The sequence below is a fragment of the Panthera pardus genome, unplaced genomic scaffold (assembly GCF_024362965.1).
Source record: "Panthera pardus isolate Hobbes unplaced genomic scaffold, ASM2436296v1 HiC_scaffold_8, whole genome shotgun sequence".
NCBI classification, from domain to species: Eukaryota; Metazoa; Chordata; class Mammalia; order Carnivora; family Felidae; genus Panthera; species Panthera pardus.
In genome coordinates, this window is record NW_026527013.1 from 2,388,884 (window position 1) to 2,527,476 (window position 138,593).

The 138,593-nt window shown below is 58.8% G+C and overlaps 4 protein-coding genes across 7 annotated transcripts; all 4 read left to right on the forward strand.

The window, feature by feature from the left end:
- The first annotated feature begins 3,856 nt into the window (after positions 1–3,856).
- GNA15 (G protein subunit alpha 15) lies at positions 3,857–24,087 on the forward strand. Its single transcript, XM_019430898.2, has 7 exons — positions 3,857–4,169; positions 10,476–10,660; positions 15,239–15,393; positions 16,107–16,235; positions 19,317–19,446; positions 20,537–20,690; positions 23,181–24,087. Exons 1-7 carry the CDS (start codon positions 4,025–4,027, stop codon positions 23,405–23,407), a joined length of 1,125 nt encoding a protein of 374 aa, XP_019286443.1. The 5' UTR covers positions 3,857–4,024; the 3' UTR covers positions 23,408–24,087.
- An 8,523-nt stretch (positions 24,088–32,610) lies between these two features.
- On the forward strand, positions 32,611–36,212 carry S1PR4 (sphingosine-1-phosphate receptor 4). The gene has a single exon (XM_019430928.2). It carries the CDS (start codon positions 32,817–32,819, stop codon positions 33,972–33,974), a length of 1,158 nt encoding a protein of 385 aa, XP_019286473.1. The 5' UTR covers positions 32,611–32,816; the 3' UTR covers positions 33,975–36,212.
- A 2,717-nt stretch (positions 36,213–38,929) lies between these two features.
- NCLN (nicalin) lies at positions 38,930–54,957 on the forward strand. Of its 4 annotated transcripts, none has more exons than XM_053897251.1 (15): positions 38,930–39,232; positions 43,666–43,856; positions 44,635–44,779; positions 45,452–45,546; positions 48,204–48,284; positions 50,200–50,303; positions 50,637–50,725; positions 50,842–50,981; positions 51,243–51,421; positions 52,750–52,837; positions 52,923–52,961; positions 53,062–53,225; positions 54,210–54,263; positions 54,362–54,440; positions 54,586–54,957. In XM_053897251.1, the coding sequence occupies exons 1-15, from the start codon at positions 39,049–39,051 to the stop codon at positions 54,862–54,864; spliced, it is 1,911 nt and encodes a 636-aa protein (XP_053753226.1). In that variant the 5' UTR covers positions 38,930–39,048; the 3' UTR covers positions 54,865–54,957. The 4 variants fall into 4 exon arrangements, with proteins under 4 accessions (XP_053753226.1, XP_053753227.1, XP_053753228.1 ...); XM_053897252.1 differs by having other exon boundaries at positions 53,065–53,225; XM_053897253.1 differs by having other exon boundaries at positions 38,932–39,232; positions 54,566–54,736.
- A 14,084-nt stretch (positions 54,958–69,041) lies between these two features.
- Positions 69,042–117,368, forward strand: CELF5 (CUGBP Elav-like family member 5). Its single transcript, XM_053897247.1, is given in 14 exon segments — positions 69,042–69,457; positions 88,789–88,871; positions 99,382–99,430; positions 101,799–101,927; positions 103,767–103,831; positions 103,833–103,847; positions 105,778–105,923; positions 106,526–106,668; positions 106,763–106,909; positions 108,445–108,507; positions 109,104–109,187; positions 111,852–111,995; positions 114,176–114,343; positions 115,643–117,368. Coding segments are annotated over 13 exon segments (1,455 nt in total). The 5' UTR covers positions 69,042–69,198; the 3' UTR covers positions 114,304–114,343; positions 115,643–117,368.
- The last annotated feature ends 21,225 nt before the right edge of the window (positions 117,369–138,593 follow it).

Here is a 138,593-nt window from a genome sequence, read left to right on the forward strand (position 1 = left end):
TCCGAGCTGTCAGCACAGGGCCTGACCTGGGCCTCGAACTCATGGACCTTGAGATCACGACCTGAGCCGACATCAAGAGTCGGACGCTTAACCGACTGAGCCACCCAGGCTCCCCGAGATGACAGTCTTTTTAACAAATGATGCTGGGACAACTGGACATTCACATATAGAGGAAGAAGGAGAAGGAGGAGGAAAAGCAGGAGGGGGAGGAGGAAGAGGAGAGAGAGGAGGAGGGGAAGGGGAGGAGGAGGGAGAAAGGAGGAGGAGGGGGGAGGAGAAGAAGGAGGAAGAGGAGGAGGGAGAAAGAGAGGGTGGGGGAAGAAGGGGAGGGGGAGGAGAAGGAGGAGGAGGGGGAGGAGGGGAAGAACATCTACTTTCATACGAGAAAGAACTCCGTGTGGTCGTAGCTCTAAATGTAACATGTAAAACAATGAAACTCCCAGAAGAGAAGATTGGAGAACATCTCCACCTCCTCGGGTTTGCCAAACAGTTCTCAGATAAAACACCCAAGACATAATCCATAAAGTTAAAAACAAATTTGATTCATTGAACCATCATCGAAGTTTAAAACTTCTGCTCCAGGGAAGACACAATTAAGGGGACGGAAACCCGACCTACGGGCTGGGAGAAAAGCATTTGCAAACCACCCGCGCAATAAAGGACTTGCGTCCCGCCCGCACAACGAATGTTCAAAACACAGTCATAAGAAAACAAGGCACTGAAAGGACGGCCGCTTCACCAAGAAGCACACACGGATGTCGCGTGCACACACGCGAGAGTGTTCAATGCCACTGGTCCCTCAGGGAGACACAGATGAAATCCATAAGGAGACACACACGTCTGAAAATGGCCAAAACTAAAAATACAGACAATGCTAAGTGCTGGAGACGACACAGAGCAATTGGACCTCATTCATCGCTGGGTGGGGGGTGGCGTGGCGGGGGGGGATGCAGACTGGGGTGGCCACTTGGGAAACCGATCGCAGTTCCTCACAAAGCCAAACGGTTCCTCTGGCCCGGAGATCCCCCTGCTAGAAATTTCTCCCCGAGAAATGAACACGGATGTTCGTCCGAACCCTGAACACGTACGTGTGCGGCAGCACTGTTCGTGATCACTGCACCCTAGAAACAACCCCCGTGTGTTGTGTGGGTGAGCACTGCCGTGTGGGGCCCCACAACCGCTCAGCAGCCGGAAGGAACAGGTCCCCGGTGCACCCCCAGCTTGCAGAGGACGGATCTCAAATGCTCCGTGAAAGAAGCCAGTCTGAAAAGCTACCTAATAACAGCATTCATTTGTGCGACCTCCAGAAAAGTACTTCAGGAATCATAGCAACAAAGATCAGTGGTTTCCGGGGACTGGGGAGGAGGCGAGGGTCTGACGACGACGGAGTCCCTGGAGGGAGTATTTCTAGGTGGTGGGAGCACATTCCGTCGTCTGTTCGAGTGACAATTTACATGGCTGTGTGCCTTTGTCAAAGTCCCAGAACCGCACACCAAAGAAAGTGAACACGACGCCATGTACATTTCAGAATGAAAACCAAGAAAAGTCTGGGGGCGCCTGGGTGGCTCAGTGCAGTTAAGCATCCGACTTTGGCTCAGGTCATGATCTCACTGTTCATGAGTTCGAGCCCCGCTTTGGGCTCTGCATTGACAATGCAGAGCCTGTGTGGAATTTTCTCTCTCTCTCTCTCCCTCTCTCTCTCTCTGCCCCTCGCGGGATTCTCTCTCTCTCTCTCTCTGCCCCTCGCTCACTTGCGCCCTTTCTCTCTTCAAAAGAGAGAAAGAAAAAGAAAGAAAGAAAGAAAGAAAGAAAGAAAGAAAGAAAGAAAGAAAGACAAGATAAATCTTATTACCAAAAATTACTCCCCAAACATAGAGACACCGTAGGAGTGAGAGCATTGGGGACCGTTGGGCACTTCCTGGGGCTGGTGACATCCTCAGTCTTCACCTGGGTTCAGATCAAGTGGATGCAAGTTTCACAAGAATTTATTGGGTTACATATTCATGCTTTATGCGGGGTGTGTGTGTGTGTGTGTGTGTGTGTCTTAAAAATATGCAAGAGCTCGCCCTGCTATTCCCGAATGAACTAAAACGTGACAGATTCCCGCTGGCGCCTGGCACGGGGTGGGGGGAGGGGAGAAGTTAAGGGAACCGAAAAGGAGATTTATTTTGAAGCCGGAGAAACTCACGGAGGCCGGGCCACTGGGGGGGATCGAGGACCCCGGCCGTTCGTTCCGAGGCCAGTGAGCGGGAGCCACAGAAGACGTTAAGCTAGACCCCATGCCACCTGGGTCCCGTCGTGGCGTGCTGGGGGCCTGGTGACCCTCAGGGTCCTGGGCCTGGTGCCCGCATCTGGATCCGGGTCTGTGACTCAGCCTGGCCTCCGGGTTTTTGCCAAGCTGGTTATTTCTGTTCTGCTGTTCCCCGGCTCTGCGTGGCTCAGACCTATTTCTGCTTTTCATCTGCCCGGAGGGTGGAAAGTCACTCAGGCCTCCGGCTTTGGGGAGCACCTCTCCTCACAGCCATCCGGTTGTGGGTGGGGGTGGGGTGGTGAGCAGGGCAGCGCCTGCCAGCCCCAGTGACCCAACGGGGGCCCTTATCCAACTTCCCATCTGCTGTTCGTTATGAATCAACAGCAAAGAAAACCACACGGGTCTTGCGGGTCTTGCCGTGGGGGAGGGCTGACGGTTGCCGCTGTGTGACCCCAGGCACATCACTCACCCTCTCTGAGCCTTGCTGGTGCCATCCGAGAGGTGTCCCGAATTATGTGTATCTCCAGCGGGAGGGGTTTTCCAGAACTTTCTAGAGCCTTCTAGAACCTCTCAAAGCGGGGTTTCTACCGTCAAACAGGGCAAAGATCTGCTGGATTGGAGACAACCCAAGTCCCCTTTGGCTGTGAGTGCCCATCCAGAAAGCAGCCATGTGTCACCGTCCTATTTCTAGGGTCCCGGGGGCCCAGGGGGCAGGGGCAGGTGGCCCCATGGCCTTGTGGGGAAAGTCCCTGAACCGCACGTTCGACCCTCAAGGTCCCCCTGTGCCTAGGTTGCCTGTCCGCCTCCCCCTCCTGGTGACCTTCCTTGACCTCTATTTAAAGCCCCAACCCAAGCACCCAGCGTGCCCTACCCCCTGCTCTGCTCTCTTTTTCGCTCGGAATGTACCATCATCCAACAGCCTTGAATGTTAAACAGGTATTTCCTTATCTGCGTCTCCACCTAGAATGTTCGGCTTAGTGTTGTCACTTTGTGCCCTGCTGTGCTCGGCACTGTCCCTGGCACACAGTGGGCACTCGGTCCTCGTCCGCAAGGAAGAAGGAAGCTGCCTGGTCAGCGTTGAGAGCCTGGGGCCCTGTGGGCGACAGCAGACTCCGGGCCCCGTCTTGTTCTTCCGCCCGGCGCCCGGGCAACTCACTTCCTGGCCCTGTGCCTCAGTGTTGCATCTGCCCATTGGGAAGTCGGTGCACCTGAGACGGCCCCTCCACGGGAGCCCCCTGGCTTCCGCCCGTTTTCGGAAAAGATCCTCCTTGGCCGTGCCCCGACCTCTCGACCTCCCCTCATCGGCTCCGCGGAGGGGAAGGAGGGGTGCGCCCGGGGCCCGCCTGGAGGCGGCGTCAGAGGCCCCGGGAGGATGGAGTCCGCCCGTTCTCCAGAATGAGGAAGGAGGGCCCGGTGGGGCGCTGCGGGGACGCTCACTGCACCCTGTGGTTGGGCCCTTCCTCCCGGCACCCCGCCCTCCCCGGGGGGCACCCGCCCTCAACCAGTTTGGCAGGGCAGGCCGGGTCTGGAGATGGGCGGGGAGCCCTGAGCCTCCGCGCCTTCCTGGGCGCCTCCTCCCGCCCCCAGCCGCCCGCCCCCGCGCCCGCCGGACACCCAGGCCTCGCCGGGCGCTCGAGGCCGGGGAGTCGGCGTCCCCGGGGGTGACCCCCCCCCAAGAAGGGTGCGCGGCCCCGGTACGCCCGACGGCCGTCCGGGCGGGGAGCCCTCCCCGGGGCGGGGCCATGCCGCCTCGTGCCCGCTGAGGCCCCCACCATGGCCCGCTCGCTGACCTGGTGCTGCTGCCCCTGCTGCCTGACCGAGGATGAGAAGGCGGCGGCCCGGATCGACCAGGACATCAACAGGATCCTGCTGGAGCAGAAGAAGAGGGACCGCGGGGAGCTGAAGCTGCTGCTTCTGGGTGAGCGGGCGGGTGGGGTGCGCCCGGGACGCCGCCGGGGACCCCACGGGGCCGGGAGAGCCTGACCCACTCGGGGGCGAGAAGTCTAAGGCCCAGAGAGACCAGGTCCTCGCCCCGAGGTGCGGGCAGCGGGAGGCCGGGAGGGGCTTGTGCAGGGGGGGGTGGCGGGGGCAGGCCCCGCGTGCCCTGCCGGCCTCTGCCCTGGCGTCAGGGGAAGGGGGCGATGAGCCCAGGCGTGCAGCCGGCCTCGGGGCCTCCCCGTCGGCCGCCGAGGGCCCTGCCCCCTGTCTGTCTGCCCCACGCGGGCCGGGAGGGCCTGGCCCCCGCCTGCTCTGGCGGGCTCGCGGGGGAGTCCCTGGGCCCCGGCATTGCCCGCGGGCTGCGACCCACTGGCTCACTGATTCATTCATTCGAGAAGTATCGACTAACTCTCCGGGCGGGCGCCGCAGCCACCGAGATGGGCGATGTCCCTGCCTCCGGGGACCTCATCTTGCCGACAGGGAGACAGACGGCCCAGAAGCCAATAAGCAGAGAGAGAATTTCCCGCGGCAAGAAGAGTGAGGAGGAAAATAAACCAGGGTGGAAGGGAAGAGTGACGGGGGGCGGCAGGTCGTAAGGCTCCAAGGTTGTGGCCTCCCAAAGCGCAGAGTCTTGTCCCCAAAGCGTGTCCACTCCCTCCACCCCTGGGGCCCTGCGGGCTTCCCCTCCGGATGCCAGCCTCAGAGGGGCTCCCGGGACATCCTGAGCCCTGGGGGGGGGGGGGGGGGGACACTAGGGAAGGTCTCAGGTGTCCGGAAGTCACATCTGCCTGCCCTGGGCCAGGAGGCCGGCCATCCGTATGGCGGCCTCACTCTTCCCTGCCTCCGAGGTAGGGGGGCCCTGGGGAGTGGAGAGGAGGGTATAGAAGCCTGGGGCCCCCAAGATTGCACCTTAATTAGGGCCCTTCTGACTCTAGTCTTTTATGGAAAAGACACCCCCCCCCCATTTAGTTTTCCAAGGAACCTGGCATGGGGACGGTCTCAATGGCCCCGTGGCTGGCCCCTCAGACCCCAACTCCTGCAACTTCCTCCTGCGATCCTTTGGCACAGGCCCTTGCCTTCTTTGCTTTTTTCAATTATTTCATTTTCCTGAAGCTTCGGCAAAATCGTCAGTGAGGCTATCTGAGCCTGGAAGGTTTTAATTAAAAATTTAATTACTTGGGACGCCTGGGTGGCTCAGTCGGTTAAGCGTCCAGCTTCGGCGTCAGGCCCCGTGCTGACCGCTCGGAGCCCGGAGCCTGCTTCGGATTCTGTGCCTCCCTCTCTCTCTGCCCCTCCCCTGCTCACGCTCTGTCTCTCCCTGTCTCTCAAAAAATAAGTAAACATTAAAAAATTAAAAAAAAAAAGAATTAAATTACTTGGGGCGCCTGGGTGGCTCAGTCAGTTGAGCGTCTGACTTCAGCTCAGGTCACGATCTCGTGGTTCATGAGTTCAAGCCCCACATCGGGCTCTCGGCTGTCAGTGTAGAGCCTGCTTTGGATCCTCTGTCCCCCTCTCTCTCTGCCCCTCCCCTGCTTGCATCCTCTTTCTCAAAAATAAATAAAATATATTTTTTTTAATTAAAGAATTTAATTACTTTAATTGCTATCTCTATTTGACATCTTCAGACTAGGTAGGCTATTACAGGAAGAGGATGTATGATATATGATGTATCATATTATTATATTATTATTAGGGCTTTTAATAATATTATCATTAGGGCTACTTAGGCTATCTGTTTTTTCTTGCGTCAGTTTTGGTGATCGATGTCTGTCAAAGAACTTGTCCCTTTCTTCGAAGCTGTCGAAGGTATGGGAATCAATCGTGTGCCCCATTCCCTTGTCCTGAGGGACACGTGAAGCGTCCATCTTTCATTCTGTTTGTCTGCTCGCTTCCTCTCGATCCACCCGGCACGGACGTTTACCGATGCTGGCGATCTTTCCTTGCACACCTCGAGTTTATGTATCCGAACCTCAGGGCCTTTCCACTTGCTGTTCTCCCTGCCGGTGGCTCTCGGCGTCACCCACGCCTCCATGCGGCCGGTGCTGTCACTCAAGGCAACACAACTCGTGTGTCACCTCCGCAGAGAAGTCTTCCTGGATTCCCTGACCACAAAGGCGGCCGGTCCTTCTCCTTCCTCCTTTCTTCAGGGCACGTACGGACGTTCTGTAGATTTGTTTAACTTGTTCTTTCCTGTCTGTCTCTCCAGTTACACGGAGGTGGGGACCGTGTCTTTCTTGTTCATGCCTCTGTCCCCAGCATCCGGCCCAGGGAGCATAGTGAACCTGACAGAGAACAGATGCCCAGAGCGTAATTTATGAATGAATAAGCGAATGAAGGAATCCTGTCTCTGGGGCGACTTCCCCTGGAGCTGCACCGCATCTTCCAGAGCTGGGAAGGTCCCTGGTGCCACACCACACTGACCACTGCCCAGCCCTCCCCGCACCAGGAAGCCCCTTCTGCTGGTGTGCGGTGGGGGCAGGGAGGTTGTTCGTGTTCCCAAGCGCTGATGGTGGCCCTGTGGACCACGCTGTGGACTGTGGTTTTGACCACCCCCTACCCCCCAGCGCCAAGGGCTGCTTCCACACCTCTCTCCCTTCTTGAAAACAGGAATTGAAACCAAAAGTTATTTTTTCCTGGAGGTGGCTGGTCTTTTTGAGGAAGCAGGCTGAGGGGCCGGGAGTCTGTCCCTGACAGGAAGCGATTGGCGTGTTGGAGAATGTTGGGGGGGGGGGGACGTCAGAATAAAGCCATTAAAGGAGCCAGCTCTGTCCACAGAGCTTGAGGTGGATACCGCTCCTGTCCCCAGGTGGGGAAACCGAGGCCCAGAGAGGCGAAGCGATTTGCCCAAGGTCACACAGCCAGGATCGGAACCTAGAATTCTGGTTCCGGAGCCCATGCATTTGACCTCCCTGTGAATGTGCCTCTGGAGAGAAAAGCCACAGCACCCCAGTGACAGACGGGGAAACTGAGGCCCAGGGAGGTGATGGGATTGGTCTGGGGTCGGCAGCCAGTCTGAGCCAGAGCTGGACCTAGAAGCTGAGCCTCCTGCCCTCCAGCATGTCCCCGTGGCCCCGTCTCCTGGACCATCAGAGGTCTGGGGCGGCCTTCTGCCGTGGAAGGAGCCGCCAGGTTCCCCTTCCTCTCCACCCCCAGGAGGAAGCAGGCCCTACCCCTCTGGCCCACCAGGTGGGAAGAGCTGTCCCTGCAGCCCCCAGCCCCATTTGCGGACTTTCCCACAGCAGACCAGGAACCTGGGGCTGGAGAGGTTCCAGAATCCTCCTTGGCTTCAGGACAGTCACGGGCTGCAAAGAGAGGGTTCCACCCAGTGGAGTCCTCAGACTTTAGGTTGTGACCCACTCATGAGTCACAAAATCCATGCTGTGGGTGGCGACCGGGATTTTTTTTGTTTTTCCTTTAACGACACAGGACAGAAGAAAATCAGTGCCTCGCAAGTCAGCCGTTGCTCTGTGTGACCTTTGATGGGTCCCCACATGTCTGGGGGAGACCCGAGGTCTGAGAGTTGAAAGGCTACCGGGAAGGAGGTCAAAGGGTGTGGCCCCCTGCGCTCGTCTCGGTCCCCCTTCCCGCAGCCCCCGCAGGACCTGTCCGGCTCCCGAGTGTCTGTGGACACGTGACGTGGACATGACGTTCATTGTCCGATACTCTGACGGCGCCTGACCCGGCAGGCTGGCCGGAGCCCGTTTTGTCAGTGAAGGACCCACCAGGGCTCGAGTTTACTCCCTTGCTTCTCTGCTAGCTGTGGGACCCCGGGAAAATCACCCCACCTCTCTGATTCCCGGGTGTCTTTTGCAAATAGCAAACCGGTGGGACTCTTTGGGGGGGGGGGGTTGGCTGAGGACAGGCACGGGGTATTTTGGCCCGGACACCAAGAGTTAAATCAAGCTCGCGGTGACTATGGATATGGGGAACTTTCTGGTTTAATACCGCTAACCCATGAGCTCTGCACTCGGACGGAACAAGGTCTGAGTCCCAGCTTGGCCCCTTAACCGGCTGCGTTGGCCCGAGGCAAGCCCATCAGCCGATCTGGGACTCAGTTTGCCCATATGAAGAGTGGGCCAAGAGCCGTCCTTCTGTCAGGCGATCTCAGACCCATACGGCTCCGTGTTGGAGACTTTCAGGCTGTGGACCCGGGGCGCGGGGGTGTTTTGGGTGTTTTTTGGGGGGAAACTTTTTATTTCGGAATACTTTTAGATGTACGGAAGAGTGGCAAAGACAGAGCAGACGTTCCCGTCTACTAAACGGCTTCCCCCGTGTTGACATCTCGTATGACCCCGGTGCACCTGTCCCAGTGGGAGAGCTCCCTCGGAACCTCACGACTGCGCTCCGTGAGCGGCGCTCCGGGCCTGGGATGTGGCCGGTTCCCTGCGGGGGCCCTTTTTCTGTTCCAATTTCCCATTCAGCATCTCGCGTCACATGTCAGGCTTTTCCCCTCGGTTAACTTTTCCGTTTGACATGCTTTCAGACCCACTGAAACGTTGCGCCCGGTTCTTCTGCAAATGTTGGTGTTTTACCATATTTCCTCTCTTCTCCATCTCCCTCCGTCTCGCTCCTTTTTTTTTTTTGTAAGTTGACTTATTGATTTTGAGAGAGAGAGTGTGGGAGCAGGGGAGGGGCAGAGAGGGGGCGGGGAAGGGAGAGAATCCCAAGCAGGCTCCGCGATGTCAGCGCAGAGCCTGACGCGGGGCTCGGACCCACGAACCACGAGATCGTGACCTGAGCTGAAACCAAGGCTCCGACGCTTAACCGACTGAGCCACCAGGTGCCCCAGAGCAACTCATGTTCTTGGACCTCGAGTCCAGTGGACTTAACCACACCTGGTGTCACCCCAGGCCTGCCCTTGTTGCCCACAGATATGTGGGGACACGGAGCTCCTGGGGGGGCACCCTCTCTTCTCTCCGCCTCCTCCACCCCCACTCTGCTCCCTCCACTGTTTCCTCTTTCTGGGCTCCACCCCTTCCTTTCCTGCTGCTTCCTGTTCCTCCTTCCAGTCCCCCCTCCTGTGCCGGGAAGGACCCCATGCCAGGGTCCCCCAGGAGCTGGGCAGGGCAGGGAGCTGTGGGAGGAGCCTCCCGGTCCCACCCCTCCTGCCTGGGTATCACACCATTTTACAGATGGGAAAACAGAGGCGCACACACATACACACATACACACACACACACACACACACACACACACACAACACCAGGGCTCAGGCAGCAGGGAGTCGAGCCTTCCTCTCTGAGCTTCCAGACCGGGACTACCGAAGATCTAAGTGTTATTGTCGCAAGCCCAGGGCTGGCTTTCCTGGGCGTGGGACCCGGGCAGTCCCACAGTGCCCTGGGCTCAGAAGGGCCCCGGCGTGCACTTGGCCCCGTGAATCGTGTAGATGGCCCTGCAAGGACCCCTCTGCCCGCTCTGGTCCATCAGCGAAGCCTTCTTAGTCCGTCTCCCAAATATCTCTCGAATGTCTTCTTTCCACCGGGTCCAGCCCCCGTCGTCACTCACCTAGACCTCCACCCCGGACGCCCTGCCCCTGCCCTCGCCCCCGCAGTCTGTCTTCCCTGCAGCGGCCACCGCAGAACACCTTCGAGGACCTGGGTCGGGTGCCCCGCTCCCCATAGCCCTCCAGGGCTCCCACCTCCCTGGGGTAAAAGCCCGAGTCCTCCACGTGGCCCCCAGCCCCCCCGCACCACCTGGCCTCCCCCCCCACCCCCACTCTGCTCCAGCCAAACAGCCTTTTTGCTGTTCCTCAGTATTTTCGGCCCCGCAGGCCAGACCCTCTCGGACTGCCCGCTTCTGCTGCCCGAGCGAGCAAACAGCCAGAGGCCATGGGGACACAAATGGCCGTGACTGTGTGCCAATAAAACTTTATTTAGGGACGCCGAAACAGGAATTCCAGACCAGCTCCACATGTGATGAAATACTCGTGGTTGTTTTTTTTTTTTAATTCCTTTCAATCGTTTAAAAATGTCAAACCCACAAGCACAGAAAGTATTTGAGCCGTGAAAGCTGTCGTGCAAACTGAAAACCTGCTGGGCAGCGGACACAGGCTGCCGGCTGGCTGGCCCCTCGAACCCTGGTTGGCTGACCCCCCCCCCCCCCGCAGGGTCCTCTTACGGGGCGCTCGTTTCCCCTCGCAGGCAGGCTCTGACAGCAGGGGAAACTGAGGCACGCAAGGGGAAGGCGCTCGCCCAGGGTTCCGGAGCGGGGTTGGAGCCCCGGGGTGGCGGGTGGCGGGAGACCCTGGGACTGAGCTGCTGGTTTTCCCTTCCCCCCCCCCCCCCAGGCCCCGGCGAGAGCGGGAAGAGCACGTTCATCAAGCAGATGCGCATCATCCACGGGGCGGGCTACTCGGAGGAGGAGCGCAAGGGCTTCCGGCCCCTCATCTACCAGAACATCTTCGTGTCCATGCAGGCCATGATCGAGGCCATGGACTGGCTGCAGATTCCGTTCAGCAGGCCCGAGAGCAGGGTGAGCGAGCGGGGGGCTCGGGCCGGGGCCGCGTGCTGGTGGCCCTGTGGCACTGGGGGTGGGACCCGTCCCTTCCGACCCCCCGGGCCCAGGCTGTGTCCACTAGGACCCCCGGGGCAGGATGCGTGCCCTCTGACCCCAAAGCCCAACACATCTTCCCCTCACAACTTCCGGGGCAGGACCGCGTCCCCTCAGACGCCCCCACCCTCTCAGGCCGAGTCCCCTCAGAAACTGCCACCCTGTCAGGGCCGCGTCCCCTCAGACACCCCCACCCTGGTGGGACCATGTCCCCTCGGACCCTCCAGATCAAGACTATGTCCCCTCAGAACCACAGGTCTGGGCCGTGTCTCATAGAACCCTCCATTCAGGGCCATGTCCCTTTGGACACCTGGGACAGGGCTGTGTTTCTTGGGTCCCCAGGTCTTGTCAACTCTACCCCAGGAGTTTCCGTGCATTCCAGGCAACTCGGCATCAGCCCCCCTCTCGTGCTGTCCTGTGGGCCCTGTGATGACAGGGGTGGCCTGGGGTGGGGGGTCCCAAACCAGCACCCGCTTTGCTGTAGCAATGTTAATACCATCGACCGGCGACAGAGTCCGGCTTCGGGGCGGACAGCTCCGTGTGCACGTGTCACAGGAACACCTCCCACGCTCTCCACCCTCGTCACCAGTGGGGGTGTGCACAGTGCGGTACGGTTCCCGGCAGGCCTCTCGCACGTGGTCCTCCTGAGGAACTAGAAGGTTACGGCCTCGAGTGGCAGATGCCCAGATCTCCCTGCCCCAGCCCCATGCCGCTGTCCGTGTCCATGAGTTTGCTTTCTCTAGAAGCCTCACGCAAGTGGGGTCATGCAGTGTTCGTCCTTCTGTGCCTGGCTTATTTCACTTAACGTGATGTCCCCCAGATTCATTCATGTCGTTACCTATTGCGGATTCCCCTTCTTTTTTTAAGGCTCAGCAATAGCCGTGTGTGTGTGTGTGTGTGTGTGTGTGTGTGTGTGCGCGCACATGCACCACATTCTCTTGATGGACATTTAGGTTGTTTCTACGCCTTGGCTATTGTCACTCGTGCTGCAGTGAACACAGGACGTTAGTATCTTTTCAAGATCCTGATTTCAATTCTTTCGGGTAAACGCTCAGAAGTCGCATTGCTGGATCATAGGGTAGTTCTATTTTAATTTTTTTGAGGACCCTCCACACTTGTTTGCATTCCCCCCAACAGCACACGAGGGCTCCAATTTCTCCACAGCCTCGCCAGCACTTGTGGGTTTTTAAAAAATATTTATTTATTTTTGAGAGAGAGAGAGAGAGAGAGAGAGAAACAAGCAGGGGAGGAGCAGATCGCGGGAGACACAGAATCTGAACTGTCAGCACAGAGCCTGACGCGGGGCTCGAACTCACAAACCGTGAGATCGTGACCTGAGCCAAAGTCGGATGCTTAACTGACTGAGCCACCCAGGTGCCCCTAGAATAGCGGTTTTAACTGAGCTCTAACACACGTGCTGAAGAAGCCAGTTCACAAGCTCAGTGAAGCCATCACAACGTAAGTGCCCGTGTGTAATCGCTGCCCAGGACGAGAAGCAGAACGTGTCCCCAGAGGCTCCTTCCCCAAATCACTACCCCCCAGGAGTAACCAGCAGCTATATTGGGGTTATCTATTTTTGAACTTCTCATACATGGAATTATACAGAACGTTCTCGCATGTCTGGCTTCTGACACTGCTCAGTATGTCTGTACTTCTTCCATCTTTGGGGGCATAGTTGTGGTTTGTTCATTTCTATCATATGTGTTTCATGAAAACCTACACATCTCTGTTGGGTATCTGTGTAGAAGTAGATTTGGATCATAAAGTAGATTAGATTAGGAGGAGACACCAGACCGTCTCCAAGCACTTGACTATTTCACACTCCTGCCAGCAGTACATGAAGAGTTCCAGTTGCCACTCATCCTTGCCAACATTGGATGCTGTCGGCTCGTTTTAGCCATTCTGGTGGGTTCTTGGAGGTATTTCATTGTGGTTCTGATTTGCATTTCCCTGATTAAGAAGGAGGCTGCACACCTCTTCACAGGTTTATCGGACATTTGGATATACCATTTTGTGAAACAACTGTTCAAATCTTTCGCCCATTTTTGTTTTTGGCTTTGTTTTTGCCCTTTTTTTTTCCTTACTGATTTATAGCAGATTCTTTGTATGTTCTGGAAGAGAGCACTTTGTTGTGTATTTTGTAAATATTTTCTCCCCATCCATACCTTGCATCTTAATTGTTTGCATGGTGTCCGGATGAATAGCTCTTAATTTTAATGAAGTCCATTATGTCAGTCTTCTGCTTACTGGTGTGTTGTTGGATTTTTGCTTTTTGTGTTTGTTTGTTTGTTTGTTTGTTTGTTTGTTTTTGGTAGCCAGCTTAAGAGATGTTATTCCCCCTCAAGGTCATGATGAAATTCTCTATCGCTATCTTTAACTTTTTTTACTTACTTGTTTTTTAAAGTTTTATTTATTTATTCTTGAGAAAGCAAGAGAGAGAAAGCACGCTCATGGGAGCAGGGGAGGGGCAGAGAGAGAGGGAGAGAGAGAGAGAATCCCAAGCAGGCTCTGTGCTGTCAGCATGGAGCTGGACACGAGGCTTGAACCCACGAACCGGGAGATCACGACCTGAGCTGAAACCAAGAGCGGGATGCTCAACCGACTGAGCCCCCCAGGTGCCCCTCTATTGCTGTCTTTTAAGTGGAGCTTTATTGTTTCAGATTTAGATTTACATTGTACCTGGAATTGATTTCTGTGTAGGGTGTGATCACGTTTCTTTCCTTTTTTATCCTCCTGGTGCAGCTATTCAATGGTGGCAGTGCCCCTTAACATTTTTCCCACCGTACCACAGTCTCGTCTTTGTGATCAATCGGGTGCTCAGATGTGCCTGGATCTGTTAACGCTCGCTGTTCTGTTCTGTTGGTCAATTTCTCTGCCTTTGAGTGAACATCATTTCATGTTAGTGATTGCAGCTTCCTAACACGTAGTCTCGGAGCCTGCGAGTGGAAATCCTTCCACTTTGTCCTCCAGAATGGCGTCGGCTGCTCCGGGCCCTTTTGCATTTCTACATTAAGTTTAGAATTATCTTGTCAGTTTTTACGCGCACACACGCCTTTCTGGGATTTGGGTAGAATTGCATGGAATCTGTAGATTAATTTGGGGAGAACTGGCAGCTTAAAAATGCTGAGTCTTTCAATCCACGAACACAGCATAGCCTTCCAGTTATTTAGATCCTTTACATTTTTTCCTTAGCGGGACGTCTGGGCGGCTCAGTCGGTTAAACGTCCGACTTTGACTCAGGTCACGATCTCAAGGTTCACGAGTTCGAGCCCCGCATCGGGCTCCGTGCTGACAGTGCAGAGCCCCCTTTGTTGTTGTTTTTTAATGTTTTCTTTTTTTCTTTCTTTATTTAGAGAGCATGAGCAGGGGAGGGGCAGAGAGAGAGAGAGGGAGAGAGAGAATCCCAAGCAGGCTCCATGCTGCCAGCACAGAGCCCGATGCGGGGATCGAACTCACAGACCGTGAGATCATGACCTGAGGTGAAATCAAGAGCCGGGCGCTTAACCGACTGCACCACCCAGGTGCCCCGCAGAGCCTACTTTGGATCATCTCTCCCCCCGCCTCACCCCTCCTCCGCTCGCACGCATGCGCCGGCTCGCACAAATAAACATTTAGTAAACAATTTTTTTCTTCGTGATGTTTGTATATTTCAGCGTGGCGAGATTTCACGTGTGTTGTTAGATTTATTCCTAGGTATTTGAGATCTTTTTTTTTTTTTTTTTTTTTTTGCTACCGTAAATGGGATTTAAATTCTTGAAAACGTCCACCAGTTAGTGGTTAATATATAAGCCACACATAGGATGTGTGTCTGTTGATCTCGCCAAGGTAACTAGTTTATTCTGACAGCTCATCGCTAGACTGTGTTGGACTTTCTACGTGCAGCCATGCTCTCGGCGAGTAACCACCGTGCGACATACTCCTTTCCAAACCTGACGCCTTTCGTTTCCTTTCCCTCTTGGGTGGCCCTGGCGAGGACCTCAGTAGAAGTGGTGGCCCTCGTGGTCACACTCCCAGGCACAGAGGCACACACACACCCCCACGAGCATACACGCACGTGCCCACGCGGACACACGCACCCACGTGCACAGGCCAACGCGAAGTCTGAGCCGCCGTCCCTGCTGGAAGGAAAGGAGGACGGGTGGAGGCAGGGGAGGGGCAGCACGAGGGGCCGGCGGGCGCACGGCTCCGGCTGCGTGTGCCTCGACCTCCCCGCGGGACCTGCACGCATTGTTTCATCACGCTACCTGTCTGTCGTGAGGGCACCTGTAGCGACTTGCCTCATGAGCGTCAAAGATGCAGAACTGATGTCCCTGCACGTGCCTTCCCTGCTGCCCCTCTGCCCTCCATCTGGGGACAAAGTGGGGCGCGAAGGAAGGAGCAGAGGCGAGGCGGGGGGGGGGGGGGAGGCTAGGAACTGCGGTGTAGGGGGGGGGCGTTCCGTCGCAGAGGGGCACAGTGGCTGGCGGGGATGTCTGACTCGCCCCGTCCCTCCCTCCCCAGCACCACGCCAGTCTGGTCATGAGCCAGGACCCCTACAAAGTGACCACTTTCGAGAAGCGCTGCGCCGTGGCCATGCAGTGGCTGTGGAGGGACGCCGGCATCCGGGCCTGTTATGAGCGTCGCCGGGAGTTTCACCTGCTGGACTCGGCCGTGTAGTGAGTGCGGGGCTCGGGGGCGGCAGGTGTGGGGCCCAGATGCAGCCGGTGGCGAACTCGTCCCGGGACAGAAGGGGCCCAGGCTGGTTGGCTCCCACTGCGGGAGGTGCTGTGGATGGTCTTGCTCCCGGGTGACGTCGTTCCTGGGGGGACACAGCTCCTAGGGTGACGTCGTTCCTGGGGGGACACAGCTCCTAGGGTGACGTCGTTCCTGGGGGGACACAGCTCCTAGGGTGACGTCGTTCCTGGGGGGACACAGCTCCTAGGGTGACGTCGTTCCTGGGGGGACACAGCTCCTAGGGTGACGTCGTTCCTGGGGGGACAGTGCTCATCACCACGCAGTGACACTCCCTGGGCACGATGCTGGGCGTTGAGGGCGATTTGACAGCTGCAGCCTGTTCCCAGGCCATCACTTTTCTTGGGACAGCGTCACTCCTGGGGGTGACAGCTCTCCCAAGGTGACACCCCTCCCCCGGTGACACTGTCCTTGAGTTCACGCTGTCCTTGAAGTCCTGCTGTTCCGAGGGTGAGGCTGCTTCGCCCCGTGCTCCCTCAGCCTCAGGGTGATGCTCCCAGGCCACCTGCAGACCCAGAGGTCCGGCCCGTCCCCAGCAGCTCCCCTCCCCCCGCGGGGTCGTCTCTGGGCTTTGGAGGGGGGTCTGAGAAACAAAGGGAGGCTGCGAGACTAGGCCTCAGGGCTCCTCACTCCACAGCTACCTGTCCCACCTGGAGCGCATCACCGAGGAGGACTACATCCCCACGGCACAGGACGTGCTCCGGAGCCGCATGCCCACCACCGGCATCAATGAGTACTGCTTCTCCGTGCAGAAGACCAACCTGCGGTGAGCCCACGGCCCGGAGCTGGGGAAAGCTTCCTGTAGGAGGGGGCAAAGGAACTGGGGCCCTGAAGGATGAATAGGAGTTTCCCAGTACCGGTCCTCAAGTGGCTTCCAGGCAGAAGGAGGCTGAGCTGGATCTAGACACCTGGAGTCCCCATGCAGTCAGGTGTGGGACCTGGAAGAGCCCAGAATGAGGCCACCAGAGGTCCAGGAGGGCAGGTCTTCCTGAAGGAGGGGACATTGGTATTGGGGCATTGAAGGTTGAATAGGAGTTCAGTCGGATAACTTGAAGGGCTGCTGGGTAGGAGGAGACAGAGACTGTGTGGTCAGCGGTTTTCCAGAGGGATCGATTTGGGCCTGGGGAAGCTCAGAGGGTGATCCCCCTGATGGGGTGAGGCTGGAGGTCAGGGGACTCAGGAGTGGGCGGGAGCCATGATCCAGGCAGGAAGCGCTGGTAAGGGCCAGGGCAGTGGTCGCGGGGATGGAAATGAGGGGATGGAGCAAAAATTGTTTCCGACGTAGAATGGGCAGGACCAGATGAGCCCAAGGATCAGAGAATCTGGGTGATGGGGTAAATGTCAGGTCACGGTGGTGGTGGCAGCGTAGGGGTGTTAGACTAGACAATGATGTCCTTTGGGGCACGTTGAGTCTGAGGGATCTGGGGCATCTGGGAGGTGGCTAGACACACACAGGCCTGAGCTGGAAGGCAGAGGCGTGTGTGGCCAGCGCAGCAAGGGGTCCAGGCAGAGTGACGGCCAGCGTCGAAGACTAAAGGTGAGGTCGGGAAGAGTACACCGGGAAAAGCGACTTCTGGGATTGGCATTTAGAGGGTCATCAGTGACCTTAACAAGCTCCGTGTCTGTGGGCTGATGGCAGGGAGCTGTGGAGGGTGCGGGGTGAGGACTGGACACAGGGGTTGTGCTCACCTCACCCATACTGAGTCTCACACTGTCCTGAATTGATACCCCAAACATGCTCCTCTGGCCTTTGCAATAGTCCTCACCAGGAAGGCTCATAATTTATCTGTTTGCCATCAGTCTCCTCCCCTGACGGAGAGCCCCACAAGGCTAGGGGCTGAGTTTGATTCCTCTGCTTTGCTAGCGATGATCAGCTCAAGATCAGAGTGGAAGTTAGTGAATGTGGGAGGAGAGTTGGAAAGATGGAAGGATAAATGAGTGGATGGATGGGTGAGTGTATGTATGTATAGGTGTGTGGAGGGTGGGTGAACGGGTGGGTGGATGGACGCAAGAGTATGTGGGTGGTTGGATGGATGGTTGGTTCAATGGTTGGGTGGATGGATGGATGGATGGATGGACGGACAGAAGAGTATGTGGGTGGTTGGATGGATGGATGGATGGATGGATGGATGGACAGAAGAGTATGTGGGTGGTTGGATGGATGGATGGATGGTTCAATGGTTTGATGGATGGATAGATGGATGGATGGATGGATGGATGGATGGATAGATGGATGGACGGAAGAGTATGTGGGTGGTTGGATGGATGGATGGATGGTTCAATGGTTGGATGGATGGATAGATGGATGGATGGATGGATGGATGGATGGATGGAAGAATATGTGGGTAGTTGGATGGATGGATGGTTCAATGGTTGGATGGATGGATAGATGGATGGATGGATGGATGGATGGATGGATGGATGGATGGAAGAATATGTGGGTGGTTGGATGGATGGATGGTTCAATGGTTGGATGGATGGATAGATGGATGGATGGATGGATGGATGGATGGTTCAATGGTTGGATGGATGGATGGATGGATGGATGGATGGATGGATGGATGGACAGAAGAATATGTGGGTGGTTGGATGGATGGATGGTTCAATGGTTGGATGGATGGATGGATGGATGGATGGACAGAAGAGTATGTGGGTGGTTGGATGGATGGATAGATGGATGGATGGATGGAAGAGTATGTGGGTGGTTGGATGGATGGTTCAATGGTTGGATGGATGGATGGATGGACGGATGGATAGATGGGTGGATGGATGGACGGAAGAGTATGTGGGTGGTTGGATGGATGGATGGATGGTTCAATGGTTGGATGGATGGACGATGGACGGATGGATAGATGGGTGGATAGATTGGTAAAAGTTTAGGAATGAAGGTAGAGGTTGGGGAAGTCACAGGAAAGGCTGGGCTGAGGTGCTGATTATTAAGTGAGAACCCTTGAGTGTGTTCCTAGGTGAGGAGAGAGCTAATCAGTGGGGTTAAGGATCAGAGGGATCCGATTAGGAGATGGGAGGCTGGCAAGTAACCTACCCCACATATATCTCAGTCCGCTAAGCCCCACTTGTAGCCACTGCACCCCTATCCCGCTCTGGGGTTGGAGGGGGTCTGAAGAGGCACAAGAGGGGTTGCTTGGTCTGTCGGATAAGGAGCCACAGGCACTAGCCTTGGCTTCCCGTCCATACAAAGGGGCAAGTCCCTTCTTGCTCTGAGGCTCTGGCATTTCCTGTTGGCTGCCTGTGTAACAGTCCCATCCCCGGGGAAATGACGCAGGGCTTGTTATCAGTGACCCACATTTCTTAGAGAGAGAACAGGAAGGCGGGAGGGCTCAGGCTTTGTTGTGGTGTGTGTGTGGCGGGGGGGGGGGGGGTGGAGGCTGGGCTTTCGCCCTGGGCCACACACCGAGGGGATGGCGTTGTCCAGCCAGGATCGTGTGGCCGCATTTCACAGATGGGGAAACTGAGTTCTGGAGCTCTTCTGCGCTTTGCCCCCCCTAGCCCCCCCCCCCCCCCAGCCAGCCAGAACCAGGGCAGATTCCGGATGTGTCTGACCCTCTGTCCTCTAACACGGGGGCAGAAATCAGGCAGCCCAGGGCAGAAGCCCGGGAAAATGTCCCCCTCCCGTGCCTCAGTTTCCTCGTGTGTAAATGGGCAAAATAGTAACACCCACCTTGCGGGGTGGGTGAAAGGCAAATAACACACAAGGGGCATTGGCCCAGTAGCTGGCGCAGATTCTGGCTGCTATTAATATTGGTCTTGACGTGTCCCAGCTGTCTGGGGTGCCGTGTCACGGGGCCCTGATGGGGTCTGAGTTCTGACCCGGGCTGGCTCCTGGCAGGATCGTGGACGTCGGGGGCCAGAGGTCGGAAAGGAAGAAATGGATCCACTGCTTTGAGAACGTGATCGCCCTCATCTACCTGGCCTCGCTCAGCGAGTATGACCAGTGTCTAGAGGAGAACAACCAAGAGGTGAGGTCCACCGTGGGTGCGGGGCACCGCCTCCTGCTGGCCCCCAGGCGTGCAGCCGAGCAGGACAGCCCATGGCCACGCTTGATGGGGTCCGGGTGTGTCTGGCGTGGCTCTGAATCCCGCCCCCCACTCTTCCGTGGTCAGAGCGCTGCGTCCCGAGACACAGATACGCACACACACAAAGGGACACCAGAGCCCCTGGACGCAGCCCCCCCCCCAGGAAGCGCAAGGCAGCTGGCCTGGGAAAATGGGTCATTGCCTCAGGGGCAGTGTCCTGCTTTTATTCCGAAAGGCTGGACAACACTCTTTTGTGAGCTCTTCTCCTAATTAAGACCCGGCCCATTTCCGACATCTGGGCTTTTAGGGGTTACGGTTCCACACGGACAGTTTGGGGATCCAGGGGTCAGAGGCTATCGTCCTGACTTTCAGACCGAATCACACAATGAATTTGAGGTCGTTCTGCCACAGAGCTTGCTCCAAGGCAGCCACACGAGGCGTCCTAGTTTGCTGGGCTGTCCTAACAAAGTACCACAGCCCGGGGGGGCCGGAGCCACGGAGACTTTTCTCCCAGCGCCCGAGGCCACACACCCCGGATCCGCACGTTGGCCAGGCTCGGTCCTCCTGAGCCTGCGGGGGAGACCGTCCCAGGCGCTCTCCGCTTCTGGGGGTCACTGGCCACCCTTGGGGTCCCTTGTTCTGTGCACCCGTTACCCATCTCCGCCTCCTGTGGTCCCATGGACTTTTCCCCACGTATCTGGGTCCAAACGTCCCCTCTTTAAAAGGACACCTGCCACCAGACGCGACAATCTAGAAGGACCTCTTCTTAACTAATTACATCTTCAAAGACCCTATTTCCAAGTATGGTCCCATTCTGTGGTTCCAGAGGGGCGTCAACTTGGGGACATTAGTCAAAACAGTACGGGCCACACAAAAGCGTGGGCCACCCCCTCCGACCCAGCCGGGAATCGGGGAGCCCTGAGCTCCCGGACGGTAGGCTGGCAGCCCCCTCTCCACGTGGGGGAGGGCTCGTGTCTGGACCAAGGTGGCCGTCGTGTTGGAGCCATGGTCTGCCTGTTCCCCCCCCGAACAGAACCGAATGAAGGAGAGCCTGGCCCTGTTCGGCACTATCCTGGAACTGCCCTGGTTCAAAAGCACGTCCGTCATCCTCTTCCTCAACAAAACTGACATCCTAGAGGAGAAGATCTCCACCTCCCACTTGGCTACCTACTTCCCCAGTTTCCAGGGTGAGTGGTTCTAGAACTCTCTAAGCCCTTCGGCTCCAACGAGCAGCTCCCAGGAGAGATGCTGGTCCAGACCCTGCCCCAGCTGGAGTCAGTGGAGTTTCAAACGGGATCACACAGACCTGAGTTCCAGGCCCAAGCCGTGAGCCTCAGTTTCCCCCTCTGTGTGTGTGGGGGGGAGATGGCAGCCATCGTTCCCGAAGCACCTGCTTCGAGCAGGGGTTCTAAAGAGGCAGGTGTTACAGATTCTCTGCGCATGGTCTGCTGTCGAGCTCATCCTCATGAGCCACACCCGGAGGGTGTCAACCTTTTCCAGACTCTGCCTAGGTTTTCGAGACTTCTTTTTTTGAGTCGTTCATAGTCACTGCATCTATGTCTAATCAGATAGCAGAATAATTGTTTTAATTGTTACTTTTAAGAGAGAGAGAGAGAGAGAGAGAGCAGAGAGAGGCAGACAGAGGATCCGAAGAGGGCTCCACACTGAAAGTGGGGGGCCCGAGGTGGGGCTCGAACTTACGAGCTGCAAAATCATGACCTGAGTTGAAGTCGGACGCCCAACCGACTGAGCCACACAGGCGCCCCCTCGGTTAGCAGAATACCAAGGAAATAGGTGCCTGACCTTCGAACAAGTCCTTCCAGGACACAACGTCTTCACAGACACAGCAGCCCTCTTTCCTGCGGTGCTTGTAGCTAACAGGTTTGTGCAGCGTCTCGGCAATTGCGCGTGAATCAGGACAGGACGACCCCACTGAGCGGGTTTGGGGGCGAGCCGTCAGCGCAGACGGAGGGGCGAGGGCCTGGCCGCCTAGAGAGGATTACGGGGGAGTCGGGCACAGGTCAGTGTATCCCGCAGAGGGGAGGTGGGGTTTCGGAGGGTCCCGGGAAGGGGTGTATTGGCTAGCACTTTCCGCCCAGGGCCACTGCGAGGACGCAGCATGGCTGTCTCAGGGTAGCCAGACGTCAGCCCGGGGGGTGGGGTGGGGGGAAGCCTCTGCTCCCGACGTGGTGGCCTCAGAGGTCCCGGATGGTCACAGCCGCCTCATTCTATGGCTCAAGCTAACCAATTACATCTGAAAAGACCTTATTTCCAAATGAGGTGACTTGGTCATATTCTGAGGTTCTGGGGGGACGTGGATCTGGGGGAACACTGTTCACCCCAGTACACAAGCACCGTGGCAGATGAAGGTCTTAAGCCCGGTGACATCACCACGGGCGTGACGCTTGGCCTTGTCAGGTCTCGCAGCCCACGAGGCCAATCTCAGCCAATCCTACCCGGAAGACTTAGGGGCCCGAGAGACAGATGGCAACTTGTCCCAGCATGGCGGACGCCCCTTGTTCCCTTCCCGGCTGGGCGGCCTTGGGAATGGGAACATGGTCTGGAGAGTCGGGGGGGGGGGATAAAGTGGATAGTTTTGAGGGACTGTTTTCCTTCATGTCAAAGGAAACGCTCATGACTCACCTTTTTCTCCCAGCCAAAGGGGCTGCAGTACTCTGCCGACTTCCGGGTCTCAGTCCTTGCCTGTTCTGTACTGAATAACGTTTGTGATTACAACAGCGGCTAAAGTGTCTAACGCTGCCAGAGGCGCCCTCACGTGTGGACTCATTTGATCCTCGTTAAAAAGTCCTGTGCAGCGGAGCTCTTCCTCCTCACCGCTATAGAGGTGGGGAAACTGAGGCACAGAGAGGCGCAATCGCTTGCCAAAAGTCACACGGCCAGCGGGTGGCAGAGGCAGGATTCGAACCCAGGCTGTCCGGACCCGGAGCCACCAGCCTTAACCACTGGGTACCCTGCCTGTCTGGAAGAATCAGAATAACATTCTGATTATGGAGCACAGAGCCCTCCACATGAGTGCATTGAATCCTCACGACTCTGGGAGGCTTGGGACTGTTAGGATCCCCATTTTACAAATGGGGAAACTGAGGCTCGCAGCGCTAACATGGACTAACATATAAGGCAACCCAACGAGTAAGTAGGAGAACCAGGGCTTGGGTTCTAGAAGCCCTTGCCCACATTGTGCTTGGGAGAGAGAGAGAGAGACTGAGCATGGCAGGTGCCTCACCAGGGTGGCCACCCCTCCCCTTCTCTTGGCCTCGGTTTACCCCTCTGCACCTCTCAGGAATGTCTTTCTCTGCAGCTCTAGGCTCCCATCCCCTTAGCCGCAAGCCCAGCCAAGTGAGAGGGTTTCCTTCTTTAACACAGTTCTGCCTGAAGTCCCAGGGCCAAGTCTTATTGGTCCGTTCCAGGTCATGTGACTCACCTGAGTCCATCCTCGATGATCCCATTGGCTGGACCTGATAGTCATGTGACCCGCTAGAAAAACCAAAGATGGCGCCGGCCTGCACCACGGCGCGTGGTTCCTGGGGCGCCTGCAGCCCCGTTGATGTCCATGCGTGGAGCAGGGTCTCCAGATCCCCTCCTTGACCCAGGAGACTCTCCCTCCTGCCCCACGAGCCCCGTGCCCTGACTGCGCATCCCCCCCTCCCCTCCCCCAGGCCCGAAGCAGGACGTGGAGGCAGCCAAGAAGTTCATCCTGGACATGTACACTAGAATGTACGCCAGCTGCGTGGACAGCGCCGACGAGGGCAGGAAGGGTCCGCGCTCCCGGCGACTCTTCAGCCACTACACGTGCGCCACGGACACGCAGAACATCCGCAAGGTCTTCAAGGACGTGCGGGACTCGGTCCTGGCCCGCTACCTGGACGAGATCAACCTGCTGTGAGCCAGGCCCCGCTGCCCCCGGGCTCAGACCCGCGCGTGGCAGGCGGGACCTGCGGGCGGACCAGGTGCTCAGGGAGCCCAGATGCCGCTTGTCGCTGGGCCCCAGGTCCAGGTGGCCGAAGGGCTGTGAGTGAGTCAGAGGTTGACGGCGGCGGGTCGTCGTCCCCCTCCTGTCTCTGCCCCTCGCTAGGACAGCCCCTGGGTTTGCCCACCCCCCTTGACTCAGTTTACCTCCTCGGAAAGGGAGGGCAAGGGCCACTTGGGATGCCAGGGTGGGGGGAAAAGTGGGGCGAGCAGAGGATGTAGGATCTCTCCTGGGCAGAGGCCGGGACCTCCGCGGAGGTGCTGCCCCAGCCCCGTGATGCGGGAGTGGGCCTTCCATCGAGGGACCGGACTCTGGCGCCCCCTAGCGGACAGGAAGCGGCACCGACCCGCTGAGGCCTGGGTGGCGCGGGGACTTCCTGTTCCCGGCTGGAAAAGCGCCCCGGAAAACGCTGTCCCTTTCACGATCTGAGGCTCACAGCGTGTCCTGCCCTGTTTACAGACGAGGGAACCTGAGGCCCACAGGCATCCCCCCGCTTCCCAGGCTGGGGGCCGGGCGCACCGCAACATCCCTTCTGTATTTATTCCCTCCCCTTCTGTGGCGCCCCTCGCAGGACATTAAAGAAACGACATTCTGGACACCTGTGGTTTCTTAGGGTCGTCCTGTTTATCACTATGCAGCCCCTTCTCGGGGCGCCTGTCCCAGGCGGGGTGGCACCACGGAGCAGGAGGGAAGCGATCGTGTGGACGTGTGGGACGCGTCAGCCCACCCTGTGTTGTTACCCCAAAATTCCAGGAGCCCCCACCCACCTCGGATGAAGGTGAAGGTTCAGACGTCGATGGCTCCACTTACCCGGGACCGCGGTCTCCCGCCACCCTCAGGGCCCGGCGGGTCACAAGCCAGCCCACCTCTGCTTTCCGATGAGGAAACCGAGGCACAGAGACACGGAATCATCTGACGAAGGCTCCAGCCTGCGAGATGGCAGAGCCGAGAAACGGATTCATCCAACGCTTTTTGCCTTTTACTTTTAAACCTATAAACTTTATGTTTCGGAATAGTCCCGTTTACAGAAAAATTGTGCAGCTAAGTACAGAGTTGCCTTACGAAAGCACACTCAGTGTCCCCTACTGTTCGCATCTTACGTTAATATGGTACTTTAAAATTTTTCTAACTTTTAATTTTATTTTAGAGAGGGGGGAGGGGAGAGGGGCAGAGGGAGAGAGAATCTTACCCACGCTCCACACTGTTGGTGGAGCCCGATGCGGGGCTCAATCTCACGACCCTGAGATCCCGAGCTGAGCTGAAATCAAGAGTCGGGCGCTCAACTGACTGAGTTGCCCATGTTTGGTAATTTTAAAGAACTTCTTGGTTTTATTCAGAGATTCATGAATCGGGGAGCATCGCATCTGGCAGACAGATAGAAGCCCCCGGCTTGATTTTCATGAGCTTGGCAGTTTTCAAGCACGCTGGGCAGGGATTGCCTTGGTTTCCGGGGACCACAAAATAAAGTGCCACACACTTTGTGACTTCATGGCAGATTTTTACGCTCAGTTCTAGAGGGCAGAAGTCAAGGTGTGGCAGGGCTCTCTCCCTCCAAAGACCCCAGGGCTGGATCCTTCCCTTCCCGCGCCTTCCAGCTTCTGGGGGCTCCAGGCGCCCCTTGGCCTTGGCTCAGTCCCTCCTGTATCTCCGCCTCTCTTCATGTGGCCCCTTCTCCCGTGTGTGTCCACGTTTTCCCCCCTCAGAGGGGACAGCGGTCGTACTGAATGGGGGCCCACCCTAATCACCTCGCCTCAACTTGATTACACCCGCAAGGACCCTATTTCCGATGAGGAAATGTGGTCACGTGAGGTCACAATGACGTCACGTGCCCAGCTATCGGGGGCGAGGACTCCAGATCTCCCTGCAGGTATTTCGGGGATCGTCCCTCGGTGGAGGTTTGCCTGGAGCTTTCCTCGAGATTAGGCTGAGCTGGCGGGCTTCAGGGGGCAGGACCACAGAGGCAAAGGGCCACTTGCCCCTCATCGTAGCAGGAAGACCGGTGTGACACCGCTGTGGGCGTCGGGCCCCTGGCTGAGGGGTCGCCCAACCCTTTGAAAACCTTTTTTTTTTTTTTTTTTTTTCTGATCGTGGAAAATACCAAACCTACGAAAACAGGGAGGTGAGGCAAAGCCGCGCTGGGACTTCTGTGGGTTCAAGACGTTATTGCTTTCATAGGTCTCGTCCTCCAGAAGCAACTGTTAAAAATTGTTTTCTTGTTAAAATTTTTTTTAATGTTTATTTTTGAGAAGGAGAGAGAGAGAGAGAGAGAGAGAGAGAGAGACCGTGCGCGCAGGGGGGAGGGGCAGAGAAAGAGGGAGACTCAGAATCCGAAGCAGGCTCCGGGCTCCGAGCTGTCAGCACAGAGCCCGACGCGGCACTCGAACCCACGAACCATGAAATCATGACCTGAGCCGAAGTCAGATACTTAACCGACTGAGCCATCAGGTGCCCCTTAAAAGCTGTTTTCTTAACAACTGTGTTGGTAGAAAGACCAGTGAAATCCAGAGGGGGCTCACTGTTACATATTCATGATGGTTGTATTTGTTTCCTTCTTCTAATTTCAAAAAGGAATGAAAGAGATTCGCACAGGCCCCTGAAAGCGTAAGCTGAGCCCGAGCCCGGGACCGAAAACCCCCATCCGTATGCAGTCAGTTGGCATTGACCCTTCCTGGCTGGCCCATTTCCGGCCCTCCCTCCTCCTGGCCCCACCACACCTGCCTCGTGGTGACTCTGATTATCCTTGACCTCGCGCCGTTTCATCATCACGCACTTGAGGGCCCCCTTCTGAGACAGAAGGCCTCCCGCCTCCAAAGTCTAGCTAGCCCGTGGACTTTGTTCCAAATTGGCCAGCCTTCCGTGGACGCCCCTTTCCTGGTCCAGGATCCCTGGTCGTGCTGTGTTGGCTCTGTGCCCTCATTCCGGGGTGGCTCGTCTTTGTCCCTCACGTCCCCTGGGAAGGGTTCTGTTCGGTTCCCAAAGCCCGGGTTTGTCTGGTATTTGCTCTTGATTTGACTGACCCCGTGCATTTTTGGCAAGACTCCCTCGGGAGCGATGCTGGGACCCGCTCAGCGTGTCGCCGGACTGGGCCCACGGGGGCGTCACGTCTGCTCGCGGACGGTCAGATCCCGCAGGCGTTTTCTCACAGACAAAGCCCACGCGTGGTGTTTGGCCACTTCGGGGACAAACTCTTTTCATCTGTACGCATCCAACGACTTTTTTCTCGCTGCCATTGATCTGTCGAAGAAACCAGGTCATTTGTCCCGTATCCCAGCCTCCCGACTGGGCGAGTGGCCTCCCAGGCGTCGACTAACGTACTCCCTCCCCATTCCCCGGGACGCCTCAAGCTGATCTGTCTGGAAAGGTGAGTGGACTTTCAGGACGCCGCTGTAAGCCCCCCCGAGGACACAGAACGCTTGCTTGATTCGCGTCGTGCCAATCCCCGTGTCCACATCCCTCTCCAGGAGACGCGTAGCCGAACGTCAAGTTCACTCTCTCTCTTTTGTGTTAACGCTGATCCCTGGACGGAGGGGGCATCAGTCCGATTCGTCCATCACGAATTTCCCCATGAGCCTTTCTCCTAATGGTCGTAGCGGCCACTGGAGAACATTCCTTAGACACAGCATTGGCCACGGCTAGAGCGGGGCGATAGCCTAATGCTTTCGTTTTCTCTGCATCTATTGCCTGGAATACTCTATTTAAAAACCACTCAGGAGAACTGAAAGGGTCTTGAAGCGATATTCGCACACCCGTGTTCCCAGCAGCGTTATTCACAGCAGGCGGGACGCGGAAGCAGCCCCCGAGTCCAGTGATGGATGAAGGAGAAACTCGATGCGGCCCATACACACGCTGCAGGACCGTCCAGCCTTAAAAAGTTAAGACGTCCCGGGGCGTCTGGGTGGCTCAGGGGGTGGAGCGTCTGAGTCTTGATTTCAGCTCAGGTCGTGATCTCGTGGTTCGTGGGATCGACCTTGGGATTCTCTCCTCCCCTCTCTATCCCTCTCCTGCTCACTGTCTCTCTCTCTCAATAAATACATAAGCTTTTTTAAAGAGTTAGGATATCTTGCCACCTGCCACCACGTGGACGGATCTGGAGGCCACTGTGCGCGGTGACAGGAGCCAGACACAGAAGGACACGTCCCCAGCCGCCCCGAAGAGTTCTTAGCCGGGCACAGACAGCCGCCGTTAGCTCCTCCCACGCTCGCCCAGCCCCAACCCTGCACCCTGCACCCTGAACCCTGCACCCGGCCATTTCTCCAAGGAGCCCTGCTTCCTTTTCATGGGAAGTGATATTCAGGGACCACAACCTGACCACAAAGTGAGGCAACAAGTTGCGAAACGAGGACAGTGAACTCCCGTGAACCCTTTATCTATAGGTCAGGGACTCACCAACGACCTGTGCTGAGCCTGTTTTGGCAAATGGAGTTTTACCGGCACGTGGCCAATTCATTTACATATTGTCCCCGCCCACTTCTGCTACAACAGCAGCGTTGGGTAATTGGTTGTTTTTTTGTTTTTTTGTTTTTTTAAATTGAGAGACAGAGAGAGACAGAGCACGAGCAAGGGAGGGGCCGGGAGACGGGGAGACACAGAATGTGAAGCAGGCTCCAGGCTCCGAGCTGTCAGCACAGAGCCCCACATGGGGCTGGAACCCACGGACCGCGAGATCATGACCTGAGCCGAAGTCGGACGCTCAACCGACAGAGCCCCCCCGCCCCCCCAGGCGCCCCCCGCAGAGTTGAGTCATTGTGACAGAGACTGTCTGGCCCACAAAGCTGAAAATAGTTACTATTTGGCCCCTCGCAGAAAAAGTCTAACTCCCAGAGCTGGATCCGCCCGTGGTTAACCTCTTGCTTGGGATCTTTCCATACACGTTGTCTAAGAATATATGATCTGTTCGATAGAAAATCTTTTCCTCCATTTTCCCAACTAGTTTGAGAGTGAGTCGGACACATCACGAACCTTTCCTCCAAAACGCCACCCGTTGTCAATGAACAGACCTTGGAAAGTGTACAGGTCAGTTATTCTGTGGGATGTGCCTCAGGGCGAGTCTGTCTGCTGGCACACACCCCCGGCGGGAATATCCGAGCAGTGACCGGTCCCCGTCACCTGGGTGACGCCTGGGTGGCTCGGTCGGTTAAGCGCCCGACTTGGGCTCAGGTCACGATCTCGCGGTCCGTGGGTTCGAGCCCCGCGTCGGGCTCTGTGCCGACGGCTCAGAGCCCGGAGCCTGCCTCGGGTTCTGTGTCTCCCTCTCTCTCTCTCTCTGCCCCTTCCCCGCTCATGCTCTGTCTCCGTGTCTCAAAAATGAATAAACGTTAAGAAAAAAAAGAAAGAAAAGAAGAAAAAGTGATCCGTGGGAAGATACTTTGAGATTATGCAAATGCCCTGCTCCCAGGGACCCCAGGCAGTCATTTAACTCCCAGTGTCGACTCTTGCCTGGGCCAGTTGTTGCTGGAGAGGTCACAAAGAGATGACTGTTCTGACTCCGTTATCGGGGGGACGTTTACCGGTGGAGCTGCAGGATATGGAGAGAGTCTTCTTTTTTTTTTTTTTTTCTTTCCCCTAATTGGTTTTATTGGGATAAACCGCACTTGAACATAAAATTGACCATCTCAACCACTTCCAATGCCCGGTTCAGTGGCGTTAAACCATCCCCAATGCTGTGCAGCCGTCCATCTCTTGTGAAACTGAACTCTGTCCCCATCGAACACTGGCTGTCCCCCCCCCCCCCGCCCCCCTGGCGCCCAACCACTACTTTGAGTCTCTCTCAATTTTAAGGTCGCTCAGTACCGATGCCCAGATCGCTCCAGGCTGGGCCAGCAGCCGCCCTGTCAGGCTGGCCCCTGTGTCTCTGACAGGTCCCCGTCCTGACTTCCTGGCCCACCATGAACTTCCAGGCTTGCGTGGCACTCTCCCTGCCCCACTCCCGGAATCAGCCATTTCTCCCAGGAGCCCTGGAGGCGATATTCAAAAGCCAAGATCTGATCTAGGGGCTAGATGCAACTGTTGTTACTGGCTGGTCTCAGTGGACAGAGTTATGAAATAGATTTTTGTCTAAATCATCACAGGGCCCGGGGCGCCAGGGTGGCTCAGTAGGTTAAGCATCCGACTCTTGGTTTCGGCTCAGGTCATGATCTCACTGTTCGTGAGTTCAAGCCCCACATTGGGCTCTGTGCTGATGGTGTGGAGGCTGCTTGGGATTCTCTCTCTCTGTCTCGCTCAAGATAAAGAAACTTAAAAAAATGAAATAAAGTAAATCGTCACGGTCCTCGCTGATACGTTCCCTCCGAGGTTGTTTCCTGTGCTCTCCTACCCATGTTGACGTCTTATATGCTCCTCTGTGAACACCTGCTTCTTCTTCTTCTTCTTCTTTTTTTTTAATGTTTATTTATTCTTGAGACAGAGACAGAGCGTGAACAGGGGAGGGGAAGAGAGAGAGACACACAGAATCCGAAGCAGGCTCCGGGCTCCGAGCTGTCCGCACAGAGCCCGACGCGGGGCTCGAACTCACGGACCCTGAGATCGTGACCCGAGCCGAAGTCGGACGCTCAACCGACTGAGCCACCCAGGCGCCCCAAGACCTGCTTCTTACTAACATCAGTACCCTCGCTACTTTGCTCAGTCCCATAATACACATGAGACTTTCAGAATGACTACACCCTGCCAGTCCTGAAAACAAATGTACTAAACAACGACCTTTTTTTTTTTTTTTTTTTTTTTGGTCAGTTCCTTTCGTCTTTAGAAAAAGTGTCGTGCCCAAAGATTGCACGGGCTGGTTCTCCTCTATTTCTGGGCGGTCATGGTTTTCATCTGAAACACAGTTCGTTTCACCTGTTTTCTGTTTCTGATCCACATCCTGGAGCTTTTCCCCTGCACCCTTGCTGAGTTAATTTCATTGTAAACTATGGCAAGTGTACTCAGAGCTTGAAAACTATGAGGAGTGCTCATAGGGTGTCAGTCGCACCGCTGTCCATTTATTTCAACTCTACCCGCCCCCCTACCCCCCGCAGGGAACCAATTTCACGGGTTCCTGGTTTATCTGTCCTGTGTGTCTTTTGCAAAAGCAAGCAGATCGGGGCCTTATTTCCCCTTCTTCGCTTTGCAGAAGGTAGCGCCCTACGTATAGCCTTTTGTATCCCCCGCCCCGCCCCCACCCCCTTAACCATACGTCCTGGAGGCCACGCCCATCCACTCACTCACGCTCACAGCCGTGTGGCGCTCCACGCTACGTGCAGCGTCGCTCATCGGCCTCTCTCCTGGGTGCAGACGTTGGGGCTGCTTCTAATATTTTGCATTTACCAACAACAATGAATAACCATTTGCATGCATACTTTGGGCAGGTTTCTAGAGGGGGGATGGCTCTTTTGTAGTATGGGGATAATCATGAGATTAAATAAGGTACGGTGTGCATAGGGCCTTCCACTAGGCGGCAGGTAATTCGTGGCAGAAGGTCATTGTTGGATAGCTTGGCCTTGTTAGTCAAACTCTGCTCTCTCATAACATTTACTTTAGTCCTGAATTCGCTCTCTGAGACCGGGGTCCGAGTTGCAGCTGGAGTGGGGCTTAGGCGGAGGCCCGGCTCAACTAGAATTGGGGCTCAGCTTGAGATCAGAGTTCAGTTCTGGGCCAGGTGTCAGCCAGAGTCAGGGTTGTGGTCAGTCTATGGTCACCCACTCAGCCAAGGTCAGGGTTCAGCCAGGGATCAGGGATCAGTCTAGGATTAGGGCTGAGCCTGGGCTCAGGGCTCAGTCCAGGATGAGGGCTCAGTCTGGGATCAGGGCTCGGTCCAAGATCAGGGTTAAGCCCAGGATCATGGCTGAGCCTGGGCTCAAGGCTCAATTTGGCTTAGGGCTGAGCCTGAGATCAGGGCTCAGTCCGAGATCAGGGCTGAGCCTGGGCTCAGGGCTCAGTCCAGGATCAGGGCTCAGTCTGGGATCAGGGCTCGGTCCAAAATCAGGGTTAAGCCCAGGATCATGGCTGAGCCTGGGCTCAGGGCTCAATTTGGCTCATTTCAGGATCAGGGCTCAGTCCAGGATCAGGGCTCAGTGCAGGATCAGGGACCATTTCAAGGTCCAGGCTCAGCATCAGGACACACAGCGTGTCTCTGTGAATGTGCCTGAGTTTGGTGGTTCCTTGTGAAGTTGAGGCTGAGGCTCAGTGCTCAGCTCTTCGGGGGTGCTCCCTGGCGTGTCCCCCTGCCCCAGCCTCACACCCCCACTGTCTGGGCAGCCCTTGTTCCCACAACCTCCTCCTCAGACCTGTTTCTGCTTGGTCACCTCCAGTGAGAAGATGCTCCTGAGTCCCCAGGCAGCACCTCTGTCTGTGGCTCCCGGTACCTGCCCTGCTCCCAGGGCTGAACACTGAACAAAGGGAAGGGGTGCAGGCTGGTCCGCCCTCGGCCCCAGTCTCATCGTGACCGCCGAGACTTATGGGGATGTTGGAGCCCCTTGTAGCTACGCCTCCCCGACTCGGATTCCCCAGGACCCGGCTGGACTCGTGCCCCACCCCCCGCCCCTCCCCCACCTGGTGCGCATGCCCCAGTCCTCAGCATCTCCAGGTGAGTCGACCTGAGTGGGTCAGGATAGACACGAGGGGGTGAGCTCCCACTTTTCCTATGAGCCCCGCCCCTCCCCATCCAGGGGTGAGGGGAGCAGCCCCAGCTCAGGCACAGGAGAGGCAATCCCGAGGGTCCTGGCCGAGACCTACGCGTGCACCTGTCTGGGTGTTTACCTCCCGCTGCGTGTTCTCCTGGGCGACTGGGGACGGCTGGCCTCAGTTTCCCCTTCTGTGGACAGCGTACCACAGGCCGGGCCTGGCTCTGTCATGGCAACAAAATGTGCCTATGCCTTCCACGAGGTATCTGGGGGCGCTCCTGTGTGCGCAGCCACTTAACACACTTATTAAGCACCTACTGTGTGCCAGGCAGGCTTGGAGCGGTTGAGGAGAATGACGGGGTCCTGGAGGGGGTAGCTTGGGGGGGGCAGGGGAGCCGCCCAGCCCGGGAAAGGGGCCCATTTCCCCTCCCCTCTGGGGCCCTCGCCCCTCCCTGGGCTCTCGGGGGGGGGGAGTGGGGCACACCACGGGGGGGGGGGCACAGATAGGGTCTCGCGGCAGGGGGCAACCGCAGCACCCTCCCGGAGCCGGGGTGGGAGCCGACCGTTGGGATGCCCCTCCCTGTCCCCGGCCTCACCCCCGGCCTGGGGCGGGGGGTACCTCGAACATAACAGGAAATTTCAAATAACAGGAAACCGAGGCCCGGCGAGTGGCTCCACCCTGCCCCGGGGGCGAGCCACCCCGGGGCCTCAGTCCGTCCCAGGGGACCGCCATGAACGGCTCGGGGTCCCCGGCCGAGGCCCCCGAGTCCTGCCAGCAGCTGGCGGCCGGCGGGCACAGCCGGCTCATCGCGCTGCACTACAACCACTCGGGCCGGCTGGCGGGGCGCGGCGGGCCCGAGGAGGGCGGCCTGGGCGTCCTGCGGGGGCTCTTCGTGGCCGTGAGCTGCCTGGTGGTGCTGGAGAACCTGCTGGTGCTGCTGGCCATCGTGAGCCGCATGCGGTCCCGGCGCTGGGTGTACTACTGCCTGGTGAACATCACGCTCAGCGACCTGCTCACCGGCGCGGCCTACCTGGCCAACGTGCTGCTGTCGGGCGCCCGCACCTTCCTCCTGGCGCCCACCCAGTGGTTCCTGCGCGAGGGCCTGCTGTTCATGGCGCTGGCCGCCTCCACCTTCAGCCTGCTCTTCACGGCGGCCGAGCGCTTCGCCACCATGGTGCGGCCGGTGGCCAGGAGCGGGGCCGGCAAGACGGGCCGCGTCTACGGCTTCATCGGGCTGTGCTGGCTGCTGGCCATCCTCCTGGGCCTGCTGCCGCTGCTCGGCTGGAACTGCGTGTGCTCCTTCCGGCGCTGCTCCAGCCTGCTCCCGCTCTACGCCAAGGAGTACATCCTCTTCTGCGTGGCGGTCTTCGCCTGCATCCTGGCCGCCATCATGGTGCTCTACGGGGCCATCTTCCGGGTGGTGCAGGCCAACGGGCAGAAGGCCTCCCGGGTGCTGGCCCGCCGCAAGGCCCGCCGGCTGCTCGAGACGGTGCTCATGATCCTGGCGGCCTTCCTGGTGTGCTGGGGCCCGCTCTTCGGGCTGCTGCTGGCCGACGTCTTCAGCTCCCACGACTGGGCGCAGGAGTACCTGCGGGGCATGGACTGGATCCTGACGCTGGCCGTGCTCAACTCCGCGGTCAACCCCCTCATCTACTCCTTCCGCAGCCGCGAGGTGTGCCAGGCCGTGCTGGGCTTCCTCTGCTGCGGGTGTCTCAGGCTGGGCCTGCGGGGGCCCGGGGACTGCCTGGCCAAGGCCGCCGAGGCCCACTCTGAGGCCTCCACCACGGACAGCTCGCTGAGGCCGAGGGACAGCTTTCGGGGCTCCCGGTCGCTCAGCTTTCGGATGCGAGAGCCCCTGACCAGCATCTCCAGCGTGCGGAGCATCTGAGCCGGTGCCCGCGCGGGTGCTTCTCTGGGCCCGCGGGACCCCCGGGAGGGGTGGGCCGGCGGGGGGCGGGGGAGGGGGGGTGCCGGGAGTGCGCAGGGAGCAGGGGGTCCTGACGGACAGGCGGGAACAGGGCGGCCAGCGGGGGTGCGTCCCGAGGCCCCGTGGTCCTCCCCACGGCGCCTGGGCCTGCTGATGCCGAGCAGGTGTCCCGTGGCCGCCCTGGAGGAGGTGACTGCTCACGGGGGCGGGGAGGGTCCCGGAGAGGGCATGAGCGTCTCTGCTGTGTATGCCCCCAGCTCCCGGGTGATTCTGGGGAGTCCCAGCCCCGCCCCCCGGCCTCGGGGCGGGGGGGGGGGCTCCCGGGCTTCGAGGGGGCGGCTGCGGGGCTGATGTCCTGGCAACACGGAAGCTCAGTGATGGTTTGTCCCGGCCTCCCTCTCATTCACGTGTGGGCAGAGGGACGACGGCGTGGGGCTGTGGGCTGGCCGGCGGCGTGCGAGGAGGTGTGCCCGTGGCCAGGGAGGGCCGTGGGGCTGTGTGGACCTGGGGTGTGGTTGTGAGGGGGAGTGGCAGGGTGTGGATGAGAGTGTGTGTGAGGGAGGGAGGCGGGCACAGACCGGGGCGGGCCGACAGTGTGGCCTGGCCTGTCTGCTCGTGCACAGACTCCTCTGTGTGTGTGTGTGTGTGTGTGTGTGTGTGCGCGCGTGTGCAACCGTGAGGTCCTCTGGGGCTGCCAGGTGGGGCCCCCGCCCCTCCCGCTCACTTCCCCTTTCCCTGCCCCATCCCTCATCTTGGGCCCCCCCAGTCTCTTCCCCGCCTCTGGCCTCTGCCCCCTGTGGGGGCCCCATCTGGGGGCTAACCTGGCCCTCCCGACCTCAGGGAATTGCCCACTCCTCTAGAATTCCCGTTATTTATTATTATTAGTTTTTAAAGTTTACTTCTCTCATACTTCTACAGCCCTAATAGCTTTCTCTTTTCCATCTTCTGACTTTTTTTTTTTTTAAAGTAGGCTCCACGCCCAGCATGGAACCTAACGGGGGGGGCTCGAACCCGTGACCCCGAGATCCAGACCTGAGCTGAGATCAAGGGCCGGATGTTCAACCGACCGAGCCACGCGGGCGCCCCTGGGGTTCCCTTTAGCACTAACTGCCTTGTCCTTCCCTCCTGTGACATGGGCCCATCACGGATGGGACCCTGGGAGGAGGCGCTCGCCAGGGCACGTGGTAGGAAGGCGCGGCCCATTCCGGGAGCCCCCGTGGCTGTTGAGCACTTGGTAAGTGGTCAGCGCCACGGGCAACCGAACTCGGTTTGGGTTTGAACGGCCCGTGACACCCGCAGCCAGCACATTGGACAGCGCAGGGCTACGGCCCTCAACGCGGGCCACTTTCAGCTGGTAGGAAGCTCCCTCTCTCTCCCTCCTTCCAGGCAAGCCCCTGCCTGCAAATCTTCCTGCCTCTGTCTTGCCACGTTCCTGGGGGCAGCACCTGCCTGCCGCGCGGGCACAGGACAGCTCTTCTCTGACCTCGGTTTCCCCTGTGCACGAGGAGGGGTGAGGCGACTGGAAACTTCGCCGCACCATCCCGGGCGCCACGGCTAGCCGAGGGGCGGCTGTTTACAGTTAACGAAAATGAAATGAAATTTTGAAATTCACTTTCTCGGTGCCTCGGTCGGCTGGAGGTGCCATGTGTCGGTGGCACAGCCTGAGGGGCTTTATAGACACTCGTTCTCTCGTGGTTCTGGAGGCTGGAAAGCTGCGACCAAGAAGCCGGCGGGGCTGGTGCCTCTGGGGCTCCGAGGTGGAATCCGTACCATGCTCTCTCCTAGATTCTGGTGGTTTGCTGGAATCTTCCGTGACCCCCCCCCCCCCCGCCCGTGGAAGCGTCCTCCCGAGCTCTGCCTCCACGTGGCGCTCTCCCTGGGTGTCCGTGCCCAAAGGCCTTCTTTCTCTAAGGACACCGAACGACCTCATTTTTAACGTGATCGCCTCTGTAAAGACGCTGTCTCCAAACACAGTCTCATTCTGAGGACTCAGACGTGAGCTCTGAGGGGGACACGGTTCAGCCCATAACGTCCGGTCGCGCCAGGCACGTTTTAAGCACTCCATAGTGACATAGTGTGGCTCGTGGCCACTGTCCGGGGTGGTGTAGACGCAGGACATTTCCATCATCACAGAGATTTCTGTTGCACAGAAACTCCAGGCATGTGTCCGGGTGCACAATAAACTGGGATATTCTTATATTTTTCCGACTCTTATTGGCACGTTTACGGGTGATGGCAGCAACCGGGCTGGGTGGTGGCAGGGTCTTGGTGGAATCTGTGGTGAGTGGAGCCTGGGCCATCCACCTTGAACCTGCGAGCCCGTGCTCTGGGCCCGTGTGAGCCGGCCCCACTGCCCCTTCGGTCTCAGCGTTAGGACCGCCTCCTCCAGGGAGTCTGCCCTGATTTCCCCTCCTGCCTAGGTCGCCTCTCAGCTCCCACAGCTGCTTGCGCGTCCCACACTGACGGCAGCTGTGCCCGCTTCTGGTCACTCATCCGTCTCCTCCCCTGGACTGTCAGCTCTGGGGGGGGGGGGAGACGGTGGCAGTGTCTGGGTCACTGGTGTGACCAGAGCTCCGAGACAACTGGACCCGACAGCACGCCTCCCTCGGAGCCTCAGAAACCTCTTCCTCTCCCTCTTCCCCACCCCAGGCCTCCCCCCTGACTGTCCCCAAGACAGCAGTACTGTTCCCAAGAATCCTGACTTCTGCCGTCTGTAACCTGCTATCATTTTCCGGCTTTGCCACACACCACGGGCCTCGGCTTCCTCCTGTAAAACGAGGATATTGATGGCCCCTGGCTTCCGGACATGCTGATAAGGTGAGGCCTACAGAGGCCCTCAAACGATCATGTGCGTGTTTTTAAATGAACGGCAGTAGGAACAAAGCCTCATATATATTCCTCAGTGCCTGACACGCTGCTCTCCTCCCTCGTTCATCGACTCGCTGGGCCCTCAGAAACCCTCTAGGAGGCAAACGCCACCATCAGCCCCATTTTAAAGATGGAGAAGCTGAGGACCAGAGAGCTTAGGGGATGTACCCAAGGCCACACGCCTCAGAAGGGGCAGAGCTGGGGTGGCAGGCAGGTGGCGTCTCGATCCCTGCTTGTTAGGGATTACCTGAACCTCTCCATTTCCCAGGCGGGAAAACTATGGCTCAGGGGAGGAGGCGGCGTGAGCCGCTCCAGGGCCCAGGCCTCGTCTTCCGAGCCAAGTTCAGGCCCCTTTCTCCGGCTGTCTCTGGGTGAGTGTGTGCGTATCTCGTGCGTTCATAGCCTGACCCGGAAGAACGGGGGCACATGGCAGAAGCGGGGACGAAAGGCACATGGGCCAGAATGAGTTTCGGGGTGGGGGGGGGGGGCATTGGAGCTCTCACTTCCCGTTCATTCCACTCATTCATTCATTCATTCATTCACTTCACCAGTGTGTCAGGCTCTACTCTGGGCATTGGGGTTCCGCCCACAGACACCCTGGTGCCTGCACCCCCAAAGGTCCCACTCTGGTTAGGGGTGACAAACGCCAGGCAGGAAGGTGTTAGCCTTGCAGGAGGGTGGGGTGGAGGGATAGGAGAGGCAGCAGCCGGGAGGCTGCACGGGCTGGTGCATTCTCACGCCAGCGCTTACCGAGCCCTTAATGTGTGCTGAGCTCTTTCTGAGTCAGTTCCCCCGGGGACCATCTTACTGAATTCTTACCCCTGGCAGGGGGGTGGTTGGGAAAAGGGCATCTGATTATTTGTCATCATATCGGGTGGCTGAGGAAACTGAGGTTCTGCGAGGTGAAGCCATCTGCCCAAGGTCACACAGCTGGGAAGGGTGGGTCGGCACTGAGACTTGAGTCCAGAATTCTATCAGTCAGCACACATGTCGCCTCGCACCTGGGGCAGAACGGGGGGGGGGGGTCCCCCAAGTCCTCCAGGAGCCGTATTGAAGCCTGGATGTCAACTCACTGGGGGGCAGGGCCTTCTTGTTCGGCACCCTGTGGCCTCAGTCTTCCCATCTGTACCCTCACACAGGGGGTATGAGTTATGGATGTTCCTTAAGACCCCTCGCAGGCAGACAGTGAGATCTTAAGGTTGCCAGATTCGAAAAAAGCAAATACGGGACACCCAGTTAAAAATATGAACAACGAACTTCAAAAGAATTTTTTTTTTTTTTTTTTTTACTATGAATATGCCCCAAATACGAATAAGCCTAAGTAGAAATCATCCTATCACCGACCCTGCACAAACTCCAGGCTCCAGACTACAAGTCCCATAACCCACTGCACCATCCCTTTAGGAGACTTCTATCATGATTTCTTTCTTCTTGTTTCATTCATTCATCCCCAAACTGTAGAGCCAACCCACTGTATGCCAGGCCTCGCACTAAATTCTGGGGTTACACCAACGCACGAAGCGGACAAAAGTCTTTGCCCTCGCGGAGTCTAACATCTACGTGCCTTGGTTGTTTTAAGGGATTTTTCTGACTTCTGCCAGGAAGACTACAGCTCCCATGAGCCCTGCGCCTGTTTAACCGGACTACAATTCCCAGGAGACTGCGCGCACTGGGCTGGCCCCTCTCGTCTCTTATTCCAACTTCCTTCCGGGTCGGAAGGTCACGTCCCCGCGGCTCTCGCCGCCCCCCTCGTCCCCCCACAAGAGACAGGGTTGGAGAAAGTTCGACCGCAAACAGTTGTTTTTAAAGTCTCCGTATTTCGGGACTCGGAGTTGACGTGACACGCCATCAGTTCTAGCCCAACAGTCCACCGCGGCGTCCTCCGTTGGGAAGTAACAGAGTGGGCCTACCACTCCCAGGAGGCTCCGCGCGCGCCAGGAGGACTACAACTCCCCGGAGGCAGCGCGGCGAGCGGGGCGGCCCGTGGCGGTGCCCGCAGGACCCCGGAGCAGGCGCGGGCTGCCCGGCGCGGCGCCCGCAGGACCCCGGCGGCTACCCATGCTGAGGTGAGTCCGCGGGAGCCGCCGCCGCCGCCGCTGCCGCCGCCGCCGCCGCCGCCGCTGTCCCGTCCCCGCCGCCGCCCCGCGCGGCCCCGCCGCCGGCCAGGATGCTGGAAGAAGCGGGCGAGGTGCTGGAGAACATGCTGAAGGCGTCGTGCCTGCCGCTCGGCTTCATCGTCTTCCTGCCCGCCGTGCTGCTGCTCGTGGCGCCGCCGCTGCCGGCCGCCGACGCGGCGCACGAGTTCACCGTGTACCGCATGCAGCAGTACGACCTGCAGGGGCAGCCCTACGGTGCGTGCACCCCGGCCTCGCCGGGCTCCCCGGAGCCCGGGCACCCGCCGCGCCGGCCTGGCCAGCTGCAGTGCAGCCCGCAGACCTCGCTTAGGCCACCCGACCCTTAGCCTTAGCCGAGCCGCAGACGAGTCAGAGCCTGCGTACGTGGACCCCTGCGTGGCGCCCAGCTCTGTCCAGTCCCGTGCCCCTGGAGCCCTCAGCGCGGGCTCCGCTGGCCCCTGGCAAGGGCAGCGGGCCCCAGAACCCGGGGCTCCGACCCTCAGGCCAAGCTCCCTCTGCTCCTGGACCCTCGGATTCCCAGCTGGGCCGGAGTCGCACTGCCGAGGCCCCCTTCCCGGGACACCACCCCGGTGCCCATCCTCACTGGGCCGTGTCCCGGTGCCCAGAGCTCCCGCTTTGGGGGCGGATTTGGAGGTGAGCCTCCTGGCTTGGTTTCTGCCAGGCGGAGCCCCTCGATGGGCAGTTCCAACCAGCCCTGACCCTGCACGGCCCAGGTACCCCCACTGTTTTCTGCTCAGTGCCAGTATTGTCCCCTCGGGTCTCAGGAGCTCTGATCTCTAACCCAGACCTGGCGTCACGTCCAGGCCCATGTCTCCAGGCTCTGAGGGCCCAGCTCATGAGCCAGATTCCTTAGCCAAGGCCCCCGGCCCCCACTCCTTCCCATTTCAGTCCCCATGCCTGTGGGCTTGTGGGGTCCTTTAGACCCCGTGTCTTGTCCCTTCCTTCGGTGCACACACCCCCCCCTTCGCCCAGCCTCCTCACCCTGGTACCCTACTTGCTCCCTCTGTCCAGGAATCCTGGATTGCCTCTGACCCTGCGGGGTCCTCTGTCCCAGACCTCCTGGCCCTGGAACGAGCACAGCTCTTTGGGTCCCCCTCCTGCCCCTTCTCCTTCCTGTCAAGGTCCTGATCCCAGCCCCTAAGCTTCAATTCTAAACTCCCTCATCTCTACTGGACTGTAGCTGTATCTGGTGTTCCAGAACCTTCTGGCCTCTGGGTTTTTCTTCCAGCTTGGTGCCTTAGGCCCCTGCAAGTGCCAGTCTGATCTCTCCATAGAGAGCTTCCTCCCCCGTTCTGATTGTCCTCGCCTCTGACCCAGTCTCCTCTTGGACTGTCTCCTCCTGTTAGAACATCTCAGTCCTAGCCTGAGCCCCACGGATCCCCAGCCCAGCCCTTGGGGAACCCCGGGCCCTGCAGACATGTCCAGACATCCTCTCAGATCCGTCCTCACCCCCAAAGTTAGGCCATTTCTGTTTAGAACAGTGGCTGTCAACCCAGGGGACGCTGGGTGATGACTTTGTGGTTGCCCCAAGTGGGGGTGCCCCTGGCATCCAGTGGGTGAGGCCAGGGATGCCACTCACCGGCCCTCAGTGCCCAGAATGCGCGCCCCCACCCCCAGAGAACGACCCTGCCCTGCATGGCTTCGGTGCCAGGGGGCTGACCTGAGTGGGTTACAGTGATGATCTTGACCTGAGGCCCCAGGCTCTGGAGGGGTGGGACGGAAGGCCCGGAGCCCCTGATGCCCTGGGCATGTTTTCGTGGAACGTTCCACGTTTGCGTGGGTGAAGGGCCTTTACCAGCGGCGTCTGGTGGAACTTTCTGTCTTGTGTGTCTTTGCTGTTTAACATGGGAGCCACGAGCCACAGGTGGCCACTGGGCACTGGGGATGTGGTCCAGGCAAGGGAGGATGGGAGTTCGCAGTGTTGTGTCAGTTGTAATAAAGCGAATCAGCCAAGGGTGGCTGGCGGCCGCCAGAGGAACCTGTGCTCCAGAAGGCGCAGAGCCTGGAACCTGAGACAACCGGAGGCCGGGTGGGTCTCCGTCCGGCTTTCTTTTCCTCTGTCCTCCCTTCCCTGGGTTCATTGCCCCTCCTCCTCCTGGGATTCCCTCCCATTCCTTTTCGAGGCTTGACATCTTCCCCCGTGTGGCGTCCGTAAAGACCTTGGGCTCTGGGGGTGAGCCCGGGGGGGGTGCCCCCCCGTCTCAGCCGAGAGCTGCTGGTGTGCAGCCCAAGGAGGCAGAGGCCCGGTGCGTGGCGGTCACGCACCCTCTTGACCCCGTGCCCCTCACACCGGGCTGTGTCCACCTGGGGAGACGCTGGAGGGATTGTTGGTGCCGTTGTTCTGGTGGGACCGGAGGGAGCCCTGGCCCTCTGGCGGCCAGCGTGGTCTCTGAGCGCCGGCCTGTAGGCCATCGCCGATTGCCGTCTCCCCTGTGTCTTCAGCACCCCCTCCGTGCCTGCGGGCTCCCCGCCTCCTGGTGCAAACCTCGCTCCGACTCTGCCTCCTTTCCTCACTTCCTGTTCTCTCCTCTTGAGAAATGCAGGCCGGCCGGCCGGCTGCTGGGAAGGAAAGGGGTGTGCTCTTTGTGCCGAAGTGCCAGCTGGGCTGAGGGTAATCCCGTCAGGTACAAGGCCGTGGGTGTGACCCTGCCACCGCCTCCTGGAAGACTGGCCCTCCCGGGGTGACAGGTCGCTTTAACAGCCTTGCGTGTGCGCCTTGCCGCGCTTAGCGGCCTGCTCATACCTGCCTCACTTGATCCCCTAGGCTGAGGCGAGGCCCTGGGAGAGGTGGCCACGCGAGCACCCCGTCAGGCCCCTCCACCCCTCGTGGTAAATAAAGTTTTATTGGCACACAGCCGTGGCCGCTGGTTGGCGTACAGAACTGAGTACTTGAGGCGGGGCTGGCGTGGCCCGCAAGGTGAGAGGCGTGACCTCCCTGCCCTTGATAGAGCAGTCTGCGACCCCTGCTCGGGCCTGGTCCTGGCGAGAGAACTGGCGGCTTCCGTCCTGCCCGGTCGTGGCGCCCACCGAGCCCAACCTCTTCCTGTCCGGGGTCCGTGGTGGGGGCAGCTGCGCCGGCCTCAGCTTCACGTCGGCTAAGAGGGTCTCTGCCCCTGGGGCCCTCGGGGCCCGGGGGGCGGTTGGGGGCCCGTGTCCACCCGCCTCTGTTCTCCCGGCTTCCCTTCTGGGATCCTCCCCCAGGAAGGTGGGGTCCCGCTCCGTGAGGGAGCACCGGGCCTGGGAGGCCGAGTGTGGGGCACGGGGGAGGGGCCTTCCCGGACTCCCAGCGCTTCGAGGACGACCTGAAGGTCTTGCTGCCCTCGCCCTGCCCGGCCCTCCTGGGGCTCCCACGGCCAGTCTGAGTCAGGGAAAAGGCCCCTGGAGGGAGCGCCCCACCCCCGGCCCTGGGGACGTGGGTCACCTTCGTGCCTTGGTCACAGGCCCCCTGCTCCCAAGATGGCCTTCCCTTTCCCTCCTGGGACGCTGTCCCCTTTCCCCTGACCAGCCCCTTCCCTGGTCTGCCTGCCTTCTCCGGAGGTCGCGTTCCCGGAAAGCAGAGGTGGGGGCCGGGGGGCTGGCTCTGAGCTTGGGGCGTTCGTAGCCGAGCGTCCGTGTGGACACCTGCCCCCGCAGCTCTGACCTTTGGATGGCAAGGCCGGGCTCCCCGTCCTGACTTTGAGCATCCACTGTCCGGGTCTGGGATGGGAGGCCCCGGGGCCACATCCAGCCTCCCCCCTGCCCTCCCCCGCCCCGCCCCGCCCCGCCCCGCATATAACATGGTTGCTTGTTTTGGGCAGCCCGGGTTGGTCTGCAGCTCTTGAGGCATTTTGCAATGAATGCTTCTTTTTGCTCTTTGAGTGATTTGATGTAAAAATTGGGATTTTTTCTGGGGAGCTGCCTAAGTCCCCTTTCCCACCGTGCTTGGGAGGCAAACGGCCCCTGAGGGCCTGCCATGCACCACGCATGGGGACAGTGCCGCCGTGGGAAGTTACGTAGATGTTAGCGCTTGTCCACGTGCAGGCATTTAGCGTCCGTGTGGCTTCTGGCCGGTTTTCTCCAGTGCGGCCCTCTCAGGGCTCAGGGTTCAGGTGCCTGTGTCTGGGGGAGACCCCTGTTCACCCCAGAAAAGCTCTCCACCATCCCGGTTCCAACCCACCTCTTCTTGGATGGAGGGTGGGGGGGGATTCAGTTGCCTGGAAGCTCCGTCTCTAGCTCTCTCCCTGATTTTCTGGAACTTTCTTCAGCTCTCAGAAGAGAGTGAGAGATGGCCCTCGGCTGTAGAGCGGAGGCTCCGATCTGGGGCAGTCCTGTCCCTGGGGGACTCTGGGCCGTGTCTGGGGACACCTGAGCCCCCGGCACTGAGTGGGTGTGTCCAGGAATGCTGCCCCATCCCCCACGGCACCCAGGGAGGAGGGTCTTAGCTCTTAAGTGGTCCTTAGGGGCCCTGTGACTCACCAGAGTTTGAGTGGGTGCTGCACCTGTGGGCGGTGAGGCTCAGGCCTTGGCGGACGTGGTCTTGCCCGTGTCTGCCGTGCCTGTGGCCGCTGTGGGACACGCAGGGGGTGAGACCGTGGGGGCCCTCGAGTCCGTGGTTTCCAGGTGGGGGTCCCGGTGCCCCACTGAGGGAGGCCCTGCCCGCCCTCCTGCAGGCACTCGGAACGCAGTGCTCAACACAGAGGCCCGCACCATCGACGCGGACGTGCTGAGTCGCCGCTGTGTGCTCATGCGGCTGCTGGACTTCTCCTACGAGCAGTACCAGAAGGCCCTGAGGCAGTCGGCCGGCGCCGTGGTCATCATCCTGCCGCGAGCCATGGCCGCCGTGCCCCAGGACGTCATCCGGGTGAGTGCCCTCCGCCCTTCAGGGAGTGGGCTGCCGCCTCTCTGCCTCTTCGTCGTGGCCCCTGCCACCCCGGGGTGATCCTGTCCTCAAGGGGACACACCTGTGATTGGGGAGCCCCTGGCATCCGGGGGGTGGGCTGGGGATGCTGCTGCCACCCCCACAGTGCCGAGGCGGCGCCCTGCTTTGAATTAACGGGGTCTCACAGGCCCCCGTGAAACTCCACGGATGGAGAGGCTTTTGCAGATGAGATGCGGGGGTGGGGCTGTGGAGGGGGCTCAGCCTTACCGAAGCCTAGCTCGGGGGTGGGCGGGGGCTGCAGATCGGCAGAGTCTCGGCCTCCGGCCCCAGGACCGTGGCACGGCCGGTGCACCTCGTGTGCGGGCACCTTGTGCTCGCTGTGTGCGGGTCCCTGCCGTCAGCCTAGGGTGCCGACATCTGAGGATGTGATGGCCGTTGGGGCTGGGGCCGGCCCACAGTGACGCCAGATCTGACCCCAGACCTGGCCGGCTCCCTCTCTGTCCTCCCAGCCTGCTTTCTCCCTGGCGGGTACCGCCTGGGCGCCCATGGCGTTGCCACCCTCTCTCAGCCCTCCGTCCTTGTCCCGTCTGCGCCCATCCCCCGTCCCATCCTGTCCTCTCCGGTGTGATCCTGGCCTTATCAGCCAGCCTCATGGGAGGCTGCCTGTGCTCCCGGGACGGCCACTGCCCCCTGCCCCCGCCCCCCCCCCCCCCCCCCCCCCGCAGGCCAGAAGCCCCCTAAGCAAGCCTCTCCTCCACAGCAATTCATGGAGACCGAGCCTGAGATGCTGGCCATGGAGACCGTGGTCCCTGTGTACTTTGCCGTGGAGGACGAGGCCCTGCTGTCTATCTACGAGCAGACGCAGGCCGCGTCCGCCGCCCAGGGCTCCGCCTCCGCTGCCGAAGGTAGGCTTGGGCTGCAGGACGGGGCTGGCGTGTGGGGTCCTGGCCTGTTGAGGGGCCGCGTCTCACAGCGAGCGCACGGCCCTGCACGCACCGGCTGTGCCACAGACCTGGGGCTGGAGGCCAAGACCCTGCCGTTCCGCGCCCCCCGCCCCGCCCCTGGTTCCTGTGCAAACAGAAGCCGGAGAACCACTGACTCGGGGAGGCGTTTCCCACATTCAGCCTCTGATGGCTTATGGGAAACACAGACACCTGTTCCACCCGCCGAGGGTTCTGTCCGTGCCACCATATCATGCTGGAGTCTGTCGGGAAGGGGTGGCAGCGTCCTTGGGGAGGGAGGAAACCCGTTCTTCTGTTCCGTGGATCGGGGGCGTCCACGAGCTTGGCGCGGGGCAGGTGAAGCCGTCAGAGACGCCGGGGAAGGGACCTGCCTGCTACTCCCTTCTCAGCCGTGCGGGTGGCGGGTGTGACCGGTGCCAGGGCACGAGTGTCTTCCCTGCCAGGCTCTTTGCCCTGCCCAGTCCTCGCGCGGCGCCCCGGTTCACAGGGGCGGGCCTGTGTCCAGCTGGCCTTGGACTGAACCCCCGCCGTCTGGGGTGCTGGGGCCACAAGGATCCCGGCTCTGGTGCGGGAGCCCCCCGGGCCTGGGGCTGACGCTCCCCGACCTGTCCTCAGTGCTGCTCCACACCGCCACTGCCAACGGCTTCCAGATGGTCACCAGCGGGGTCCAGAGCAAGGCCGTGAGCGACTGGCTCATCACCAGTGTGGAGGTGAGTGGCCCTGCCTGCCACACTAAGACCTGGGGAGCGGGGCATCCTGCTCTCTGAGCTCAGCCCCACCTGTTCCCCACGGAGGGAGCCTCTGATGGGGAAATCGGCTCAGATCTCCCCACCAGCCCATCTCCTGCCTCCCATTGCCAGCCCCAGCCATACATCAGGTCTCTTCATCCTGCCTCAGGACCTTTGCACTGGCTGTCCCTGCCTCGCAGAGAGCTCCCCTTCCCGCTGTGGCCTTTTCTTTTCATATCGTGATACCTCCAAGGCTGCATCCTCAGAACCTTCTGGGGACACACACCCCCCGTTGTCCACAGCTCAGCTGAGCTGGGAGAGAGCTGAGCTCTGGGTGTTGAAGTAGGCAATTAAAGCGGCAGGCCAAACATGAAGGAGTTCAGCCCGTAATCACCTCCCGTGGGGGTGGAAGCAAGCGTGTAGGCCGGAGGAAACCCTGACTCGGCTGCTCTGCTCTCCCCCGTGTCGAGGGTCAGCTCTGTCGGCAGCCGTGGGGGGCCTGGACGGAAAGCTCTGGCAGTTGCGTGGACCCAGGGTGGGGAGGTGGCGAGGGGGAGGGCTGGCAGTGGAAAAGCACAAAGTGGGGACTCTCTTCTTTTCATGGTGTCATCGTGTCCGTCGTGTCCCCCACCCCAGTGAGGAGGTCTCCCTGGAGACCGCCTGGGGGACCCTCACAGAGGCCCCGGAAGCAAAGGCACAGGGCAAGGAGCACAGACGGGGCAAGTGCATGGCCAGGGGCTGAGCGCCCGATGGCAGCCTGTCGGCCCGAGAACCCACATATAGTTTTAACCCGGGAGCCGGAGTCGTCCCGTGGCAGGCCTGACCCAGGCCTGGCTTTACTTCGTGTCCAGGGTTCGTCCCATCTGACACGCTCAGAGCCTGTGTGTCACCCTTTCTTTCCTACCGGCCCCGGCGCCGGAGGAGCTGAGACCGTGTCATCTCGGCCTGTGTGGTGTCCTGGGAGCCTGGCCAGGCGCCTGTGCACAGTAGGCCCTCAGCGAGCACTTGAGCCGAGCGTGCTGGTCGCCCCGGCCTCTGTCTGGGCCAGGCGGGCCTGAGTCCCCAGTGGCTCACTCCAGACGGCGCAAGGCTACTCGGCCAGCCCCTGGTGCCGGCGTGCGGGCTCAGTGCGAGTTGGGGTGCGGCTAGCCCTCCCCTCTCCAGAACTAAGCGAGTCCGCCTCGGGAGTTTAACCTGCTTTCTCCGTGAGCACCCTGAGCCCTGCTGTGTGCGGGAGGCAGCAGCGGGCGGGATGCCCTTCCTTCCTGGAAGAACTCCCCTGCAGTCGGGGGAGGTCCGAGGGTGGCAGGCGGGCACTTCGGCCCAGCGGGAGATGGGCTCTGCCGGGGCAGCCACGCCTGCAAAAAATGGCTCCTCCCTGTCCACGCAGGGGCCCTCGAGGACGCCACACTGGCAGGTCTATAGCGGCGAGGGGAGTCGGGGCTCCGGGCGGGGTGGGCCGCCCGCAGGGACCGGGTGCAGGGGGCTGGGCAGGCCGATTCAGGACGTGGGGACGGCGCTGCCCCATCTACGCAGCGGGTGAAATTAGAGGAGGAATACCGTGAGAATCATGCCAAGGATCGCGGCAGGGTCCTTGCATCGGGCTCCCGGAGGTGGGGCTGAGCAGCAGCCAGTCCGGGTACCGGGGGGTTAATAGCAGCGGAGCCGCCCGGGGTCTGGTGGGTTCTTGCCTTTCAGGAGTCTCTTTCAGCCTGCCAGCCTGGCCGTCCTGGCCTGTGGTTCTAGAAACCTCTGCAGTGCCCTGACCCCTCTGCCATCCCTGTTATCTGGGTCGAAGCGGGGGGCATGGAGGAAGCGGGGGCGCTCGGCTGCCCCCCTACTCTCCCTGACCCCCGCTGGCTCACACAGCCGGTGCTGGGATCGGCCTGTCTCGAGAGGCCTGAGCCCGCACGGTCGGCAGTGTGCCCGTGGTCTCGGGCGGGGACCCACACCCGAGCTGTTGTCCCGGGTCTCGGCCGGCTCCCCGTGGACGGCAGCCAGGAGGGCTCGCCAGCGGCCGCTTCCCATCTGACGTGGCTAAGGCCCTCACAGAGCTCGCCCTCTAGCTGGCAGGATCAGAAAAACGGCCTCAGCCGTGTGCTGGCAAAGACCCTGGGCCACCCCGTCCGACCTCTCTGCACCCCGGGACTAGCCTTGGACGGGAGGAGTGGAGGCTGAGGCCTTTGCTGACAAGAGGTGGTTCTGCTTTGTCACCCCCGTGACTTCAGCGAGGACTGGTCCACGCGTGCTGGGTCTCCAGCTGGGGCGCTAGGACCTGGACCCTGGACCCCGATGGGCTCCTGTGGCCGTGTTCTGAACTGGCTGTGTCTCATCAGCAGAGCTCTGCTCCTGCCCTGACGGTGGCTCGGGGCTCAGCCTTCGAAAGATGGGTCGGGTCTCCAGTTGGGGAAGCACAACAGAGAGAGCAGTGGTCGGCGTGCTGCGGCCCTCGTGACTTCTTGTGTAAATAAAGTTTTATTGGCGCCCGGCCACAGTCATTGGTTCACGTATTGTCCGTGACGGAGCCGGCAGGGCTCAAGAGACTGCCCCACCCCACGGGGGCAGCCGGAACTGTTTCTGGCCATTGGGCCCCCCCCACCCGCCAGTGTGCCCTTCACAGACTGTCTCTCTCTCTGCAGGGGCGGCTGACTGGGCTGGGTGGAGAAGACCTGCCCACCATCGTCATCGTGGCCCATTACGATGCCTTCGGAGTGGCCCCCGTACGTATGCGGGCACTTTGGGGAGGGGCCCGGGCACCCCCACCCCCAGCCCTGCTCCAGCCTAGCTCAGAGGTGGAGCGTTTCTGTGCAGTGTGGCTGGGGTCACAGCAGCAGCACCCGCCCTCTGAGGCCCAGGAGGATCCCTGGCACGGGTGGCATCGTGGAGCAGACACGGGCTAACCTGAGGCAGGTCTTGCGGCCAGGGTCCCGCGAGAGATGGGTGGCCGGAAATCGAGCCCAGGGTGTCCGTGCCAGGGTCCTCAGGACCCCTGCCAGGAGCAGGGATGTGTGCAAAGATTCCCAGGGGTGGGGGTGTGCTGGGAGGACCCGAAGGCCGTGGTTTATATAAAGGATGAGAAGCAAATAATCTCAGGGCATAGGCACGGGGTGGGGGACGGCACAGGGACACCGGGCTAAGCTTCCAGAATCCTCTCCCGGGGTATCCCCTAGGACGAGCTTGATCCTCCCCCCCCAAAACGACACGTGACCACACGTGAGGTGTGGTCTCCAGGGGGCGTAGAGACCCAGCGCCAGGTTCTCACCGGGGTCGGTCCGCAGGCCCCTCCGCCGGGCTCGGGCGGAGACCCCAGACCCCAGGAGGGGAGCGGGTCCTCGGCGCAAACCTCGTGTCTGCACGGACAGCTCCGGGACACGAGCCCCCGGCAGGTGAGGCTGGTGGGAGCCCCGAGTCCAGTTTCAGACGCTGCTGAGGGCCGGCCTCGCCAGCGGTCCTCTGAGGAGGGAAGTGTCGGGCCTGCTGAGTTCTGCTGCCCTGCAGGCCTCCCCACCCCCTCACCCCCTGCCGAGCTGTCTGAGCCCCCTGCACAGTGAGGTCACGGTCACTGCTCACTCTCACCAGCTTGTGAACAGTGCCTGTGGCTTCATCAGGAAAGTCTTGCTTTGAAAGAAAAACTGTCCAAAGCGAAGAGGTTGCCAGTGGCAGCCCGGCGTGAGGTCCTGGCCGTGTGACCATGGCAATGGGGAGCAGCCGTTCCAAGGGCCACCCCACCTGGGAGGCCGGCGGTCCCGGATGCCTGGACCCGCCAGGGCCCAGAGGCAAGGCCTGAGCTGTCCCCTCAGGATGCTCGGCCTCGTCGTCATTTTCCCTCCCGCCTCATCTGCAGCCTTTTAGATTATTTTGTTTTTAATCCCCCGCCCCCTGCCTTGAAGTCTGCCTGCCTGCCTTCCGTGAGATGTAATTCATTTAAAAATTGTTCTTTTAAAGCAAATGTTTTAGTACAGAGTGGGACACTCAGAGCTGTGAAAACCATCACCGTCTACTTCCAGAACATTCTGTCACCCCAAAAGTAGCCCCATCCCCACCAGCGGTCACTCCCCATCGCTCCCCAGATCCCACGAGCCCCCTTCCTGTCTGTGGATGAGCCTGTTCTAGACGTTTCACACACGTGGCCTCACACGCCATGTGGCCTCTGGTATCTGGTTCCTTCCCTGAGCGTCCTGTTACCTTTTCCCCTGAATTTTAATGTATCAATATGTGATGTGTTGGCTACAGACTGTAACCTGGGGGGTCCCCAAGCCCTATGATAGAATCCAATTTTTTTTTTTATCTGATTACCATGTTGTTGGGAATGTTGCTTTTCTTACCTGATTACCATGTTGTTGGGAGTGTTCCTTCAGATTACAGAATGCGGATGAGTCGGGGCCTTTCACAGCTTGGGGGGGGGGGGGCGCCTGCACCGCCCTCCTGCCCCCCAGTAGCACAGGTGGGGGGGCAGGAAGGGGGGCCGCGTTCCTGGGGCAGGTGCTCCGACCAGGCCGCCCCCGTGGGGCAGAGTCTTGGCGAGCAGGGCTGGAGCGGGGAGCGAGGCGTGGCCCAGAGGCAGGGTGCCGGGCTCCGGCTGCCAGGGCAGGGGTGGCGAAGTGACCTGCGGCCTCGTGTCCCTCCTGCCCGCAGTGGCTGTCCCACGGTGCGGACTCGAACGGGAGCGGCATCTCTGTGCTGCTGGAGCTCGCCCGCCTCTTCTCCAGGCTCTACACCTACAAGCGCACCCACGCCGCGTACGTGACAGCTGGGGGGGAGGGGCCGCGCACGTCCCCAGGAGTAACCGCGCCGAGGTCCCCCCGGGCGCCGGGCCTGGAGCTGAGCCCCACCCACGTCCTGCACCCCAGGGACACCGGGTCCCGTCTGGGGCCGTCTGGCACTGAGTGGGTGGGTCCGGGGATGCCGCTCGCCCCCCACGGAGCCCGGGTCGCCCCACAGAGCGTCCACGGTGCTGGGACAGGGACACCCTGCTCTGAGGGGTCAGGACTCAGTGCCTGTGGGAGACCAGCTCCTCCTCGGGGGCCCGGTCTCCCCTCCACAGCCGACACCCGCTCTCCCCATGCTGCCAGGTACAACCTCCTGTTCTTTGCTTCTGGAGGGGGCAAGTTCAACTACCAGGGAACCAAGCGCTGGCTGGAAGATAACCTGGACCACACGGGTGAGCGGCCCCGGGGGGCGGGGGCGGGGGTGGGGGGCTGGGCCCGCAGAGAGGCCCCGCCCCTCCCGCCCCTCCCAACCCTCCCAACCCTCCCAACCGCTCTTGCTGCCACGCAGACTCCAGCCTGCTCCAGGACAACGTGGCCTTCGTTCTGTGCCTGGACACCGTGGGCCGCGGGGACAGCCTGCACCTGCACGTGTCCAAGCCGCCCAGGGAGGGGACGCTGCAGCACGCCTTCCTGCGGGAGCTGGAGACGGTAGGTGCCGGAGCGCGTGCCCGCTGCTGCCTGGGGTCTCTGGCCCCGCGCGCGCTCGTTGCCTCGCGGGCGCGTCCGGCAGGCTGGTGATCGGGCGCTTTGTGCATGCTGGCGCCCGAGGACTAGGGAGCCGGGAACCCTCTTGGCTCCCAAGGCCCTGCGTGAACGTCCGTGGTCTGAGCTGGCGCGGGCCCCCCTCCGCGGAGACCGGCCGGCATCCGGGGCGGGGGTGTCGCCCTGATGGGCCCCGCCCCCGCACAGGTGGCCGCCCACCAGTTCCCGGAGGTGCGGTTCTCAATGGTGCACAAGAAAATCAACCTGGCGGAGGACATCCTGGCCTGGGAGCACGAGCGCTTTGCCATCCGCCGGCTGCCTGCCTTCACCCTGTCCCATCTGGAGAGCCACCGCGACGGCCAGCGCAGCAGCATCATGGATGTGAGGTGAGTGTGGGCGCGGCCGCGAAGCCTCCCCTCCGTCCATGCCCGGTTGTGAGCGATCTTTGAGGGGCGACACTGTAGGTGCAGGTGCCTGGATGGAGGGAATGAACCCGAAACGTGGGTGGTCGGGAAGGGGCCAGCCTTGGCTGAGGACCCTAGGAACAGTGGGGGCCAGGGGCCTGGGGTCGGATTACTGAGTGTCCCTCGTTAGCGATGGGGAGGCTGCGTGAGTGGTTTGGGGTCCCCTGGCCCCCACATGTGATGTCCAGACCCCACGCGTGACTTTCAGACGCTGGGCACCTCGGTCTACCCTGCTTCCCACATGCTGCAACATCTGTCCCTGGGCCTTTGCACGGCCGTGCTGAGGCCTGGCGAGCGGTGCCCTGTCTCGTGTCTCTTTGGGGAGCCCTCCCCACCCCTTTCTTCCTCACCATCTGTCTTCAAGACCCTGTGCACCTCTGGCTTCTGCCATTTTTGACTTCACTTCTCGTTCGTGGCTCCCTGTGGCCTGTCGGCCCTCAGTGGGGCCAGGGTTTTATGGTGGCCTTGGGGCTGGGCCCAGCCTGTTGCTGAACATGTCTGCTGGGGGATGAGAAGCTGGTCCTCGAGGAGGCCCTGCCAGGCAGTGGGTGAGGCCTAGAGAGAGAGCAGGTGTGGGCGGGGTGTTGACTGTTCCTGGGGCATCAGGGAGGCTTCCTGGAGGAGGCGGTGCTACAGTCGAGGAGCGTCCAGAGAAGGGCGTTCCGGGCGGAGAGAGCGGGAGGGAAGGGGCTGGGCCCTGGCTAATCCCTCCGCCTTCCCGGGGGGCCCCACACTGCACACACTCGGCTTGGCGGTGTTTTGCACCAGAGATCCTTTTCCGGGTCTGTGTGTTGCCTGCGCGGCCTCAGGAGGGTGTCTCTGTGTCACAGTCTGTGCGATTTTCCCCCTTCGTGTAAGGACCCAGGGCTCATCCCCTCCAGCGCGACCTCGCCTTCACTGGTCACGTCCGTGGAGGCCCCGCTTCTCAGGCAGGGCCTGTCCCCAGGCTCTGGGTGGGCGTGAATGTGGGGACGTGTTCACCCGACCCAGGACGTCACATCAGTGAGGTCCACCACAGCCGCGGGGGCGGGTCCCCCCTGGCCACCCCCACGTTCCCGATGAGGAAACTGAGGCCCAGAGCCGCTCATCATTCCAGGCAGATGCTGGGGAGGCGCCCGTCCTGCCCGAGGAGGCGGCTGTGGCCTTTTTTGTTTTTATCATCATTGGAAATACGACCACTCTTTTTCTGGTGGTTTCAACTGATGCTGATTCCAGACACATACGTGTGTTTTCTTCACACCTGCCCTAAGGTCCCGGGTCGACTCTAAAACCCTGACCCGCAACACCAGGCTCATCGCGGAGGCCCTGACCCGAGTCATCTACAACCTGACCGAGAAGGTGAGCCCCCACCGCGCCCGCCAGCTCCCGGCCCGCCCCGCCGGGCGGCCAGACTCAAGGTGCGTCCCCCCCACTGTCTCCACAGGGCACCCCCCCAGACATGCCGGTCTTCACGGAGCAGATGGTAACGGCCGGGCTGGGGGCGGGGCGGGGCGGGGGGAGGAGGAGGGGGCGGGGCCGGGGGGCGGGGGCGGGGTCCCGTGACCGCGGCCCGTGCCCCGCAGCAGATCCAGCAGGAGCAGCTCGACTCGGTGATGGACTGGCTCACCAACCAGCCCCGCGCGGCCCAGCTGGTGGACAAGGACGGCACGTTCCTCAGCACCTTGGAGCACTACCTGAGCCGCTACCTGAAGGAGGTGAAGCAGCACCACATCAAGGCGGACAAGCGGTGAGGCGCGTCTACCCGCCCCCCCCCCCCCCCACAGCCGCGTGGGCTGCGGCTCCCCCCTCAGCAGGCGCCCCGGGGGCTTCCAGAGCAGATGGAAACAGTGCACGGAAATAAAACAAGAAGTTCAAAGTACAGGTGGCCAGTTAAATGCGATTCCACGTAAATGCTTATTTACGCGTTCTTGTTTAGCGTAAGTATGTCTCCTGTAGCGTTTGGGATATACTTATACTGACGGCAGATTTTTTTTTTTTATTTAAAATCCGAACGTAACTGATGTCCTGTGTCTAATTGGGCAGCCTTGTATCCCCACCGCCCTCTGGCCCATTCGTGCTCTGGTGTCGTGACTCGTACCCCTGGTCCCCGGTCTGCCCTCAGGATGCTCCTCCCCACCACGGGCCACCTGGGTTTTGTCTTTTTTTCTGCTCGGAGCCCCCCACGTGGGCCAAGCTGGCACCTCAGGGCCTTGTGGCAGGAGGGAACCTGCAGGTGTCCACAGCCAGGAGATCTCCCCACACTGCTTGGTGCCCTTTGCTGGCTTTTTACCTTCTCCCAACTCATGGTGTGCCTGAGAGTCAGAGCCCTTGGGCGGAAGAAGAAACCGAGGCTCAGAGTGGACCCACGGCTGTGGAGCCAGGGCCTCTGATTCCCAGACCACCTTGCCGTCTCTCTATGGAAATGCTTTCCAGACCAGTAAATTCTTAGCAGTCACCCTACTCCATTTTTAAAGACTGTTCTGACGCCCAGAAAAGCAATAGGAAAGAGGTTACTTCAGGATAAAGAATAGTTCTTCCCCAGGAGGGTGAGTGGCAGCTTTGCCCAAGCACACGCGCGCACGCGCGCACACACACACACACACACACACACACACGTGTGCTCCCTCCCCCGTTCTGGGCCCACGGGCCCTCCAGGCGGTCTGGTTTCTGGGGGACACAGAACGTGGCCCCGCTGCTGGGTGACCCTGCTGAGGAAGTGCTCTCTCCTCAGGGACCCCGAGTTTGTCTTCTATGACCAGCTGAAGCAGGTGATGAATGCCTACAGGTGAGCTGCCCTGGGTCACTGCCCGTGGCGTGCGGTCCAGGGACACGGAGGCAGCCCGCACCCTCCCCTTACCCCGCCGACGCCCCGGTCTCCCTCAGGGTCAAGCCAGCCATCTTCGACCTGCTGTTGGCCGTCTGCATCGGCGCCTACCTCGGGATGGCCTACACGGCGGTCCAGGTGAGCCGGGGGAGGGCCGGGAGGGGGCTCACCCAGCCAGCTGCGTGCTCCCCCCCACCCTGCCTAGCAGGACGTGACCCCCAGGCAGCCCTTGGGCCCAGCTCTCACTCACGCCCCCCCTACAGCACTTCGACCTCCTGTACAGAACCGTTCAGAGACTGCTCGTGAAGGCCAAGGCGCAGTGACGCCCCCGCCTGCCACCCCTCCCCACGCCACAGCCGGCCGGCACCCCGAATTACAGAGCTTTTCCGTGTTGCTCTTGAGGACTTGGGGGGTTCTTTCTTTTCTGTCCCGTGAACTCTCTGGGAGGAGCATTTGGTGGAGGCCCCGGGGCCGGGCCCTGGACTTGGGGACAAGTCTGCGGACGAGCCCCCCGCCCCGGAGGCGATCCCCCAGCCCTCAGGGTTCACGGGCTGCAGGATGACCAGAAAGGTGCCCGGCACGTCCCTCCTTTTGCCCGCAACGCTGACCGGCGACTGCAGGCTGAGGGGCAGGGGGCCGCCCCTCTCTGGCCCCGTCCGCCTGGTGATGTGGGTGCTCAGCCTCTTGTATGCCGGGCAGCACCAGCCCATCCCTCGGAGGCTGGGTTCCCCCACCCTGGCCTCTCGCCTCGGGTGCGGCCTTGGAGCACGTGTCCCCCGAGCCCCTGGCTTGTCACAGCCTCTGCCCTCCCGCCGTGCCCGGGGCACTTGAGCCTGTCCCTTGGGGACCCGGCTGCCCCGACGCCCCTGGGGCGGGAGACAGGCGTGGAGAGAGGAGGCACCCTAGCCCTCTGCCCCTTCCCTTGGGCTCTCTGGGCCTCGGTCTCCTCACCTGTGGAGCGGAGGCTGTGTTCTGGGGGCATCCGGTGCCCCCGTGTCTGAGGACGGCATCCAGGCTGGGGATCGAGGAGAGCGTTTGCTGGAGAAGACGTGGCTGTGGGGCCCACGGGGCTGCTGCCCTTCCCAGGATCTGGGACCTGGAGAGGAAGGTCTGGGCCTGAACCCCACAAATCAGGCTCCTTGGAAGGGAAGGGTGTGGAGGGGGCCTCCAGTGCTGCTGAGATTGATCTCAGGGAGACCCAGGTGAACCGATTCATTAGCAATATAATCAGTGAGGTGTTCTGTGCCGAGGGGAGGGTCAGGATGAGGGAGGCTCTGGGCACCTGCCTCAGCCCCCAGGGAGGCCTTAACGGAGGGTCTGGAGAGCAGGGGGACCGCTCCCTCCCACGTGCCCCCCCCCCCTCCCCCCCAGCCAGCCCTCCCCAGAAGCCAGCTCACCACCCACTGCAGGGACGGGCTCCTGGGGGCTGTGTTTCCGTCTCCACCTTGGGCCTCCTGCCTTCGCCAAGCCAGACCGTCCCTGTCCCAGCCCCCCAGGCACAGGGAGGGGCAGGTGTGGGGTCTACAGGCTCTCCTGCCTCTGCCCCCCCCCCTTGCCCTGCTGGGTGGCCTGTCTCCCCCAGAGACTGTTTACCGAGTGCCCAGCCAGCCCGGCCACCTCTGGGGGCAGGACTCGAGGACCGGTGTTGGCCCGTCTTCCCCACGTGTGCCTGCCCAGTGGGTGTCCCTCCTGCTGGGGCGGCCGTCAGGACTGCTAACTGTTCAGAGCTCAGGCTGGTTGGGGACGGACTTGGACGATCAGAAAATAAAGCCATATCGAATGATCCGCCTCTCGTGTCCTGTCCGGGAGGTGCTTCTAAGGTGTTTTGTGCTCCTTGAGGGGCCTGGGGCCAGGTGAGCGGGGTCGGTCCTTCCTGCCCCCCAGCTGCCAGCTGAGGGTGGAAACCCACTCGCTGTCCAGTGGGATCACGGGGTGTGTTTGATTCCTGGGGCAGCTGTACCCCAACCGGGCACCCTGAGCAAGTTTCTGGTCTCCCAGCTCTGGAGGCCAGAAGTCAGGGGCAGGGCATGGGCAGGGCTGGCTCCTGGGTCCCCGACAGTCTGTTCCTGGCTCTCTCGGGTCCCTTGGCTTGTAGGCGTGTGGCTTCAGCTGTGCCTGCACATTCCGTCTGCTTCTCTCCTGCTCTCAGGCCCCCACCCCTGGGGCAGCACCACAACCTCTCTGCTGATAAATATGCAAAGACCCTCTTTCCACAGAAGGTCACGTGCTGAGGCTCTCTTGGGTGTGAATCGGGGCTGGGGGGGGGGGGGGCAGGGGGCTGTATGCAGGCTGCCCCCATCATCCCGCCTCCCCTGGCCCCCAGTCCCAAACCAGTCTCCAGGGCGGTCCGGGCCGGAGCACAGCCACTGCGGCGCTCGGGTGCAACGCTCCACTTTGGGTTTACAGGGCCCGGGTCTCTGCTCCAGGCCTGGGAGCTCTCGCCAGGTGCCTGCCCCCCAGGCTTACCCTGCTCGGCTCCACCCAGATCTGTCGGCCGGTTGACGGCGTCCGTGTGTCCTCTGTGCTGTTCAGTGAGAACAAACAAGGTGTTCTCGGGCTGGTGTTCTGATGTGGGAGAGGACAGCCTGCGCGCAGTCTCAGAGCTCCGAGCCGCCGGCAGGTGGTGTAGACGGGCTGCGGGGAGTCCCGGAGGGGATCCTTCGCTCGGTGGCGTGCTCGCGGGCGCCCTCCCGTGGCCGCTGCGGGGAGGACGAGGGCGGGAGGCCTCCAGGACCCGAGGACCGCGCAGGTCCAGGCGGAAGGATGGGCTGGACGGGGCGGGGGCGGGGGAGGGGGAGGGGATACCGGCGCCCGAGGGGAGGGGCCACCGCCGTGGTGGGCTGGGCCTGGGGCGAGGACTGGCCGGGTTTCCCCAGGGACCCCCAGCCCCAGCGTCGGGACCATCTCCCTTCCCCTCGGCCCTCCCCCGCCCCCGCCCCCCCTCCACGGACCCAGGTAAAACTCCGCACGGTTCAGAGGGAGAAGCCAGACGGTCATCTACTCGTGTTAACGTACACGGATTTTTCCTTTTCCTTTTTACACACAAAGTTCCATGGCCTGAAAACGGGAAAACGGGGACGCCCGGGTGGGGTGGCGCAGTCGGTTGAGCGTCCGACTCGAGCTCAGGTCACGATCGCACGGCTCGTGGGTTCGAGCCCCGCGTCAGACTCTGTGCTGACAGCTCACCTTCAGATCTGTGTCCCGCTCCCTCCCTGCCCCTCCCCTGCTTGTGCTCTGCCTCTCTCAAAAATCAACATAAATAAATAATTAATTTTAAAAAAAGAAACCAGGAAAACAAGCCACCAATCACTGTAGCTGGAGTTTCTTCCGTCCTGTTTCCTAGAGTGTGTGGTGTATATGAAATCTCATTTTGAAAATCGCATAAGTTTTAAATACGGTTGACCCTTGACATGGGTGTTAGGGACGCTGTCGAAACTCTGCATACAACTTTTGACTTCCCAGAGCTTGACAACTGATAGCCTCCACTCGACCAGAAGCCTGAGCAATGATGCCAGCAGCCGATGAACACAAGTTAGTGTGTTACGAGTTACCGGCTGCGATACGTGTGTTACGTGTGTTCCTTGCTGTGATGTGTGTGTGTTAGCCGTGTTCCCTGCTGCGATCTCTGTACGTTGTGTGTCACCTGATCTGATCTGTGTGTTATGCGTGCTACCTGCTGGGATATGTGCATGTTCTGTGTGTTATCTGCTGTATTCTCAAAGTAAGCTGGGGAGAGAAGGTTAACTCTAGTCACGATCACGAGGAAGAGGAGACAGATCCCAGCGCTGTGCTGTAAAAGAGGCACGTGCAAGGGGACCCACTCGGTTCAAACGCGTGTTGTTCAAGGCTCAGCCTGGTTTCTCGGAGTGTGTGGTGTGAGGTACCAAGACGCAGTGTCAACACCACCTCACGTGTGAACGTACGAGTGCTCTGGAACGGTCCCTCCCTCTCCGTCGCCACCCGTCTCAGTGCCCTCTTCGTCCCCAGGCGACGGCCCATCATGTCACCGCGGGCTAGTGTCATTAGGCTGTGGAGTCAACCAGTCCTTGCCCACCTGCCATGTGCCAGGTGCCACGCTGGGCCGGGGGAGACACGGAGGGAGACGCTCTCCCAGCCACACCCTGAGGCTCGCTGTCTGCTGGGAAGACGGGTGACTAAGGAAAGAACAGATGGGGACTGGACGGTGAGAGGCCCTAAACTAGGCCTTTGAGTAAAGTCGGAATGACAAGGATTAAGCCGTGGGGAAATTAGGGACGGTGGTCCAGGCATCCGGCACAGCCTGTGCAAAGGCCCCGGGGCAGGACGGTGCCTGGTGTGTGGGAGGAGCAGTGTGAGCCATGGGGAGAGAGGGAGGCGGGGAGGGCCCTGCGGGGCCTCCAGCGAATCGGCAGGGCCTCTGCCTCTTACTCCCAACGTGATGGGGAATGTGGGGAGGAGGTGGGCCGAGGGGAGGAGGGATGGGGCCCGGCTTGCGTTTGGAAAGGTCACTGGCTCCCGGAGGATGGTCGGGAAGGTGACTTTGTTCCGTGGGCCTCCTCGGTGTGGATAAGTGAAGTGTCATTAGCCCTGGGCAGCGGCAGCAAATGATTTGGGCGAAGGTGAAATCCAACAAGCATCCTGCAGCCTCCGTGAGGACCCCACGGGGGTCACACGTGGCTTTGACCTCTACCCCCGGGCCTTTGTTTTGAGGCAGTAAAACACAAGTGAACCTCCTTCCGAGCCACCTCGGTCTCCCTGGAGTCACCGTCCCCAGCCTGTATCCTTCTTGTTCTTCAGAGACCCGGACACTTTTCAGCCGTGTCGTGTGTGCGGCTTCAACATTTTACACCAACAGCATCAAAGTGTCCTGGTCTGGCGTCCTCTTACACACGCACGTCCCTTTTTTGTCGCCGTCTAATATTCCGTCCCGGGAAGCTGCCTGGAGGGACCCACTTTCCTGCTGACGGACGCATAGCTTTCCCCAACCTTCGGCCATCACAAACCCTCCCGGGTGCCTTTCGGAGCCCTGGGGGGAGCACATGCACCCGGAGGTCAGCACGCTGGGGCCCGCGGCCTAGGCCGGCTACCCGTGGCTGTAAATAAAGTTTCACTTGCACGTGGCCACGCTCCGCTCGTTACGTATCATGGGCACTGGAGCTGAGCGGGGAGTGGGGGGACCCTGTGCCCCCCCCCCAAGCCCAAGATGTTTGCCCCCCAGCCCTCTCCAGGAAGAGCCTGCGATCCCCCACCTCCGTGGAGAGACTGTCCAGAGAGCAAGGTGGAGCCATGGTTGTTTGGCACTGAGCACACACTCGCGGCCTCTGAGAGACGCTCCTGCTTCTGATCCGTCCGGAGGCCCGGGGAGGGGTGAGCCGGCTGCTGAGGACACGTGGTTCCAAGGGGCTGCAGAGATGTCTCCACCCGTCGTGGCCCAGGACTCCAGGGGCCGGCCCGAGACCAGAGAGATCTCTGGGAAGAAGGCACGAGAGAGAGAGAGACAGAGACAGAGAGAGAGACAGAGAGAGAGGCTCCTGGCGGGCACGGCTCTAAAGGGACAGATGGGGGTGCTAACCCCGTGCTTCCCAAACATTTGCTTTCTGTTTCCTAACTTTAAAAAAAAATTTTTTTTTTTAATGTTTATTTTTGAGGGAGACAGCCTGTGAGCAGGGGAGGGGCGGAGAGAGAGGGAGACACAGAGTCCGAAGCAGGCTCCAGGCTCTGAGCTGTCAGCCCAGAGCCCGACGCGGGGCTCAAACTCACAAACCGTGAGATCATGACCTGAGCCGAAGTCGGACGCTCCACTGACCGAGCCACCCAGGCGCCCCTGTTTCCTAACTTTTTATCTGGACATCATTTCACATTTACGGAAACGTTCTAGAAACACCTGGAAGTTTTTAAAGCCTCCGTGCAGTCTGCAAACGCTGACATTTCACATCTGCTTCCTGCGTTTCTCCCTCTCCCTGTCTGTCCCCTCACCCCGCTCCTAAACCCAAATGCGTTTCCTAAAGTGCCCTCCTCACAGAGCACCCGCCCAGCTCAGAAAGCGGACACCAATAAAGACGACAGACTGACTCCAGCATTGGTCATTGTCCCCACCAGCATCCTCCGTGGTAAAGAACGTTCCGGATCACGCCTGCCTTCCGGGATTCTGTCTCTCTAGCCTCCTTTACCCCTGGAGCACTCCCCACCTTTGTGTCTTAGGATCTTGGCACTTTTAGGGGTCCTGGCCACTCTTCTGTAGAACAGCCCCCACAGTCCTGGCTTTCTGGTGTGTCCACAGGATGGGGTTCAGCTTCTGTGTTGGGGGAGGGCACGGGGATACCACAGACAGAAGTGAAACCCGGGTGCCATGTCCCGCCCGGGGTGTGAACCCTGGTGGCGTGGCTAATGTGTCATCTAGGGTTTCTTCCCTTGGTGACCCCTAAGTTGTGGGGAGGTTCTGTGTGCGGACCCCGGTGCTCCTCAAAGGCCACCCTCCGGTCTGGGTGACACTCTGATGGCCACGGAGGGCGGGTGCCCCTCACCCCATCCCTCCTACATTTTTTTTTTTTTGCTTTGTATTTTTAAGTAAACTTTTTAAAAATTTATTGTTTTAATTTACATCCAAGTTAGTTAGCATCTAGTGCAACAATGATTTCAGGAGTAGATTCCTTAATCCCCCTCCCCCATGTAGCCCATCCCCCCACCCACCACCCCTCCAGTAACCCTCAGTTTGTTCTCCATATTTATGAGTCTCTTCTGTTTTGTCCCTTTCTTGTTTTTATGTTATTTTTGTTGCCCTTCCCTTATGTTCACCTGTTTTGTCTCTTAAAGTCCTTATATGAGTGAAGTCCGATGATATTTGTCTTTCTCTGACTAATTTCGCTTCGCATAATACCCCCCAGGTCCATCCACGTAGGGCAAATGGCAAGATTTCATTCTTTTTGATTGCCGAGTAATACTCCGTTGTGTGTGTGTGTGTGTGTGTGTGTGTGTGTGTGTGTGTTACACATCTTCTTTATCCATTCATCCATCGATGGCCATTTGGGCTCTTTCCATCCTTTGGCTACTGTCGATAGTGCTGCTATAAACACGGGGGTGCATGTGTCCCTTCGAAACAGCACGCCTGTATCCCTTGGGTAAATGCCTTGCAGTGCAATGGCTGGGTCGTAGGGTAGTTCCATTTTTAATTATTTGAGGAACCTCCATACTGTTTTCCAGAGTGGCCGCACCAGCTTGCATTCCCACCAGCAGTGAAAAAGAGATCCTCTCTCTCCGCATCCTCGCCAACATCTGTTGTTGCCTGAGTTGTTAATGTTGGCCATTCTGACAGGTGTGAGGGGGTATCTCATGGTGGTTTTGATTCGTATTTCCCTGATGATGAGTGATGTTGAGCATTTTTTCATGTGTTGATGGCCATCTGGATGTCTTCCTTGGAGAAGTGTCTATTCATGTCTTTCGCCCATTTCTTCACTGGATTATTTGTTTTTTTGGGTGTTGAGTTTGATAAGTTCTTTATAGATTTTGGATACCAACCCTTTATCTGACGTGTCATTTGCAAATATCTTCTCCCATTCCGTCAGTCGCCTTTTAGTTTTGCCGATTGTTTCCTTCGCTGTGCAGAAGCTTTTTATTTGGATGAGGTCCCAGTAGTTCATTCTTGCTTTGGTTTCCCTTGCCTCCGGAGACGTGTTGAGTACGAAGTTGCTGTGGCCGAGGTCAAAGAGGTTTTTTGCCTGCTTTCTCCCCAGATTTTGATGGCTTCCCACAAAACTCACCCTTTTAAAGCGTCCTTGGCTGTGGTTTGTAGTACATGCACAGAGTTGTGCATCCGTCATGCCTAATTCCAGAATATTCCATCACCCTAAAAGACACTGGTCCCCATCGACAGTCGCTCCGCCAGCCTCTGGTAGCCACGGTCCGCTGTCCGTCTCCGGACTTGCTGTTCCGAACATTTCACACGCACGGAATCCTACAGGAGACGACCCCAACCGGTTCTGACAGGCACTCACTCAGTCCCATGGAGGGCTCCCCTCGCTCTCAGCCTCAAATTCCCACAGGAAGAATTCACTGACCCTCCAGGGCAGGCGTCCATGCCTGGCCACGTGCGCGGTGGCCGGAGGGCAGAGCCCCACCCGGGGAGGCGGAGGGAGGCCATGCCCCCTCCTCCCAGGCTCACTGGGCCGAGCGGAGTTTGTTGAGAGGGGGCATCGAGAGGTTGACCCAAGGAGGAATCATTTTCCATCCCAGGGGCCACAGGGCAGGGATCAGGGACTTGGGAGAACCCCAGCGGAGATCGGGGTTCCCGCAGGAGGGAAGGGGTAGCTCCTTCCCAGCACAAGGGAGGACAGTTGAGGCGGGCCGGTGAGGACCAGACACCTCTGCTCTGTGTGGATGTGTGGAGGCAGGAGGCATCTGGGATGAGTAGAGATGCGATGTATGTGCCCAGCGGACACATCACCAGCCCCTAGATCCTCTGGAATGTGCTAGAAGAACGGTAGGCAGCCTGAGCAGTGAGGGGCTGGAGGGCGTGGAGGGCAGAGCAGGGCCAAGAGGCATCAGGGTCCAAAGGGACACGTTCAAGCTGACCATCACCCAGGGAGGCACTCAGGCTGGCCGTACGGAGACCACCAAAGGGCAGAGGCCCCACTCTGCCCGCTGACCCGCCATTTCCCTCCACGGGCAGGGTCAGAACCCACATTTTGGGCAGGATGCCCAGGTGGGCACACGCCCTTTCCAGGAAAGACTCCGCCTTAGCCGACAGGAGCAGATTGTCCTGCGGGCCCCGAGACACACGGCCCTGGAGGGGGGCTGTGTGGTGAGGAATGCGGGTGGCACCGGGGGCCGAGCAAGAAAGCGTGGACGGCAAAGCCCCGAGCATGGAGACACCTTGCGCTCTGGATGCCGCCAGGCTGAGCCCTCGATTGCAGCTTCGTGGGACTGGGGAGCGAACCCAGTGGTTCGCTGTGCTCCAAGTACTGGCCCAGGGAAGCCACGAGCAGGAGACACGTGTTCCGGGCCAGTGAGTTGGTTGTAAGTTTGTTACACAGCTATAGCTAGCTGATACAGTGGTCGCTGGTGTCGATCCCACTCTTGGCCTCGGCATTATTCTCTGGGCTTGGCTTTCCTGCCCCCAGAACGTTCCTGCTGTGTCTCCCAAGTCCTTGTTAACGTCTCCTTACAGTTTACAAAGTGCCTCCTTCCAGTTGCTCTCGGGAAGGATCCTAAGCAGAGGTGGGGGGAAGTTCTCGGGGCACACACGGCCTGGAGGGGGTGCCCAGGGCCACCTCCTCCATGCTCGGGGAGGAAGGGGTTTTGACACAAGAAAGTCAGTCCCAGGGGCTTCCCACCAGCCAGGGGAAGGATGGCAAGAATCAGGATTTAAGTAAATTTGTAGGGAGTGTAGAAACTCGGTGTTTCTTGGACAGTGTTATTTCGGGACTGGGCGGCTCACCCCACTCCCCATCCGTGGCATCCCTTGAGCCTCACAGATTCCCTTCACAGAACTGTCACTGCCCCTCCCCGCGATTTATTGATAATGGAGCTGGGGCCCAGAGAGTTGAGGTGACTCGCCCAAGGCCACACAGCCCAAACCGCTCTTTATCAGGGTTAGAGCCCTGTCCCCTAAAGCAGCGTTTCCCAAAATGCGGGGAAACCCCCCTGGGATTTTCAGAGATGGATGGAAAAACCGTAGCGTGAGAAAGGCCCACCTTTTCCAAGCCCACTTGCTGTTCCTTTTAAGTCACAGGAAGTCTCTCCAGGGCTAACGGGTCTGTAACGCTTCTCATGCAGAGTGAAAGCGTCAGTGTCCAGTTGAAACCTGCTACCCGCATATCTAATAAACCTTATTTCTTTTATTTTTTATTTTTATTTTTATTTAAAAAATGTTTAATGTTTATTTTTGAGAGAGAGAGAGAGACAGCATGAGCGAAGTGGGGGTGGGTGGGGGGGGAGAGGGAGACACAGAATCCGAAGCAGGCTCCAGGCCCTGAGCTGTCGGCACAGAGCCCGATGCGAGGCTCGAACCCACGAGCTGTGAAACCATGACCTGAGCTGAAGTCAGACGCTTAACCGACTGACCCCCCAGGCGCCCCTGAACCTCGTTCCTTTCAAAGGCAACAATGTAAATTCGCCTTTACGATAAATTTATTTGAGGTTTTTTTTTTTTTTTTCCAAGAGGTGACTGATAACAAGGAAAATGTCACGTAAATAGTGCTTGTGCATCTCACACCCACCAACGTGGCTGCTACTTAAAAAAACAAAAAAAAAAAAGAGGAAATAACAGAATAACAGGTGTCAGCGAGGATGTGGGGAGATCGGAGCCCTCGCTCCCGGCTGGGGGAATGTGAGACGAGGCAGCCGCGGTGGAAAACAGTGTGGCGGGTCCTCACAACGTTAAAGATAGAGTCGCCATCTGACCCATCGATTCAGCTTCCGGGTTTATACCCCAAAGAGCCGATCGCTGGGACGTGAACGGATGCTTTGCACACCCCTGTTCCCAGCCGAGGATTCACAATGGACGGGAGGCGGAGGCCACCCGGGTGTCCACGGCATGTCGGTCCACGCGGTGCCATGATGAGGACATCCTGACACCTGTCTTGGCAGGCACGGGCCCCCAAGACCGGGGAGCCGAGGGACTTGCTGGAAGCCTCCCCCCAACCCCCGACTCCCCCCCCCAACCCCGGGCTCTGCTCCCGCCGCCCCCCCCACCCACCCCCGCTTCTTCAGTACCGTCCCAACCGGTAGGATGCCGATTGTGACCGGGTCTCACAAATTGCAGCATTGGCCGTGTGGGCTCCAGATGTTTCCAGGTGCACAGGCTGCTTTCTGACCCCACCCGGGTCAGGGAATGAGCTCCAGGGACGGGTATCGTTCAGACGGTGGGATGCTGGGTTTAACGTCCCCAAGGTCAGTGTGGAGCCGGGCCGGGCTCTCTCTAGCGCCTTCCCCACCCCTTTGTTTGGGGTAGAAGTAAGCGAGTGAGGAAAAGGCATCTCTGGCTCACAGGGGGCCTGCTGGGTTTAATTTCTGTCCTTTCCCCACTCTCCTGGCACATCAGAGGCCCACAGGGCTTCGGGCATCAGGCTCAGATCTCCATGGAGACGGTGCCTGCCTCCAGCTCGGCTCCACGAGCCCATCCTGGGGCTGAGCGGGAACGGGGGGGGGGGGGGGGGTGGCTGGGCAGGACCAAGGGCTGGAGGCTGTAAGAGGACCCGTGACCCCTCCCTCCCCCGCTTCCTAGCCAAGCCTGATGTCCTGCTCCAGTCTGGGGGCGGGCAGGTCCCTGCCAGTAATGGTCCTGACAGCAGCCGTTTATGGAGGGGGGGGGGGGGCGCTGAGAATGTTCCAGGCGCTGTACGGAGCCTCACCCATGAGCTCGCTGAATCCACGCCAGGGACTTCACCCCGTTCGCTCTGGGGTGCCACTTGGCGAATAAGGAACTTGAGGCTTAGCCACCTGTAGCTGGAGGAAGACGGTGCGGGGTCCTGGGAAGTTGCGGGCTCCGGGGTCGGCCGGCCGGGTTCAAGTCCCGGCGCTCTTTGTGCGTGGCCTTGCACTAGCGACTCGACCTCTCTGAGCCTCAGTTTCCCCTGTGCCAAGTGAGTATAGAAACATTACTTCCGTCTTACGGCTGCTCTGAGGGTTGGTTGCGCAGGGAGGGACCGGGGTGAGCTCACCTGCGGAGCAGTTTAAGGGGGTGCAGGAAACTCAGTCATCAAGGTAGGGATTATTTTCATGCAGTTTTAAAAATCAACACTGATGAACAACAAATCCATAACGAACAGAATGTCAACATTTTATTTTTTAATGATTTATTTTGAGAGAGAGAGAGAGAGCATGCGCGGGAGGGGCAGAGAGGAAGGGAGAGAGAGAGAGAGAGAGAGAGAGAGAGAATCCCAAGCAGGCTCCGTGCTGTCAGCACAGAGCCCGGTATGGGGCTCGATCCCACAAACCTCAAGACTATGACCTGAGCTGAAATCAAGAGTCAGACGCTTAACCGACTGAACCATCCAGGTGCCCCGAATGTCGACATTTTAAATAGAATCAGTATTACTGATTTTTTCCTTTGGCTCAGCGTGACATTGTCACTGATACCGTCTTGGTTTTGAAATAACATTTTAAATTTAAAATGAATAAAAATACAATAAATTAAAAATTAAAATCAGGGATCAGTAACACTGCCATGCTGAGTCAACGGGAAAACTCAGGAATACTAATTCTGCCTTTATTTAAATTTTTGATATCGTGCCCCTTGTATTTTTTGCATTTTGATCTTTTAAATATTACACTGAGTGGTTTTTTTTAAGTTTATTTATCTAATTCATTTTTAAGTCATCTCTACACCCGACGTGGGGCTCGAACTCACAACCCCGAGGTCAAGAGTCACGTCGTCTACTGACTCTGACTACAGTCTGTAAGAATCCGTTTATGTGTATCCACCCAAGGGTTTGTTGTGTGGATTAAATGAGTTTGTACATGTCGGACACCTAGCACAGAGCCTGGCACCTGGAGAGAGCTATGTGGTTTATTAATAAACAATTAAATATATAGCATATTAGAATTAAGTTAAAATGGGTGCAAATGCTATGGAGGAAAAAGCAAGCCTGAGGAAGCGTGTGATGGGGGCCGAATGACTTTAGATAAGGTGGAGAGAGAAGGTGATGAGGAATGAAAGAGTGAGCCATGCACCATCTGGGAGAGGGCACGCCAGAGGGCACAGCCTGTGCAAAGGCCCTGGGGCAGCAGTGGGCCTGGCGTGTGGGAGGAACAGCCAGGAGGCCCATGTGGCTGCAGCAAAACGGGCAAGGGGGAGAGAGGGAGGAGGGAAAGGCAGGGAGGGGACGGGGCAGGTCCCGCAGGGCCTTGTGGGCTGTGGAGATGACTCTGCCTTTAATTTGGGGACATCTTTGAAGCGTTTTAAGGCCGGGTGTCATGATGCCCATAGAGCACTCGGTCCAAATTTGTGTCACTATCCTTTGAAATATTTTGAATGGTATGTGCACACACGGCAAGTATGAGGGGAACAAACGTTATTTCTGGTTACCGTTGATAAAAACACAACGGTTGCTGTTTCTTCTTCTTCTTCTTTTTTTTTTTTTACATCTTTGTTCTTTGGGGTTTTTGGTTTTGTTTGGTTTTTTGGTTTTTGGGAGTTTTTTGCTGCCAAATCCCCGGAGGATGATGGCTATTTCTACTCAGTAAGCTATCAACTTAAAGGTCCTGAACACAGTGCCTTGCCCATGGTAGTATCGAAGTGTCCCTTTTTGGATAAATCCCTAGTAGTGCTGTTGCTGGGTCATAGGGTAGCTCTATTTTTCGTCTTTTGAGGAACCTCCTCACCGCTTTCCAGAGTGGCCGCACCAGTTTGCATTCCCACCAGGAGTGCAGAAGAGATCCCCTTTGTCCGCATCCTCGCCAACATCTGCTGTTGCCTGAGTCGTTCCTGTGAGCCACTCTGACCCGCGTGAGGTGGCATCTCAGTGTGGTTTTGATGTGTATTTCCCTGATGAGGAGCGACGTTGGGCATCTTTTCATGTGCCTGTTGGCCATCTGGGTGTCTTCTTTAGAGAAGTGTCTATGCATGTCTTCTGCCCATTTCTTCCCTGGGCTGTTTGTTTCTTGGGTGTGGAGCTTGGTAAGTTCTTTATAGAATGTGGATGCTAGCCCTTTATCTGATATGTCGTTTGCAAATACACCCAGAGGATACAGGGGTGCTCATTCATAGGGGCACATGCACCCCAGTGTTTATAGCAGCACTATCGACAATAGCCACAGTATGGAAAGAGCCCGAATGTCCATCAACAGGTGAATGGCTAAAGAAGATGTGGCGTATATTCTACAAGGGAATATTACTCAGCAAAGAAAAAGAACAGAATCTTGCCATGTGCGCAACGTGGATGGAACTGGAGGGTGTTCTGCTGAGCGCAATAAGTCAGTAAGAGAAAGGCAGATATACGTTTGCCCTTATATGCGGAACTTGAGAAACTTAGCAGGAGACCATGCGGGAGGGGAAGGAAAAAAAAAACAAAACAGATACGAACTGAGAGGGAGTCAAACCATAAGAGGCTCTTAAATACGGAGAACCAACTGAGGATTGATGGGGGAGAGGGGGCAGTGGGTGATGGGCATCGAGGAGGACACTGCTTGGGATGAGCACCGGGTGCTGGATGTAAGTGATGACTCATGGGAATCTACTCCCAAAGCCTAGAGCACACCGTACGCATGGTATGTTAGCTCACTTGGCAATAACTTTATACATATATATAAATATAAATATATATAAAAATTTATATATATCAACATTTTTTAAAAATTCATATGTGTGTGTATATACATCGATGCATCTATGCATCTATCCATATATGTATATATACATATATATGCGTGTGTGTGTGTGTATGTATATATAAAGCGTTCCTTTATGTTTTGCTGCCGGTATTATTACTTTAATTACTATTATTACGATACTCTTAACTATCACCATCGTTACCGAGTTAGGCGCTTACCAGCGCCGAGGACGGGGTAAGCGCCCGGGAGGCACCCCACAGGACCGCGCGCCACCCTTGCGTTCTTCCTGTTGGTGGCGGTGGGTGCCGCGGGCGCCCCTGGGCGCCGGCCGGGGGGGGCCCCCCCACCCCCCACCCCGGCCTCGGTCCCCCCGCCCGCACGGGGCGCGGGAGGCGCCGCCGCGTCGACGCGCGCTCCGGCCGCCAGGGGCCGCTGCGGAGCCGCCCTTTTGTGGTCCTGATGCTGGAGCGAGCGGGCGCGCGGAGGAGGAGGGAGGAGGGCGCGGGGACGGGGCGGGAGGGAGGCGGGAGGCGGCGTCCGTCGCTCCAGCTGCGAGTCCGCCCGCCGCCCGCCGCCGCCGCCGCCGCCGCCGCCGCCGCCGCCGCCGCCGCCGGCTCGGTCCCGCGCCCGCCGCCCGCCCGCGCCCGCCATGGCCCGCCTGACGGAGAGCGAGGCGCGCCGGCAGCAGCAGCAGCTCCTGCAGACGCGGCCCTCGCCCGTGGGCAGCAGCGGGCCCGAGCCCCCCGGGGGGCAGCCCGACGGCATGAAGGACCTGGACGCCATCAAGCTCTTCGTGGGCCAGATCCCGCGCAACCTGGACGAGAAGGACCTCAAGCCGCTCTTCGAGCAGTTCGGCCGCATCTACGAGCTCACGGTGCTCAAAGACCCCTACACGGGCATGCACAAAGGTGGGCGCCCCGGCCCCCTCCCCGCCCTCCGCTCTCCTCCCTCGGCCTCCCCACCCCACCTTCCGGCATCTTCTCTCCCCCAGCCCTCCCCTCCTCACCTCCTCCCTCCGCTCGCCGCCGCCACGGCATCATTGCTCTCCCCCTTTTCCACCTACCCCTCCTCCCCCCTCTGGGGGTGCAGCTGACAGATTCGAGCTGGCCCCCTCCCCTCCTCCGCCCCCTCTCCCTCCCTCCCCACCTTCCGGCATCCTCTCTCTCTCTCTCTCTCTCCCTCTCCCTCTCCCTCTCTCTTTCCTTTTCTCTCCTCTCCCATCTCCCTCTACCTCCCATCCTCTCCCCCCCCAGCATCCTTCTCTCTCTCTCTCTCTCTCTCTCTCTCTCTGCCTCTCCCTCCCGTTCCCCCTGGACCCCCACCCCTTCCTCCCTCCCTCACCCACTCTTTCCTGCCCCTTTGCTGGAGGAGCTGCCCGGACCTCGCCACCCCTCCCTGCCCACCCCCTCATTCATTCGGCCTCCCCAGGCCCCGTCGGGGAAGTTTGCACCTCTGGACTCCATTGCTTTGGTCATTTTCACAAAGCCAGGCCAGCGGGGCAGGTCCGGCCAGCCGCAGGGGACACGGATGCCCAGGACCCCGGGCTAATCGGTAACTACAAAGAAAGCGGGGTGGGGGTATCAGGGAGCTGAGCCAGGCTAGTGGGAGGGGGGGCGCCAGCCTCCCCAGCCCTGGGTGGTTAAAATGCTACGGTTTGCCCTCCCCCCCCACCCCCGCCGCCCATCCTCTCTGTTTGGATCAGCATCCCCCCTCCATTTCTCTGCCCTCCCCCTCCCTGCCTCCACCTTTGGCTCAAGTTAAAACTGGCCTAGCCTGTTAGCAATGTGTTGAGGTCTGAGGCCAAAGACGATGAGCCTGGACCGTCCATCTGGCAGAGCCCAGATCCTAAGGTGGACGGGGAGGCGTGGGCGACCCGGGAGCACAGTGGGGGAGGCAGGAGGGGTGGGGAGGCCTGCCCACCTCCCTCCCACCTGATTCTCCCTCAGATGGGATGCCGGGAGGAGGCGCCCAGGGACTGTGGCCCCAGCCCTGGGCTCAGATCATGGGCCCAGTGTCTGAATGACGGTGGCTTTGACGGCTCTCCCATCAGGTGTCGGTGACCGAGGGTGGGGACAGTGAAGGCTTTGTGCTGGACACCCCTGGCAGGACCCTGGAGGCTCCTTGGGGATGGAGCGGGGCTCATGACCTATTTCAGACCCCGTTGTCCCCCTTCTTCTCTGTGGCTGCCATGGGAAGCATGAATACATGCTTGTTGGATGGATGGATGGATGGATGGATGGATGGATGGATGAATGAATGAGTGAATGAATGAATGAATGAATGGGTGGATGATGGACCCGGGCAGGCCATAGGGAGAGTCTGGTGGGATGGACCCAGGGCCTGTCACTGTAGCTAGACCCTCCAGCTGGTATCCTAAGAGGAGGAAAGAAACCCCTCCCATCCCCCACCTCTTTTCAAATCCAACCATCACCAAAAAAAAAAAAAAAAAAGGGGGGGGGAGCTTGGAAAATCGAATTCCTCTATGTGAACTAGGAGGGCAGAGGGCTCCCATTTGCCCATGAGTCAAGCTAAGGGGTCCATGGCTGCATGGAGGGCGCTTTGCACAAGCCCCCCGCCCCCAGTACGGCCGAAGGGCCCATTTCTAGAAAGATTCTGATGGGGGCTGGAGGGGGTGTCCACGTGCCCCCCCCAAATGTTGGACTGATAGGCTGTTGGTGGGCTCTGAGTGAGGGAAGCTGATGGGGTGCAGGGGGTGCACACACCGGGTGGCCCTCCTCCCTTTGCTCATTTTTAAATCTCCCCTGGACACCCCCCCACCCCCACCAGGGGAAGGGACGGACTGTGGCTGGGTTTCCGCCTGGGCTGGAGCCTCAGTTTCCCCCACTGTCCGCAAAGCAGAGCCTCTTGAATGTCGGGTTATTTTTTTTCCTGGCTGGGGATTGTTAGGCTTAGGGGCATCTCGGGGTCTTTCCCAGAAGGGTGACAATTAGGCAGTCGGGTGTCCGTGACACCCAGCTCCCACCCTCCACTTCCCAGGGGCCCCCGGCTGCAGGGGGTGGGGAGGGGGACGTCTCCTCCCGCCCATCCTCCAACACCAGATCTCTCTCCTGACACCCCCTGTGCTGGGCCTGGCTGGGCCTCACCTGTGGGAGGGAGCTGGAGGTGAGGGGGTCTCAAGGGCCAGCAGCTAGGATGATGGCTCCGCTGTGTGACCTTTGGCCAGTGGCTGCCCCTCTCTGGGTCTCAGCCAAAGGGAGGCGGAGTGATGAATGGGAAGTACAGGGGGTGTTCAGGCGCCTCCTGCCAACACTTCCCTGGTTTCATTTCTGGGGAGCCAATGGGCACAGGATGCCTGCTGTTGGCGCTGGCTGAGAGCAGCGAGGGCTGGGGGTGTGGCCCCGGCGGGGGTGAGGGTGGGGGGAGAGATTCCCCCCCCCAGCCCCAGAGCCTTCTGGGCTCCCGAATGCTAGGGGATCCCATGACGACGGACACCGGGGGTGCTAAAAGGGACAGCAGCATGGGTCATCATCATCCCTGTCCTGACCATCATCTCATCCTTAACTGTCATACCTGGGGCCTGTTCAGTCCCCCACCGAAGGGATGGCCACTGGGGTGGGCTTGCGAGCATCAGCGCATTTCACATGGAAGGGAAACTGAGGCCGGGAGGGGTCAGTACTGGCTCCCAAACACCCACCAGAGCCTGGGCCCTCACTGTCTCCCACCTGTGTCCCCTCCAACCCAGGGAATACAAAAGTACATCTGTGTGATGGAGGGGTGACAGGTTCCCCCCCAGCCAAGAGTCGGCCCCCCCTCAAAGATGGTGTTGGGGAGGAAGGGGCTGTGGCATGGGGCACCCCGATGCCTGATGGCCTGTGGGGCCCCCGTGACACCAAGTGACAGGTGGGAGGTCCAGCCGTGCCGGGGGAGGGGGGGGCTCTGGGACCTGAGTGTCGGGGTAGGGGGCAGGATGGGAAAGACAGGGTCCTCAGCAAGAGGGCAGGCCCTTGGGCGCTGGCTTGTTTTGTTTTTAAGATAAGGGATGGAGACAGACAGAGAAATGATTTAGAGACACAAGGAGAGACCACGAGAGACACAGCAAGAGCAGGAAAGGAGACAGACACACAGACAGAGAGAGAAACCGAGGCAAGTGGAGCCCCCCCCCCCACCACACACACCCAGGGAGAGGCAGGGAGGGGGAGTCAGGGAGAGCCACGGAGAAGGGGGAGCAGGGAGGCTGCAAGGCCGCTTCCTCACTCAGACCAGAAAGGGAGCCCAGCCAGGAGCTCGGGCCGAACTGGGGGGCTCCCACCAGCCGGTGTCCCCATGTCCCCCCACCTGGCTCCGGCCAGGGGACAGCCCCCGCAGAGGGGGCCCACGGGGGTGCCTGGCGTGGCCGGGCTGTCCCTCTCTCTCCCGATGGGGGCCGAAGGCGCGTCGGTGCCCACCCCGCCCGGGGCAGGCTCCCACGATAGGGCTCTAGGGCTCGGCAGCCACCGCCGAGAGGCCCCCCATTTATGGTAATCACATATGCATTTGCATGTTAATGACAATATTTGTCTTAAAGCGGAGGTTGTGAGGGGGGCCGGTGCAGGTGGGGGGGCCGGGCGGAGGCCTGTGGTTTCCATGGGAGCCCCAGCTGCTCACTCCGCGGCAGGAGGGGAGGCTGAGCTCTGAGGCGTGAGATTCCGAGGGTGACGCGCCAGCCCCAGGGAGACGGAGGGCTGCCTGGCGGGGGCACCGAGGGAGGAGTTGTGAGCACCGCGCGTGGGGGGTGCTGGGGGCCGGCCGCCAGGGCCGGCCGCCTGACTCTGAGCTGGGCGTGCCCCTCCCCGTGCCTCAGTTTCCCCAGCTGCCCGTTCTTCCCCGATTTAACAGGGGCCTTACAGGCCGTACTGTGACATCATGTCTGCCCTCCTTCGGGCAGAGAGTGTTGACCAAGCACCTACTGTGTGCAGCGTTCATGGGGAGATGGGAATCCGTGCAACCAGGCATCCCTGTGGATTCACGATGGGTTGAACAAGACACGAGTGCATCTCCCCATATAACCAACATTCATTGAGCACTTGCTGTGTGCCAGGCGCCGTTCCAGACCCAGGATATGATGTTGGGCAACACAGATTACCCTCCCCTGCCCAGACCTGACCGGCCTTCAAAGCCCAGTCTGGTAGGAGGGACTCAGTGAGGACGGAGGAGGTTAAAGGCATTGATGTTCAGGCTGCGATGGTGGGAACACAGCCCAGAGGAGCCCCTGCCCCTGCAGGTGTGGAGACCAGGAGGGCTTCCTGGAGGAGGTGGTCAGTATAAAAGAGCAGTTCTGAGCTTGGCATTGAGATGATCTGGTTTCTCCAGTCTTACTGGCAGACCGTGCTCTCGCCTACAGGGTCGGGAGACAGCGGGGCTTTCACGCTCAGAGCAGTGGGGAAGGGGAGGACCGCGAGCCGGGCACAGAGTACATGCTTGGTCAGGAGGAGCTGGGCTTATCGTGGGACTGGGCTGACGCCTACAGGGTGAGAAGGATCCGTTGGTGGGGACAGGTGTTCCTGGCACAGAGAAAAGCATGTGCAAAGGCCCAGAGCAGTGCTACCTCTGGAAACTTCTGGCGAGGGGCGTGGGGGGTTTGCCCTGGTGAGAAAGGAACAAAGGGTCTTGGGAGCCCCAGCGTCCCCTTCTGTTGTGGGACTTACCCGGGGGGCTCTTCTGAGAGGCTCTGGCACTTGGGGTGTCTGACACAGGCTCCTGTCTCTCTCTTTCACCCTTGACATTGGCAGGTGAGAGCCTGGGCATTAGGCAGGGCCATGCCTACTCGCCCATTCGTTCGTTCGGCCAACGCTTCCTGAAAGCCTTTTGGGGCCACTACTGGGCACGAGAAATGCGAAGGTCTCTGATGGCAAGGCAGAGCTAGGCACTCGCACTCAGAGTGAGTGGTCAGGGCTGGGTCGGAGGGAGGGAGGCAGGGTTGAGGGAACCGGACAGGAATCTGGGGCTCTGCCTGGGAACTCCGGCGGCGTGGACGAGGGGCTGTAGAACAGAGGCTTTGAAAGGAGAATAGGAGCCTGCCCGGTGAAGGAAGTGCTTCATTTGTTTATTCGCCGAAACAAGGACTGTGTTCCTGGCCCTGGGATGGGCATGGCTGTGAGTCAGCTAGGCAGACGTCCTCATGCATGTGGGCAGAGGGAGCAGGGTTTACAGAGGCCTGGAGGTGTGGAGGGCACACCTGGAGGAGGAAAGGAATTAGGTGGGACCTGGGAGGTGAAGCCAGAGGGTCAGCATGGGCTGAACCCCGGAGGGCCTGTGATCCCAGACTGAGGGCATTGGGGAGCCATGGAAGAATTTAGAGCAGGGGAGGAATTCAGACTTGGGTGGAAAGGGCGCTTCATGTCTGTTCACCTGCCATTACCAGCCCCTTTCCAGCCTCCCAGCCTCACTCAGGATATGCCTGCTTCTTACGCAGAAGGATGGAAAAAGAGGAAGCTTCCCCTTGGGGTGAGCCCACACTGTGGGGAAACTAGAAATGCAAAGAAGCAGACCTGTGTTCTCAAGGGACCAAGTTCCCCTCCCTCACATGGATCGCATGATGGGTTGGGGCTCAGAGAGGCGTAGCACTCAGCCCCAAGTCACACAGCAATATAGCTAGGCGTTCCACCTCCCAGACTGAGTCTTGACCCACTTGGGAAGAGGAGTAGAGGAGGCAGAGAAAGAGATGTGATTGTGGAGGTGAAGAGTCAGGGTGAGAGCCATCAAGGGAGACTGGCTGTCCTTGGACTGAAGGCGACCAGTGCCAGAGGAAGGGGCTGCTGGGTTGGGAAGACACTGACCTGGCAATAGTCCTGTTGGCCTGGGGTCATGGGGATTTCACTGATATGTAAGCTCTGTGGGGGCAGGGACTGTGTCTTGTTTGTCATTTGGAAGTGGAACATGTGGAGGGATGAGGGCATGAGGGAATGAGAGGTTGGGGGTGGGGATGGGGAATGGTTGGATGTGGGAGGGTGGGCTGGTTACACTATGGACAGATAGATGGATAAGTGAGTAGATGGATGCAAGGATGGATGGATGGATGGATGGATGGAGGGATGGATGGATGGAGGGATGGGTGGATGGGTGGATGGGTGGATGGATGGATTGATGGGTGGATGGAGGGATGGGTGGATGGATGGAGGGATGGAGGGATGGGTGGGTGGATGGAGGGATGGGTGGGTGGATGGATGGAGGGATAGATGGATGGATGGAGGGAGGGAGGGAGGGATGAATAGATGGAAGGATGGGTGGATGGAGGGATGGATGGATGGGTGGATGGGTGAGTGGATGGGTGGATGGATGGAGGGATGGATGGGTGGATGGATGGGTGGATGGGTGAGTGGATGGGTGGATGGATGGATGGATGGATGGGTGGATGGAGGGATGGATGGGTGGAAGGATGGATGGAGGGATGGATGGAGGGAGGGAGGGATGGAGGGTGAGTGGATGGATGGATGGATGGGTGGATGGTAGAGGGATGGATGAATCAATGGATGGATGGATAGATAAATGGATGGAGGGATGGAGGGATTGGTGGATGTATGTATGTATGGATGGATGGGTGGATGGACGGATGAGTGAATGGATGGATGGAGGGAGGGAGGGAAGGAGGGAGAGGTGGATGGATGGATGGGTGGATGGAGGAATGGATGGGTGGATGTGTGGATGGATGGATGGATGAGTGAATGGATGGATGGAGGGAGGGAGGGATGGATAGATGGGTGGATGGATGGATGGGTGGGTGGATGGATAGATGGATGGGTGGATGGATGGATGGATGGATGGATAAGTGGATGGATGGATGGAGGGAGGGAGGGAGGGATGGATGGATGTATGGATGGAGGGGTGGATGGATGGATGGATGAGTGGATGGATGGAGGGAGGGATGGAGGGAGGGCTGGATGGATGGATTGATGGATGAGTGGATGGAGGGAGGGAGGGAGGGAGGGAGGGATGGATGGAGGGGTGGATGGATGGAGGGATGGATGAGTGGATGGATGGAGGGAGGGAGGGATGGATGGATGGAGGGAGGGAGGGATGGAGAGAGGGAGGGAGGGATGGATGGGTGGATGGAGGGATGCATGGATGGATGGATAGATGGATGGAGGGATGGAGGGAGGGATGGAGAGAGGAAGGGATGGATGGATGGGTGGATGGAGGGATGGACAGATGGACAGATGGATGGATGAAAGACGGAGGGATGGATGGGTGGATGGATACGTTCCCAGCATTTGCCACCTTCCTCCACACGTGATGAAAGGGAATGAATGACCCATCAGGTCTGTGGTCTCACAGGCTTGGTTTCTGTTCCTGGTTGTGCTTTTTTTTTTTTTTTTTTTTTTTTTTTTTTTTTTTTTTTTTGCTTCTCTGTGATCCTGAACAAGCCACCTCATCTTTTCTGAGTCTTGGCTTCTCCTTTGTAGACGAGAAGGAATATTGAAAGCTGTCTTCCAGAGTAGTTGCAGAAATTGGAGTTCACTTACATAATGCGATTAATGCACGTACTCTGAGTGATGTCCTTCATGTTGCAGGTGGCCTCAGTACATGGTCAGGTAGTCAGATAGCAATCGTTTTCCATATCTCTGTTATGTGCCAGGCGCTGACCTGGGGTCTAGGGACACAAACCCTTCCAGGGGAGAGGGGAACTGATGATAAATTGGGTAACAAACAAGTAAGATTTAGATTGGATTGAGTTGCCGTGAAGAAAATAAAAGTAAGATGTGTGTTGGAAGGTGATAGCTTGGGTGGCCAAAGATGGCCTCTCTGAGCAGGTGACCTGAATGACAGATGAGAAAGCTGTGATTCTGAAGCCAAGGGAAAGGCATTCCAGGAGAGGAAACAGCACATGCAAAGGCCCTGAGGTCGGAATGAGTTTGACCCGTGAGAGGAACAGTGAGGAGGCCTGTGTGGCTGGAGCACAGAGGGCAAGGGGAGAGAGGAAGGAGGGAGGGCAGGGAGGACACAGGGTAGGTCGCTCAGGGTCTCACGCGTCTTGGAGAGGATCGTGGGTTTTACTCCGAGTGGGGTGAGAGCCCTGGAAGGCAGTGGGCAGGGGAAGGACAGCATCCCATACGGAGCTCAGAATCTGCAGACCATGGACTCTGGGTTCTCCGTGTTCTCGATGGGGAAGCGAAGGCTCAGAGCCTCCGAGAGTGTGGGATGGAGCTTCCTTCCATCATGGCTGCACCCGCTCCCTCTGACGGGCTCCTGAGGACAGCAAACTGCCTGGAGGTGTGGCCAGCGCTAGGGGAGAGACTCCTTGTCCCTGACCCTCTGCAGATGACGCCCCCCCCCCACCGTGGCTGGGGGCCCTAGAGCAACCCCATGCACAGTGAGAGACAGAGGCTCAGAGAGGGGGGAAGACCTCCCCCCGGACACACGGCAAATTCGTCGCGTGCCAGAAGGGACCTGGCATCACCTAGAGCGACCCGAGGCGGATGGCTGAGGCTGGGGCTCATTTCTTCACCCACCTACTTGCCCCCTCTCTCCACGATTTCCTGAGTCCTGCTACATTCAGGATCGAAACCTGGCGCGTGTCCCTAGGGAGTCCAGTGCTCTGAGCGGTGGGCAGGATGTCTGCGCTGGCCTGGACGGACAGACGGACGGAGGTGATGGGTGGCGGGGGGGGGGGGGGCGGGGGGGTGCAGAGAGGGCGTCCTGGGGCTGAGGGTGCAGGAACCACACGCAGGAAGCGCAGTGAGGTGCCTCTCGGCGCATCGGGGTGGCTGTTGTAAAACAAAACAGAAGACGAGTAGCGGCAGGACGCGCAGGAGTCCGAGCCCGCGAGCGAGCGTGGCCGGGGTGGGGAGGGGGAAGGGGCAGGGCTGAGGGAGACGTCTGGCGGTTCCTCAGGGACCTTCACGCGGAGTTGCCGTGTGACCCGACCGTTCCACTTCCGAGGACAGATCCGAAGAATTGAAAGTCTCTGAGAGCTGTTTGCACGCCCGTGTTCACAGCAGCACCAAAGTGGGAACGCCCCGAGTGTCCCCTGGTGGATAAGTCAGTACACACGGTGTGGTCCATCCACACGCCGGAATGTGACCCAGCCTCAGGGACGGAGGACGTCCTCCCCGCCTGCCGCCGCGTGGACGGACCTGGGGGTCACTGTGCGCGGTGACAGGAGCCGGACACAGAAGGACGCGTCCCGCGTGACCCCACTCCTAGAGGCGTCCCGTCCACAGAGACAGAGAGCAGGCGGTGGGAGCCAGGGGTGGGGCAGGGGGCGGGGAGTCCGTGCTTCATGGGGACAGAGTCTCGGTCTGGGGACATGGAAAGTTCTGGAGACGGGTGGTGGGGGCGGCTGCACGACAGCGTGAGCGTGCCTGCTGCCAGCGCACCGAGAGACGGTTGAGGTGGCACATTTTACGTTATGTACATTCTACCGCAGTTTGGGGACACAGCCCCATCCCCGCCCTGGCCGCCCCTCCTCCCTCTCGCCCCCTCGCTCACTCTGCTGCAGCCACACGGGCCTCCTGGCTGCTCCTCAGGTTGGTCCTTCCCCAGGCCCTTTGCATCAGCTGTCTCTGCTACCTGGAATGCTGTGCCCGCAGATCTCTGCAGAGTTCACTCTCTCACTTCCTTCAGGTCTTGGCTCAGATGTCACCTACTTGGTGGATGTTCCTCTTCCCCCAGATACGCACATGCCTCCTTCCTCCTGCCTTTCAACCTTCACCTTCTCAGTGCCGCCTCCCTGCAGAAATGACTTATAATCACAGCCACCCTCCAGCACTCCAAGCCCCTCTTCCCTGCTTTCCTTTTTTTCCTGTGAAAATGAAGACTCCTCATAGGTTTTGTGTTTATGCTATTTGTTTTTCCCTTCCCCCCCCCCTTAGAGTGAATACAGCATGAGGGTGGAAGCTTTTTGCCTTTTGTGTCCACCTCTGTGTCCCCAGGGCCTAGAACAGTGCCTGGGACACAGCAGGTGGACGGGTGAATTGATGTGTGGATAGGTGGCTGGACAGGCGGGTGGATAAATGGATGGAAAACAGATGACGGGATGGACAGGTGGAGGGATAGACAGATGGACAGGTGAATGGGTGGACAGGCGGATGGACAGGTGGACGGGTGGGTGGTTTCTGGATGCATCCATGGTGCAGCAATGGTGAGAGTCTGTGGGAGGAGTCAAGACGGCTGGGGGCAGGAGACTGAGGGTGTGTCCAGACGAGGCCTGAGAAGCCCCGATGTGTAAGTCTGGGGCAGAGGAGGTTTCAGCAGTGGAGGCTAAGGAGCCCGGCCAGGGAGGCAGAAGGTCACCCCAGAGATGACGCGCTGGGGTGAGGGGTCCAGGGGTGTGAGCCATGCGCATGAAGTCATGCCCTGTGCACAGGAGCCAGTGGGTTTGTAAGTGAGGGGAGGGGCGATGAATACGGGAGAGGCTGTCCGCCCCACTGTTCTTAGCAAAGTGGGGACAGTCTGGGGCTAAGAGGATGGGGGGAGGAGAGAAGGTGTGGGGGGCAGGTGGTGGCTGAAGGGTGGCCCCACAGCACAAGGAGATGTCTTCCGTAATCCGCAGTGGAGGCTCAGAGAGGTTAAGTGACCCAAGATCACACAGCAGAGAGGGGCATCGGGCAGGGTTTGAGCCCCTCTTTAGCCGCTAGATCCCAGAGCCAAGGTTAAAGGCCAAGAAGGTGGGCCGCCTGGCATGCAGGGGGCTTGGGAGCAAAGGGATTCACCCTGTTGTGGTGCGGTCCTTGTTGGCGATCAGAGACGAACAAGGGGGTCTTTCCTGCATCTCTTTCCACGGTACAGCTGGCACATAATAGGTGTTCAGGAAATATTGAATCGGCCCCGTGCTGGGCGTGGGGGAGGAAAGGGGAAGGATAAAAAGGGATCGAATGTCGCTGTCCTCAGAGAGATTGTCTCCATGTGAGCAGGTCAGTTTGAAAACACATCCATTCAGTCCACAAGTATTCATTGAGCGCCTACTGTGTACCTGGCACTATTTAGGTCCTGGGAACCCTGGGGGAAAAAAAAAAAACATGAAAAACTGACTGTCCTTGTGGACAGGACATTTCAGTGGGCTGGGGGAGGCGGGGAGACAGAAATAAATATAATACAGGTAACCTCTGCTCCTGGAAAGTCGTATTATGCTAGTCCCTCTGCTCTCATGAAAGACCTACATGAGTACCTTTTTTGGTAACCGAAAGAAATCTGAAGGAGATTTTTGCTTTTGTGAAAAAAGGCAAAACGCTAAAACAGCACCCAGCGCTGGCTTTGCACTCGGGGAAGGCTTACGGAGGCAGTGCGAGCCCCCAGCAGCGAGGGCAGCCCCACGGGGCGCCTTCCCCGGGACCACGCTCGGGCATGCCTGCAGCCGGAGCTCTGAACTGTGTCTGCAAGCGTCTGGGCCTTGCCTCGTTTAATTCTGTGCCTCCATTAGCAAGATGTGTCCTAACCTATCAGAAGAGCCTAAGAGAGGCCAATTCGGGGGTCTGGGAATCTTCAAAAGTTTTCCACATAAACCAGTGGTGATTGCTTCTTTGCTTTATGCCATTTGGGGTTACGGAAAGTTTCACAGGAACGCTGTGCTTTTGGATGGCGAGGGAAACCTGTATGCGGCATGTAAGGGCCCTGGAAAAACAGAGCAGGGTGAGCGGATGGTTGAGGGCCGTCACTTTAAACAGGGTGCTTAAGGAGCCTTCACTAAGGAGGTGACATCTGAGCCAAGACTTGAAGGAAGGGAGTGAACCGTGCAGAGATCTGGCAGAGCGCATTCTGGAGCAGCCCATGCAAAGGTCCTGGGGCAGGACTGGGCCTGGAGTGTTGGAGGAACAGAGGAGGCATGTGTGGCTGGGAAAGAGTGAACGAGGGGGAGAGAGGAGTAGGGGAGGGCAGGTCCTGCTTGGGGGCCACGGAGAGGACTGAGGCTTTTACCCCCAGGGAGGTGGGAGCCCCTGAAGGCTGGGGGCAGAGGAATGCTCACGGGCGCCCTCTTGTGGCCCCCGGGGCAGGGCTGATTTGTTGGGGGGGGGGGAAGACGGTGGCGGCAGCGAGTGGGGGACCCGGGTGGAGGGCACCGCAGCTCCAGGAGGGCGTGGATGGGCACTGGACCAGCCTGGAGGCCGTGAGCTGCCCCCAAGTGCTTGCTGCGCACACAGCGCGCTGGGCGCAGTGCTGGGCTCTGGGGACACGTCTGTGGCCTGCACGCTTGGTTCCCACCCGCAGGGAGCTCCCTGTCCCGTGGGGAGAATGACTCCAGACAGGATAGGCGGTGAGCGCCCGGCACAGGCTCGGGAAGAGCGGTAGAGCCGCCGCGTGCGGGGCAGGGGTGGGGGACAGGGTGCAGCCAGGCGCGTGGCCATGGCCGGTCCCCAGACCTGGCCAGCTCCGCGCAAGTGACAGAAATCCCAGATTGACCCACGTAAATGACGACCGTGAACAGTAAGAAGGAAAAAAACAACAACAATTTCTGTTGTTCTATTTCATTTTCAAACAAATTTTTCTTTAGGCCCCTTAAGGCCTCTTTCCTGCACTCTGGGATTTTCTGAAACTCAAAAGCTCTTTCCCACCTCCCCCTGCCCCCCAGCCGCAAACCCTGAGTCTGGGTTCAGCTGAAGGGCTTGTTTCTGATTTGCTGTGTGACCTCAGGAAAGCACTAAGCCTCTCTGAGCCTGGGTTCACGCATCTGTAACGCGCGATAAAAATAACTGCCAGCAGGAGTGAGGATTCCAGCTAAGGGGTGGGGGGGGGGAGGTCTGGCCCAGGACTTGGCTCTGTGTGCTGGTGGCACTTCCTTGCTGGGCCTTTTGGGGGATTTTTAGTCAGTCCCCGGGGGGGGGGGTCCTTCCCCTGATGCCCCCCAGACCTCCAGGTGGATCTGGGACCCACCTCATTACCTCATCTCCAGATCCTTAATTACATCTGCACGGTCCCTTTTTCCAAGTTGGGTCCCCCGCACAGGGTGTGGAATGCACATGTGACTTTTCCGGGGGACAAGACAATCCACGACACCCTCCCAGGGACGGCCAGGGCGTCCGAGCCCTGCCTGGAGTGTCCCATCCGTCTTTCCTCTCTGCCCCGCCTGGCCCGGGCTCAGTCGTTGCCCTGCCCCATGTTGCCCTCGGCTCTGCCCCCCCTTGACTTCTGTCCTGTGCTCTAGTCCTCCCTCTATGCTGACCACACATGGGGGTGCGTCGATGTGCCTCTTCCCAGCCTGGGAGCTGTCAGCGTCACCCATTAGTCAGGGCATTGTCCCCAGAGCACAGAAGGAGCAGAGACGGGTTGCAATGGAGGGACCATACAGCCACCTTTGCTCCCTTCCTCAGAGACGGCATTTCCAAGGCCGGAGAGAGGAGTGTCCTTGTGGGCTGGGGAAAGAGCCCTGTGCAAAGGGGTCATGCGGGTATGGGCTCAAGTCCTAGCTCTGTCGCTACCTGTGGGTGACCTGGGCCACCGTGACCCTCCGACTTTTCGTCTGTAAGTTGGGCACTATTCTTGAAGGCTCTGTGGAGTTACCCCAGGGCCCCACGTTTGGGCGGCCTGTGTCTTTAAGTAGCCCCCTACTGATTCAGTCTATCTGGATACAAACAGTCGGTGTCTACACTAGATTGTAGGTGGAGTACGATTGTCTTTTCGTAGATGCTCTTAAGGCCACCTTTGTCTTAAAATATGAAAGGCTTCGACTTTCAGGGACGATGGCAGGATTGGGTGCCCCTGTGGTTCCACACCCTGGGGATCAAAGCCTCCAAGCACAGTGGATGGCAGGGAGGCCCATGATGTCATATTCCAGCCCCCCCCCTCCCGTGTTCAAATTCCAGCTCAACCCTTACCTGCTGCTTCCTGCATCCTCTGCATAATACCCACCTGGTAGGGCTCCTGCAGAGAGGAGGGGTCCTGGAGCCAAGTTCCCAGGATAATGGCCACCCTGTCGAAGTGCTCTGTGAATCAGCTGTTATGACTACTACTGTTATCTTTATAAGAGGGAGAATATTGGCAGAGGAGGCACAGACTGGAGTTAGTCCTCCGGGGTTCAAATCCCGCCTCTGGCCCCGATGCAATATGACTAACCTCAGGCGCATTCCTCACTAGGTGCTGTCTCAGTTTCCCTATCTGTGAAATGGGGATAATAATGAATACAATCATGCCATTCTCTTGGGCTAGTCTGAGGATTCAAAGGGTTGCGATGGGTGGGGAGCCCCTGCAAGATTCCTGGTGCTCGGGGGGACATCGACTCTTGTCATTATTACAGGTTTGAGCCATGAGATCCCCAAAGGCTCAGAACTGAGAGCAGAGAGCAGGGGATCTCAGCATGAGCAGGGATTCTCAGTAGTCTCTGGCAAGGAGGTTTCCTGTCTGGGGAGCTACAGGTGCTTACCTCCAGAGATGGGGAACTCCCTCCTTTGCCAAAGGAGCCGTGATGAGAAAGATCTAGTTATTAGGAAACTTTCACATATATGGTGACTCCCTCGTTTTGGCCTCTGCTCTGCCTTTGGGTCTAGAGAGATCTGCAGGCCTTGACCCCATCCCCCCCACCCCCCAGATCAACCCTGGCCCAGGCTTTGAAAATGCATGTGGGTGTGAAGGGATGGTCAAGAGCCAAGCATTCTGGGAAGAACGCAGGGCTTGGCCAGCATGGGAGAGAGCTGCTGGACACAAGACCCGGCCCCCTTGTCATTGATGAGGCCGGTGGGGGGGGGGGAGGGGTGGCCAGGGCTGGAATTGAGATGAGAGGTTCATCCAGCGTAGGCTTTGCAAGGGCTGTGACTTCTGTCAGAAGGTCCCTCTGGGACCAGGATGTAACAGTTGAAATGGGGCTCATGGCATTTGATCCAGCGTTGGATCCTGGCACTATCTTAAAGTTCCTTTCACGGAGAGGCAGGTCAGGTGCCTGTGACCCTCCCCTAGGCCTTGGGGAAAATTCTAGAAAAGATGCGAGCTCGAGGCAGTGCACCCCAGTGGTTAGCACAGCCCATGGGGCCTGGATATTCCATTCCCCATCTGTGTGACCTTGGGCAAGCCACACCCCCACTCTGTGCCCTGGCCCCTCATCTGCAGAATAGGACAATACTAGCAGCTACTTTGTGGGTTTGTTGTAAGGACTAAGTAGTCGCTATGGAGTACAAGCTTCTTCGGATTAGAAGTCAGTGAGCTTTATTAACATCACTACCAAGTCTGTGCTGACTGGGGATTGTATTAGTTTGCGAGCGCTGCAGAAACAACCTAGCACAAACCAGGGGGCTTCAAAAACAGAAACGTGTTTGCTCACCTCCCCGGAGGCCAGAAGTCTGCGATCAAGGTGTTGGTTGAGTTGGTTCCTTCTGAGACTAAAGGAGAATCTGGTCCAGGTTAACTAATTTCATCGGCAATGACTCAATTTCCAAAATGGGTCTTATTCTGAGGTCCTGGGGAGTTTAGGACAGGAACATATGAGTTTTGGGGAGGGGAATACAATTCAGCCCTAATAAGAACTGGAAATCAAGGCTGTATTTAGCCAGAAAGGGGTAAACATCACACATTTTCACCAACCAGAACAGAGAAAGAGGCCAGGAAGAGAGCGGGTCAAAAGAACAGGGAAGCGTTTCAGCACCGAGGACAGCGGCACGCAATCTGGTTTGCGTCCCTCTGGCCGCAAACCTTCCAGACCCACAGGCTCATGGCCTTGAAGGTTGCTCGGGGGTCCCACCCTCCCCTCCCAGGACCAGCACACTCCGTGTTCTGCAAATGAGGCCCCACGGGCAAGAGAGGACCCAAGGAGGAAGGGTTTTGCCTCTATTTTACATCTCCCTGCAGTCCAATTTCTTTCTGGCTGTGCCTAATTTCTCTCAGGCCCTAGGCTAGTTGTTTTAGCGCCTCTCCTTTCCTGGAAGACCTTGGGGGATTAAATTCAGAAAATAGAAACACCAAAAAAGGAGTAGAAAGACCAGCCATGGGCTGGGAGAAGATGTGTGTGCATCAGATGTAACCATAAAAGAATACAAAGTATTCTTTATTTACACACCACATAAAGAACTCCTACAAAGCCACAAGGTGCCCAACTTTTTTAATAACTATAGCAATGTATGTTCCAATCTCAATGAAATACAATGATACACCCACCATAATGACTAACATCTAAAAGGCTGGCAAAACCAAGGGTTGGGGAAAACGAAGCATAAATACTGTCAGACCCGCTGGTTGGAGAATGCTCTGGTACAACCCACTTTGGCAAACTGTTTGAAAGAATCGATTAAAGCCAAACATAAGCCTACCTTGTTACCAGCAATTCCATTTCCGGATATGCCTTTGTGCATCAGAGTACCTGTGCAAGAACCCTCCACAGCACATTTATTCATGATAGCCTTTAACAGCGGACAGCCCCGACGCCCATCCACAAGAGAATGGATAGCCTTGCTGTATATTCACAGGGCAAAACACTACAAGCCAGGAAAAGGAATTAACCCCCTGATACACACAACCACCTGTCGTTGAGTGGCAGAAGCTAGATACAAAGTGTACATATGCTATGATTCCATTTATATAAGTTCAAAGGCAGGAAGGGCTCAGCTACACTGATTAGTGACCCCCCCCCCCCCCGCCCCCGGCAGGGAACCATAATGAAGAACAGTGACGTGATTATCACAAGAGCTAGGTAGCAGTGACTTCTGGGGGAGATTGTCATGGGATGGGAGCACCCGGGCTTCTGGGAGCGTCTGTGTTCTATTCCTCAACCTGGAAAATGGTTACGTGATTTTATAATTATAAAATTATTATATATTACGTGATTTATAATCTAAGTTCTGCACTTTTTTGGCATATATATATATATATATATATTTTTTTTAATGTTTGTTTTTGAGAGAGAGAGAGAGAGAGAGAGAGAGAGAGCACAAGTGGGGGAGGGGCAGAGAGAGAGGTAGACACAGAAGCCGAAACAGGCTCCAGGCTCCGAGCTGTCAGCACAGAGCCCGACGTGGGGCTCGAACTCACGAGCTGTGAGATCATGACCTGAATCGAAGTCAGGAGCTCAACCGACTGAGCCACCCAGACGCCCCACGGGAGGAGGGTTGTTTTTAATATATCTCCATTACAATTTTTTTTTATTGTGGGTAAAATACGCATAAGATTAAATTCGCCGTCTTAACCGTGTCTAAGTGCACAGCTCAGGGGCATCAGGCATGCTCACGCTGTTGTGTAACCATCCCCAACATCCGTCTCTGGAATTTCTCATTTCCCCAAATGGAAACTGGCTCCCTGAAGCATGGGCTCCCCGCCCCCTGCCCCACCCCTGGCTCCCACCGTCTACTCTCTGTCTCTGGGGACGGGACTCCAGTAGGGACCCCCTGTGAGTGGGACCAGACAGTCCTTGTCCTTCTGTGTCTGGCCTATTACGCTGAGCGTAATAACATCCTTCAAGGTTCATCCACGTTGCAGCGGGGGTCAGAATTCCTCGCTTTTTAAGGCAGAATAATATTCCAGCGTATGGATGGACCCCATTGTGTTTTCCGTTCACCTGTTGATGGACACTTGGGTGGTGCCGCCTTTTGGCCGTTGTGAATAATGCTGCTGTGAATATGCGTAATATCTGTTTGAAATATCTGTCGAGTCCCTGCTTTCAATTCTTTTGGGTAGAGACCCAGACGTGCAGTTGCTGGGGTCCTACGATAATTCTGTTTAACTTTTCTGAGGAAGGCCAAACCGTCTTCCACGGGGGCTTCACCGTTTTACGTGCTCACCGCAAATGGTTTTTATACGCTAGAAAGCCCTGCTCCCCAGGGCACCAGAGGACCCCTCGGGCCTGAGGCAGACCCCTCCCCAGCCACCGGCCCAGCCGGTGGGAATGGCAGCGTGGTGACCACATCCCAGAGGGAAGGACGCGGCCTTAATTAGCTCCTGCCTGGAGCACAACTGGGCTCCACGGGGCTGTTCCCAGGGGCTCTGCACAGGGGGCCCTAGGGGTCGGAGGAGGCAGAGAGGCTCCGGGGGGGAGGTGGGGGTGGTGGGCACAGGGTCCACGGCGCCAGAGCAGACGACGATGGTCTCGTTTCACACGCAGTGAAGGTGAGGTCCCCAGAGGTTAGAGGCAGAGTCCAGGGCTGAGGCCCGGCCCCCTGGGTCCATCTCAGGGGACCTGACACCTGCCTGCATCCCACACCCCGCCTCAGGCAGACCTCTTTCAAAACACCATTGATCTATCTCATCGGTCTTTCTCTGGGGGCCTCTCTCCGTCTCTCTCTGTGTCTCTGGTCTCTGCAGTTCTCACGCCTCGCACCCCTCCCCAGCCCCCACCCGGCCCAGGACGGCGTCCAACCAATCACACCCTCGCTCTGGACCACTTCAGGGAGGGCCCGCCCCCTGTCCTCTCCTGATTGGCTCCGCCGCACCACGCCCCCTCTAGCCCCGCCCCCGCCCCGACCCATCCTTGTACGCTCTGGGACCATCCTCTCGGAGCGGAGCGGGGAAACTGAGGCCCGGAGAGGGGCGGCGCCGGGCCCAAGGCCACGAAGCAGGTGCGTGGCAGAGCCGCTGTGCTCCTCCTCCCAGTCCTGGAGCACCTTCTGCATCCTTGGGGCACCGTCCTCCCCGGGCAGCCGCGGCCTCGCTGCCCCACCGGCCCTCACCCCGGCGCTCTGCCTATCTGTTCATCTGGCGTCGGACGCGGATTTAATTAGCAGCTACTCTCCTCTCCCCTTCCCTAGCTCACCGAGGGGGAGGGGCGGCTGGACCACGGCTATTGTCCTCCCCCCCCCCCCCCAATACCGTTGGCTCCCGTGTCCTGTTTATTTTGGGCTTGTAGTAAAAAAGAACATAAAATCTACCTCAATTTTTCCTTCTTTTCCATTTTTTAAAAAATGTGGTTAAATACAATTAAATTCACCCTCCTCACCCTTTCCAAGCGCACAGCTCAGCGGCATCAGGCACACTCACACTGTCGTGCAGCCGCCCCCACCACCCGTCTCCAGAACTTTCCATCTCCCCAGACTGAGGCTCTGTCCCCATGAAGCACGGACTCCCCAGCCCTGGCTCCCACCATCCACTCTCTGTCCCTGTGGACGGGACTCCTCTGGGGACCCCTGCGCGTGGGGTCACGCGGGACGTGTCCTTCTGTGTCCGGCTCCTGTCACCGCATACTGTCCTCGGGGTCTATCCACGTGGTGCCAGGTGGCAGGACGTCCTTCCTTTTCAAAGCAGAATGATATTCCGGGGTGTGGACGGACCACATTGTGTTCGTTTATCCATTGGTGGACACTTGGCTCCCTTCCCCTTTTGGCCGTTGGGATTAAGGCTGCTGTGAACTTGGGTCTGCGATCTCCTTTTCTCTTAACGCCCCCATTTGTCTCCCTTCCAGGCTGTGCCTTTCTCACCTACTGTGCCAGGGACTCCGCCATCAAAGCTCAGACTGCCCTGCACGAACAGAAGACCTTGCCCGGGGTGAGTCCTGGGTGCTGTCTGGGGTGTGGGGATGGAGGGGACGCTCTCACCCTGGGGAAGGCTGAGGCCCTGCCTGGGGTCAGCGGTGAGGCCCGCGTGCCTCTGGACTCAGAAAGAGGGATAAGGTGCAGAGGGGCAGAAATGACCAGAGAGAGCATTTCTCGAGTGCCTACTGCCTGTCATGTTCCCTGCTTCACACCAGAGTGGTTGTGTGTGGTTGTGCAGGTTGCACACGGCCCAGAGGCCCGGCCCAGCGTGCAAGTGTCATTGTGCTGAGACCTGAAGGACGAGGAAGCATTAGCAGAGAAAGGGAACAGCATGTGCAGAAGCCTTGAGGCAGGATTGTGCCTGGCACGTTGCAGGAACAGCAAGGGGGCCTGTGCAGCTGGAGAGAGTGAGCGAGGGAGCCAGGGGGAGGAGGGGAGGGCAGCGAGGGGACGGGGCAAGTCCTAAGGGCCTTAAGGGCCTCCAGGAGGATCTTAGACGCTGCCTGCTTCTCAATATGAAAAGGAAAGGGATTTTCTTATCCCTCATCCTTACGAGCAAATAGAGCTACGGCCCCTTGACGAAGGGGGTGTTTGGGCAGCTTTTCCACCCCCAGGGGAGGCTGGCCCAGGCTCCGTCTCCGCTGGCTCTCCCTTGTCAGCCCTGCCTTCTTGGGGTGGGCAGGAAGCCCCTGTCCCAGTGCAGGCAGGGTGGTCGGCCTGAGCCAGCTGAGCCCGGTCCCCAGGCAGCGTCTGTTCTTGGAAATCGAAGGAAGCACAGTGAGACCCCTGGCATCCCATGGGCTCTGGGGTGTTCACCCTTCCTTCTGGGACTCTCGTGGACTCTTCAGCATCAGGGACATCTGGGGGCTGCTTGGGTGACATCTGCAGACACACGTGCTGGGAATTTGGGTGCAACAGGGCTGATTGGGTGCACCTGCCGGGAACATGCCATCATGGCATGGGTTGACTTGGGTCTGAACAAGCACCAGAAATGGCCCAGGGTCTGGCCTCAACCTCATAGTCAAGAACAAAGTGCCCCTTTTTGGGTGAAGACAAGAGGGGTGGAGGAGATGTGGCAGCAAGCAGTCCTTGCTGAGCAGCAGTGAGCCAGTGACTTAACCTCTCTGATCTTCAGCACCGGAAGAGTATAACGGGGTGGGGTGGAGGGAGGAAACTGTAGAGAAGGGGGTCACGGAAGGCTTCACGGAGGAGGTGACATCCGAGAAGAGAAGTCACAGTTCTCCCTCCATTGGACCTTCTGCCATCACCTCCCCGAACCAACTGGGGACTGGAGGGCAGGTGCATCCGCGCAGGCTGGCCCCCGGGGGCACAGTGGAGTTTCTGTGGACCCCACTAGTTATCTCCTGTGGCCTAACAATTTTTTCTTAAAATTGAACCTGGTGGCTTCAAACAGCCAGCATTAGTGGTCCCAGTGGCCGGGGGGCCGGAATTAGGGAATGGGTCTGCGGCACGGTCGTGGCTCAGAGTCTCTCCTGACTGTGACTCAGGGATCCGCCTCCGTGCTGGCCCCTGGGGCAGCCGTGGACAAGAGGCCTCAGTTCCCCTCAAGGGGGACAACTTGAGCAGCCTCACAGCATGGCGGCCGGCTTCCCCCAGGGCGCAAGGAGGGCACCACCTCGCGCCCCGTCTTGGAGCGACACGCTGTCTGCCACGCTCCCCTTGGCAGGAACCTCTGGGGGCACTGGGCACCTAGAGGAAGAAACCGGTTTTGTAGTGGATTTGTCCAAGGTCGAGCAGCCAGCAAACGGCAGAATGGGGACTTGACGGCCGACCCTGTGTGGGCGCCCAGCCCTTCCGTGTCCGGTGGACCGTTTCTTGGCGCGTGGCACCAGGTTCTGGCTGGGGGCTCTGCACCATCTGTCCGGAGAAATCCGTACCCACCTGGAGATCTGCTAAGATTTCTAGCAGTGCCCCCAGCTCAGTCCTTCTTAGCTCTCTTCTGCTCCCATTTTACTGATGGAATCACTGAGAGCCAAAGCCAGCCTCCCTCTCCACCGCCTGAGGCCCTGGGGGCCTGGGAAGCAGCGCCCTCTGTGTTGGGGGCCCAAGCTGGGCTCTGGGCTCCATCAGCAGCCGGGAGGGAAGCCAGAAGAAGGCGGGGGGGGTGTCTCTCCCTAGAGTGGGGGCCCCTCGAGTCCTCAACACCCATGGGTTCACTCAACAGACATTTACTGAGCACCTGAACGAACAACCCAATGAAAGGACTTCCGGTGGTGAGGACACCATGGAGCCCAGAGGCGACGGGGGCGGGGGGGGGGGACTTTCAGAGCGATTTTCAGACTCAGGATGGGGGTTCTGTTTCGACAGGGAGCTCAGGGACCTTCTCTGAGCATCAGGGGCCAGAGGGACCTCAGTGAGCTGTGGTCGTTCTGGCAAGAGGCTCGGGCAGGGACAGCGGAGGTAGAGATGGGAGGTTCGGGATGTTTTTGGAGCAAAGTTTTCCGGGTCGGAGTGAACGGGGCGGCGGGGGGGGGCGGGTTAGTGACCCGGGGCCACTGTAACAAAGCGCCATGCACTGGGGAGCTGAAAGCGACCGAAATTTATGCTGTCGCACTTCTGGGAGCCAGAAGTCTGAAAGCGACGCGGCAGGAGGGCCACGCTGTGGGGAACTGTGTTCCACGTCTCTCCAGCTCCCGGTGGCTGTCCAGCTTGTGGACGCATCACCCCCATCTCTGCCTCTGTGGCCACGTGGCCTCCCTCTGTGTTGATACGTCTCCCCTCCCCCTCTGCCTTTCTTTCTCTTATAAGGACACCTGTCGATGGGTCTAGGGCTCACCCTAAACCTCGTCTCGAGATCCGTGACTTAATCGCGTCTGTAAGGACACCTTTTCCAGATTGACAGGTTCTGGGGGTTAGGACTTGGACATATTTCAGGGAAGTCCCCGTTCAACCCACTCTGACGGGCGAGCACCAAATGAGCAGCGAATGTGTGGCGGCCGGGACAGCATCGCGGTGGCCCTAGGTGGGGGGGAGCCAGGGCCCCGCACTGGTGACTTCGTGCGGCAAACAAGGCGGCTTCTCGGAGGAGAGGGCATCTGAGCCACGCCGTGTCTCGAGAGGTGGGGAAGATTGTGGCAGATGGAGACAGGGGTGGCGTGGGGACGGCGTGGGCCGAGCCGGGAGGTAGGAATGTGCCAGGCGAGCTGCTGAGCGCGGGAGACACAGCGGAGCCTCTGCTGTCTCGTGGAGGAGTTTACGTTAGGTCAGAGGAGGGGTCTCAGCCCGGGGGGCGATTCTGCCTCCGAGGGACCCTGAGTGACGTCTGGGGACACTTGTGATTGTCATGACTGGGAGATGCTCCTGGCATCCACTGATCAGGAGAATAAGGAGCAGCGAAGGTTCCAGAGCAGCGAGTCTTGGTCTAGAACGCGAGCCACATCTAACATTTAAATGTTTCAGGGGCGCCTGGGTGGCGCAGTCGGTTAAGCGTCCGACTTCAGCCAGGTCACGATCTCGCGGTCCGTGAGTTCGAGCCCCGCGTCAGGCTCTGGGCTGATGGCTCGGAGCCTGGAGCCTGTTTCCGATTCTGTGTCTCCCTCTCTCTCTGCCCCTCCCCCGTTCATGCTCTGTCTCTCTCTGTCCCAAAAATAAATAAAAAACGTTGAAAAAAAAAATAAAATAAATAAATGTTTCCACGAGGGGGCGTCTGGGTGGCTCAGTCAGCTCACTGTCTGACTCTTGATTTGGGCTCAGGTCATGATCTCACAGTTCGTGGGTTCAAGCCCCGCACTGGGCTCCCCACTGAGCATGGAGTCTGCTTGGGATTCTCTCTCTTCCTCTCTGACCCTCTCCCCCCCCCAATTAAAAATAAATAAACTTGGGGGGCGCCTGGGTGGCTCAGTCAGTTAAGCGTCCAACTTCAGCTCAGGTCGTGATCTCAAGGTCCGTGAGTTCGAGCCCCGCATCGGGCTCCGTGCTGATGGCTCGGAGCCCGGAGCCTGCTTCGGATTCTGTGTCTCCCTCTCTCTCTTCCCCTCCCCCGCTCATGCTCTGTCTCTCTCTTTCTCTCTCTCAAAAATCAATAAACGTTAAAAAATGTTTTAAACTTAAACCACTACACATGGCTAGTGGCTACCACATTGGGCAGCCCAAGTCTAGAATGTTCTTTTTAAAAAACATTTATTTATTTATTTTTGGGAGAAAGAGCGAGCGCAGCAAGGGAGGGGTGGAGAGAGAGAGAAGTCGACACAGAAGCCGAAGCAGGCTCCAGGCTCCCAGCTGTCAGCACAGAGCCTGACGCGGGGCTCGGACCCACAAACTGTGAGATCATGACCCGAGCTGATCATGATTGGACGCTCAGCCGACTGAGCCGCCCAGGTGCCCCTAGAATGTTCTAGGTCAGGGAATAACTACTGTGTTAGGCAGCAGATGTAGAATGTTCTAGACTGGGGGTCACCTCCTGTATGGGAGCGTTCAGACTTAGAATACCCTAGATTAGGAGCCAGCCACTGTTTTGGATAGCACAGATGTAGAATGTTCTAGACCAGGGATCAGCTACCACGTTAGACAGGGCATCCTAGACCTAGAATGTTCTAGACCCAGCAACATGATGCAATGTCATCGTATGTCTAGATTGTGGAGTCTGGGGGTCTCTTTGTGATACGGGCTCGTGGTTGGGGGGAGGGAGGATCTCTAGCAGTCCCCAGAAACCATGCCTGTCGTGTCCCCACGCCTGAGCCCCTGTCTTCCTGTTGGAGGAGTCACCATCCTGACCTTCACGGTAACCAACCCCTGTTTTTCCTCACGTTCTTCGTGCTGATAAATATATCTCTAGAAGACCGGGTAACCTTTTCCCGTTTCGCCTTTTACCTAAAGCGACTGGAATCATAGTATATGTAGTCTTTACCACCTGCCTTTTTTTCTGTCACTGACTGTGCTGCTGCTGAGATCCAGTGTCCCCTGTCGGCACCAGGTCTCTCAGTGGCTGGTGCTTTTTCGTGGCCGTGTAGTATTCCACAGCGGGCCCACACAACTTGCCACGGTCCTGTGGGTGGGCCGTTACCGACCGGAGCGATCTCTACCTTCGAGAGAGATCCTGCCGTGCTTTGTCTCTGATGGACACGTGCCGCGTCTCCTTTGGGCGCCGACTCGGGAGTTCGGACCCCCGAGGACCTAGGCCTGCGGCCTCTGTGGCCGACACCCCCCCTGCCAAGCCACGAAGGGGGTTGACTTGCGGGTGAACCTCCTCCCCCCAGGGCAGCGGTACCGGCAGCCTTTCAGAGCCAGAGCTGACGCCTCGTCCGCGGGTTGCAGGAAGAGTGACGGGGAGGGTGGGGGGGCGCCGGGTCCTGCGCTGGCTCTGTGCTCCCCCCCCCCCCCGCCACGCTGCCGCTTCTGCAGCAGACGGGTTCCCGTGTCGCGTGTGACAGCGGTGTCCGTGGGGGATGCGGTTTAATCAAATCTCAGCATTCTGGAGTAGGATCCTAAATTAATCACAGAAGCCCAGAATAGGACCCGGAACGGACCGCAGGACCCGGGAGTCCACGCTGGGCAAATGCCGCAGATCGAGCTGATGTTCTCCGTTGGGCCGTCCGACCCCCAGGATGGGGTTCCTGGACCTGGAACGGGGAGCCGTGGGGACAGCGGGTCCAGCTGGGTCTCTCGGGGGCCGTGCCATCAGAGACGACACCATCCGTCCTTTCTTCGTGAAGGTCTCGAGGGGCGGAGGGCACCCCAGTTCTGCCGGCTGCCCCCCTGTTCTTGTGTGCACCCTGAAAGGGATAGGTTTGTCCGTCTGGCTGCGGATCCCCCCGACGGACCCCTCCTGACACCCCTTCTATGCACACAGGGGTTTCTGAGGTGACCTCCCCCCCGCAAGACCCCCTCCCACATCCCACGACTTGGCTCAGAGCCAAGCCGAACCTGAGAAGGCGCAAGGGGCCCCAGGGTGGCTTGACCTTCCCAGGCCTCAGTTTCCTCATTTGTGAATGGGATTGCAGAAGTGTGAATGGGACTGAGGGCCCTGGGCATGACACCTGCCGGCTGCTGAGCCTGGCAACAGGAGCCTGGCACATCCACGATGAACGAATGAACGAATGAACGAACGAATGAACGAACTGTCGCAGGCAAGTCAAGCCTGCAGGACTCTGGGCCAGTCTCATCTTCCCAAGCCCGGCTTCTCCCCCTGAAGCGTATACACAGCTGGGCACAAGCTCTTGACTTACTCCCCGCACGGGGTGCTGGGCCCAGCAGGGGTCCAGCTTGCTCTTTGCCCACGGGGACAGGGACTGGGTTTCACTTTCTGGGGAGTCTGGAAGCCATAGGTTTTGTCTCATTTCATTTCACTTGCCATTTGGGGACCCCGGGCCGGGCCTCTGGTGGGGAAGGGGCGCACAGCCCCTCGGCCCCTGCCCCTAGGAAGTCACCCAAGAGGGACAATGCGTGTGTGTTGGGGCGTGTGCCACAATCAAGGTGATGCCTGGACAAAGCATTGAAGCAGAGGCACTTGGAGAGGTGGCCTTCAGGGAGAGGTGGCCTCGGAGGGGCCTGTTCGCACTGAGGATGGGGTGTGTGTGTGTGGGGGGGTGAGATGCAGTGATGTCCCGGGGGCATGGGAGGAAGGCAGAGGAGGAAGGCAGAGGAGGAATGCCAGGATGCGACTCCCGGGGCAGTAGGGAGCCACAGCAGTGCCTAGAGCAGGAGAGAGGCTTGCTCTGGGTGTTTGACAGAAGCTGGCGGGGGCCCCCGCGGGAGAAGGGGAGGCTGTAATGGTGGCTTGGGCCCCACCTTGCTTTCTTCTCCTCCATACTACCCAGAAAACAACCCAGTTGGGGCCTCTCCCGGGCCCCCACGTCTTCTAAAGGACCGTCTTCCGGGCCCCAGCCTGACTACCAGAGGCGCCTCCTGCAGTCCCTCCCCCAGTGGCCTCAGTGTCCCCATCTGTAACACACACAGGTCAGACACAGGGACCCCGGTTTCTCAACGGCGTATGACTTCGTTGAAGTCACCCAGCAAAAGCTGGGGGCAGAGCAAGGACTGGACCTCAGCTACGTGATGTATGCCCCCCCCCGCCCCCCGAGACACAGACGCCCCCACCCAGAGCCCCGGCCCACAGGACCCTTGGCTGAAGGGTTGGCTGGATCCTAAGAGGACCTTGAGGAAACCATCAGGAGACCCGGACTCTGCTTCTGACGTTCTCCTCTCCCTTTCTGATTTGCCCATCTGTAAAACGCGAATGTTTCCGTCTCATAAAGTTGTTTGGAGATTGAATGAGTCAGGGGGTGTAGGTATTCCTCCAGCATGAGAAACTGTGTCCCCCCCCCCAAAACTCTTACTCATACTTCAAAACCCACTGCACTATTCCATCTCCAGTGCGGCCCCAGTAGCCTTGGGCTCTTCACTGCTCTGAGCTCTGGGGTCTCCAGGAGCCGTTGATCCCTAGCTCTGGCTCAATCCTGACCTCTCAGGTCTGGGAGTGCCTGCCTCTGCCTGTGTCTCCCCTTGGGCCAGATTACTGGGGTCCTCCCTGGGGTTGCAGCCTGACTCGGCATGGGGCACGCTGGGAATGTTGTGGAATAAATGAAAGGGGGACGAGAGGGGGGAGGGAAGGGACGCAGCGATGGGGAGCCAGAGAAGGTGGAGGAGGGAGGAGGGCACTAGGCAGAGACCTCGGTGGGACAGATGGAGAGAGGGAGCCGGAAGGAGGTGGGCAGAGCCAGATGGGCGGGCAGGGGCGACAGGAGGGGTGTGGGGAGACCCAGTTCCCCCCCCCCCAACCCCCCCTCCCCCCCCCCCCCCCCCCGCACGCCTCCTCCCGGCTCGCGCGGGCAACGCCGGCAGGGCCCGGCCTCTGGCGGGCGGATCGTCAGCGCCCGCCGGGCGTCGGGCGCGGGGAGCGAGGCGCGGGGCCGGTGCGTGCGTGCGGCGTGTGCGCGCCTGTGCGCCCGGGGCCGGGCGGGCGGCGGCACGAGGCCAGCCTGGCGCGCGTCTCCAGGCCGGTGGGTAAGGCGGGCCGCGGGGTGCGGACGGCCAGGCCTCGGAGCCTCGGCTTTCGAGTGGGGGACCGGGGAGGAGGGGACTGACTGCCCGCCTGGCTTCTCGGGACCAGACCCAGACCCCCGCGGCTGCCCCGGGCCGAGCTGACCCAGGAGGGGGAAGGGGCCTCCCAGGAGGCGGAAGGTCCCAGGCTCCGCAACCGGGCTGGTGGGGGGGTAGGGGAGATGGGGCGCAGGTATCCAGGCCACAAGAGTGGGGCGGGGGTGGAGGGTGCGGGGATGGGCACAGGTTCCCTCCCCGTGGCCCCCCCACCTCGCTCCCTCCCTCAGCGCATCCATCTCCAGAAGATTATATTTAAATATCTCTTTTGTGCAAGGCAGGAGCTGGGCTCGCCCCTAAGAGGCGGTTTCCATGGCAACAACAATTGCCAGCTTCCGTGTGGTGAATCAGCGTTGCCATGGCAACCCCATCCTCATCTGCCCAAGGTGCTGGGCGGCAGGGGGGGGGGGGGGGAGGTGAGGGCCAGCGGAGGCGGGGTGGGAGGGGGTGGGGGCGAACAGGAGGCCGGAGCTCAGGTGCCCCCTGTCCCCCCACCTCCCTTCACAACCTCAGTCTGCCCGCAGCCCAGAACCTGGTCCCATCTGGTTGAGCAAAATCTCCCCTCCCGCCTCCAGCTAGCTGGGTGTGGTACCCAGGTGGAGAGGGCCCGGGGTGTGTGTGTGTGTGTGTGTGTGTGTGTGTGTGGACATGGTGGGGGAAGGGAGAGCCTTTCCCAGGTGGTCAGGGTCCCTCTGAGGATGTGGCTGGGTGGGTGGCAGGAACTGGGGACACTGGAAGGCCTCTCTGCTTCTGGGGCTCCCAAGGCTGAGTTCAAATTGAGGCCGCCCGTATGCGCGCAGAATGGGGAGGGGCTCAGAGAGGGTAAGGAAGCTGGAGAGGGGGAGGGGGCGCAGGGAAAGAGGGTGCAGGGTGAGGGAGGGGACTCAGACTGGGGGTGTGGGGCAGTTCGGGGTCTAAGAGAAGGGGAAGGAGATCTGGGGGTTCACAGTTGGAGAGGGGTCTCTACTCACGGGAACTGGGTAGAAAGATCCTTAGAGTCGAAGTCTAGGGAGGCTTAGTGCCTTCACTCACCCACCATGACCTTGGACAGACAACCTCTCCCGGCCTCGGTTTTGACATCTGTAAAACCTGGGGAAAGCTGCAGCTCGCTGGGGCAGCTGCACAGTGACCAGAGGGCTGACGTCCCCCAAGCACCTTCTCCGAATGGCCGTGGGGACTGTCTGACCTTGGAGGGGGTCTGGGACGGGCACGTGTTCCAACCCCAGGCCTGGTGGCCTTCTATGCTGTTGTGTGTTGGCCGCCTCCTCCTGGTCCGTTCAGTTCGGCAAGCTTCTCTGGTTCTCCCTGCGGCCGCGAGAACGCAAGACACAGGCACTCGTTGCCCCGAAGCAGAGGGAGGAAGGGTTGCCTGCGTGGGGCTTTTGAGTGGGGTTTTGAAGGATGAGTAAGAGTTCGCCAGAAGCACCAGGCTTGGAGGAGGATCCCATTCTCAGACCAGTGGAGAAGCAAATGTCACCCACTTCCCACATCCCTTGAGTTGGTTCTCAGATATCCACATTAGCTCCTCCCCATGGCTGGGTAAGTTTGGGGGTGGGGCTTACAGGAGGATTTCTTCCATCGAACATCATTTTCGGTGCTGGAGGTGGAGGACAGGAGGGTCCAGAACACCGAGTCCACATTGAAAGCTGGCCCACTCAGGTACGACAGTCCTCCCACCCAAGGCTCAGAGAGCTGGCTAAAAGGAGTTGCCTTGGTGGCAGTCAGCTAGTGCTCAGTAACAAACCAACTCAACCGTCTTATTTGGTCATGATTCCACGGGTCGGCGAGCACAGACGGGGCTCAGCTGGGCGGTTCTTCTGCTGGTCTCTCCAGGGTCACTCGTGCCGTGGCAGTCAGTCAGGGCTTGCGGGGCGAGCCGGGAGAGGACAGCCTTCCTCCCACAGGCTGCCTGTCATTGGGCCTCTCAGTGCTTGAGGTCTCCCGTCCTCCTGTCCTGCCTCGGCTTGTCCAGCTGGCAGCGCGCGGGTCCCAAAAGAGGAAGCTGCAAAGTCTCCCGAGGCCGGGGCTTGGAACTCCCCCCACTTCCCCGCCACCACACTCCACTCGCCAGAGCAAGTCACAAGGCCAAGTCCAGATGCAGAGGGTGGGGACATAGACTCCAGTCTTTGATGACAGAAACTGCAAGGTCACAACACACACAGGACCAGAGGAGTTGGGCATCTTTCCAAGGAGCATACAGCACTTGGGAAGGCAAGGAGGCTTCCTGCAGCAAGAAATATTGTTACTGGGTTTTGAAGGTAAAGTAAGAGTTTTCCAGGCAGCATGAGTGAAGCCCTGTACCTGGGACTGTGTGTCCGTTTAGTTTGGCTGGTTTGCTGCTGGAAGCTGGTGGGTGCTGAGCCCGGGGAGGGGGGCAGGGTGCCCGGCGGGGCTCGGACGTAGCCTCCCCCCGCCCCGCCACGCCGCACTGCCAGCCTTGACCTCCTCCTCCCCCTCTCTCTCCACAGATGGCGCGGCCGATCCAGGTGAAGCCTGCGGACAGTGAAAGCCGCGGAGGTAGTTGTCATCTGTCCGTGGCCACCAGGCCGGGGGTCGGCGGAGGAGCCGGGGAAGGAGGGGAATCTCTGATCAGAAGGATGTAGCCGTCACCTCTCCGCTCACACGCCAGGCAGAGTCCCCTAGCTAGGGTAGGGGCAGGCGAGCAGGGGGGCTCTGTCCTCCCTTCCAAGCCCAGGAGCCAGGAGTAGGGGGTCTGGCTGGGTCCCCAGCCGCTGGCCCCTAGAGCTTGAAATACACCCCTCCCCTAGGGTGCAAAACTGGGGGTCTTCTGACGCAGAGGGGATGGGATCCCTGAAGGGGTCCCTGAGGGGGAATCGCTTTTTCTGTGCGTGTGCGTGTGCGTGTGAGCACGCATGCCTTGGCACGCCCGTATACAGATGTGCGTGAGCACGTGCACATGTGCACGCGCGTTTCTGCGGCTCCTGTGGTGGGGGTGCCTGCCTGCCGGTGCGCATGGTCTGTGCGTGGGCGTGCGTGTTCGAGCGTGTGTGCTTGACCTTCGAGGCTGGGCGAGCGGGTTCTCCCGGCTGCGGGTCTGGACCCGTGTTGGGGACCTGCCCACGGGGGCGTGCTCGGCCTGTCCCCTAGTGGCATCGGGGCTAGTCATTCTTGGAGAGTTTCCTCCCCGCCCCCCCCCCATCTCAGGTGGACTGGGTGGCGTGCGGGGGCAGGGCTGTTAGGACTCCTGTGTGCGTGTAGGAGCCTGGGACAGCCCATCTGGGTTGGGGCCTGTTTTCACACTCTCCAAGCTGGCTGCGAGTGTAGGGCAGGGGTTGGAGAGGGGGTCTGTGTATCTCCATCTCTCCGCTTCTCTCTCACTCTTTTAGTAATTCTTCCCCTCCTCCTCCCCCTCCTCCCCTCCTCCTCCCCCTCCTCCCCTTCTCCTCCCCCTCCTCCTCCTCCTTTCCCCCTCCTCCTTTTTCACTTCCTCCCCCTCCTCCTCCTCTCCTCCCCTCCTCCTCTTCCTCCTCCCCTTCCTCCTCCTTCTCTGCCTCCTTCTCCTCCTTCCCCTCCTCCTCCTTTCCCTCCCCCCTCCTTCCCCTCCTTCTCCCCCTCCTCCCCTCCTCCTCCCCTCCCCCTCCTCCTCTTCCTCCTCCTCCCCCTTCCTCCTCCTTCTCCGCCTCCTTCTCCTCCTTCCCCTCCTCCCCCTTTCTCTCCCCCCTCCTTCCCTCCTCCTCCCCTCCTCCCCCTCCTCCCCTCCCCATCCTTCTCCTCTCCTCCTCCTCCCTTTCCTCCTCCTTCTCCTCCTTCCTCTCCTCCCCTTTCTCTCCCCCCCTCCTTCCCTCCTCCTCCCCTCCTCCCCCTCCCTTTCCTCCTCCTTCTCCTCCTTCCCCTCCTCCCCCTTTCCTACCCCCTCCTCTTCCCCCCCCTCCTCTTTCACTTCTTCCCTTCCCCTCCTCCTCCTCCTCCCCTTCCTCTCTCTTCTTCTCCTCCTTCTTCCTCTCTCTGTTTCACCCTCTCTCCCTCTCCATACCTCTTTCTCTCTCCTTATCTTTTTCTCTTCCTTCTGTCTCTCTGGTTCTCTCCGTACTCCTCTTTATGTGTCTCGCTTTGTCTCTTACTGTCTCTCTCAGTCTCTCTCTCTCTCTCTCTCTCTCTCTCACCTGTTTCTTTCCCTGACTCTCAGATCTCTCCGCGTCTGTCCCTCCTTCCCTCCCACCCTCATGAGTGACAGCTGCCAGAGAACAGGTTTCCATAGTAACCCAGCTCGGCATCCCTGGGAGACGGAGCTGCCATGTTCCTGATTACAGGGGGGGCAGCGCAGTTACCGGAGGGAGCAGGACTCTGGTGCCTCATACGGCAGACGCTGGCCCAGCCAGGCCTGCAGCCAGGCACCCACCCCCAACCCCACCAGACGGGGGCTCCAGGCTTCCAGGCACCCGGTCCTGCGCACACACATGCCCCTCACTCATTCGGCAGGCACCTGCCCGGCTCCTTTTGAGGATGCGGGAGCCAGCGGCGCTCACCCCGCGACGGGGAAATCTAGATGGCAGACAGACAGACAGACAGGGGCCCAGGCCAGGCAGTTCTCACGCCAGCACTGTGTGTGGGTGCTCTGAAGGCAAGGAGGGAGAGAGCATCTTTGCCCGAGGGTGGGAGCAGTGAGCGGTGGCCCTGAGGATTGAAGGGAGGACACTCCAGGAGGGGCGCACCGCGTGAGCGAAGGCTCCAAGATGCGCCCGAGCAGCGCACGTGGGAGGGGGGACAGACCCGGCGCGGGGAAGCTCGTGGCTGTGTCCTCCCGCTCACAGGCAGAGCAGGGGCCGGCAGTGCTCCCCCCGGGCGCTGCTGCCTCCGTTCGGTTGGAGGGACCGAGAAACTCCCGGAGGCCAGGACTCGGCTGAGGGGGTGTCTCCGCCCACAGGGGACCGGAAGCTGTTTGTGGGGATGCTGAACAAGCAGCAGTCGGAAGAGGACGTGCTGCGGCTGTTCCAGCCCTTTGGGGTCATCGACGAATGCACCGTGCTCCGCGGGCCTGACGGCAGCAGCAAAGGTGACCGGCGAGCCGGGACTGGCCCTGGGGCGAGGCTGGGCGCGTAGGTGGGGATGGGACTAGCTCCTGGGGGCGGAGCTGGGCACTTGAGGGGGCGGGACTGGCTCCTGGGGGCGGGGCGGGGCACTTGAGGGGGCGGGACTGGCTCCGGGGGCGGGGCCGGGCACGTGGGAGGGCGGAGTTGGCTCCTGGGGCGGGGCCAGGCACGTGAGAGGGCGGGACTGGCTCCTGGGGGCGGGGGCAGGGCACTTGAGGAGGTGGGGCTGGGCACTTGAGGGGGCGGGACTGGCTCCGGGGGCGGGGCCGGGCACGTTGGGGGGCGGGGCAGGATACTTGAAGGGGTGGGAACTGGCTCCAGGAGGCGGGGGTGGAGGAGAGCACGTGAGAGGGCGGGGTTTGGTTCCCGGGGGTGGAGCTGGACACTTGAGAACGCGGGACTGGCTCCTGGGGGCGGGGCCAGGCACGTGGGAGGGCGGGGTTGGCTCCTGGGGGTGGGGCCTACAGGTACTTGATGGGCCGGGACTGACTCCTGAAGGCAGTGGGGCAGGGCGGCTGGGGGCGCGGACTGGGTGACCAGGGCTGTCAAGTCCCACGGGGTCCTAACTGTGTGCCATGTCCCGATACGCTGCCTGTGTCCACCTGGCTCTGTGGGACAGTTTCCTGTGGACTGTCGGCCTGATCCTGGCTGTACCATCCAGGAAAGACTTTAATGGTCTCCAATGTTTCCCTGTCTGCCCATGTGGCTGTATGTGACTATGGACGCCTGCCTCTCTTAGGCTCTGATTCTTTATGCCTGTGTCTAAATGACTATTGCTGTCTGAGTTTTCATGAGTCTGGTGGTGTTTGTCTGTCTACCTGATTCTATCCGTTTAGTCCATCTGTCTGGCACCAACTCTCAGCCTGCCTGTCTCTGGCTCTTGCAACTTTTAATCTTCTAGGACTGAATGTATCCCATGGTCCCTATTTGCTTGGCTCTCTCTCTTTTTTAAAAAATTGATATCCATATACTGTAAAAACTCCTCTTTTTTAAAACGTACAGTGAAGTGCTTTTCAGTATATTCAAAAAATTGTGCAACCATTGCCACTCTCTAATTCCAGAACATTCCATTGTCTCACCCCACCTGCCTGGCTGAATTTACCTATGTCTGGTGGTCCCTAGGCTATCTGTCTGCCCGATTTCTGATTTGGTCCTGTGGACTAGCCAGCTGGGTCTGCCCTGTCTGGTTCCTTCCTTCCTTCCTTCCCTTCCTTCCTTCCTTCCTTCCTTCCTTCCTTTCTGGTCCCCATCTCTCTAACTCTGGTGACATGGGCATATCTGTCTGGGTCTGAATGTATCTGTGCCTGACTGTACCCACAGGACTGTATCTCTGTGCCTGTGTCTGAGGTTTGTCACCATCACTCTGCATATCTGATTTCAAGCTCTGGATCTCATGGTGGCCAGGGCTGGTGGGTGTTCTCGAAGCCCGTGCCCTTCCCTTGTTCCAGCGGGCAGGGCCTGCCTCCCCGACTGTGCACCGCTTCGCGACATCCGTCTGACTGTGCGTGTGACAAATAGCTGTGTGGCTGGCTGGCTTTTCTGAGTGAATGGACGGCCAACTGGCTGATGTCGACCTCTGTGGCTGGCTGTGTGCTTGTCTCGTTGCCTGATCCTTTATTGTCCAGCTGTGTCGGTCTGGACACATGACTGCTTGTCTCTCTGTTCTGACTGTCCGGCCTTCCGGCTGCCTGTGTCTGACACTGGCCGTCCAGGGCTCCCGGTCCCTCTCCTGCGGCCCCTGCCCCCCCCCCCCGAAAGACCCCGTTGCCCTCACGCATCTCTCCTTCCTTCTCTTGGGGCAGGCTGTGCCTTTGTGAAGTTCTCCTCCCACACCGAGGCCCAGGCGGCCATCCACGCGCTGCACGGCAAGCCAAACCATGCCGGTGAGTAGGACTGTCCCGGGCCCTGGGCGGGCAGGGGGGAGGGGGGAGGGGACAGGGACGGAAAACGCTCGCGTCAGCCGTCCCAGCCGTCCTCGGCCTCTGGCTGGTCGTCAGCGAGGCACAGGCGGAGGAGGAGCGCGCCTCTGATGGCGCCGTGGGCGGGGTGTACGCACACGAGGGTGACTGCGCACGCGCGGAGCGTACGAGGACGCGAGCGTGCGAGTGAGTGTGGGGCTGCGCGTGGACTAGCGCGTGTGTGCCTGTTCACGTGTGTGCGAGGGAGAGAATACGTGGGTGTGCGCACATGCCCTTGGGTGTGAGTGCGTGTGTGTGTGCCTGGCAGTGGGTGATTGTTAACGTGCACAGTGAGCTGTGTGCGTGTGAGATGTGCGGATAACGTGTGTGTGCTGGCACACGTGTAAGTGTGTCGAGTGGGTGTTTTTGTGCGAGTCGACGGTGCAGTACGTCCGTGGGTGGGGGCACGTGTGTGTATTGCGTGCATGCGTGTGTATGTGTGAGTGTGCCTGGGGGGGCGTGGGGGGGGGCAGGGGGCGTATGTGTGCATCTGCAGGAATATGTGAGGGCAAGTGTATGCGTGTGTGTGAGCGTGTAGGTCTGCGTGGGTGGCGTTTGTGTGGCACGTGTGTGGGTATGCGTGTGAGTATGTGCACGCGCGTGTGTGTTGTGAGCGTGTGTACACCGTGTGGGTGTACAAGAGGGTGTCCTGGAGGGGCGAGATCCCGAGAGGTAGTTTGGCTTTGTCGAGGCCAGCAGGGGGACGTGTGGGGCGTGGGGGATGACGACCCGGATGGGGGGGGCAGTGGAGGAGCAGGGGGGCGGCTGGAGGGGCTGCGGTCCAAGCTGAGGAGCAACGGCTTCTTAGGGCGATGAGAGCCACGGAAAGTTTTGACAGGGGAGGGAAGGTCGTTTGGACACGTCCCCTTGGCCAGGGTGGGGATGGGCAGGGGGCAGGACTGGCGCAGGGAGAGGCCGGGGAGGACCAGCCGGGCTCTGGGAGTGGCCCTGCCCTCTAGGAAGCAGGCGCCGGGGGCCACCATCACTGTACGTGATGTCCAAATCTGCCAGGGGACGACAGGCCTTCCAGAACTCAACTCTGCTCCTCAGCTGGTCTCAAAATGGGTGTGCAGGGGGCGCCTGGGGGGCTCAGTCGGTTAAGCATCCGACCCTTGATTTCGGCTCAGGTCGTGACCCCACCGTTCGTGAGTTCGAGCCCCATGTGTGTGCTGTCCAGCGCAGAGCCTGCTTGGGATTCTCTGTCCCCCTCTCTCTGCCCTTCCCCCACTCAGCCTCTCCATCTCTCTCTCTCTCTCTCTCAAAATAAATAAGTAAACCCCAAAAAACTAGGTGTGAAGGGCAGGGCAGTGTCAGAGCTTCCGGTCCCTTGCTCTCTGGGTACTTGGGCATCAGTTTTAGTCCCTAGCGTGGCAGGATTCATTCAGGCTTTCTCCTGCAGGGAGCTGACCAGTGAGGAGGTGTCTCAGGGAGTGAGCTCGCCATCACAGGGGGCAACCTCTCTGATGGTCGGTGTCTCACCTGTTCTCAGGTGTGAGTGCGTTATAGGTCCCCGTCGTTTCCTCTCCAGCAGTCGGCTTCTCCACTTTTGAGAGTGTGGCTGGCTGATAGGCCGGGTCCTCTCCTGGGCCCCAGACACAACCCCCCGGGGCCCAGAGGCCCCACCTGTGCGCACAGGCGGCCGCACGGTCAAGTGCGAGACCCAGGACGCCGAGCTCTGAGCGGTTCTCGCTGCGACGTGCATGTCCCGCGGCGGCGGGCCCATGGGCGGGACTGAGACCTCCCGGCATCTACCCCGCGCGCGCGGCCAAGGCCCTGGGCTGGCGTGGTTCCAGGAACCCAGAGTCCTGGCTACCTGCCTCCTTCTTTCCCTCCCTGCTCGCCGCCGCCCCTGCAGGGTGCCTCCTCCAGCCTGGTGGTCAAGTTTGCCGACACGGACAAGGAGCGGACGCTCCGGCGCATGCAACAGATGGTGGGCCAGCTGGGCATCCTGACGCCGTCCCTCACCCTGCCCTTCAGCCCCTACAGTGCCTACGCCCCAGGCTGTGAGTGACCCCCGGCAGACGCACGCCTGTCTCCCAAGGCCACTCTGGGGTTCAGCTCGGTCTCTCTCTCTCTCTGCGTTCTGTCGAGGGCCGCTGCCTCTCTGCTCCTCTTCCCGTCTCCTGCCCAGTCTGTCTGACTCGGGGTCCTATCCTGGCCACGGCCGAGTCCCCACATCCAGGCTGATTCCTGAGCCCCAGCCCCAGCTGAGCCTCCAGCCACGAACCGAGCCCCAGGCCCAAGCTGAACCCCAACTCTGGACTGACACAACCCCATGCTTAGCTCCAAAAGGAGCCTCTAAATCCAGGCTGACTCCCAACTGAGACCCGACCCTGGCTGACTTCCGTGTTGGCTGATCCCCGATCCCGGACCAAGCCCCAGTTCCTGACTCAGCCCTGACCTGAAGACTGAACCCTGATCCTAGACTGACCCTCGATCCCAGGCTGAGCCCCACAATTCCTAACTGAGGCCTGAGCCACGATAGCCAGGCTGACCGCTCCCCCACCCCCGCCAGTTACCAGAGGGCCAGGCCTCCCCAGGGCGTCATGACCTCAGGGCAGGTGCCACCCCGACTGTGCACGCTGACTCCCTCTCCGCCCCCAGCTCATGCAGCAGCAGACAACGGTCCTGTCCACGTCGGGCAGCTACCTGAGCCCTGGCGTGGCCTTCTCACCCTGCCACATCCAGCAGATCGGCGCCGTCAGCCTTAACGGGCTGCCTGCCACACCCATCGCCCCTGCCTCTGGTGAGAGTCCGCCAGGGGCCTGAGGATGGTGGGCAGGGCGGGGCCGGGGCCAGGGCCAGGCTCAGGCTCCCCATCGCGCTCCTCTGCCCCACAGGACTGCACTCGCCCCCGCTGCTTGGTTCCACTGCCGTGCCCGGGCTCGTGGCTCCCATCACCAATGGCTTCGCTGGCGTCGTGCCCTTCCCTGGGGGGCACCCTGCCCTAGAGACCGTGTATGCCAATGGCCTTGTGCCCTACCCAGGTAACGTGAGTGGTTCCCCCAGGGGCCGAGGAGAGGGGGTGGGGCCGGGAAGGCATCTCTGGGACAAGCGTGGGTTCCTGTGCCCTGGTGCCTGGGAAACAGAGGCGGTCTCAGCTGGACAGATGTGAGCGGTGGGCACAGAGAAGGGGGCTGTAGCAGGGTGCGTAAACATGGGAACTTTATACCCAGGCATTTATGGGTGCAGATTTCAGTTTGGTGGCCCTAAATAGTTTCCGTGAGTCTCTGGGCCTCAGTTTGCTCACCCGGGAGATGGGGCAGATAACATCAGACATCTCATGAGGTTGCACGGACAGTGGACTCAGTATATAAAATGCTGAACGTGTCACCTGTCCTGAGAACAGCAGCACCATCCATCTCAGTTATTAATCATTGCTGTTTAGGAAGACGTCAGTAGCCTCATTCATTCATTCATTCATTCATTCATTCATTCAGTATTAACCATGCCCTGAGCTAGGCTCGGCCCTGCCTTTGTGAAGCAGGGGCCCCATCTTTCCCTTACTTAGACCACAATCCCCAGGCAAGCATCTGCCAGTAGCTGGCAGTATCTGTGTTTCCACCATTGAGGAGAACTTATTTTTATTTTGAAATGATTGGAGCTCACAGGGAGTTTCAAAAATAGTACAGAGAGGTCCCAGTACCTCCAACCCAGTCCCCCCACCCCCACCCCCCCGCCCACCATGCTAACATCTTACATAACCACAGCACATTGTTGAAACCAGGAAACTGACGTTGGTGGGGGTACAATGAACTCAACAGGAGTTGGAGATCTTACTCAGAGTGTGCCACTTTGTACGTGCCCTCGCTTGTTGTATGTGTGTTGGGAGGGCATTCTGTGCCATTTATCACAGGTATAGATTCGGGTAACCACCACCACAATCAAGATACAAAACTTCTCCATCAATACAGAGTGATTGGTGCGTGTGACCCCTTTAGGGGCACACCCCACCACCACCCCGTCCTCTAGCAGCCTCTCTCTCCATTCGAGCAGAATCTTTTGGCTGAATTTCCCCCCGGAGGCACCAGCTCTAGTGGTCTGGACAACTTCTCCCCTCCCCTTACCTCCACCATCGCCCCCGCCCAGGGGCAGTTGGGTGGTGGGTGGTCACAGCCATATGAGGGATCCAAGGGGTGTCTGATGAGTGACATGTGGGGGTGCGAGAGAGGGAAAGGGATGGGGGTGATGGGGAGCAGAGGCCTGAAGTCCTGGAGATTCCAGAGAGTAAAAGGGGAAGAGGGAAAGGGTCCAGATGGGGACAGAGAGATGGGGGTGATGGTTAACCTCTCTGGAGTCCTGTTCGACTTCGCCATTATCTATCTGAGTGGCCCCGTGCCAGTTGCTTCACCTCTCTGAACCTCAGTTTTCCCACCTGTAAAATGGGGGCCACACCTGTAAAAGGTTAATGCGGAGGTGAAGCTGGGGCGGATGTTGCTCTCCTTTTGGCTCCGAAGTTGCGGGGGTAATTGGAAGACTTCTGCTGCCCCCGTCCCACTCAGTCTCTCCGTTTGCCCCGCAGCTCAGAGCCCGACCGTGGCCGAGACCCTCCATCCTGCCTTCTCCGGCGTCCAGCAGTACACAGGTACGGAGGGCAGTCCAGCCCAGTCCGGGCGGGGCCCCGCCCCTGGGCCCCGGCTTTTCCACCTGGCCTAGCCACGCCCCTAGCCACGCCCCTAGCCACACCCCGCCTCTGGCGCCGCCCCTCGGCGGACGCCCTCTCATTCGGCCTTCCCGCTTGCACCTAGCCACGCCTCCTACCTCTGGCCCTGGCCCAATCCCAGGTCTTGGCCCCGCCCCCTGCAGCTTCTGGCCCCCGCCTCTTGGGTCCTGCCAGGGCCCCGCCCTCAGCCGTGGCCCTGCTGGTCAAGCTCTGGCCCCACCCACTCGGATCTTCTGTGGCCTTGGCCACTCCTTCAGGCCCGGCCTCGGCTGTGGCCACGCCCCCTCCCGCTAGGAGGCCTTGCCCCCACGCCGTCGTATCATGGCTCCGCCCCATTCTTCCCCGCGCCCTGGCCCCTCCCTGGGCCCGCCCCCCCCCGTCGTGGGCACGCCCCTCTCCGCTCCCAAGGCAACTGTGGCCCCACCCCCATAGTGGCCCCGCCCCCGCCCGCCTCGAGCCGCCCCGCCCACCGGCCTTACACCTGCCTCCGCCCTGTGTCTCGCTCCCGGTCTCCGCAGCCATGTACCCCACCGCGGCCATCACGCCCATCGCGCACAGCGTCCCCCAGCCGCCGCCCCTCCTGCAGCAGCAGCAGCGAGAAGGTGAGGGGGCCGCGACCTCCCCCGGGCGCCAGCCCAGCCCTCTGACCGCCCCCTCCACCTCCAGGACCCCGAGACCTCAGGGAACCGCGGCTTTCTAAGAGTGCGGCCCGCGGGCCACACAGACCTGGGTTCCTCTTCTGGAATGTGGGAACCGTGCTAGCTTCGACCCCCTAGGACTAGCGGTGACCCTCCTCCCACCCCACCCCCACCAGCCTTCCTCCGCAAGACGGGATGGATGGTTCTCTGAATTTCTGGAAAGGACACTCGTTTCGAGGTGGTGGGGGGCCGTGGCGATGAGGTATCTGGGGTGAGCTGAGGCCTCCCCAGTAAAGTGGAAGGAGGGAGGAGGTGGATTCCGGAGTCAGACAACCGGGATTAAGATGCACCCAGTTCTGACTGTGCCATCATAAGGAAAGCGCCTCGCTGCCCTGTGCCTCAGTTTCCTCACTTGCCGCAAGAGCAGCCATCCGTGTCAAGAGGCGCTACTGGGAAGTAGGCAGGGCCCGTCCTGACACAGAGTGTGGCTCAGCACCCCAAGGCCCTTTCTCTTGTCATGCAGCTAGTGAGGGTGGGGGAGAGGTGACCAGCTAGAAAAGCCCCCAGACACTCCCATGGCCAGGGGAGTCCCGCAGACTGAGTTCTTTGAGGCTCTGCCCATTTCTCCCTTGCCCTTGGCCTGTGAAAGGCGGGGAGGCATTGCCAGGGTACAGGCGCTGGGCTTTGGAGGTGAGCCCTAGGCTGAGGGGTCCCCAGCTCTGCCCACCAACTGCTACCCGTTCCCGGATTTTCTATCTCCAGGGGGCTCTGTGGTCAAAGTCACAGACAGCAGACAGGAGGGTCTGGCAGTCCCTGCACCCCCGATATGACTTTCAATAACCTCCCCCCCCCAACACTCCCCCCCCCAGGGAGGGCCGGTGGGAGCTTCAGAAAGGGCCCAGGTGTCTCAGGTCTGATGGCTCAGACCTGGGTGTCTCCCTTCTCCAACTTCCCCCAACCCTGGGCCGAGGAGGTAACAGCTAGTTCAGATGCGGTCAAGCCGCGGGTTCTGGAGCGTCTGCCCAGCATGCAGACGCTCGCAATACAATCTAGAAGGTTCCTGCTTGAATGGGGTCAGGATGCACCATTCAAAAGCTCCGTCCGTGACACAACAAAACAAAAGACAGAACCCTAAGAGAAACGACAGCACGGCGGCATGCGTGTCAGCGGGCTCAAAAAAAAATACAACAGATGTGGCACTTTGTCTTGGAAAAGGCCTCACGTTCGTTCGCGCGTGGAGGTGGACACAGGAAGGGCTGCAGCTGTGAGGTGCTGTTAAGTGACACAAAGAGGCTTGTCTGAAGTCAGAAGGGGAGTCGGATCCCCAGATGGGGATGCGTGTGGCTCGCAACGCGCTTGGGGGCCCGAGAAAGTGGTAGGTGTTGGAGCCACCTGTGTGTGTGTGGGGGGGGGGGGGGTGCGCGCCCACTGTTTTCCGCGAGGTCCCACTCAGCTGGGTGCGGCTTCTGCATTCACCTCCCGTGTCGTGGACATGAGGATAGCACCCAAGCAAACGTGAACTTTGTGTCACGGTCCAAACTGTGCCATCCGCGTCAGTCGCCGTGATCCCCTTGGAACACGCCTGTATTTGAAAAACAAGCATGATCAGAACTCTGGTCCCAATCAGGAAGGAAGGCTTGCATGTGAATGTGTCATCTGGGATTTAACATTTGCCAGGGCGGGGAGTGCTCATGTCCGGGGTGAAGGGAATTCTGGTGGTTTGGGGACTCTCCCTCGGTTTGTGGGGACTGTGGGGGAAGGGATTAGGGGCAGGTTTGGAGAATGTGCGGGACTCCAGACAATGAAGGTTTTTTAATTGGATTATTATTTACAGGTTCTACATGAGTCATGCGTTGGGGATTATTTGGAGAGGGGATGGTTTGCAGAGGTGGCTGTGCCGTTAAAAAATTCTTTCCGGGTGGTGTAGTATATCATTTTTAAAATGACCTGGCGGTCTCAGGATATGTGGGTCCGGGGACTAGAGAATTTTCTTTTTTTTCTTTTACTTGATTTTACTTTTGTGTCGTCTGAGTTTCGAAGATGATTCAAGGTTTGGAGGATTAGCCACAGTTTTGAAACACATCTAGATATTTGGGGTTTGGGACCAGGAATTGGTCGTCGTACTGTATTCTGTGATCATCGGACTTGTAGGGGGAAAAAAAATGAACATTTTCTTTTAAAACCAGTTTTAGATTTACAGAATTAGTGGAAAGATAGTACAGGGTGTCCGTATACCCCCCCCCCCCAATTCATCTCATGTTGTAAACGGTCTGGAGTTTCAGGGGTTTTTCAGGGGGTTCAGGTTGTCTGGGATTTGGGGATTATCCAGGGTCTGGCATTGAGGGATTTATCTCAGATTTGGGGGGAGGGACCGGCCGAATTTTGTAAATGATCCGGGGCCCGAGGACCTCCGGAGGTTCGCAGGCCCCAAGCGCGGGATTAGACAGGCAAACGTGGGCACACGCCGCGCGCCCCTCCCCGCCGTCACCACGCCCTCCCTGCTGACGTCACGGCGCCGCCCTCCAACCGCCGGAGATGCCGGATGTGGGCTCCGGTCCCGCGCCCCTCCCCCGGGGGGTCCGCCTCCTCTCCTTGGGGGCTTTATGTCTTTCTCTCCCCTACCTGCAGGTCCCGAAGGCTGTAACCTGTTTATCTACCACCTCCCCCAGGAGTTTGGAGACACGGAGCTGACGCAGATGTTCCTGCCCTTCGGCAATATCATCTCCTCCAAGGTGTTTATGGATCGGGCCACCAACCAGAGCAAATGTTTTGGTGAGTCCCTGTTGCAGGCACCCCCCCCCCCCCGCCCGCCCCGTCCCCCACCCCGCTTGCCAAGGAACAGGGGCCAGGGAGGGCGCAGTCAGCCATGAGACAAGTGTGGTCCAAAGGGATCACATTTGTGAATTAGGGTGAGCGCTTAGGAAGCACCTACGGTGTGCCAGGCCCCGTGCTGGGTGCGGATACACGGCAGTGAAGGAAACCAACAAAGTTCCTGCCCTCGAAAGCTCACAGTCCCGCTGCGCCGTCCAACAGAATATTCTCCACTGGTGGGAATGTTGCGCGTCTCTGCCACCCGAGCCGTCAGCCACACATGGCTACCAGCCACCTTAAGTGTGGCAGTTCAACCAAAGAACGGAATGTTTAATTAAATCTAAATTTAAATAACCGCCTGTGGTCAGCGATGAGGGCGTTGAAAAGCACAGGTTTCTGGGTAGGAGCTGGAAATAAAGCGGGACATAGGCCAGGGGGCTATAGATGGAATGCAGAACGCCATCAGTAAGGAAATAGAAACTGATCTGCAGGGGGTGATGTTTCAACTGAGACCCAAATGAGGAGATTTTCCAGCCAAGGGATATGTGGGGTAGAGGGTTCCAGGGAACAGCACATGCAAAGGCCCCGGGGCAGGACCTGTCTGGCATGTTGGAGCAACAGCGAGGGGGAGACCCATGTGGCTGGAGCAGAGTGAGCAAGGGGAAGAGAGGGAGGAGGGGAGGGCAGGGAGGGGACGTCGTGCAAGGCCTTGGGAGGACTTCCTTGTCCCCGGACACAGGAAATTAAGGCTCAGAGAGGCACTGCAACTTGTCCAAGTTCACACAGCAGCAAAGAGACAGAACCTAAATTAGAACCAGTCTGTTTGACCCCAAACTCGGGACTCTTAATCCCACCCTGTGTTATTCAAAAGGCTAACTGTTGCCTATTAAGCACTTCCTGTATATACTCTGTGTCCAACCGTAAAATAGAACACTTGCCCCCAGAGGTGCCTGGCTGGCTCAGAGGAGCTGCAGCCTGTGACTCTTGATCTCGGGGTTGTGAGTTCAAGCCCCACGTCGGGTGGAGAGATTATGTAAAAATAAAAAATCTCCAAAAAAGAAAAAAGAAGCTTTGCCCCAGTATCCTTGGAGGAGAGAGAGGCACAGAGTGGCCCAGCAGCCGCACCAGGAAGGACCCTCTGCCAGTGCCTAGGTGCCTCCTCTGCATCCTGCTTCCAGGAGGAAGACGGAAATGGCGGGGGGGGGGGGGGGGGGACACTCAGTCCCTTTCCACAGTGAGGGGTCCCATGCCTTCTCTGAGCCTTAGTTTCCTCATCCATATGATGGGGGACAGGTGTTAGGGGAGATGATAAGATGTCACCCCTCCCCAACTCCTCATTCCCCCATGGCTCCCCATGGGCCTCAGCAAGACTGCTCAGCCCTGCCCCCAGCTCCGCCTGACCTCCCACCTGGCCTCCTACACGGAGCTCAGGGACCCCCACCTCCAAATGCTTGTGCATCCAGACCCTCGCCCCAGAGGGCCCACCGGCCCCTGTGGCCTCCACACCATCGAGGACCAAGAGGTGAGGGGCCAGGAGTAGGGCAGGGTGGTCTGGGGGGTGGAAGTTTGAGGAACCCGAGGCTGGAGTGTTTCTCATGGCCTCAGGGGAGACAGGGGTAGAGAGACCGTCAGAGACAAAGACAGAGATAGAGAAAGAGGAATAAAAGGCAGAGGGAGGGAGAAAAGAAGGACAGAGAGGAGAGACCCAGGACATTCGCAGAGAGAGAGAGAGAGAGCGAGAGAAAGAGTCCCATGCACAGTCAGGACCCCAGAGGGACAGTGGTCTTGGAGGGGCCACACGGTTAGCATCCGGGGTCTAGATGGAGGCAAGCATTCAGGACAGGGAGGGAGGGAGGACGCGGCCTCACCTGTCCCCCACCGCCAGTCGGGAAGTCTCAGCACAGCAGACCCCAGGTAAGGAGCAAGCCTCCCATCCCCAGAAGCAAGTGCAGAGGGGGACAGGACCATGCCCGGGCTGCTGTGCGTGCCTGGCCAGCCCTCCCCCCTGCCCCATCTGCCCCTGCCAGCGCACCCCCCCCCCCCCCGCCCCCAGGACCCCAGGGAAGCCTGGGCTGCCGCCCTGGAGCCAGCAGAGGACGCCCACGTGGCCCACCATCGCGGCTCCGCCCCGGTCTCCACAGGCTTCGTGAGCTTTGACAACCCGGCCAGCGCGCAGACCGCCATCCAGGCCATGAACGGCTTTCAGATCGGCATGAAGAGACTCAAAGTGCAGCTGAAGCGGCCCAAAGACCCGGGACACCCCTACTGACCGCGCCCACAGCCGCCCGGAGGCTGCGGGCCTGGCCCAGGTGAGCCGCCAGGCGGCCCCACCCGCCCCCACCCCCGCCCCCCACCCCCCGTCTTGGCCAAACACCCCCTCGTTCTCCATGCCCTCCCCAACCCCCAGGGGGGATGCCGCTGGAGACCACAAGGAGCCCCCAGGTTGGGATGGTGGGGACAGAGCTAGAGAGTCACCCTCCAATCCCCCCTTTGATCAGGGCTGGGACAGAGGGTGGAACCGGGGTAGAGGGGGGTTGGGGAATCCTTCCAGGTTTTGAAGGATGAATAGAAGTTCACTTGAGAGGCCAGGTTTGGTCTGGGGTGGGGCATGCTTCGAGGGAGGGGCTTCTGTCCTGTCCTGTGACTCTCCCAGCTGGGCCCCTGTCCAAGTTCCTCATTTGGTGTCACCCGCGTTCAGTGAACTGGCGAAAAAGTGGAATGTTTGCCCCGCTCACCAGCATGCCCCCCCAAAAGAGACCCCCCCCCAACAAATCCCCAAGAGTGTATTTTGCCACCAGAGAGAACAACTTTATCAACAACTAAGCACCTTCTTTGGGGGAATGAACAGTGAGCCTAAGGGGCCAGTAGGGAAACATAACTGACCACAAGCCTTGATGAGCCTCATCTGTGAAATGGGTTCACGAAAGTCGCCTCCCCAGAAGCAGCAGGGAGGATCCGCTCGGGGACGCGGTGTTTTCCCAGCTGAGCCCAGGACCCGCCACCTGGAAAGCTCTTGATCATTTGTTTTGATTTTGTTTTTGTTTTGTTTTTAATCATGAGCGCCGTCGTCATCAAAGCGCCGCGCCTGGGGTCTGGCGCGAAGTAGATGCTCAGTTAGGGGCTGCGCATGCTTTTCAGACCCTGCCAAATCAGCACCCGCAGAGTCGAAGGTCACGGGATCAGACAACTAACAGGCGACCCATGCACTTTAACACCCTGGGACAGCAAATCCTTTCTGAGCACCTACTATGCGCTAGGCACTGTTTGGGGACAGCGCTCGGGGACACAGCTGTGAATGACCAGAAACGGGGCGGGGGTTGGGGGAGAACTGCCTTCGTGGCAGGGAGCAGGGGAGACAAGATGAGACAAGAATAAACACAACTGTTTGCCCCCGGGGGTTGCCAGATGAGGAAACAGCCTCGGCGGCCAGTCCTTTCCAAGGCGGACCGCTGGCCTCTGAACCTGGAAATGGACTCTCTCTGAGCAGACAGGGGCCCTTGGGTTCCTGGAACCCAGCCTGGCCAGGGCAAGGGGGCGGGTGGGGGGCGATGTCGTCGGCCTGCATGCCCCCCATCACCGCACCCTAACGCCCCTCCCTTCTCCGCCAGGTGAGGGGCCTTCCCACCCCAGGAGGGCCTCCCGCTTCCAACCGACCCCGGACTTTTCCGTAAATTACAACCAAGTTTGGACACCAGCCCCACCCCCGCCCGTCTCCCCTTGCCCCCCGCCCGCCCCCTAATGTGAAACACTACTGCGGGCCACACGGAGTGGGAAGGGGGCTTCGTGGTCCGCCCCAGCTGGGGAGGGGGGCTCCTGAGTTGGGGGCCGAGGGCTTCACTGCCCCCACCCTTGGTGGCTTCCCCAAATTAAATCACAACTTTTCCTATATATATATATATGCATATATATATAGAGCTATAGACAGTATATATATTTTTTGAGTATAGATCATGGGACCAAACTTTTCCGACTTCCTTCCATCCAAGAGAAGGTGACCCTGGCCCGGTCACTCAGCAGGGACATAAGAAGGGCTGAGGATGACCGGGCAGCCCAGTGTGTCCCCACCTCCCGCTGTCATGTCAGACCAGGGCACGGAGAAGCACTGGGAATCATCAGCCAACGCGATATACCTCCAGGACATTGGGCCCCTGCCACCGACGTTCTCGCAGGCCCTTGGGCTCGGCCAGCTCGAGTGTCCCTGGTCTTAGCTGCAGCTTCTGGAACCCCTACCCCCTCCCTCACCCCAGGGCCCTGCCTTCCCCGATGTAGGCAAAGAAGAGACCCCCCCCTGGCCTCCCACCCCCACCCCCGTCATAGCCTTACTCATGTGACCAATAGCCCTTAGCTTTCCGTCAGGGGCAGACAGGGTCGGGGGAGCCCCCCTGCCCCTCGCGCCCCCTCCCAAGGGCAGGCAGCCGCCCTCCCTGCCTTCGGATCACCAGCCTGGAGTTCACGATCTCATGACCAAGATCGCCACGCGCGTTGGACAAACCCAACCCGCTCTGGCCCAGCACCCCTTTACCAGAGATACCTCTACAAATAATTTTTTTTTTTTTTAATTTTGGTCTTTCTGAGAAGATACAAAGAAGAAAAGAGAAAAAAAAATGGGGAAAAAAAATCAGACAACAGTGGATTTTTGTTTCCTAGTTGGGGCGGGGAGGGAGGTCTTGTGGGGCGCCTCTGTATAGCTACTCGAACCACGAAAACCCATCTTGAAGCACAGAGTCAAGTTCGTTGGACGTCCAGTGGGGCCTCTTGCCAAATGAGGCACCAGAGAACTTCGTAAGCTCAAGAAAAAAAAAAAAAATTTGTAAAGAAAAAACAGCCTTCCCTTTTGTTTCTACCAAAATGTGTTGACTGACCCAGAAAAAAAAAAAGAAAAAGAAAAAAAAAAAACCACATAGCAAAAAAAAAAAAAAAAAAAAAGGAAAAGAAAAAAAAAATCTTATGACCAACTTGTTTCGATATTCCAGAGTTTGATAATTGTTCCGAGACACTCTAGCGTGCCTGTGTCCTGTGCGTCTGCGTGTGCAAGCGTGTGCTCAGGGGCCACGAGGGGGCCTCGTCCGCGTCCCCGGCACCTGCCCAGCCCCGGCCAGGCCTGCTTGGGAGAGCCTGCTGGCGTGCAGTGGCGTTGTGTCCTTCTGGTCCATGTTTACTGGCTGTAAATACCATTTTTATACTCCACATCGAAGACCTACGTGATTTGTACGATGTACTTTATTTCTGCTACGAGTAATTTCATGAAGTTTCAACTTGCAAACCGACTTTTGGAGACAAATCGCCACACACACACACACACACACACACACACACACACACACACACAGAAAAGGAAGACAAGAAAGGAACTTACAGGGAACTTTGGGTGGACTGGGTTTGCATTTCTGGCTGGAGAAGCTGCAACCATCATCTTAATGTCCAAACGCCTCTCTTTGGTCTGGAGAAACTGAAAGTTTATTTAATAAAAGTTTTACTTGCTAAAGGACCGGGTCCTCCCTGATTTTCCCTCTCTCGTCCACAAAAGCCCGCGCGCGTCTGGCCCCAGCGAGTTTCCCCGGGGCCAGAGAAAAACCCAGGTTTCAAGTGAGGGGATGCGGGAGGAGATATTCCGAGAAGGGAGGTCTGAAGAATCCATCTGATTCTTCCAGAAGTTGAGGAAATGGAACCTTTCCTCCTCCAGAAGGTCAGGTGCCTGTGTTCGTGGGTTCCCGCGCTCATTCATTCTGCAAACACTGAGCACCTCCTGTGTGCCCATCCCTGTCCTGGCCACCAGGGCTGCCGCAGAAGCAGACCGGAGACCCGGTGGCTCTGGTTTCTGCCCTCGTGGAGGTGACCCAGCGGAGGAGAGAGACGCTACACAATATGCATTTTCTTTAAACTGAAGTAAAATCGGGGCACCTGGGTGGCTCAGTCGGTTGAGCGCCCGACTCTTGGTTTCAACCCAGGTCATGATCTCATCAAGCCCCGCGTCAGGCTCTGCACTGGCATCGAGACTGCTTGGAATTCTCTCTCTCTCTCTGCCCCTCCCCTTCTCACTCTCGCTCAAAATAACTAAATAAACTTAAAAAATAAAATAAATTGAAGTAAAATGTATGGAACGTAAAATCCACCATTTATCCTATTTTAAAGTAAGTTTACAACCCGGCCTTAAGTACATTCACAAGGTTGTGCGGACATGACCTCTAATACCAAGACATTCTGACCTGCGGAAGCAACCCCATTGTCACCCCACCCCCACCCCCAAGCCCCTGGTTCCCACGAGCCCCCTTCCCGTCCGTGGATGAGCCTGTTGTGGACATTTCACAAATGTGGACTCACACCCCGTGTGGCCTCTCGTGTTCGGTTCTCTCCCTGAGCGTCGTGTGTTCAGAGATCCTTACGCCGGGCAGCGGGTGTGGGCGCCTCGCTCCTGCTCGCGGCCGAAGGACGTGCGCGTGCGCAGTGGACACAGCTGAGTGGCGCGCGCGTGCGCAGTGGACACGCTCATCTGTGGACGTGCGCGTGCGCGGTGGACGCGCGTAGCCATTCATCTGTCGGATGCCTGGGGTGTCGCCACCTCTTGGCCATCGTGAATCGTGCCGCTGTGAATACTCGCGCGTGTGCGGGGAAGCTCCTGCTTGAGTCCCCTTGGGTACAGCGCGGGGACCTGCCGGGTCGCTGGGTGTCGAGGTCTCTGAGGCGCCACCAGGCCAGTCTCCGAGGCGGCCCCGCCTGCCTGGCCCGGGGCTCCGCCTTCTCTGCACCCTCGCCCACGCCAGTTGCGCGGTAGAGACAAATCCCGCGATTGGACCGAAGCAGCTGAGGACCCAGTGGTGTTCCGGAGGTGAGGCCTGAAGGAGGGGCCTGCCGCGCTCCTGGGGACGCCTCGCTGGGGGACGCCAGGCTCCGGGACAGGGTCTGGCTGGGCGGGGGCGTGAATAGTGGAGACGGCCACCCCCCCCCCCCCCAGCTGATGCCCCCACTAATGAGGCACTTGAGACCCTGCCAGACACCTGGAAGTAGCCTTGTCTTTTAACCTTATCGATAACGCATCCCATTTTGGAGTTGAGGAAATTCAGAAACAGGGAGCACTGCAGAAAGAACGAGGCCCAGTCGGGGCGGGAGCTGGAAAGAGGAGTCTGAGTCCGCCTGGAAGGGTTTTCTGGGTGGAAGGAACAGCCTAGGCAAAGGCTCAGAGGCCGAGATGTTGTGGCGGTTGGACGGTTGGCTAAGACTTGACTGCGGCACTGGGTGGAGAAGCGGATGCAGAGGCGATAGAAAATCAGTTCCAGACAGCCTCTGGTGAGTAAGCATCTACCCAGTGCCAGACCTTGTCCCCATCCTCCCGAGCCCCTGGTCGAGGAGAAAGGTGGGCAAAAACCAGAAGTGCCCATCCCTGCAGGAAAAAGTGCTTCCAGAGTGTGCCAAAAGTCGTAACCACGGTGAGGTTAGCAAAGCTGGGCCATCATCTTGAGGGCGGTGAGGAGTCACAAAAGGGCTTTGAGCAGGGGAGAGGCTCTTGATCAGAGTCAGGTATGAGAAGGACACCTGGGTGACCTCCATGCTGCTATGGGATGGAAATCGGCACCCTGGCAGATAACTTGGCAGGATAACATTCCTACCCAGCATTTATTAAGCGCTTACTATTTGCCAAGCATTGTGTCAAGCCTGAGCCATACGCCACAGTAGCCGCTAGCCACATGTGGGTATTTAAATTTATTTAAGATTTATTTATTTTTGAGAGAGAGGGAGCACAAACGGGGGAGGGGCAGAGAGTGATGGGGACAGAAGATCCGAAGCGGGCTCTGTGCTGACAGCAGCGAGCCCAACACGGGGCTCGAACTCTTGAACCCTAAGATCACGACCTGAGCTGAAGTCGGACACTCAACTGACTAAGCCACCCAGGTACCCCTTGGCTATTTCAATTTAAATCAAGGGGCACCTGGATGGCACAGTTGGTTAAGCGTCGGACTCTTGATCTCATCTCTGGTCATGATCTCAGTGTTCATGAGTTCAAGCCCCACATTGGGTTCTGTACCCACAGCGTGGAGCCTCCCTGGGATTCTGTCTCTCCCTCTCTCTGCCCCTTCCCCGCTTGCATGAGCGCTCTCTCTCTCTCTCTCTCTCTCTCTCTGTTTCAAAATAAATAAAATTTTAAAAAATTAAATTGATTTACCAAATCATAGATTCACTTCTTTAGCCAAGTTAAGCCACATTTCAAGGTCTCAATCGCTCCGTGTCTTTCCGGACAGCACTGGGCTGTGTTTTATGTGACTTAACTCACTTCACCTGCCACCACCTTGGGAGGTATGTCCCGATGATAGCCTCATTCTATGAGCTACTAAACTGAGGCCCAGAGAGATTAAGCACCTGCCTGAGGCAGCACAGCAGGAATCGAACCCTGGCTCTCTGGCTGGTCTCTTAACCACTGGGCTATCTCACTTCCGTGTGTAGTGGCTAAAATTCAAATGTATGAGATTGTAATACAAGTCGTTATAATACTCCAGTTTAAGCTTTGAAGTGTAACTCAGAGTTGTTGAACGTTTTGGAACCTGCAGCCTTACAATACGGCCGTTCCGGCTGGCTGTCTCCGTGGAGCGAACAGGGGGATGCTTGGGGCGGCCGAGCCCTGCTGTGATGTCACTGTTCATCCAGGGGCATAGGCAAAGTGACACCCAGGGTGTATTGGTTCGCTGTCACTCAAAACAAATCTCTCCCCACCCCCAATTTAGCAATACACATTTATTAGGTCACAGTTTCTGTGGGTCAGGAGTCCAGGAGTAACTTCGCTGGGTGGCTCAGGGTCTCCCACGAGGTTGTGGTCAACACAGACCTGCCGGGGCTGCCTTATCTGAAGGCTGGACCGGGGCCGGAAGAGCCATTCTTGCCGACGCCCTCTCGAGGCTGCTTGTGGGAGGCCTCAGCTCCTCACCACGTGGGCCTCTCCGTGGGGCTGCTCGTGACCTGGCAGCTGGCTTCCCTGTGACCCAGAGGAAGAGTGGGGGAGGGGCAGAGAGAGAGGGAGGCACAGAATCCGAAGGAGTCTCCAGGCTCTGAGCTGTCAGCACAGAGCCCGATGTGGGGCTCAAACTCAGAAACTGTGAGATCATGACCTGAGCTGAAGCGGGACATTCAACCAACTGAGCCTCCCAGGCGCCCCTCATTTTAAATACATTTTGTAAAGAATGGAAGAGGCAGGTATGTGAGGCATTTTGGGGACAGTATCTATGTTTCACATACCTGCTCCACTGCCCTATGGGGATGCCCACATGGCCAAGGCTAGCTGCCTGTGAGGAACTGAGTCCTGCCAATGACCACACGCGGTTGGATGTGGGTCTTTCCACCGTCGAGCCTTCAGATGAGACTCAGCCCCGGCCACCCCATTGACTGCAGCCCATGAGAGGCCTGAGCCAGAATTCCGCTGAGCACCCCCAGATTCCTGACCCACAGAAACTTGGATCATGAGTGGCTTAAGCCACTAAGGTTAAGATAAGTCACTGTGCAGCTATGATAGCTAACACATCAACAAAACCTCATCAAGCACAGCAAAAGCTTCAAAATGCCCAGGATGAGCCTCAGAAGAATCTGGAGAGAAAATGATAACATTTTATTGAAAGACATAAACGAGGGGCACCTGGGTGGCTCAGTCAGTTAAGCGTCCGACTTCGACTCAGGTCATGATCTCACAGTTCACGTGTTCGAGCCCCACATCAGGCTCTGTGCTGACGGCTCAGAGCCTGGAGCCTGCTTCGGATCCTGTGTCTCCCTCTCTCTCTGGCCCTCCCCTGCTCGCACTCTGTCTCTCTTTCTCCAAAATATAAACATTAAAAAAATTTTTTTAATAAAAATGTAAAAACTACACGTCCTAAAAGCATAGTGGTTAAGGCTGGATGCCTTCTGCCCAGGGTTTGGATCCCAACTATGACACTTGTCAGACCAGTGGCCCGTCCCTCAGCTCAGATCTCTGTGTCCCCCCTCGGCAAAATGAGGCTAATCGGACACCACCTTTTGAGGGTTGTTGTGGGAACGAATGAGTTGACGTTAAGGAAGCTTAGAGCAAGCACTATGCGGGTGTCAAATCAATCCCCTTGGAGTTTCCTTTCCGAAGCCTTCTTCCCAGGACACCAGCAGAGGGCAGCAGAGACCCACGCCTCCGTCCAGGATTGGCGTCACCACTTTGAAATGCCACCAAGCATTTATTGAGCACCCACTGTGTGCCACGCAGTGCTCCGCGGGCTGCAGGGGGTGGTGAGGGGACCCCTGGACTCTCTTCTGGGTACAAGGGCTACCCTATCCCTTAAAGTCAACGGGATCAGCCCCACCTCCCGCCTCGCCGTGCTCCTCCCCACGTTGGCAGTGGTCCAGCTGCCAGCCCTTCTCTCTCCTCCCCGCCCTGGCTTCTGAGATGCCGGGTTGGGATGGAGGCACACATAGTCTCTTGAGCACAGAGAACACCCGTGGCTAAGGTGGGCAGGTAGGGATTTCCCAGGTCCTAGTGACGGAACAGGGGGCCCTTGGCCTGGCTGGCCTCAGGACTGCAGAGAGGACGCAAGCAGGGTGCATGGTGGTCAAACGGGGCTTGCGGGCCTCCCACCCCCACCCCCAGGACACGGACTGGGACGCTCACCTCTGGGTTCTCAGTACGTGCAAGTCGGGGCCTGCCTGCCCTCGAGCAACCGCTTTCTCTCTCCAAACCTCAGTTTCCTCATCTGCAAAATGGGACTCACGATAGTGCGCCCCATCCAGGACTGTGGAGACCATCAGGGAGATTAATTAAGGCACATAAATAACAGCCGTTGTCAACTTAATGTAAGGTGACAAGGCAAAACAGAACCTCCTTCCAAATCAGGAAAGTGAACTCTCAGACATCAGTCCTGCTGGATTGCCAGCATTTATTGAGCGCCTACTGTATGCTACACGCGGTGTAGGTCCTGGGGGTCCAACAGGAAACGAAACGCACAAAATTCCCAATTGGCACCTCCAGCATCCTGCCCCGCCCCAGCCCCGCCTTCATCCCGCCCCCTCTCTTTCCCCGAGTCTACCAGAGTGAGGTAGAGGTGGAGGTGATCTACATATTCATGAGTCCATCAGCCAATCCACAGCCAGAACTCGAGCCAGTCTATATCGACCCTGGGTAATTGTGACGTCAAGAGTGACGCAGTGAGTGATCCTTAAAGGTACAGTAACCGCCTGTAGAGAAGGGAGCCTGCCTCTCTTTGGAGGTCTATACAGTGCAGGTTGGAGTGTGCCGGGCATAGAGACCGGCTCAGACCAATGGCACCTGGGTGAAGCCCCAGGATAGGTTTCGAGCGCTCACTCCCTGCCAAGCACTTCACTCCAGCACCGGGTTCGCTGCGTGCAGCCGGAGCTTCAGCACCGGGGGTCGTGGACAGATCCAGGGCCTGGCCGGAGGGTCCTGTGTGGGTGGGTGGATTGTGTGGCGAGGTTCTGGGGACAGGATCCAGAAAGAACCCCAGGCCCTCAGCCAGCCCAACAGGAACAAGGGCCTATTCTTTCTCTGCCTGTCTGCCCTCCATCAAAGCCTCAAATGAGCCCAGCTCTTGATCCAAGAATCTGCCCGACATCTCCAGGCGGATGTTCCTCAGGACGAGACTGATGGAGAAAATAGTGCAGGGGGAGCTGAGTGAAAAGAGGAGGCTTCTGTTGGCTTCCAGGCAAACAGTGGTGTGGCTTAGATGAGGCCAGAGCTCCCCAGAACCCCCCGTCAGGATTTGTCACCTTTATCATTTAAATATGACAATAGACAATTATCTAATGTCCATCTCCCCCAACATACTGTGAGCTCCCTGAAGGCAGGCTTGGGGTCTGCCTCAGTCTTGCCGTGTTCCCCGGGGCTCAGTACAGGACCTAGCATACAGAAGGTGCTCAATAAAAGTCTGATGAATGAATAAATGAATGTCTCACGCCCAGAGCCCTGGTTAGGAGGCATCTGACATCGCATTGAATCTCACAACAAAGCTGCGAAGAAAACATCATCGGACCCATTTTACAGGTGGGGAAATTGAGACTCAGAGAAGGGAAGAAGTTTGCCTGAACAAAGCCAGGCAGACACAAAAGAGCCCTCTGGTGGTCATGGAAGGTCCTAATCCATGGAAGGTGGCATTTCAGGGGGGTCTGGAAGGGTAAGAGGTCAAGGGCCAGCACAAGGGCTACAGGAAGGAACGAGCAAGCGTTGAGTCATGTGATTGCAAAGGATAAAATCCAGCTGGCCACCCAACAGGAAGGTCATATGGGGTTCGAGGGTCAGGGGGAAAGTTCCTGAGCTGATAAGTGTCCCATGCGGAGAAGAGCACTGTGCGCATCTGATCCCCTGAGACCTGCCCTTGGATCATGCCATCCCTTGGGCAAGGGCAGGACCTGCCTCTTGCCCCAACCAAGAGAATATGGCAAGGGTGATGGTTTCCTTCTCATGGCCAGGCTACTTTCTCCCTCTTGTGTTTTTCCTTCAATTGTGGTAAAGCAAGTGTGACATAAAATTTACCATTTGAACCATTTTTAGGCATACAGCTTAATGGCATTAAGCACATTCACGCCATCTATGATATAAACATTTACTGCTATAATTTTTCACCGAAGTCCTGTTTTGGCTGCATCCCATAAATGTTGGTATGTTGTATTTTCATTGAATTAAAAGTAGTTTCTCGGGGCACCTGGGGTGGTGCAGTCAGTTACACATCTGGCTCTTGTTTTCAGCTCAGGTCATGATCTCACAGTTCATGAGTTCGAGCTCCGCATAGGGCTCTGCATTGACAGTGCAAAGTCTGCTTGGGATTATCTCTCTCCCTTTTTCTCTGCCCCTCCCCAACTCATTCTCTCTCTCTCTCTCAAAAATAAATAAATAATTGTATTTGAAAGTATTTTCTCATGTTTTATGCTTTCCTCTTTGATCTGGGTTATTAAGAAGTTGGTTGTTTGGAGAGGTTTTTTTTTTTTTTTTTTCACATGTCTTCGTGTTATTGATACATAGTTTTGTTATGGCCTTGAATTCTCTTAAATTTATTAAGGTTCTTTTCATGCACTATTTTGGTGAATAGGGTCTCTCTTGGGGAATGGTCCAGATGAACTTGGAAAGGATGCACAGTGTCCTGTTGTTGGATAGAATGTTCTGTCCATGTCATTTCAAGCTGGTTGACAGCGTTATCCAGGTCCTCCACAGCCTTGCCGACCTCCTGTCCATTTTCCCCAATTGTTGAGGGAATAGTGTGGAGGCCTCCAAGTATAATTGTAGGTTTGCCAAACTCTCCATTAAGCTCTATTCATTTTCATTTCCTGTATTGTAATTGTCCTTTGTGAGATCGTTTGCTGATTGTATGTGTGTAAAAACACACACTTTCAGGATTGGCAGATTGACCCCATCATCAGTGTATGTACCTTGCTACCGTGTCTGCTTTGTCTGGCTTTAACGTATCCACTCCCGTATATTTTAAATTCGTGTTCTCTCATACATTTCCCCTGTCATTTCACTTTATCTGTCTTTATATTTAAAGTGAGTGTCTTGCTAATCACGAATTTTTCCAGTTGTTTTGTTTGCTGAGAAAGCCTTCCTTTCTCCTTCATTTTCAAATGATACTTTCGTTGGGTATAAAATTCTGGGTTGACAGTCTTTTCCCATCCACAAGATATCAGTCCATTGTCTTCTCGCCCGTGCAGTTTCAGATGAGAAATCTGCGGTGATTGTTATGGATGGTCCTCTGTATGTAATGTGTCTTTTTGTCCTCGGCCGCCTTCAAAATTTTTCTCTGTATCTTTAATTTTATGCTTTTCAAATGTGACACCTGAGTATGTGCTTGGGTGGGTATTTATTCTGTTGGTATTTTCTGAGCTATGGGATCTGTGGTTTAATGTCTTTGATTTTTTAAGGTTATTGGCCATTCTCTCTTAAAATATTCTTCAGCTTCTTGTCTTCTTCTTCTGGGATTCTTTTTTTTTTTTTTTTTTTTCCTTCTGGGATTCTGATTACACATGTGTTAGATCATTTGCTCCTGCCCCACAGCCCCCGGATGCTCTTGACCTGTCTGTAACACCTCTCCAATGTTTGGTTATCTTCTTAACGAAGAGAGAACAGGCTTTAGGCTTGCTCTCAGGTCAGAGTTGGATAAGATTGAGGTGTTTGTTACATTTATCTTTACAGCTGACCTTGACTCAACGGCAGCCTGAGTGGTGAGTTATCCTTTTTTCTTTAAATACATCTAAGTCTCGAGGTGCCTGGGTGGCTCAGTCAGTTTGAGTGTACAACTCTTGATTTCAGCTCAGTTTGTGATCCCAGGGTTGTGGGATCAACCCCCCAGTCAGGCTCCATGCTGAGTGTGAATCCTGCTCGTGATTCCCTCCCTCTGTCCCTCTCCCCTGCTTGCTCTCCCTCTCTCTAAAATGAAAATAAAAAGGGAAGGAAAAATAGATTTTATATAAATAGCTTGATCAAAAGAAAAGTGTTTGGGGTGCCTGGGTGGCTCAGTGGGTTAAACGTCTGACTCTTGAGTTCAGCTCAGGTCATGATCTCATGGTTTGTGAGTTCGAGCCCTGCATCAGATTCTGCACTGACAGCATGGAGCCTGCTTGGGATGCTCGCTCTCTCTCTCTCTCTCTCTCTCTCTCCCTCAAAAATAAATAAATAAACTTAAAAAACAAGAAAGAAAAATGTTCAGTGGCGCCTGGGTGGCTCAGTCGGTTAGCACCCAGCTCTTGATTTTGGCTCAGGTCATGATCTCATGGTTTCTAAGATCGAGCCCTACATTGGGCCCTGTGCTGACAGCCCAGAGCCTGCTTGGGATCCTTTCTCTCCCTTTGTCCCTCCCTTTCTCTCTCTCTCTCTTTCAAAAATAAATACATAAACTTAAAAAAAATGTTCAGTAATACGTGGAGAACATAGGGAGAGTAGTCTGTGGATGACAGAAGAGAGCAGGGCTTCCCTAAACTAGTCTGCTCATTTGGCAGTTGGGGAAACTGAGGCACAGAGTGGGCAAAGGCTTGTGGACCTGGGCCCTCTGTCCTTGGTATGGGTGGATAGGTCGTCAGGGCAGGGGAGCTCACAGAGGCCCAGGCCCTGGCCCAGCTCAGGTGCTGCTGAGGGTCTGGGCCGGTCCTCAGGGGTCTCAGTTTCCTTGAGCAGAAACTGTAGCTGAGAAGCCAGGCCCGTGGGGCTGGGAGCGGATGGTATGTGACCCAGCAGCCCCCCAGCCTGCCGCGGCGGCCGGGGTGTGCCGGTCTCCTGGCCTTCTTTCGGTCTTTCTCTCTGTTTCGTGCTGTCTCTCTGTCTCTCCTCGTCTCTGCCTCTTACTGTGTGTCTCTCTCTCACTCCCCCCTCTCCTCCGGTCCCCCGTGTGCGTGTCTCTGTTCCTCACCTTCTGTGTCTCTCTCCCCCCCCCCCCCCCTCTGCTTCTCTCGCGCGCACTCTCTCCCCCCTCCTTGTTTGAAGACGGCTTTCCACATCTGCCTTCCGCCAAGGCCCGGGCTCTGACCCGCCGTCTGAATGCCTTACTCCAACCGCACATCTGTGGGGTAATTGTCTCCTGCGACCACAAGGTACTGAGGCAAATTATAGTTACGGGCGGGGGCCCGCATGTGGGCGAACCGCGTCCGCTGGGCGGGGCTGCGCTGGCCTCCGCTGGGTGAGACGGCTGGGGCGTGGCCTCGCCCGGCCCCTGGCCCCTCCCCACCCCTCCTGCCAGACCTGTATCTTTTGCGGCAAGATGAAAATGCCTTTTGTAACAGTCAGCAGGAAACGCCATTGTTGGCAAAGGCCTGACCCCTTATTTATTCCCTCATTCATCCCTTCAACAAATATATTGCTGAGCGGCGACTCTGTGCCAGGTGTTGTTCCCGACACTGAGGCCAGAGCGGGGAACAAGACGGGCGAAGGCCCTCGCCCTCCCGGAGCTGACACTCCACTGGGGGACACAGACAAGAAATAATCGCGACAAAGAACAGCGAAGCTGGGAGGGGGCGCGATTTTAAACGGGGTTGGGGGGGTCACCTCCCTTTGGAGGTGACGTCTGAGCTGAGGCCCACAGGAGGGGAGGGAAGTTGCTGGGTGGAGGTGCCGCCCTCCCACGCCTCGGGGGTGACTTCTACTCGCCGTGTGTCCCTAGGCTCCTGACCAGACTTCTCTGAGCCTCAGTTTCCCTGTCTGTAAAATAGGGACACCCAAAGTCCTGGCCTCACACGGCCCTTGGGAGGGTGTGATCGTCGGCCTGGAGCAGAGCCAGTGGTTAAGAAATGGCTGCTGCGAATGACGAGGGTCCCAATAATTGGGTCTCTGGAAGCCATCACAGCCCACTGCACGCAGGGCCCCGCCTGGGTGATGCCAGAGTCCCGGCGGGGACTCAGCTCCCCGTCCTGTCCTCCACGGGCCCCCAAGCTGGCGCAGATATTCTCAATCTGTGTGCCCGGGGTGGGGCCCGGGGACCGGAGGGAGTGGGTCACAATGGGCATCTTCTTGCGAAGGAAAATATGGCTGAGAACCCAGGCCTCTCAGGGTGGGAGTTAAGAGTGCGTGACCCAGACGGTGGGCGGGGCAGGGCTGGGACTCTCTCTCTCTCTCTCTCTCTCTCTCTCTCTCTAACTCTCTCATGACTCTATCTCTGTCTCCCCATCTCTGTCTCTCCCTTTGTCTCTGTATCTCTGTTTCTCTTTGTCTCTAACTTTCACCCTCAGGGGGAGGTGGGGAATGTCGGGCTGGGTTTTGAAGGATGCATAGGAGTCCCTAGGTGATAAAAGAACAAAGGGTGTACCAGGCAGAGGGGACGCAGGGAAGCCAGGCCTGGGGACTGAACTGGGGGACACTGGGAACCATGGAGGGTTGCAGGCAGATGAGAGGGCCAGTCAGAGCCCCGTGTGAGGAAGAATGGTCCAGGTCGTTGGGGGACAGAGCAGAGAGGGTGGGCCTGGGCAGCCACGTTCCCCGTGTGCCGTGCTGCTTGGCTCAGCCTCGGTCCCCATGTACGTGGAGCACCCGCTGAACCCCGCCTGCTTCCTGCGCGGGGTCCTGACCGGGACACCGCCAGGCCACCCGGAAACCCAAAGCCAACGCTTTCCAGCCAGCCCCTGTCCCTGCCACATCGGAGCGCCTGGGCAGCCCTCACTGGGAAGTCCTTCCTGCCGTCTGCCTTCAGCCCCCCGCCCCCCCACTCCCAGTGTGGGGCCGGGACAACGGACTTACACAGAACATTGACGGTCTCGTGGAGACGGGGCACACACTCGGAGCTCCATAAATGCACGGCCACGATTAGGCTGTGGAACGGAAGGAACCTCCCAGGCGCGCCTCTTCTCGGGGGCTGGGACAAGGAAGGAAAAGCCGAAATCATGAGAACAGCAGCCCCTTCTCTGCACCCCCCCCCCCGACCCCCAACCTCGGCGATTCCCTGCCCGCTTCCAGACGCTTCCAGACGGGGAGCCCAGAGAGGGACAGCGACTGGGCCGAGAGAGCTCAGAGATCCGCGCAGCCAGAGCTGAACAGCCCTCGCCGCCCCCCAAATCCAGGGCGCACCCTCGTCCCCCACGGCGCCTCTAGCCCCTCAAGACGTACCCTCCGCCGTCCCACCGCCTTAGGCCTCGGGCCTGTTCCCAGCGCGGCCGGGGATGGGGCGGTGGGCGGGTGGGAGGGGGCTCCCCGTGGCCCCGGGCGCTCTGCCCTGACGGAGGCGACGGGGGAGGCAGAGGGGCGGGGGGCAGCCCGGACAAGCCACACACGCCTTCCGGGGGCGGGCGGGGGGTGGGGGGGGGGGGGCATATGCCCAGTCGGAGCCTCATTCACAAATCCACGCTCGGGCGAGTCGCCGCCACACGCGCGCGCACACACGCGCGCACACACACGCGCGCGCGCGGCCTCCTCCGGCTGCGGGTGGCCCCTCGGCGGGGATGGCCCGGCGGGTCTCGGATTAGCGCATCCTCATCCCCGCCGCCCCGCCCGGCGCCGCCCCCCACCCCCACCCCCGGGGCCGCCGCATCCTCTTCCGACGCCCCGATGGGAGCCGGCTCCCCTGACCCCCAGCCCCGGCGGCCGGCCCAGCCCGCGCCGCGCTCTGAGTGACGCGCGCCGGCCGCCCTCGCCCCCGGCAGAGCATGGAGGTGCCCGGGCCCCCCGTGTCCAGCAAGCCGGGAGAGACCTCGGTCAAGTGGCAGCTGTGCTACGACGTGACGGCCAAGATGTGGTGGATGGTGAGTGGGGCGCGGGGCGGGGGCGGCGACGGCCTCCCCGAGACCCGAGACTCGGGGGGCCCGGCGGTCCGGCGGGGCTGCGGCCGGGCCGTCCCGCCCCGGGCGTCCGCAGAAGGGGGCGAGGTGGTCAGAGCGGGGAAACCGAGGCCGGACCACGGAGCGAGCACCCTGCCGGAGTTGGCCCCGGAAGGCGCCCGTTTGGTGGCCGCGGAGGGCACGGCGGGCGGCGGGGAGCCAGCCAGGGTGCAGAGCTGGTGTTGGCGCGGCCGTGACTCCTGTCGCCCCCCCCCCCCCCCCGCGCCCCGGGGGCCTGTGGCACGAAGTTCTGAGCGCAGAGAGGGCTGGGGGCCGGGGGGACGAGGGGGGCCCCCAGGTGGGTGAACCGAAGGCGACCCTGGCCTCGCTTCTGGGCCCCCCTGACCCCAGGGAGGGAGAGGATGCCTTGCGGCGTCCACCCCTAAGACCGAGCACCCTTCCAGAAGCTTCCAGGCAGTGTGACCAGGACCCGGAGACGGGATCCAGCGGGGTGGGGGTGGGGGGGGGGGGACGGCCGAGGCCACTAGGCCAACACACCGCTGTCCGCTCCACCGTCCCGCTCGCCGGTCTCTCAGTCCCCCCAGGAGCTGGCCCATCACCCACAGCCAGACTCTGAAAGCTTCCGTCAGCCATACAGCCCTGGGTTTGAACTGGACGTTCTCTGTGACCTCGGGTCAGTGGCTTCCCCTCTCTGGTTCTCAGGCTCCGCCACCGCCACCGGGAAAACGGTTTGGGGCCTGGATGTCTCAGGCTTCTCTGCCGGGGGCCCTGCCGCTCCCTGGGGAGAGTCAGGCCTTGCGGGAGGGGTGGGGGGGGGGAGACGGCGCCTGGTGACCTCCGCGACCCCTCCGAGCCGCTGCCTCTCAGGTCCATCTGACCTGGGCGGGGTTGGGGGCAGTGGGGGCGCCTTCCTCAAGGTCAGGGTGTCGCCATCTTGGGATCCACGAGGGCAGATTTCCCCACGCTTCTGGGGAGCGGCACACGTTGGTTTTATGTGTCATTCCCCATTCAGCCAACATTTATTAAACACCTACCGCCTTCCCGTGCGGGGGGGCACAGCAGTGACCCAGACAAAGATCCCTGTCCCCTTGGGGCAGTGCAAAGTAAGACAACCATGAATGTAGAAAGGGTTATAAGGATCCGGAGGCGTTCGATAAGACTGGGCAATCCAGGAGGGCTTCACTGAAGAGGTGACCTCTGCTCTGAGACCCGATGAGACCTGAATGAGACAGAATTCATTAGACGAGAAGGGGGACCATCATTCTAGGCAGCAGGAACAGCCCATGCAAAGGCCGTGGGGCAGGCCTGGGCCTGGCCTGTTTCAGGAACAGCAAGGAAGCCCGTGTGGCTGGAACACAGCTATGGAGGGGGAGAGAGGGAGGAAGGAAGGGCAGGGAGGGAGCGGGCCAGGTTGTGCAGGGCCCTGGGGGCCCAGGGAGGACTTGGGCTTCCACCCCAGGGAGGTGGGAGCCCCGGAGGGCTGTGGGCAGAGGAGGCCTGTTTCACATTTTTAAAAGCTCCCTTGGGCTTCTGTGGGGGAGAAGTCCTCCAGGGCTGACGTGGCAGCCAGAGACCAGGGGGGAGGCTAGGACAGCGTCAGGCCAGTGATGATGGGGACCCGGGGGTGGCGGAAAGAATGGCGGGAACTTCACAATGAACTTGAAAACGCAGATAACGGGGTGACGTGTTCAAAGTCCCCCCTGCAAGTGAAGGGCAGAGCTGGGAACGGGAGAAGAGGCCTGCGGCCCCAGATCAGAGGTGAGGGCAGCGAGTCCCGAGTCCCCATCGCCCAGCTCCCGGGTCCCCGGAAAGTCACGCTGCACTGGCCTTGTGAGACTGAGAACGTTCTTGTACAAACTTGCGGTGTTATCAACAGAGGTAGGAGGGCCGAGGCAGGGGGCATGTGGAGCCAGGGCAGGTGTCACCCGGGGACACATCCTGAAGAGGAAAGAGGCCGGGGTTCACCGGCCTGCAGGGAAACACTGAGAGTCAGGGCCTCCGCCCAGAACACGAGCCAGCCGGGCAAATTCTGTCAAATTCGCCATGTTCTCCTCAACCTGCCTCTGGGCTCAGCCCCAAGCTGGGTCATCCGGGAACCCCAAACAAGGCCAGCCCCAGCCCCACCCGCGAGGAGCCCCCAAACACAAGAGCCGACCGCCCTTGGGTGCAGGAAGCCGGGCAGGGCCGGCGGGAGGGTCCGCACAACCCAGAGGGCAGAGCTTGGCGTCTGTCGGGCTCAGCTCCACTAGGGTAAAGACTTTCTCCTAAGTGGGTGAAAGGTAGTGAGGCACCTGAGACAGGAGGCAAACAAGCCCCAGCTGGTGGGGATCCCCCCCCCCGAAGCAGAGTGTCCGGATGATTCTCAAGAGGTCCCTTTATACTCAGAACATCAAAGCCCCCAAGATGGCTGAGGGGCGCAGGCGGGCGTTCAGAATGGGGGCCCGGATGGGAGCGGGATCCCAGCCTCAGCGAGGCTCGGTGTCTCCGAAATCAGGGGAAGTGGCGGCACCGGTGGCCCAGAGACGCTCAGGGACCCGGGAAGTGGTCTAATTTTCACTCCTCGTCCAATCAGAAGGAAACCGTGAACATGGCCACGATGCGTCCATAGGAATGAATGCAGCCTCGATACGTGAATCGTGTCATGTCCATCGAGGAGTCAGGAGTGTGTCAGACCCTCAAACGTCATCAAGCCGCCAAGTTCATTCAGTCTCTGTTCCTTTGGTCAAAGAGCAGGCAAAGCGGGGCGGGGTGTGAGTAACGGCCTCCTCCCCGCCGAGCGGTGCAGGAAATCCGGTCAGCTGCTGACCCCGGGGACGTGTCTTGCAAACTGTCGAGGGCCGTGCCCGGGTCGCAGCTACGGCAGGACAGACCGTGGTTAGACTCCAGGAAGGCTTCCCAGGTCGTGCGGCCCATTCAGTGAGTGCACCAGGACCACCCAGCCCCGCCCTTCCTGGGCCGGGGCACAGGAAACAGTAAGAGAGGAAATGAATAAATGCATGAGATTATTTCAAAGTGGGAGGAGGGCTGGGAGGACTTTGGAAGAGGGTGTTAGAAACTGGGTGAGCCAGGAAGGACTCTCTGAGGAGGTGACATTGCAGCCTGAGTGATCCCAATGGGCCAAAGGTCTGGGGGTGGGGGGTGGGCAGAGAGCACAGCACGTGCAAAGGCCCTGGGGCACCACCGGGTCAGGCATGTTGGGGAGAACAGCGAGCAGGCCAGTGTGGCTGGACCAGAGTGAAGAGCGAGGGGCAAGGAGGGGTCACGGTAGGTCCTGCAGGCCTTGTGGGCCTCGGGGAGGGCCTGGGCTTTATTCAGAGGGCACTAGGGAGCCCTGGGAGGGCTTTAAGCAGGGGAGGGCCTCCCCCATCTGCCCATCCGTGAGTGCTGCCCGCCACCTCCCCCGCCGTGCGCCCGGCGCTGGGGTGGGGGGTCGGGGGGTGCACGGTCTCCCCAGCCCCCAGCCTGCGCCCGCCCAGCCGCCGCCCACCCTGCCCACATCTGAGGCTCCGAGGAGCCGGACAGTCTGCTGCAAACCACGGAATGTTTCCCGGAGCGCCCGGGCCGGGAATGTCGGCGGCGGGGAGGGAAAGGGCGGGGAGCCCCGGAGAAGAGAGTCGGGGAGACACAGAAGGCAGGACCAGGGTGGGGGGCGGACCCCAGCATCGCTGGGCGCTGGTGGTGTCGACGATCGGGACCCGCGACGCCCCTCACTTCAGAGACGGGGAAACTGAGGCACGGCGCTGCGAAGGGACTTGTCCACAGAGCTGGGGAGAGGCGGCACCGCGATTCGAACCCGGGCCACCTGGCTGCGGAGCTGGGGCGCCACCGTCAGCCTACAGTGACGGAGTCGGGGTGGTACTTTTCGGTGACGGAACGAATGGACTGCGTCCGTAGGGGAGGGCAACACACAGCCCCCAGTTCAGCCGGGCACGAACCCGAGAGCCGTCCTGCCTTCTGGAAGCCCTTCCTATAGGGCACCCAAATTCTCCTTGCTGCTTTCTTCTCCGGGGCAGACAAATGCAGTGTCAGACCCTCCCCTGGGGGCACCTGGGGCTGCCCCTCCCGGAGAGGGTGGAGCTGGGGCACTGCTCCTTCTAGAAGTCATCAGAGAAGGGGAAGCCAGGACCCAGAGAGTCTGTGCTTCTGGGCCGTGCCCCAGCCCCAGGCCAAGCGCTCACGAGCCCACGACACTGTGCTTCTGTTCACCTTTGCACTCGGCGGCCTTGTGGCAGCGTGGAGGCATCCGGTCCTTTGATAGAAACTCACGGAGCAGGGAGTGCCCCTGGCCAGGGGGTCCCTGGAGGAGGTGGCATTTGAGCCAGGCCTGGAGGGATGCTAAGGTTTTCCACACAAAGAGATTGCAGCAGGGCATTCCTGGCACAAGGAACCGTTCCGACGAAGGTGTGGTCCAGGCGGGAAGGTTCTGGGTGCAACAGAGCCGCCATAGGGAGAATGTGAGGCAGGGGTGGGAGGTGACAGTGGTGTGTGGAGGCAGACCTCGGTGGACCTTGGATGCTGAGCTGGGAAGCAGGGCCTTTCTCTCTCTCCAAGGCCATAGGGAGCCATGGCAGGTGTTTGAGCGGGAGGGACACGGCCAGACGGAAGGCAGGTGTGGGGATTGGAACGAGGACCAGGAGGGGATGGGAGCGATGCTCCGGAGGGAGAAAAGAAGACCCGAGTCAAGGCCAGGACCATGGGATGGATGAGGGAGAGGCCCCGGCGGGGGAGAATGCACAGAAAATGGGACCAACAGTCCATGGGGAGTGACAGAGAGGGGAGAGACGAGGGTGGCCCTCACATTCCCACCTCAGGGATGGGGAGCGATGGCGGGATTATCCATGAGATGGGGACACTGAGGGAGGAGCAGGCTTGAAGAGGAGGATGCTGAGGCTAGGGACCCTGGGAGATGCTCTGGGGAGGAGGGACGCTGAGTAAGGTGTGGACAAGTCACCTGGGGCCTAAAATGGTGCCTGGTGCGTCTTTTGTGATCAATAAATATTTGTCAACGGCATGGAGGGAGGGGTGAATTGAGGGAGGGATGATGAGTGGATGGATAGATAGATGGATGGATGGATGGATGGATGGATGGATGGATGGATAGATGGATGGATGGACGGATGGATGGATGGACAGATTGACAGATGGATGGACAGATGGATGGATGGATGAATGGATGGTTAGATAGAGGGATGGATGGATGGATGGATGGATGGATGGATGGATGGATGGATATATGGGTGGACAGATGGGTGGATAGATAGAAGGATGGATGGATAGATGGACGGATGGGTGGATAGATAGAGGGATGGATGGATATATGGGTGGATAGAGGGATGGATGGATGGGTGGGTGGATGGATGGATGGATGGATGGATAGATGGATGGATAGATGGGTGGATAGATAGAGGGATGGATGGATAGATGGACGGATGGGTGGATGGATGGATGGATGGATGGATGGATGGATGGATGGATGGACAGATGGGTGGATAGAGGGATGGATGGATGGGTGGGTGGATGGATGGATGGATGGATGGACGGATGGGTGGATAGATAGAGGGATGGATGGATATATGGGTGGATAGAGGGATGGATGGATGGGTGGGTGGATGGATGGATGGATGGAGGAATGAATGGATGGATGGATGGATGGATGGATGGATGGATGGATGGATAGATGGATGGATAGATGGGTGGATAGATAGAGGGATGGATGGATAGATGGACGGATGGGTGGATGGGTGGGTGGATGGATGGATGGATGGATGGATGGATGGACAGATGGGTGGATAGAGGGATGGATGGATGGGTGGGTGGATGGATGGATGGATGGATGGATGGATGGATGGATGGACAGATGGGTGGATAGATAGAGGGATGGATGGATGGATGGATGGATGGATGGATGGATGGACGGACAGATGGGTGGATAGAGGGATGAATGGATAGATGGGTGGATAGATGGATGGATGGATGGATGGATGGATGGATGGATGGATGGACGGGCGGATGGGTGGTTAGATAGAGGGATGGATGGGTGGGTGGGTGGATGGATGGATGGATGGATGCACAGATGGGTGGATAGATGGGTGGATGGACAGATGGGTGGTTAGATAGAGGGATGGATGGATGGGTGGGTGGATGGATGGATGGGCAGATGGGTAGACACATGGGTGGATAGATAGAGGGATGGATGGGTGGACAGATGGATGGACGGATGAGTAGATGGATGGACAGTGGGTGGATAGATAGAGGGATGGATGGGTGGACAGATGGACGGATGGGTAGATGGATGGACAGATGGGTGGTGAGATAGAGGGATGGATGGATGGGCGGATGGAGGCCAGAGAAATGGTTGTCCTGAACGTGCGCGGCAAAGAGCTCGGCAGGGCCCTAAGAAGCCCGCACTTCAGGCAGGGGGGATAGACTTGGGGGTCCCAGAAACCAGGCCAGTTGACCTCGCAGCTGTGGTGACCTCGCAGCCTCTCAGTGAGGCCCTCCCACCCAAGCCCTTTCCTCTGCCTTCGCTCCCCGTAATCGGCTTTGGGATTTGAAGTTCCTCTGCACACACACACACATGGCTCAGCTCTGGGGGGCCCACCGCAGACAAATCAGTGGAAAATTAAAATAGTGCCTGTATGCTGGTGATCGGCGGCCTCAGCTGGGCCACTTAATGACCCCTTTCTGGGGATTGTTACCAGCTGGAGGTGGCTGGGGGAGGGGGTCAGAGCCAAGCCACCCAATCTGAAAGGGAGAGGGAGGGGTGGTCCCTGGGAACAGTGCTGCCGGGAGAGGAAAAGAGCCATGTGGTGGTCGTAACGGGCAGGGGAGGGTCAGGGAAAAACACGCCCCTGGACTCATCCGGGCCCCTGCATCCCTGCGGGTCCTCCCTCAGGGTCTTTCCCTTGCAGTCCCTCCTGCCGGGCCGCTCTTTCTCCCCCAGTTTGCCCCGGGGTAGCTCCAGCTCAGCTTTTAGGTCTCAGGCCCATGTCACCACCTCCAGGAAGCCCTCCCAGACTAGATAGATGGACTCTTCCAGGCATTTGCTCTGTGATCTTATCTTCCTGGACATGCAGGGGTTAAAAGCAAGAACTCCACTCTGCCACTCGCCTGCTGTGTGTCCTTGGACGAGTCCCTTCCCTCTCTGTGCCTCAGTTTCCTCATCTAGAAACCAGGATAATGATAATCCCTTCTTCATAAGGCCGCGGAAAGGATTAAGTGAGCTCTTAAGAGGCGACTGCGATCTGTCGAGCATTTATCGTGTGCCACGCAAAGGACTGACCGTGGTCACCAAACCCCGGCAATCTCATTTTAGGGGTGGGGTCACCGAGGCCCAACGCCGCCATCGTGTGTCTGGACCAACACAACCTCTTCAGCTCTGACCCCAACCCCCACCCCTCCGCCCCCCGCAGCTCTGGTCCTCACAGACAGAACTCGCCTCAGCGGCCACCAGAGGGCACCCATGAGCACCCAAGTCAGGTTACCCCCCCCCCCCCTTCCCTGCTTACCGCCCTCCAGGGCGCCCACCTCCCTCAGGGTAAAAGCCCAAATCCTCCCCATGGCCCCCAAAGTCCTGCACGACCTGCTCTGCCCCCTCCCTAGCCTCCCCTCCTCCCTATCACGCCTGGCTCAATGCTCCAGTCACACGGGCCTCCGCTCGGTTTCTTCAACAGTCCATTCAGGTCCTGCCCCAGGACCTTCGCACGGGCTGTGCCCTCTGTTTCATACACCGTTGGCCAAATTGGTTTCGTCTCATTCCTCTGATCTCAGCTCAGATGGCACCTAGGGAACTCCCCCCACCCTCTCAACTAAAGTAGGTGTTTCTGCTGTTCTGTCTCTGGCCCCTCCCTCATTATTCCCCTGAATGCGGTAATCACACTTTGAGATTATACTCTGTGTAGCTCTGTATCCCCTCGCTCGACGGGAGAACGGGAGCAGGATTCTGCCGTGGCCTTCTCTGGGTCCCCGGCACTCAGCATAGGGCATGGCACGCAGTAGGTGCTAAATAAACGTTTACTGGGTAAATGAAGAGACGAATGCATAAATATCACACAAATAGTACGGGGCGAAACGGTTACCTGAGCTCCAATCAGTCACCTTCGTTTCCCCCAACCCTGGCTGACTTCGTGATTATTTTCAAATAGGGCTTCAGGGATTTCATTCTCCTTATTTTAACTTTCTGAGTTTTTTACATTTTTAATGTTTTTATTTATTTTTGAGAGAGCACGAGCAGGGGAGGGGCAGAGAGAGAGAAAGAGGGAGACACAGAATCCAAAGCAGGCTCCGGGCTCCGAGCTCTCGGCACAGAGCCCCGACACGGGGCTCGAACTCGTGAACTGCAAGGTCATGGCCTGAGCCAAAGTC

What these genes read in the sequence shown, in the direction of transcription:
- GNA15 (XM_019430898.2), top strand. Translation starts at nt 4,025, where the DNA reads ATGGCCCGCTCGCTGACCTGGTGCTGCTGCCCCTGCTGCCTGACCGAG. An exon ending in TCAGCAGGCCCGAGAGCAGG is followed by an intron (nt 10,661 to 15,238) that starts GTGAGCGAGCGG and finishes CTCCCTCCCCAG; the next exon opens with CACCACGCCAGTCTGGTCAT. An exon ending in CTACTTCCCCAGTTTCCAGG is followed by an intron (nt 20,691 to 23,180) that starts GTGAGTGGTTCT and finishes CCCCTCCCCCAG; the next exon opens with GCCCGAAGCAGGACGTGGAG.
- NCLN (XM_053897251.1), top strand. Translation starts at nt 39,049, where the DNA reads ATGCTGGAAGAAGCGGGCGAGGTGCTGGAGAACATGCTGAAGGCGTCG. An exon ending in CCTGCAGGGGCAGCCCTACG is followed by an intron (nt 39,233 to 43,665) that starts GTGCGTGCACCC and finishes GCCCTCCTGCAG; the next exon opens with GCACTCGGAACGCAGTGCTC. An exon ending in TACAAGCGCACCCACGCCGC is followed by an intron (nt 50,304 to 50,636) that starts GTACGTGACAGC and finishes CCATGCTGCCAG; the next exon opens with GTACAACCTCCTGTTCTTTG.
- S1PR4 (XM_019430928.2), top strand. Translation starts at nt 32,817, where the DNA reads ATGAACGGCTCGGGGTCCCCGGCCGAGGCCCCCGAGTCCTGCCAGCAG.